This window comes from Xenopus laevis, chromosome 8S (genome assembly GCF_017654675.1).
Source record: "Xenopus laevis strain J_2021 chromosome 8S, Xenopus_laevis_v10.1, whole genome shotgun sequence".
In the NCBI taxonomy this organism is placed as follows: Eukaryota; Metazoa; Chordata; class Amphibia; order Anura; family Pipidae; genus Xenopus; species Xenopus laevis.
In genome coordinates, this window is record NC_054386.1 from 94,682,095 (window position 1) to 94,813,838 (window position 131,744).

Here is a 131,744-nt window from a genome sequence, read left to right on the forward strand (position 1 = left end):
TGACCTGCAAAAGTAAATAGATGGGTATGGGGCACCTATATGTCATCCCGTCTCTATCCAGTGGAGTCTTGGATACATTGTTTCAAGAGTCAGAACCAGAGGGTCAGACAGGTACAGGTATAGGACCTGTTATGCAGAATTCATGGAGCCTGGGGTTTTCTGGATAATTTGGATCTCCATACCTTAAAAGTCTACTCAAAAATTATTCAAGCATGAATTAAACCAAATAGGGGTATGTTGCTTCCAATAAGGATTAATTATATCTTAGCTTGGACCAAGTAGAAAGTACTGTTTTATTATTACACAGAAAAAGGAAATCATTTTTAAAAATTTGGATTATTTGGATAAAATGGAGTCTATGGGAGACGGCCTTTCCATAATGCAGAGCTTTCTGTGTAATATGTTCTGGATAATGGATCCCGTACCTCTACAAAAAGTTATTCAATGACAATTTATACATAACTTTGAAATCACTATAAATGTTTAATTGATGAACGTTGGGAGGTTAAGTTCCCCTTGAATAAAAAACATTGTCCCTACACAGGAAAGTCTGAGGTTAGCGTGATGGAATAAAAAGTTCATGGCTCTCAGCCATGATGATAAAAGCCTGATTTGTTTATCCAGCTCGCCGCTGCCGTAAATAGGCTGATGAAGCGACTTTTTGTCAGGAGAAAATGTGCAGAATAAAGATTTTTGTTGCAAGATGCCGATTGCTTAAATACTATCACTGGCTGCTTTCAGCACTGGGACGGAAACGTGGCAAATATTCAACGTATTCCCATATTTAATGGGAAAGGTGCCATGTTTGTGAATAGCACGTATTGTTATTCTATTTTCCCTGTATAGAGACATGTGTTTCGTTGGGTTTGTTAAATACTCCAACAGCGTCAGGGCTTAATTTACCAAGTAAATGTATTAGTTGTACCAGGGGTGTATTCTATGAATGGAGAGGGGCTCCCCTGGAATGCCCGTAGCTTATTCAGACCGATCTCTACATCATACTAAAAGTTAATTTAAAGCTGAACAACCTGTTTAAGGGGAATTTTTTTCTTTTTTTAAACCTTGGTTTGCTTGGCGTTTAATAGTTTTTAATTTTATAAACTGCCTGTTTCAACCCCCTCTTGCCCGTGATTCATACTGTGGGTAGAAGCACTTCCCACCTTCCCTTTGGCTGCTGCTGGCACAGATACATATTTGGGGGCAATATGATTGATTTTTTGGCTCCTGCTGGCACAAGTACATATTTGGGGGCAATATTGTGGATTTTTTGGCTGCTGATGGCTCAGGTAGAGATTGATGGCAATATGAGGGATTGGCTGCTGCTGGCTCAGGTACATGTGGCAATTTGGTGGCTGCTGGCACAGGTACAGAGATGTTTGGGGCAATATGATGGATTTTTGGCTCCTGCTGGCACAGACACAAATTAGGGTCAATATGATGGATTTTTTTTGGCTGCTGCTGGCATAGATACAGATTGGGGTAACAATATGATGGCTGTTTTGGCTTATGCTGGCACAGGTGCAGACAGGGCACTTGGGCGCAATCTGAGGGATAGACCGCCATTGGCACAGGTACATGGGGCAACACTATGGCTGCTGGCACAGGTACAGGGGCAATATGAATGGTAAGGTGTGAAATGGTAATGCAATACTGGGTGGGTGGGGCACTGATTGAAGCCCTTGCCTAGGGTGTCAAAATACCTTGGACCGACCCTGTAAATGAAGTTATGTGTAATAAAGTGGAATGACACAGGGAATAAGTTTTGAACACACGAAGAAAAGGAGGTGCAAAAAGACATGGAAAGCCAAGAAACCTGCGGAAATCTGTCAGTATTTAGAAAGCAATCCTTCCTGACCCCTATCAGTGTAAATTGATAACAGGTTTAATATTGGTGGCCTATAAAAAGGTTTCTCATTAGCAAGGTATCCCACAAGAAGCATCTCATGATGGGTAAAAGCAAATAGCTATTCATTATAGAGATAGATATCCCTTCTATATCAATTAAAAACGAGTCCCCAATCACCTTCACATTCAGTTAGAGCGACTTAGGGTAGGACTACATGAACGATTCCAGCCCGATCCGACGCAACAAAACGCATGCAACAAAAATAAGGTAAGTAAAAGAATATTCGCATGGCGTCGCAAAGTTGATCCGACGTGACACGACTGTCGGATGCTGATGCAGTGTCTGCATCCAACAGTCGTGTTGCGTCGGATCAACGCTGCGACACCATGCGACAAATCAATTACTCACCTTATTTTTGTGGCATGAGTTTTGTCGCAGCGCGTCGGATTACACCGAAAACGCTTGTGGTGTCCTACCCTTATTGTGAAGACAAAGGGGTGATATGTAACCCATATTTATAATTCTTTATTGTGTTGCACAATTCGACAGATTATCTCCTTCAATACTCCTTATTAACACAAAACAGTTCATTAAATAATGTGCCAGTGCATTCAATTATTTTAAATTCATTAAACACCTCTATTGAGGCTTCAAGTCTACAGAAAAGTGTTAAAGTGACTCAGTGCTGGATTGATAATCAACTAGAGAAATTAATTTATAATTATTCAATTCTTAATAATTCATTTAACACTACTAGTTAATAAATATTGACCAAGTGATTGTATGCCAAAAATTACAGTCTAAATTCTAAATTACAGTCAGGTTTCTTATAAAAACGGTACACAATTTTTTAATTAAAGTATATTGGAGATAGGTTTCTTTTTCGTTAAAGAAAGTAAAAATGAGATTTTATTTTCTAGCCTTTACATCCCCTTTAACTCCACTGACCCCCACAAGTTGCTTGGTTTGGCACTGTGTGCTTAGGGCTTTTGGGGACCCCATATAAATAACTTGTATGAGGCCCCAACGTTTCTGGTGGTGGGCAGTACATGGGAATGTTCCTGGAACTTGCACTCTCAATAGCACAATGGCAGACGCTCTTTCCCTTGAGCCTAGGAGATTACTAAATTAGAGATTACTCAATAGATGTATTACATACAGTATATATATATTTTTTTTGTTTTTGTTTTTTTATAGGCTAAAGGATTTTCATAGCAGCAATCTTTAGTATTTTTAGTATTGCTGTTTCTACATTAAACGAAGAGGAACATCTTTACTTAGGGGCAAATTCATCAAGGGTCGAATTTCGAGGGGTTAAATCCCTCGAAATTCGACTAGGGAATAGAATCGAATAGAATCGAATAGACAATTTGGGCGAATTTACGCGCTGGCGAATAGTCGAATTGGCGAATATTTGCCAGGCGAATAGGCGCTCGATCGAATATTCGCTCGAAGGATTTTCATTCGATCGAATGCCTTTTTATTCGATCAAAAACTTGGAAAACAAGCCTATGGGACTTTCCCATAGGCTTTTAAAGCAATTCGGTAGGTTTTAGGTGGCGAAGTAGGCAGTCGAAGTATTTTTAAAACGATCCAATACTTCGACTATCGAATGGCGAATAGTCGATCTATTCGAATCATTCTACTCAGGGGAATTTACGCCAATTCGATAGTCGAGGAGCACAAAAATTCTAAGTTTTTTTACTTCGAATCCTTCACTCGAAGTTAGTGAATCGGCCCCTTACTGTACATGTAGTAAATGTTGTTCCTGTGCAACTACTTGCATTGTGTTCAACCCTTCATCACCATTCGAGCCTATTCCATCCAAAAACTAAACATTTCTGGAAAAAGGGGTGGTCACTAATGTTATCAGTCAAATCCCGGTTACATTTCCCATACGCAGAGGAGCACAGATCATCATCGGGAGCATCTGGTTTCCATACACTGGACTCTGGGATCCCAACAAGGCTACAGCTCTTCCTCGCTCATCATCCTGCTCATCAAACTCAACGGAGAATATACCAGGTACGTAGATCTTTCCCTTTCATTTAAATCTGTTTATCAGCTGATGATTCTGAGTGCTGCTTGTTACTGAATTCATTAGGAGATTGTCTGTGAATATCTATGATAAGAATTCAATGCTAAAAAGAGAAGAACTGCAGTGATAACGTGGAGGAGTCAAGGGTATGGGATCCAGAAAGTTATAATGCCTGGGGTCTGGGTTTGCTCAGCTAAGAAACCTTATCTAACTTGGAACATGTCAGAATCTAGTTTGCACCATCTTATTACATCGGACAGATTTCCTTTTTACATAGTAACATAGTAACATAGTAAGTAAGGTTGAAAAAAGTCACACGTCCATCAAGTTCAAGCTTTTTTTTTTTTTCTGTAATAGTAAAGCCATACATCATACTTGATTCCAGCTAAGATATAATTAATCTGTATTGGGTTTAATTAATGTTTAAAGGAAAACTATACCCCCAAAATGAATACTTAAGCAACAGATAGTTTATATCAAATTGAATGACATATTAAAGAATCTTACCAAACTGGAATATATATTTACATAAATCTTGCCCTTTTACATCTCTTGCCTTGAACCACCATTTCATGACTCTATCTGTGCTGCCTCAGAGATCACCTGACCAGAAATACTATAACACTAACTGGAACAGGAAGAAGTGAGGAAGCAAAAGGCAGAACTCTGTCTGTTAATTGGCTCATGTGACCTTACATGTGGTTTGTATGTGTGCACAGTGAATCGTACGATCCCAGGGGGCGGCCCTTATTTTTTAAAATGGCAATTTTCTATTTATGATTACCCAATGGCACATACTACTAAAAAAGTATATTATTATGATAATGGTTCATTTACATGAAGCAGGGTTTTACACATGAGCTGTTTTACTCAGTATCTTTTAATAGAGACCTACATTGTTTGGGGGGTATAGTTTTCCTTTAAATCATTTTTTAGTAGACTTAAGGTATGGAGATCCAAATTATAGAAAATATCCCTTATCCAGAAAACTCTGGGTCCCGAGCATTCTGGATAACAGGTCCCATACCTTTATTAAAGAGCAAAAAAATTGGTCAAAAAGTAATAACTGTTCATTTAAACCAAACAAGGCAGGGAAATGTATGACCAGCTTTTGGCTCTTTCTGCTTCTTTGAAACAGTATTTATGATCTTATGTCCCCAGGAACAGCAACTCCCAAAATACTTTTGCCTCTTCTTTTGTAGCTAGAAAGTAGAACTGCAAAGTACATTACTATGTAGATGCCTTGTGCATTGGATATATAACTGATAGATGATAGATAGATAGATAGATAGATAGATAGATAGATAGATAGATAGATAGATAGATAGATAGATAATAGATAGATAGATAGATAGATAGATAGATAGATAGATAGATAGATAGATAGATAGATAGATAGATAGATAGATAGATAATAGATAGATAGATAATAGATGATAGATAGATAGATAGATAGATAGATAGATAGATAGATAGATAGATAGATAGATAGATAGATAGATAGATAGATGATAAATAGATAGATAGATAGATAGATAGATAGATAGATAGATAGATAGATAGATAGATAGATAATAGATGATAAATAGATAGATAGATAGATAGATAGATAGATAGATAGATGATAGATAGATAGATAGATAGATAATAGATGATAAATAGATAGATAGATAGATAGATAGATAGATAGATAGATAGATAGATAGATAGATAGATAGATAGATAGATGATAGATAGATAGATAGATAGATAGATAGATGATAAATAGATAGATAGATAGATAGATAGATAGATAGATAGATAGATAGATAGATGATAGATAGATAGATAGATGATAGATAGATAGATAGATAGATAGATAGATAGATAGATAGATAGATAGATAGATAGATAGATAGATACATAGATACATAGATACATAGATAGATAGATGATAGATAGATAATAGATAGATAGATAGATAGATAGATAGATAGATAGATAGATAGATAGATAATAGATAGATAGATACATAGATACATAGATACATAGATAGATAGATGATAGATAGATAATAAATAGATGATAGATAGATAGATAGAAGATAGATAGATAGATAGATAGATAGATAGATAGATAGATAGATAGATAGATAGACACATGAAGGGAGGTGAAATGTGGCTTTACAAGGGCTGATAGAAAGCTTATGTTAGACATAGTTAAGTATATTCTGGAGTATAATATACCCCCTTCCCACCAACTACCTCCTATGGTTCCCTTTGACTTTAATGCAAAAGAGACATTTCAGTAAGATCAGTATAGAAAATGCATTCAGAGGAAAGCATGAACCCCAGGCATTCCAGTAATATCACTGCAGAAAAAGAATTTAGAGCACTGCAGTAATCCCACATGCCAGGGAGGTCACTTCTGTAGGGGAGAAGGATGGAGAAGTCAGAAGTCACCAAAGAGACTGGACAGAGGCAGCATGGAGGTTAATGCTTGTGGCCATGGAGGCAGCATTAGAGCAAAGAATCAATGAGAAGACCCTCTGCTGTGGATAGATACAACAAACACATACTAGGGGTTCTTCCAAACAGATGTCCATAATCCCGCATTCCTTGGGAGAGTGAGTTTTTTTATTGATATGAATTAAATACATTTTATATCCAATCTTTCTTTTTTTTAGGAACATGGAGGTGCGAGTCCTCTGCTTTTTACTCTTTGTAGGATCCATGGCAAAAGAAGGTAAATTTAATTAAAAAATGGCATAACATTTTGTTGTTTCAAAGCAAATGTGATTGGTTGCTATGGGTTACTAGAACTAGACCCTGTTATTTCATAACTCCCAATAATAATTTTCTTCTCAGGCTCTGCAGGCATATGCAGAAATGTTGGAAGATCCAACAGAACCAGAAGGGTCTTGTAGAAAGTCTGAAGGCCCCAAAGACTTCAAATGTTTTTGTCTTAGGAAATAGGAGGTGATGGAGGAAATGTTTTTATCCTAAAGTTATAGGACCACATGTAATCTGAATCAGAATGAGATTTGGGATACATGTTGCCTATCCTATTGTAAAATAGAGATTGAATAAAAATGAAGCCTCTGGTGTGAACAATGGGATGCTACTGAAAACAAGTTTTATCATGGTAATAGTACTAGAGAACAGCAGTTCATGGAATCTCTGTAGTACCCCAGTTCTTATTTTTGGAGTACTTTGTCCTTGTTCAGCCATGGCTGTTGACTTTAGGTTTGGGGCAAATACCCAAAAGGATGAGTAGTGACATGTGACTTGGGGGTCAGGGCAAAGACACAATAACATAGAGCACTGTTTTTAACAGTTCTGGCATTCACTCTGGCCTTCTAAGCTATCATGATTGCTTTAAAGGGGAACTATCATGAAAATTTAACACAAGCTTCAGAATGCTGAAGTAAGAAACTTTCTAAATACAGTTAATTAAAAATCCTGCATTGTTTCTGAAATAATCAAGTTTATCTTCCCTATCTGTCTCTCTGCATCTGTTTATCTTTATTCTGTCTTCATGCAGCAGTTGGGTGTCAGATATTCATTGACAGTTAGATCCAATATATCTTATAGGGGGGGGTCCTTTTGCCTAGAAGATGTATTAGAGTTCACTCTATTAAACTCACCAGACATCATGTCTCTCTACATGCAGAATTTGTGCAAAAGGCAGTAATTTTGTAGATTTTGTTTGTAATGGAATCAGTTATTTGAGTGAGCTCTAATTCATTTGCTAGGAAAGAAAGCCCCCTAATAAGATATATTGGATCTAACTGTCAATGAATATCTGACACCCAACTGCTGCATGAAGAGAGAATGAAGAGAAACAGATGCTGAGAGATAGATAGTTAATTTAGTATAGTATTTAGAACGTTTCTTATTTCAGCATGATTCAGCTTATATTAAATGTTCATTTTCACAATAGTTCCCCTTTAAAGGAGAAGGAAAGCCCCAGGGCGCAAAACCCCTCCCCCCTCCCGTGTATTGCCCCCCCTCCCTCCTCCCCCTGGCCTACCCCTCCCGCTGGGCAAATGCCCCTAACTTGTTACTCACCCCTCTGCGCAGGTCCTGTCCACGGAGGTCACAGTCGCCATCTTCTCCCACGCGCGTCTTCTTCCTGCTCTGATCGGCGTTTACTGGCGCATGCGCAGTAGGAACAGGTACCGGTACGGCTCTACTGCGCATGCGCCGAATGTCACGAAGTGAAATCGGAAAACTTCGTGACATTCGGCGCATGCGCAGTAGAGCCGTACCGGTACCTGTTCCTACTGCGCATGCGCCAGAAAACGCCGATCAGAGCAGGAAGAAGACGCGCGTGGGAGAAGATGGCGACTGCGAACTCCGTGGACAGGACCTGCGCAGAGGGGTGAGTAAAAAGTTAGGGGCATTTGCCCAGCGGGAGGGGTAGGCCAGGGGGGAGGAGGGAGGGGGGGCAATACACGGGAGGGGGGAGGGGTTTTGCGCCCTGGGGCTTTCCTTCTCCTTTAATCATGGCACTGGTAAGTAACTCAGGGGGAGAGGGGACTGGGGAGAGTCAAGATGTTCATTTTGATAAATTGTTTTCTTGATGCTGTTTTTTTTTTCTAGATATGGAGAGAAAGGTGTTCATCTTTCCCAGACAATCTATTTCAGATTATGTGGAGTTGACTCCACAGTTGACTGAGCCTTTGGACAAACTCACCGTCTGCTTGAGGACCTACACAGATCTAAGCAAAAGCCATGCTCTTTTTAGCTTGGACTTACCAGAGTCATGGGACCGCCACATGTTTGACATCTTCCAGGCCCCAATAGATTATACGAGACCCACACCATTCCATGCCTTCTTTGTCTATATAAATAATTCTCTGGCATACAGTAATGCACAGGCAGAAGTCCTGCACTGGAGGCACAGTTGTGTGACCTGGGACTCTGACACCGGAGTTCTACAGCTTTGGGTTAATGGAAAAGTCTACCCTCAAAGAGTACTTCAGAAAGGCTCTTCTATTGATCTCCAAAAAGGCATTTCCCTGGGTCAGATGAGGAGAAATTATGGGACTGGGTGGGAGCCAGAGTCTTCATTTCAAGGAGAAATAAGTGATGTCCACATGTGGAATGAGGTTTTGCCTCCTGAGACCATAAGGCAGGTTCTGATAAATAATAGGTACATCAATGGGAATGTCATTAGCTGGAGGTCTCTGAATTACACTCTTAATGGAGATGTGATTGTCCAACCCAAAGTCTAATGTCGAAATGGCAGTGAATCATCTCACTCTTACAGTCATTGCTAATAGAGAATATCAGAGTAACCCATGTGAGTTGAAATATAATGAGATTGTGTTGTTGTTATAGTGAAGCGCACACTAGTGTCTAATGTGAAAAAATAGGGTTTTTATTAAAAATGTATTCTGTTAAGAAGATATCTGTAATTAAAAGTACTTTTACATCTGAACCCACCTCCTTGATTCTTTAGAGCAACTATGGGAAGAGGTAATAAATAGTGATGGGCGAATAAATTGCCTGGCACGAATTTCCGTGTTTCGCCGCCAGCGAATAAATTCGCGAATCTCCCGCAAAAATTCACCGGTGAAAATTCGCCGGCGTCAGTTTCCGGTTTTCACGATTTTTTGGGGAAAACGTTCAAATTGCTCAGTTTTTTCGTGAAAACGTTCGAATTGCTCATTTTTCATGCAAACGTTCGAACTGCTAAATTTTTTTGTGAAATCGTTCTAAATGCTTGATTTTTTTTTTTTGTGAAAACTTTAGAATTGCTCGATTTTAGTGAAAACGTTCCAATTGCTCGTTTTTTTCAGCGAAAACATTCCAATAGCTCGATTTTTTTGTGAAAACTTTCGAATTGCACGATTTTTTCCATAAAAAATTTCAAATTTCACGATTTTTTTCATGAAAATGTTCGAATTTTTCTATTTTTTTCATGAACTTTCCAATTTCAATTGTTTTTGCGAATTTTTCATCATTTGCGAATTTTGCACGAAATTCATGAATTTTTCGGTGAAGCGAAACGGGAGAAATTCGCCCATCACTAGTAATAAAATTAGCTTTCCTAGATACACCATTTTTATAATAAAACCCTCTTTGTCTATAAAGCCATCTGTAATTACAGAGGGAGTTAGTAAAGGTTGAAACAAATGAATGAACTGTTTTTTATCATAAAAACAAAGAACGAAAAGTAGATCACCACCAAAAATCTGTTTCTTTTATAAAATAAAAAATGTGGAAGAAAACGTAAAATTCTACCTAGCAAGCTATAATAAATGAATGGGAAATGATCAATGGTTTTAAAGTTACTTGTAAATATATTGGGTTTGGTTTCAGGTTAACCCTAACACTATTAGCCCTATTATTAACTGTTGAGCATTACAAATTGTTAATCAAATAGACCTAAACTGCCATATGCTCCATCACCCTAACAATTTTACCCTTGTTACAACCTAATGTCATGGCCCTTGTTCAGTTAAAGGAGAATTAAATGCTAAAAATTAATATGGCTAAAAATGGCATATTTTATATAGTGAACTTATTGCACGAGGCTAAAGTTTGAGCTTGTCAATAGCAGCAATGATCCAGGACTTCAAACTTGTCACAGGGGGTCACCATCTTGGAAAGTGTCTGTGACACTCACATGCTCAGTGGGCTCTGATTGGCTGTTGAGAAGCTAAGCTTAGGGCTCGTCACTAATTATCCAGCAGAAAATGAGCTTCCCTGGCTGTAATATAAGCTGATGCTACAGGTTTGCTGATTATTAAATTCTGATGCTAATTGCACTGGTTTCTGTGCTGCCATGTAGTAATTATCTGTATTAATTACTAATCAGCCTTATAGTGTGACATTTCTATTCTATGTGTACTGTATATTGTGAGTGGCTCCCTAAGCTCAGTAAGTGACAGCAGCACAGAGCATGTGCAGTGAATCAGCAGAAAAGAAGATGGGGAGCTACTGGGGCATCTTTGGATACACAGATCTTTACTGCTAAAGGGCTGTGGTTGCCTTGGGCTGGTACAGAAGCACAAAACATAATGTACAACATTACTTCTTTAGTTAAGCTTTAGTTCTCCTTTAACAATGGACACTATATAGTTACATAAAAAACAGGTTTGTTTAGTTCATCCCAACTCCACTAAGAGGATCACATAGCACAGTGTTCTTTCCATGTTCCGCAGGCTAATCATATTTGGCGTCCTGTATAATAAAACCCTCCTTACCTGTATGCTAGAGACAATCCAAAGAGATCCCAACTGTATCACTTAGCTCAAACACGCCAAAGGTCATCACATACCGATCGCTGACCCTTAGGGCAGAGACACACGGTCAGATTCGGGGGGATTAGTCGACCATCGACAAATCTCCTCTTCTTCGTGGCGACTAATCTCCCTGAACTGCCTCCCGCCGGCTAGAATGTAAATCACCAGTGGGATGGCAATCGGTGCGCTTCATTTTCTGAAGTTCCCTCACGAGGAAACTTCGGGTGACTTCGGAAAACTAAACGCTCTGAGTGCCATTCTAGTCGTTGGGAGGCAGTTCAGGGAGATTAGTCGCCCGAAGAAGAGGCGATTTGTCAATGGGCGACTAATCCCCCCGAAGCTGAGCGTGTGTCTCTGCCCTTATTGCATCGGCTCACTAAAATGATAATCCCAGCAAATTTTTTAGAACATTTTGGATATTGGATTACCACGTTTATATTTCATAACAAAACCAACTCCTTTGCCTGAATAAATGTTTCCTGGATCCTTTTGCCATAAGGGATAAAAAAAACCCATGTGACTTGTAGAACAAACATATTTATCAATGTACTACCATATTAAGAGAATTATATCAAACCTTAGAATAGCCATTACCAATAAAAAAAAAAGTTCATATTCGTTGTGTCTTGTTTTTTCCTTTCCAGGAACCATTATCCTTCCTGAGGAAAACCCTTTGCGACCCCTGATAGAGCAACATCCTATTTTTTTTAGCATTGTAGTTATACTAAGGGGGTTATTTACTAAACTCCGAATGCAAAAATCATGAAAGATTTGTGATATTTTTTATACAAAATCAGACTTTTAAAAAAGCACGAGTTTTTCAGAATTCATTAAATCCTGATGGAAAAGTCTGAATCTGAAAATCCGGCATCTCAGACCTGTCAAGGTTGCATATAAGTCAATGGGAGAAGTCCCAACGATTTTTTGATGTGCGCTGGGTTTCTTGTACACTGAAGTTTTCAGATGAAAATTCCAAAAAAATTGTGAAATTGTGAAATCAGATGGAAATTTTTTTAAAAATCGTGAAAATCTGATTTAAATTTTCAGGAAAATGTAATAATAAATAAGCGTAAAAATAACCCAAGCAGATTTGATTGGAGTTTGTAGCAGAAAATATTGAGATACATTTGGACTTTGATAAATAACCCCCTATGTGTTGCCAGCTCCACCCCATATGCTAAAGTTTTCTAGGAGAGGTATTTGCAAACTCCCGTGTACATTTTTACCGTATTTATCAATAAATTCACACTAGTATGGGAAAAGACTCGATAAAATCGTAAATAAAAAAATCTGTACTGTACGTTTGTTTTCTGATTTGATGCACGAAAACTCTGGGGTTTTTTTAGATTATCACCAAAAAACCAATACATTTTCAGGTTATAGTACAAAACCCAGTGCAGATCATGATAAATTCCAATTAAAAACAGGAGATCTGCCATTGACGTCTACATGACCTCGGCAGGTTTGAGATGGAGCATTTTTTTATTCGGAATTTGAACAGCCTCTGGGTTTAAAGAATCTCAACAGACTGGAGGGTTTTTTTTCTACTAAAAATGGTTTTCCCTTTTAACCAGAAAAAAAATCTGACTTTAATAAATAACGCCCCACGAGACAAAGGAAATGCAACTTTTGTGCAGGCCCTGCTTAGCTTATATGAATAAATATAGTGTTATAGCTTGAGCTATTGTGGCTAATCTATTGGCAATAAACTGCTTCGGTAGCTTCCCTTCTCCTTTAACATGAGCTCAATAAATATGGCAACAAACACAATTTGACTTGTAGAACAAATGAATGATATTAAATTACATTTTTTAAAGACATCGTGATTATATTTCAGCACTAATTATTTAGTATGCAATGTAGAAACAGGGTTAATCTTCTTTCCAATGAAATGTTATATAACAATATTAACAGAAAAACTGTATTTGTCGCTTTAGTGCTACTGATTTCATGTGTTGCTGGTATTTTTTTCCTGCCCAGTAGGGGGAGACATTTCTTTATCACACCCGGTTTTCAGAATGGCTGTAGTGATCAATATTGCCTGCTTGGTTATCCAAATTAGGAAAGATGGGCAGGACTCTGCTAAATTGATGTGGAACTTGGCCAATTACCAACATCAGCCCCACCCTCATGATGTCACCTCTCTGCTCCTGTGACATCACAACCCCACACCATTATATAAGCACCTGCCTCCCTGCCCCGATTTCCCCACAAAGAAAAAGGTGGCAACACTACATCTACAAATAATCAACTCTGCAGAAAGCCTCTGCTATAGCTTTGCCCTTACTCCTGATTCAATTGTGTGCCAACTGCCAAGGGTATGACCTCTATCATGCTGCCTGCTACTATAATAACTGCCAGTTTTATAATTTAATTCTTGTTATAGTCACTCACCAATGTATTCATTTGTATTCCATCACATCAGATGAGGCCATCACAGATTGAATAACACAGGGGTCCCCAACCGCCGGGCCGCGGACAGTCCTGAACTGGGCTGCCAATCAATTAACACGGCACGCGAATTGGATGTTGGCGTGCCCAAATTGGACGCCGACCCCTCCAACCCCCTCTGACCCCTCCCTGACCCCTCTGACCTCCTCCCGAGCCCTTCCCGATCTCCTCCGACCCCTCCCAACCCCCTCTGACCCCTCCCTCTGACATTTTTAAAGAGATGCCAATATTTGTTCCTTAAAAGAAAACTCCACGCCAAACAATGTAGACTATAAAAATATATATTGCATAAAACAGCTCATATGCAAAACCCTGCTTCATCTTGCTTGTCAAAAAAATAGACTTTTTTAGTAGTATGTGTCATTGGATGACCTTAAATAGTAAATAGCCATTTTAGGTAGTAAGGGCTGCTCACAGGGACATATACCAGATTTGCAGCAATGTATAAAATGCCAATTTATCTTTTAACACTAGAGGGGAGTGTAGGATTACATTCACAAATTATTGCGATCAGTACTGATGTTGCATAGACATTAATGACGAATGCTGCTCCAAAACAGAATGGACAAGACAGGACAGGTATCCCTGATCCCTCTACATCAGTGATCCCCAACCAGTAGCTTGTGAGTAACATGTTGCTCTCCAACCCCTTGTATGTTGCTCCCAGTGTCCTCAAAGCAGGTGATTATTTTTGAATAAGTTTTGATTTACAAGTTTTGGTTGTATAAAAAACAGGTGTACTGCCAAATAGACCCTCAATGTAGGTTGACAATCCACATAGGGGCTTCCAAATGGCCAATCACAGCCCTTATTTAGCACCCCAAGAACATTTTTCATGCTTGTGTTGCTCCCCAACTCCTTTTACTTCTGAATGTTGCTCACGGGTTCAAAAGGTTGGGGATCCCTGCTCTACATGCACAGAGGGACTATGGCCTAGAGCAGTGTATAGCAGAACTAAAAGAATCAGCATATGGATGCCAGGCTGCAGTGGGGGTGCTTAGCTGTTGATGCCATGCTCTCCCTGTCCTTTGCCCTCTCTGTGTTGACAACCTTTCTCTATACCACACTCTATACCACTAAGCAGAACATGTATATTAAAATAAACACAGCATTTTGGAAATAAAAAGGTAAATGGTGACTCAACAGAACCTGGTCATACAAAAGTGAAAGTGGCTTACATTTTTTGTTTAGTGCAACAACTAAGCAATAAATATTCCTTGGTTATAATAATAGGCAAACACGTGTTCAGCGTACGTTCATAAAGGGGAGCATGATGTTGTCTAATCCTAGCAAGAACGCAGTGGTTTGTATGACAAGTAGTGATCAGCGAATTGCGAATTTTGCAAATTTCGGCAAAAAAATCAGTGGGAAAATCACGAAAAAATCGTGCAATTCGGACATTTTCACAAAAAAATCTTGAAAATCTGACATTTTCACGAACAGTCGTGGGAATAGGAAATTGACGCCTGCCTCCAAGCTGACACTGACATTAAAGTCAATGGGCGTCCGAATAGTGTTGACGCGTGCCGATTTTCGTCCAAAAATTTTTGATTTTTATTCGCCCATCACTAATGACAATACCAATTTCCTCAAAAATATCAATTTCTAAATCATACAGTACCATGTGTACCATTTAATGTTACTCTTCCCCTCTAAGAGTAATCAGTAGTTTTCTTTTGCTGTTTTTTTTTTCACTTTTGGCACTGAAGTTTCTAACTGTATTTTCTTGTTTTTTCCCCCCACAAAATCCTTCTCTCTAGATTATCTTGTTGATAAAAGATAAAAGATACCTTTTTGGAGGGGTGAACGCAGTCCATTTATTGGGACATACAGGTGAAAACCTGACGCGTTTCGTGCCTGTTGGCCTGAACATTTCGGACCTCTTTGGTCCTTTATCAAGCTGCCGGTGAAAGGGTTAAACAGTTATTAAAAACTGGTTGGATTTGAAGGTTGGCAACTTTAATAATTAAAGAATATGAATTAAATCCTCTAATATAAATATGGCATTTCATTGGGATTTAATAATTGGGTTTTAATTGGGTTTTAATTCCTATTTTTGCTCAGTTTTATTTTCTAGTGGCCACCAAATAATCTACAAGTGGAGCGATACAGTTACAGTAAGTCAGCTCCTTTGTAATAAATAAAATACTGATTAAGGTACATGTTATATGAAATATTTAAGAACTATGGTGGAACCCTGCTGTATGTATTTTTAATATAATCTATTCAATTGTATTCTAACCACTAGAGGGCACTGTGAATTGGATATTTAAAGTTGTTGATGATTTTCATCCAGAATCCGCAGAAAATGCAGCACTCCCAAGTGATAATATTAAAACTGCCTTTATTTCATATCTGGCACAGCAACATTTCAAATCTATAGCAAGAATCAAAAAATTGTGAGTAATGTCTCCAAAATAATAAACAGAAATATAATTAAAAGTTCAATCCATTTATTGGGACATACAGGTGAAAACCTGACGCGTTTCGTGCCTGTTGGCCCGAACGTTTCGGACCTCTTTGGTCCTTTATCAAGCAGCCGGTGATAGGGTTAAACAGTTATTAAAAACTGGTTGGATTTGAAGGTTGGGAACTTTAATAATTAAAGAATATGAATTAAATCCTCTAATATAAATATGGCATTTTAATTGGGTTTTAATAATTAGGTTTTAATCGCTATTTTTGCTAAGTTTTATTTTCTAGTGGCCACCAAATAATCTACAAGTGGAGCGATACAGTTACAGTAAGTCAGCTCCTTTGTAATAAATAAAATATTGATTAAGGTACATATATATATATATATATATATATATATATATATATATATATGTATATATATATATATATATATATATATATATATATATATATATATATATATATATATATATATATATATATATATATGAAATATTAAGAACTATGGTGGAACCCTGCTGTATGTATTTTTAATATAATCTATTCAATTGTATTCTAACCACTAGAGGGCACTGTGAATTGGATATTTAAGGAAGTCGTTGATGATGATGAAGGACCAGAGAGGTCTGAAAGGTTTTTAAACCTTTGGTCACTCATTTTGTTTGACTTGGGGGGGAGGTTCTGGCCACTGATGTTTTTTTTTAACTTGGGGGAGCCACCACCAAGGTTTTTTTTAGTTGTACTGGCCACCAATGGACTTGTAGGCTTATTTATTTAAATTTACCAGGCTGTATACGGTACAGTCCTCCTTTTATCTCATGCATAGGAGCTCCGTTTTGTCTCAGACACAGTTATTTGCTCCCCGTTCCTCTTCCATTGACTGACAGCTATTTACCCTTGAGTACATTTCCCAAGTCTCAGTGACAACAAGATGAACCATAACCAGTGGGACAAGCCATTGAACTCATGTTTTATTCTTTAAAGAAATTGGTCTCTTAGGTTCTCCAGTCCTTTATATCTAATGGGTCCAGGCTTTGCACTCTCATCTGTGGACTTGTAAAGTCGCGGATAACACACCCTATGCTTGTGCTGAAAGATTTGTGAGGGGTTGTGGTGTTTTTAGTTATTTAAATATATTTTAGTAACATGATTATGGAAAAAAATTGTTTACTGTTTTTGGGCAGTTATTGCTTTTGAAAAGATAACAATACAGCCACTATCTACTTATTACAGCATTGAGCCTTGTTCTTATCTCTAACTGCCACCCAGTCCAGCTGGCACGTTTGTCCCAAGTAAGTGATAACACCTTTACATTATGTAACTTGTACTCCAAGTTGTACTCTCTGCTCAGTATATTTTTTCCAGACGACTAGTACTTACATTCTGCTGAATACTCCTATGGACTGGACGATTGCATTCTGCTAGTGATTCCTATGAACTGTGCTCCTGTACATTCTCTAAGTCTGTCATTGCAAATACTCCAAGGGACATATTAATAAAGGTATGTAAAAAGAAATTGGTATAACACCAAACATCGCTAAAATATTCTATGTAAAATCTTATGTAGTTGTTTGAATTTATACCTATAATGTCCCGTGATTGTATCAAGGAACACTGCAGGCTGCGTTATACAGGGAACTCTGAGTATCACTCATGTATTATAAGGGATAATGTACCCCCTACTGTAAATGATAAGGATATTAGAAGTCACTGAGGGGTTGTTCTGTGACCATATAAAGGCACAAGGCTGCAGGCTGAGTTATACAGGGAACTCTGAGTATCACTCATGTATTATAAGGGATAATGTACCCCCTACTGTAAATGATAAGGATATTAGAAGTCACTGAGGAGTTCTGTGACTATATAAAGACACAAGGCTGCAGGCTGAGTTATACAGGGAACTCTGAGTATCACTCATGTATTATAAGGGATAATGTACCCCCTACTGTAAATGATAAGGATATTAGAAGTCACTGAGGGGTTGTTCTGTGACCATATAAAGGCACAAGGCTGCAGGCTGAGTTATACAGGGAACTCTGAGTATCACTCATGTATTATAAGGGATAATGTACCCCCTACTGTAAATGATAAGGATATTAGAAGTCACTGAGGGGTTGTTCTGTGACCATATAAAGGCACAAGGCTGCAGGCTGAGTTATACAGGGAACTCTGAGTATCACTCATGTATTATAAGGGATAATGTACCCCCTACTGTAAATGATAAGGATATTAGAAGTCACTGAGGGGTTGTTCTGTGACCATATAAAGGCACAAGGCTACTTCTGATATCTGATTCTGATATTTTTAAGCTCGGGAATAATAATTTGTAAGAGATAGAAGTGGCATTACTAAACATTTCTTATATAGGGAATAACCTACAGGTACTCCTATGCGTGTACAAATATACAGTAGTTATAGCTCTTGTGCATCATAGTAGTGTGTATTCATATTTGTGTCTTCCCAGAATTTGCAAATTCAGTAGAACCCCAATTTGACACATTTTTGCAAAGGAAAAAAAAAAAGTGGTCTGCGTGTTGTAACAATGAATTGCAGCACCAGACCCCTGAAATATCAACGGTTTCTAGAATGTGCACGTGCTAATTATTACAGCTTATTTGAGGGACATGGCATTAAATTCATTAAGTGAATCGTTCTTTTATTCAGGAACATGGAGATGCGGGTCCTTTGCCTGTTGCTCATTGCTGGATCCATGGCACAAGAAGGTAAATAAAGAACAGTAAATCCAACCAGTTAAAAACACAAAGGTGTATGATCTGGTGTTTGAAGCAAATATCTCACTGGTTGATTTTGGATACAAGATCCAGGAATTGTCAGATGGGGGGTCCACTTCTCCCATTCCCTGCATGTCCAATGTACCACCCATCCTTGTATTTCCCCCTCCTCCTGAAAACCTGTGACGTTTGTTCTGGCAGGGATCAGACCTGATTCAGTGGGACCCCTGAGGGCTGAGGCTCACCAGGTGTCCAGCTGGACCAATCCAACCCTGGGCAAACTTAGGGGGTTATTTATTAAGGTGCGATGTTTTCGCATCGTCCTTTTTTGACACAGTTAAAAAAGACACGCTTTTTCTGCTATTTATTATGCCCTGAATCTGTTCCAAGTCCGAATCCAAAAATACTCCATCTAAAACCTGCCGAATTCATGTAAAAGGCAATGGCAGATGTCCCCTTAACCAATTGAAGATGTTTTAACCCTCATTAAATGTTCAAAATTTTCGAGTCTTGACACGGTTACTCATGGTTTTCTAGCATCAAACGTGAAAAATTTGGGCGTTTTCCGTGACAATCTTAAAAAGTTGCTTTTTGTTCTCGAACGGATTTTTTTCGAATTTATTTATTTATGAAAGAAGGGCAACTCGTGGATTCTAGTTTGGTCGGACTTTTTTTATTTAAAAATTTTGATAAATAACCGCCTTAGAGTCTCTTATCACATTATGCCCTTTGTGCTTTATGCTTTTTGTTGCTAGACGTGTATGGGAAATCATGATGGGTAGTGATGGGCGAATTTATTTGCCAGGCGCGAATTTGCGGCGAATTTGCGCGATTCGCCGCCAGCGCATAAATTCGCAAAACGCCCGGGCGCCGGCGTCAAAAACGGGCGCCGGCGTCAAAAACGAGACGCCGGCGACGTTTCGCGAATTTTTCGCTGTTTCACGAATTTCGCGCGAAATTCGCAAATTTTTCGGCGCAAAATCACCCATCACTAATGATGGGTTCAGAAATGTTGGCAGAACAAGAGAAATACAATAAGGCCCCTGGTACATAAGGACTAGGGCTGCCACCTTTCTTCTGGTTCAACTCTGGACTGGGGGGCGGGATAGTGACGTTGTGGGGGTGGGACCGTGACATCACTGGGGCGGGACTGTGATGTCACGGGGTGGGTTGTCAGGGGGCGGGATATGACGTGGCAATTGATGATTGGCCGATCACCATGTCAATTACAGGGAATCCTGCCCAGTTTTCCTAATTTGGAAAACCAGGCAGGCAATTTTGACCCGGGCAGCCCTTCAAAAAATCAGGCTGTCTGGGTCAAAACCGGACTAATAGGGGGCAATACTCGCCCTGTCCAGCTGTCACCACTCCTAATTCTATTGAATGGGCAGTGCCCTGTTAAACATACAGAGCAGATAACAGGTGGAACTTGGCACTGTGATGCTAAAGTGACGTCCACCAGTCAATAAATAGTACGTGGGTCCACCCCAATGTGAAATTGTCATTGACAATGGCTAGACTGGGAGCAGAACTGGCCAACCACTGCCTTGACCAGTTGGTAAGCACCGGTGCTAAAGGTTAAATAAAGGTGAGTTATCCCTATAACAAATTATAAACTGAAAAATAGGCCAAAATAAAACTCCTTTTGCTATTTGTAAATTGCTTATTTATGCAAACATATAATGTTTTTTTTTCCCACACAAACTTCTTTCCTTCTCTTTAGACATGGACAGAAATGTCTTCTTCTTCTCAAAAAAGTCTGACGCTGATTATGTGGTTCTGACCCCAATGGTGGCTGAGCCTTTAAATAAACTCACCGTTTGCTCGAGGAGCTACACAGGAGGCGGAACATATACCCTTCTTAACGTGGGCACACCAGAGTTACGGATCAGCGATATGTTTGTTATTTACCTAACCACATCTGGTTATAACCAAATATCACCATATTTTACTACTACTATCATTGCAAACAACTCATGGGTATCCATGACAGCAAAGGCAGATGTTCTGGACTGGATGCACATCTGTATGACCTTCGACTCTAACACTAGAGTTCTACAGCTTTGGGTTAATGGAAAAGTCTACCCTCGCACGGTCCTGCAGAAAGGCTCTTCTATTGATCTACATCACAGTATTGTCCTGGGTCAGAAACAGCGAAAAACAAGGGCCTCCAATACACGCAATTATGTGTATCAATGGGATACTGGCTCTCTCTTTCAAGGGGAAATAAGTGATGTCCATATGTGGAATGAGGTTTTATCTCCTGAGACCATAAGGAAGGTTCTGCTAAATGATAGGGATATAAACGGCAATGTCATTAGCTGGAGGTCTCTGAACTACACTATTATAGGAGATGTGATTGTCCAACCCAAACTCCAGTGTAGATATGGCAGTGAGTCTGGCAGCTCATACAGTCAGTGCTCTATGGATTAATGCAGGGGGTCCCCAACATTTTTTACTCAGAAGCCACACTCAATAGTAAAAAGAGTTGGAGAGCAACATAAGCAGTGGCATAACTAGTTATTACTAAGCCCCACAGCAAATTCTTTTTCAGGCCCCCGAGGTTGACCTGTTTCACCAATATTGATTGAAATATGACATAAGTTAGGGCCTCATGGGGCCCCTATACCTGCAGTCACAGGGTCTGCTTCCTCTATAGTTACGCCCCTGAACATAAGCAACATAAAGGTTCATGTGGTGCCAAATAAGGGCTGTGATTGGCTATTTGGTAGCCCCTTTGAGGACTGGCAGCCTACAGGAGTTTCTATTTGGCAGGATATCTGGTTTTTATTCAACCAAAACTTGCCTCCAAGTCTGGAATTCAAAAATAATCACCTGCTTTGAGGCCACTGGGAGCAACAGCCAAGGGTTTGGTGTGTTTTGTGACCCCAGTGGACGGCAGGTGACAAACCCAAAGAAATATCCCCATTAATTCCTATGCAAATTGCCTGTACCCTCAGATGCACTAGCAGGTAAGGTCATTATCAATAGATAATACAATAGAGCACATTTTCCATCAATAATCGCTTAATTGTACAATAATTCTTTAATCGTTCCTTCTTTTATCAATTATCATCTCTTTAAGGGATCGTTGACCTTTAAATTAAGGGGCAGGTTTATCAAGGGTCGAAGTGAAAATTTTCGAATTTCAAATTTCGAATTGGAATTTTAAATTGGAATTTCGAATTCAAATTTTGAATTAAAATTTTCAAATTTTTTTATGGCCAAAACGGTCACATTTTTACAAGGAGTTGTTAAAATTCAATTTTAAATTTTTTAAAAATTCAAATTCAATTTTCTAAATTTATCATACACTGGCCATTTAAGAACTCGAGAAATTCAACTATTCGCCACCTTAAACCTTGCTTTTTTTAGCCTATGGGGGACGTCCTGGGATCAATTTGGAGTTGTTTGCTGCCTTCCTGAAAATCTAGTTGTTTTCGATAAAAAAACTCAAATCGAATTTGATTCGAATTTGATTTAAATTTGATTCGAATTTGATTCAAATTTGATTCATTTGGGTCGATCCTATTCACCCGAGTACAAAAAATTAGATTTATAGATAAATTGCAGTTGGTAGAATTACGTGTTCATGGGAGTTCATCAAGTTCATGGTTCATGAACTCCAAATTGGACCCTTGATAAATTTGCCCCTTACTGTCAGTATGACGCAGAGAGTGATATTCTGAGACAATCTGCATTTTTTTTATTTTTTGTGGGTTTTTATTTTTTAGTTATTTAGCTTTTTATTCAGCAGCTCTCCAGTTTGCAATTTCGGCAATCTGGTTGCTAGGGTCTGAATTACCCTAGCAACCATGCATTGATTTGAAAAAGAGACTGGAATAAGAATAGGAGATGCCTGAAGTGAAAGATGAGTAATAAAAAGAAGCAATAACAATAAATGTGTAGCCTTATAGAGCATTTGTTTGTTTAGATTCAACTATAAAAAATAAGCAATGAAGGCCAAATAAAAAGTTGCTTAGAATTGACCATTCTGTAACATTTTACGTTACCTTAAAGGTGAACCACCCGTTTAAGTTAGTGTAGAGCTTTCTGGTTATATTTAACACTTTTTTGTTCATCTGGACTGACACCTGACCCCTGTACAAAATGTTATGATAATGTGTGTTTCTTTATTATGCTTTACACCTTTGTTAATCTTTATTGTATCCACACAATGACATGATATATGGCCATATTAAGGGAATAATAACAATATGCTTATTTGCCAATAAAATAGCAATAAATGAAAGCTCTGAGTGCTGAGAGCAGTGATTTATTTAGCTCATTTTTATCTTGCTTTTGTCTCTTTCATGAGTAAAATGTTGGAATATTGTGGGTTCCATTGTATTTGCAGTTCCTGCTCCACAACATCTCGTCTACTGTACTGGCTTCACCAACATTGCTATGGAAAATGTATTTGGTCCCCACTCCTTGTATGCAAGACCACAATCCTTTCCAGCTCCATGTCAGGGGACTATAACACAACAGGAGGGTTATGGGACATCATAGGCATATCGTACACTTTGTTCAGAGAGACCGGGGAAAGAAAGCAAACAATATGTTATCATATATTGGCCCCTAAAAGTTTTCCCATAAATACAAAGAGAAAATAAAAGCTGTAGGTACTGTATATTAACTGAGCAAAAGAACAGCGCTGGATATTAGTAAGTACAACAGGCAGTTTGTGTTCTCTAGAACGATAATATACAGTCATTTCCAGCTACTTTTTGTTCTTGAGTCAGTGTTGCGAGTGCAACACTCGCAACACTTAGGACAGAGAGTATTTGTTTGGGTATTAAACACAGCTACAATTGCAATGGGTATGATATGCCGCAAATATTTATCAGCGTTCAGGCATGAATCCTATCAAACATTATAGATTGAAAGCGCACAGTTTTTAACCTAAGGCTGCTGTAGGGTGCTGGGGAACTGAAGTTTACCAAAAGCTTGAGGCCTGCAGGTTCATCATATGCAGTCTGGGCAAAACAAAATACTGAAATTTTTGAGCAAAGGAAAATGGATTACAATTCTAGAGAACATAATTCCCATGCAAACCATATTTTTAGGAACCATGGTATTTTATTTCGAATAAACTCTATGTCAGTGATCCCCAACCAGTAGCTTGTGAGCAACATGTTTCTCTCCAACCCCTTGGATGTTGCTCCCAGTGGCCTCAAAGCAGGAGCTTATTTTTGAATTCCAGGCTTGGAGGCAAGTTTTAATTGCATAAAAAACAGATGTACTGCCAAACAGACCCTCAATGTAGGTTGACAATCCACATAGGGGCTACTAAATGGCCAATCACAGCCCTTATTTGGCAGCTCAAGAACATTTTTCATGCATGTGTTGCTCCCCAGCTCCTTTTAGTTCTGAATGTTGCGCATGGGTTCAAAAGGTTGGGGACCCCTGCTCTATACTATACTCATAGCTCTTATTACACTCAATTCTGTAATTAATCACAGTACAATGCCAGGTACATTCAAGGTGCAGTATGGAAAGACACCACAGTAGGTATAGCAGCGGAAGTTGGTAGGATCACCTTCCAGGGTTTCAATACCTCATGTGGCCCGGATCCCCTACAGCAGACGTGTAACAGGGATAGAACATAGCCTGAATCCATTGTCAGTACTGTGGCCCCTTTACTACAGGCAAAGCAGAGCCTGGGGGAGAGCTACTCCCTTCTATCCTCCTAGTTGGAGCTTGAGTTGCTCTTTTTAACTAAGCCTCACTGTCTCACTCTCTCTATAGAGTGCTCTTACAAGGGCTAAACTGTGCACTGGTTTCACCTTGTTCACGGGGTCCCTGTACCCCCAACTTCACTACAGGGGTTATCCCTTTAGGGCCTAACACTTCTGGGGCCTTGTTGACTCCAGGCTCAGTGGACAACTCCACTCAGATCAACTGCTGCCGGCCAAAGAGGAAGGACCTCCCTCTGCAAAGCACTTTGTTATAGTGCTGCAGGAAATGGTCATCAACCTAGGACCAATGAAATAGGTATGCAAATAATGTATAATATGTTACATTGGTTTAACCCAGCAACAGGGAAAGGAGGCACTGGCAGGGAAGGAAACCATAAGAGCCAATACACTTATGGGTCCCTACATAAATATATATGAAATTGAATGGGAACATGAGTATTAGGTATTCTACCCTTGTCTCCTCCCATAGCAGTTTTATCAGAGAGTAATCCCTTAATAAGTGTGATAAAAAGCCAGGTGTTGCGCACTCTCTCCAGCAGGGGACATCTGTAATATTAACCCCCCCCCTTAGAGTGTGGTTCTTTTCTGATTTTAATAATATTCTAGTTATCTACTTTATTGACCTGCCAATATATCGTTACAGCATAGCAAATAATATACATATCGTAATATACCCACTATCAGAAAAACAATAGGCCTTAAGGGGGCCCTATATATGGATGAAGGTTGGTGTTTCTTGTTACAAAATATAAAATGTATATTTGTGTTGGGGGGGCACGAGTATGCAGAAACTTCCTGTGCCCCCATACGACTCTTCTGCTGAGAGATAGAACAGGTTTCAGTGCATCTGATACTTTGCAACATTCTATTTTATTAAAATATTGTAGTTGCGCCATATGGCTCCATTAAAGCCGGCTCCACCCATGAACGAAACATTTCTGGGAGATGTAGTTGTTCAGTTACTACATTTCTATTGTGAGTGTTGTATACAGACTACAAATCCCACCATTCATATAAGTAGGGAGCACAGAGCATATAAGGAGAAGCCTCGGTTCCCGTAAGCAGTTCTCTGGGATTCCAACAAGGATACAGCCATTCCTTCCCTGCTCATCCTACAGGATCCACACTCACTGATACACCAGGTAAATAGAGCTTCCCTCTTCATTTCTGTCTGTTTATTGGGCTGATCATTTGGATTTGATTGGAAAGTGTTTGATACAGTATTCATGCAATTCTATTATTCAGAATCAGTGTTCTTTCCTTTATATAGCCTTTAATGCTATTTATGCAGCTATGATTTAGCCTTAAATACATGAATATAGTGTGTGTGGTCCTGTGTTCTTTTGACTTGTTTGTTAATATGAGCTATGCAACTCAGTCATCATGGGCAATGAGCCTTATAAAGGTCTTCAAGACCCATGGTGCCCAAACTTATCTTTGGTAAGTAAATGTCCCCCTTATTCTTATATATATATATATATATATATATATATATCTTGATTATTCTGGGATATGGTAAATGCTTTTTACTAAAAACCTTCCCCCCATAAAGACCAACAAATAGTTTTGTGCGATGTGGCAATAAGTTAGAACTTTATTACTACCTGATGGTACATATGGATAACAGCTTGTCTTCACATGTTTTAAGACTCCAGTTGCTTTTTAATAATAGACAAAGGCCTACAGGATGGATGCCCCATGTCTTTATATTAATATCTAATCATAGCTAGAAAATCATAGATATATCATATCATATATATATATATTTATATATATATATATATATATATATATATATATATATATAGTAGTCCAAAGTGGAACGCACACCATAAGCGAGATCCAAATCTGGGTGCCAGTCCGTAGTTAATACAAAGTATAGATCCAGAAATGACGGCACTCCGAGTTAAGCAACCAAATCAAATCAGCAAAGAATGAACTATAACAGGTTTATTGTATCCAACGTTTTGGTTCTAATCAAGAACCTTCATCAGGGAAGGGAAAAAAAAAAAAAAAAAGAATTTATATATAAATTCTTTTGCCGTTTAATCAACATTCCAAGGGGTTCTCCGCTGCTCCTGGGGTCCCTAATGGGAATTCTTACATTAACCTTGATGGATTTGAAACATTGACATTTAAAATGTATACCTGAATCAGAGATGATCTGGTGCAGGTGATATTATAAACATCCAGGATATGCGCATATTAATTATTGTAGCTAAGGGATATTTTAAGGTATATGACTTTAATAATAAAACTTTCTCTTATTTAGGAAACTCAAGATGCGAGTCCTTTGGCTTTTGCTCTTTGCTGGATCAATGGCACAACAGGGTAAATAAAGAACAGCAAATTAACTGAAATGGAAAGAGCAAATTGTATAAAGAACAGCAAATTAACCGAAACCGAAAGAGCAAATTGTATAAAGAACAGCAAATTAACAAAAATGGAAAGTGCTAATTGTATAAAGAACAGCAAATTAACCAAAATAGAAAGTGCTAATTGTATAAAGAACTGCAAATTAACCAAAATGGAAAGTGCAAATTATATAGGAACAGCAAATTAACCAAAATGGAAAGTTCAAATTGTATAAAGAACAGCAAATTAACCAAAATGGAAAGTTCAAATTGTATAAAGAACAGCAAATTAACGAAAATAGAAAGTGCAATTGTATAAAGAACTGCAAATTAACCAAAATGGAAAGTGCAAATTGTATAAAGAACAGCAAATTAACCAAAATGGAAAGTGTTAATTGTATAAAGAACTGCAAATTAACCAAAATGGAAAGTTCAAATTGTATAAAGAACAGCAAATTAACCAAAATAGAAAGTGCAATTGTATAAAGAACTGCAAATTAACCAAAATGGAAAGTGCAATTGTATAAAGAACTGCAAATTAACCAAAATGGAAAGTTCAAATTGTATAAAGAACAGCAAATTAACCAAAATAGAAAGTGCAATTGTATAAAGAACTGCAAATTAACCGAAATGGAAAGTGTTAATTGTATAAAGAACAGCAAATTAACCGAAATGGAAAGTTCAAATTGTATAAAGAACAGCAAATTAACCAAAATAGAAAGTGCAATTGTATAAAGAACTGCAAATTAACCAAAATGGAAAGTGCAATTGTATAAAGAACTGCAAATTAACCAAAATGGAAAGTTCAAATTGTATAAAGAACAGCAAATTAACCAAAATAGAAAGTGCAATTGTATAAAGAACTGCAAATTAACCGAAATGGAAAGTGTTAATTGTATAAAGAACAGCAAATTAACCAAAATAGAAAGTGTAAATTGTATAAAGAACTGCAAATTAACCATTAACCAAAAATTTTTTTTTAGTCAAAACTCACAAATTCAAATTGGGAAAAATCCAAACTCAATTCAAATTCAAATTTGAATTTTGAGATTTATCAAACATTTACCCTGGGAATAATTTGAATTTGCCACCTAAAACCTTCATGTATAAGTTAATGGGGGAGGTCCAGTGACCCATTTGTAAATGTTAATAGCCTCCCTGACATTCGAGTTTTTTTTTGGAGAACAAACTCGATTCGAGTTTAGTCTAATTCAATTCGAGATTTTGAGTCAGTAATATTCGTTTGAGTTTTAGACATCCAAATTTTCTTTAAATAATCTCCCATTCGAATTTCGAGTATATTCGAATTTATTATAGTAAAAAAAAATTCACATGAATTCAAAATTCGACCTTTGATAAATGGGCCTTTAAATAAACCCAATTAGATTGTGTTGCCTCCAACAAAGATTAATACTAACTTAGAGGCAGATTTATAAAAAAAAAAAATCATGGTGTACTTCGACTAGGGAATAGTCCAAATTCGATTTGAATTTGAAAAAAATTAGATAATTCGAAATTTATCATGCACTGTCTTTTTAAAAATACGACTTTGACCATTCGCCATCAAAAACCTGCCGAATTGCTGTTTTAGCCTATGGGGAGACCTCCTGGTACCTATTTAGAGTCAATTGGTGGACTTTGAAAAATCGAATTTTGAATCAAATTCGATCGAATACGCTATTACTTCAATTCGTACGATTCGAATTTGCCCGCATACGGACCTATTTGATTGAAAACTGACCTATTGAACCAAAAAAAAACTTCAACTTCATTTTGGTTGGTCTTTTTGAATTTGAAGTTTTTTCAATTTGAAATTTGTCCCTTGATAAATATGCGCCTTAGTGTGGATAACGTACAAGGTACTATTTTACTATTATAGAGGAAAAAGAAAATGATTTGTAAAAATCGGAATCATTTTATTAAAATTGAGTTTATGGGCGATGGACTTCCCATTATTCAAAGCTTTCTGGATAATGAGTTTCCGGATAACGGATCCCATACCTGTACTGCCCTTTTTTTTCAATTTCATATATTAAATTGTTATCTGGTTTCTTGAGACCCTCTTACCCATGCAAAAAGGCCGTTGCCTGAGGAACGATAATTACAATGTGGCCTTGGAACGGCCACGTTTACTGGTTGCTGGGTCTTAATGGCCTGAGCAATCAGATAACACTTTGGGGCCGATTCACTATGGGTCGAATATCGAGGGTTAATTAACCCTCGATATTCGACTAGGAATTAAAATCCTTCGACTTCGAATATCGAAGTCGAAGGATTTAGCGCAGATAGTTCGATCGAACGATCGAAGGATAATTCCTTCGATCGAACGATAAAATCCTTCGAAACGAACGATTCGAAGGATTTTAATCCAACGATCGAAGGAATATCCTTTGATCAAAAAAAGTTAGCCAAGTCTATGGGGACCTTCCCCATAGGCTAACATTGACTTCGGTAGCTTTTAGATGGCGAACTAGGGGGTTGAAGTTTTTTTTAAAGAGACAGTACTTCGACTATCGAATGGTCGAATAGTCGAACGATTTTTACTTCGAATAGTTCGATTCGAAGTCGTAGTCGAAGGTCTAAGTAGCCCATTCGATGGTCGAAGTAGCCCATAAAAAACTTCGAAATTCAAAGTTTTTTACCTTCGAATCCTTCACTCGAAGTTAGTGAATCGGCCCCTTTATATTGGAAGTGAAATTAAAGAGGCAGAACACAAAATCCATTCGGACAATCATTTTTACGTTAACGTCGCTTTCAAGACCAAGTGTATTTCTAATTTTTCAATTTTTTTCTCTCCTCCTCTCTAGACATGGATAGAAATGTCTTCCTCTTCTCAAGAAAGTCTCTCACAAATGATGTGGTTCTGACCCCAATGGCGACTGGGCCTTTACGCAAACTCACTGTTTGCCTGAGAAGCTACACAAATGAAGGAAAATATGCCCTTCTCACCATGGGCATCGAAAATTCACAGATCCGCAACATGTTTGTTATTTCACACTCGACTCCGGGTTATTTCGATATCTATATAAATGATTTGTCTTTATTCAATCCAGGAACGAGAGATGTCCTGGAGTGGAATCACATCTGTGTGACCTGGGACTCTGACACTGGAGTTCTACAGCTTTGGGTTAATGGGAAACTCTCCCCTCGCACAGTCCTGCAGAAAGGCTCTTCTATTGATCTCCAGGGTGGTATTTCCCTGGGTCAGATGCACATAAAAGCTAGTTATTGGCATCATGGAAGGTTAAGATTCAATGACATAAAATGGGATCCTGAAACTTCATTTAAAGGGGAAATAAGTGATGTCCATATGTGGAATGAGGTTTTATCTCCTGAGACCATAAGGCGGGTTCTGCTAAATGATAGGGAAATAAATGGGAATGTCATTAGCTGGAGGTCTCTGAACTACACTATTAATGGAGATGTCATTGTCCAACCCAAAATCCAGTGTAGATATGGCAGTGAGTCTGGCAGCTCACACAGTCAGTGCTATATTGAATAATGGGATTAATAAAACAGGTAGAACAATGGCTTTCCAGCTAATGATTGTTACAAGGGGAACCAAGTCTTTAGAAATAAGGTGATCAATTGTATTAGAACAGAAGGGCTCCTTTAGTGAGACAAAGCTAATGTTAGGGTAATGGCACAAGGGTGGTTTTGTGTGTTTTTTCATCCCAGACGTTTGTTGTTGGTTGTTGTTAGGAACTACCCCCCATTTATTTCTATCCAAATTGCCTGTACCGTTGAATGCACCAACAGGTGGGGTGATTATTGTTTGGAAAAGTAATAGGCAGCATTACACAGCCATAATTGTCTCATTATACAATATTTTTGTAGTTACCGTATCTTTTCTCTGATAGGACCATCAAAAAGTCAAAATCTACATTAAGAGGGTTGTTTATCAAAATCCAACATTTTCTCAATATTTTATGAAAACCACTCAGACCAAATCCGCACTGACTCCCCCCCCCCCTATTTATCAATAAATTTTCTCATCCGGGAAAAGACGCGATAAAATCGTGTCAAAATCTGAATTGTTCCACTAGGGTTGCCACCTGTCTGGATTTCACCGGGACAGCCCGGTTTTTGGAAAGGCTGCCCGGGTGAAAAATGCCTGTCCGGATTTCCAAATTAGGAAATCTGGACAGGGCATTGAAGTGACATAGAGAAAAATATCAGTGGCACACTGAAAATTGAAAAAGTGCAATGTTTATTCACCCCAAAAACATACATTTATATTTTTTTCATTTCACTTTGCTTTGTGATGTCACAAAAGGAGGAGTCTTTATCCACGCCCCTTCCTCACACTTTAAATGTGGATAACATGATTGTTGCACTAGGCTTGATAAAGGGTCCGAAACGTTGCCTTTTTTCTGTATGTTTTTGAGCCACTGGTATTTTTCTCTATGTAACTTTGAGACCCCAGTGGCAGGCATGGGTCCCCCAGTGTAACACCTGGTACCACAAAAGGTATATTCTCAGGGGTGTAAGCACTCTTGCTTTTTAGGACATTAAAGTGATTGACATGGATCCGCCCCAGAATGTCAATGCCCCATCCCCAACATCATCCGGCCCGCCCCTGACATCACTGGACCGCCCATGACATTGCAAGCCTGCCCCCTGCCCAGCAACCCTACATGAAACTTTTTCTGATTTGACGCCGAAACCTATGACTTTTTTAGACTTGACGCCCCAAAATCACAAAATCTTTGGATTATTGAACGAAACCCAGCGCAGATCTGGATATCTTCAAAATGTCAACAAGACATCTGCCATTGACTTCTCGAATAGAATTTGCCAGGTCTGAGCTGGAGTACTTTTTTATTTAGACTTTTAACACCATCAGGGTTTAAATAAATCGCGAAAAATTCAATTTGTTTTTTTCTAAGAAAAGATGGTGTTTTTTGCTTTCAAAGGTCCGACCAGAAAAAAACTGACTTTAATAAATAAACCCCCTTAATTGGATCTGGTTACCCAGCAACAATGAATAAACTTATTCTTGGCAACATTTGATAGAAATGTCTCATTCTATAGTCCTGTAAAGCTGTTTAAGGCATTCGACATTTGTTTATCTACCTACATACCTACCTGGGTATATCTGCCAGGTAAGATTAGACCAATCCAAGCTGACAGTTTTTTCTGCTTATTATATATTAAATAACACTTGTATGCAAAATGCTTATCACCCAACTCTTGTATAAAAGTGTGTGTTGTTACAATGTGTGTTTCATTATTAATTATACTTTGCACCATGTAACACTGTATTGTATCTACACAATGACATGATATATGACCATATTAAAGCAATGGCACCATTCCAAGTCAATTTCCAATAAAACAGCATTAAATGAAATTGATGAGTGCTGTGAGCAGTGATGTTAGAATATAGTTCCATTGTAGTTACAGTTCCTGTTCCACAAGAGTAAGTAGGGATGCATCAAATCCAATTTTTTGGATTCGGCCGAACAACCGAATCCTTTGCAAAAGATTTGGGGCGAATACTGAACCGAATCCGAAGGGGAAAACATTTTTTACTTCCTTGTTTTGTGACAAAAAGTCACATGATTTCCCTCCCCGCCCCTAATTTACATATGCAAATTAGGATTCGGATTCGGTTCGGACGGGCAGAAGGATTTGGTTGAATCTGAATCCTGCTGAAAAAGGCCGAATCCCAAACCGAATCCTGGATTCGGTGCATTCCTAAGAGTAAGTAACTTACCTACTGTATTGACTTTACCAACTTTGCACAGTAAGTACACATCTCACTGACTGTTCCGTTACTAAAAACAGCAGCAACAGTCGTACATTTAGGGGCAGATTTATTAAGGTTGAAACTGTAAATTTAAATTAGAATTTTCAAGTTGCGTTTGTCGTCAAAACTCACAAAAATCGAGTTGGGAATAATCCAAACTGGAATTCGAGATTTATCATATCTTGACCCTGGGAAAAACTCGATTTCGAATATTCGCCACCTAAAACCTGCCGAGTTCATGTAGAAGTCAATGGCAGAGGTCCATTGACCCATTTGAAGATGTTAATAGCCTTCCTGTCATCCGAGTTTTTTGCAGAGAAAAAACTCGATTCAAGTTTAGTCTAATTCGATTCAAATTCAATTGGAATTTTTGAGTCTGTAATATTCGTTTGAGTTTTAGAAGTTCACATTTTTTCTTAAATTAGATACTATTTGAGTTTTAAGGTCATTCGAGGTAAAAAAAAAATCAGCCCCTAAAGGTGATGTTTCCCCTTAAGATGAACTTGAGGCATATTTATTAAATATTAAATTTCGAATTCATGTGAGTTTTTTTAAACTCTTATAAAATTCAGTTTTCCTCGAAATTCGATTGGGGTGTTATTTATTAAAAACATCTGATATCTAAAACTCTGACTAATTTTACCAACCCAAAAACTCAAATCGACTTTGAATCGAATTCGACCAAACTCGAATTGAGTTTTTTCTTGAATGTCAAGAAGGTTACTAACATCTTCAAATTGGTCACTGGACCGCTCCCATTGACTTATACATGAATTCGGTAGCTTTAAGGTGACGGGTAGTCAAATTTGAATTCTTAAAGGGCCAGAGTTTGATAAATCTCAAAAATCGAATTCGAATTTTTTTAAAAATCGAATCGAGTTTGGATAATTCACTAGTCGAATTTGACATAAAAAAAATCAAAAATGTTCTTTCCTCTATTCTGAAAATGATTGCAAAACTTATTTTGAATGTAATCTGAAAAACCAATAAACATTTCAAGTATTAAAAAAAAATTTGAATTCAAATTTTTAATTAGACCCTTAAAGGAAAACTATACCCCCAAACAAGGTAGGTCTCTATAAAAAGATATTACATAAAACAGCTCATGTGTAAAACTCTGTTTCATGTAAATAAACCATTTTCATAATTATATACTTTTCTAGTAGTATGTGCCATTGGTTAATCATAAATAGAAAATTGCCATTTTAAAAAATAAGGGCCGCCCCCTGGGATCGTACTATTCACTGTGCCCACAAACATACCAACAAACCATACTTATTAGATCACATGAGCCAATTAACTGGCAGAGTTCTGTCTTTTGCTTCAACACTTCCTGTTACAGTTAGAGCTGCAGTATTTCTAGTCAGGTGATCTCTGAGGCAACACACAGACCATCACAAAATGGTGGCTCAAGGCAAGAGATGTAAAAGGACAATATTTACTTAAATATATATATTCCAGTTTGATAAGATTCTTTAATATGTCACTTAATATGAACTATCTGTTGCTTAAGTGTTCATTTTGGGGGTATAGTTTTCTTTTAATAAATCTGCCCCTTAGTGTGACAGTAGAAGGCAGTAACCATGTCCCCCCACTCTATACAGCTATTAGTAAAATCGAACCCCAGACCAGGTGCCCCCCTGCTTTATGTACCAATAATAAAAACAGACCCAGACCTGCAGCCCCCACTTTCTGTGGAACCAAAATAACAGACCTCAGATCAGGAGTGACCCGAAAGTGAAGCAGAGATCCTGTCCTGCGTGAAGATTCAGCGTTCTTGTCAGCAGCGTGTTCCTGTCAGCAGCGAAGAGCAGCCAAAAGAAGCGTCCGTTCCCTTGGAGATGCAGCTGGAAAATGAAGCCGCAGTACCGACACCATCCTGAAGACATGGTTGCTAAGTGACATCACTTCTGGAAGTGACGTCACAAACCAGGAAGTCGGGTCCCAGAAGAGAGCCACATATAGAAGAAGAAGAAGAAGAAGGAGAACAAGGAAGAAGATGGCGGAGACCCCTTGGACGCCATGGGACAGAGTCGGTTTGAGGTTTCTCCAATCTCTTACCCAAACAGCAGGAAAGATCAGCATATTTTAGGTAAGTCATGTATATGCATTTGTTTTTTTAAATAATTAAAAATTGTGTTACTTGTCATTTAAGGGCAGTCACATTACTCACACATAGATACAATATACAAATGAATTTCAGAAAAACCAATGAGCCTCAAGAGGCCCTGTAAGAGGATGACATACTGTATTTGGCATTTCGGGACATAACTCATGATTTCTGGGAGATAAATTTTAATAGATTTCTTTTCCAGGTGTTGGAAACAGACTACAATTCCATTAAGTAGGGAGCACAGAGCATATAAGGAGGAGCCTGGGTTCCCATAAGCAGTTCTCTGGGATTCCAACAAGGATACAGCCATTCCTTCCCTGCTCATCCTACAGGATCCACACTCACTAATATACCAGGTAAATAGAGCTTATGTTTATTGGGCTGATGATTTTGGTTTCATAGTCCATGATATAGAATTCATGCAACGTAGACCTTCCTTTGCCTTTAACTGTAATATGGAGGATGCTGAGATTTTTAGTAGCTTTATAATAAGATAGATTAAATAACCATGTTAACTGTACTCATATTTAGCCTTTCTTTAATGAAAAAGAAACCTATCCCCAATACAAGCCAATTGAAAAAAAAACTTCACCATTTTCATGAAAAAAAACCTGACTGTGTGCAGTGAAATTCTCTCTTCGTTTGCTTGCTCCGACTGCTGCAGATACAAATCACGGTCTCTGGCTTCTCTTCGGAGAAACAAAGAGATCTGCCCAAGTTTTGCACGGCTGGGAAGGAAGGTGCGGGGGTTATTTCACATACAGTTTAGCAAAGGCGAGCCAGTTATGCAAACAAAACATAAAATATCCCTGCACAATGTTTCCTCGCTGTTCGGAAGTGTGACTGTTTCCCTCGAGGGCGTCTAAAGTTTCCTATCCGCAGCAATCAGAGCAATGGGGAATTTTATTGCAGACACTCAGGTTTTTTATTAAAACAGTATAAAGATTTTTTTAGACTATATCGAATAAATGTTTCTTTTTCATTAAAGAAAGTAAAAATTGGGTTTTATTTTTATTTTTTGCCTTTAGATCCCCTTTAAATACAGTAATACTATTTTAGTCCTGTTTTCTAAAGACAAACCAACTGTCATTAAGAGATTTTCCCAAAGTTTTTTTACTGTTCCTGAAGGTTGGATACCCATATTGTGTATGAACACAGAAAATATCCTCCCAAGGGCCCCATCTAGTGATGGGCGAATTTATTCGCCAGGCGCGAATTTGCAGCGAATTTGCGCGTTTCGCCGCCAGCGAATAAATTCGCGAATCTCCGGCGAAAATTCAAATTCAAAAACGAGACGCCGGCGCCGTTTCGCGAATTTTTTGCCGTTTCGCGAATTTCGCGCGAAATTCGCACATTTTTCGGCGAACCGAAACGGCGCAAATTCGCCCATCACTAACCACATCTAATGATGAGGCCCAAGTCACATGCTCTCTCAATACCCATATACCCATATATCCACCCCCTTCCTAGTTGCATAATGAAATATAATTCCCTAAAATTATCGATCATTAGTGATGGGCGAATTTATTAGCCAGGCGCGAATTTGCGACTAATTTTCGTGTTCCGCCACAGGCAAATAAATTGGCGAAATTGATGTTAAAATTCCCCGGCGTCAATTCACCAGCAACAATTGTGACGCCGGCGTCAATTAATGGACGCGCATTGACTTTAATACATGTCAAATGTCGCCGTCAGTCAGTATTATCGGCGTCAAATTCACATTTCGCTAATTTTATGACCGTTTAGCAAATTTTGTGCGAAATTCGCGAATTTTGTAGCAAAGCGAAACAGGACTAATTCGCCCATCACTATTGATCATTAATATATAGTGGAAAGTTGCTTAAATTTACATTTTTTATTTAACGTCCAAACGTTTTTTTTTATCAGTTCAGTGGGTTTCAGATTGTTCACAAGACTTTTTTTTCAATTGCTTTCCATGTTCTTTTTCTTTTTGAAGATTGAAGCACATTTATCAAAGGTTGAATTTTGAGTTCATGTGAGTCTTTTAAAAAAAAACTCCCATGAATTCGAAATTCGACCAATCAAAATTTATTTAAAAATGGTGAATAGGATTTACCCGAAAACTTGAATTCCATACGAGTTTTAAAAACTTGATTCATGTTTTTTCTCCAAAAAAAACTCGAATATCAGGAAACAACTCCAAATTCATCCCAGGACGTCTTCCATTGACTAAAACAGCAATTCAACAGGTTTTAGGTGGTGCATAGTCAAAGTCAAGCTCTTAAATGTGCCAGTGTATGATAAATCTTGAAAATCGAATTCAAATTTAAAAAAAAAAAAAAAAAATCTATATTAATTTTAACTCTCTAGTCAAATTTGACAGTTTTGACCATAAAAAACTCAAAAATTTTAATTCGAATTTTCACTTCCACCCTTGATAAATCTGCCTCTAATTGTTGCTTATTTGAGGGATGACACGTGCAATTATCAATTTATGGTTTAAAATGTGAATCTTTCTTTTATTTAGGAACATGGAGATGCGATTCCTTTGCCTTTTGCTCTTTGCTGGATCCATGGCACAAGAAGGTAAATAAAGAGCAGCAAATCCTCCCAATTATACACAAATGAGTTAATCCCCATAGTGAATTATAGGGCTCATTACAATCACTAGTCACTATAATTAGTGCAGAATTGCCTTTCCCAGCCAGTATGTAGAGGCCTCACATTGAATGTTGTGTTTATTGGTGCTCCATGTTGTGCCAATGTTTGTACCCTATTCCTTAATTATTGTGAATGTCACCTAAGTAGGTGCAACTTGCGCATTGTTTTCTTGTAAATCGCTATTTAAATGATTCTTCCATTTTTAGACGTTAAACAGTTACATGGTTGCTTGAGATTCTCTTACCCTAGCAACAAGGCAATGGTTTTGTTTGACCATAATAACAGAGACAATGTTCCTCGGAATCAATCCGCTTTCTGGTCGCCGACTTTGGCAACACTTAGGGGCTGATTCACTATGGGTCGAACATCGAGGGTTAATTAACCCTCGATATTCGACTAGGAATTGAAATCCTTCGTCTTCGAATATCGAAGTCGAAGGATTTAGCGCAAATACTGCGATCGTACGATCGAAGGATTGTTCCTTCGATCGAATGATTAAATCCTTCGAATCGAACGATTCGAAGGATTTTAATCCAATGATTGAAGGAATATCCTTCGATCAAAAAAACTTAGGCAAGCCTATGGGGAACATTGACTTCGGTAGCTTTTATCTGCCGAACTAGGGGTCGAAGTTTTTTTTAAAGAGACAGTACTTCGACTATCGAATGGTCGAATAGTCGAATGATTTTTAGTTCGAATCCTTCGATTCGAAGTCGTAGTGGTAGTCGAAGGTCGAAGTAGCCCAAAAAAACCTTCGAAATTCGATGTTTTTTTTACTTCGAATCCTTCACTCGAATTTAGTGAATTGGCCCCTTAAACACTTGCGATTAGGTTGACAGATAAAGTACAAAGAAAAAGTATTTCAAAAACCCTGAACAAATAAAATGAACACATTTGCAAATGTAATCAAATATCTCAGATATAAATGATAGTTGTCTTATGCTGGTGTTTCCCCTTTTGTAAGATTTCGAACTTTAGTTTCTTGATTTTTCTCCCATAAAACCCTTCTCTCCTCCTCTCTAGACATGGATAGAAATGTGTTCCTGTTCCCCAGTAAGACTGTCGGTGATTATGTGGTTCTGACCCCAATGGTGACTGAGCCTTTAGATAAACTCACCGTTTGCTTGAGGAGCTACACAGATGGCGGAAGATATGCCCTTCTTACTGTGGGCACACGAGAGTCAAAGATCCGCAATATGTTTGTTATTTTACAGGACACATCACATTCTTCTCCACCACAGCTTTACTTTTATCCCGCAGTCTATATAAACAATACACAGGTATCCATTCCAGCAAAAGCAGATGTCCTGGAGTGGAATCACTACTGTGTGACCTGGGACTCTAACACTGGAGTTCTACAGCTTTGGGTTAATGGAAAAGTCTCCCCTCGTAAAGTATTGAAGAAAGGTTTTTCTATTGACCTCCGGGATGGTATTTCCCTGGGTCGGATGCGGAGATATTATGGGACTGATTGGGATTCTACCTTTGCCTTTGAAGGGGAAATAAGTGATGTCCATATGTGGAATGAGGTTTTATCTCCTAAGACCATAAGGCGGGTTCTGCTAAATGATAGGGATATAAATGGGAATGTCATTAGCTGGAGGTCTCTGAACTACACTATTAATGGAGATGTCATTGTCCAACCCAAACTCCAGTGTAGATATGGCAGTGAGTCTGGCAGCTCACACAGTCAGTGCTTTATTGAATAATGGGATTAATAGAACTGGGGTAGAACAATGGCTTTCCAGCTAATGATTCTTTCAAAGGGAACTAGGTCTTTCATACATATTTCATATATATATATATATATATATATATATATATATATATATATATATATATATATATATATATATATATATATATATATATATATATATATATATAGTGAATAAAGTACCCCCTCTTGTAAAATATAAGGATATTATAAGTTACCGAGGAGTTTCATGACCATATAAAAGTATGAGGCCGAAGGCCAAGTGTTTTTATACAGGTCATGGAACTCCGAGGTAACTTCTAATATCCTCATATTTTGCAACTGGGGGTACTTTATTTATTATAATACACAAGTTTCAGTGAGTCATGTGACGGAAATGACATCAACTCACCGTTTATAACTGATGACATCAGAACTCACCGTTTATAAGGATATCATTTACAAGATATTCATAGCTTTTGTGTATTATACACATATAAATGTATTCAACATGTTTCAGTGGCTTTGAAGTAGGGATGCACCGAATCCAATATTTTGGATTCGGCCGAACCCCCGAATCCTTCGCGAAAGATTCGGCCGAATACCGAACCGAATCCGAACGCTAATTTGCATATGGGAAAACCTTTTTTACTTCCTTGTTTTGTAACAAAAAGTCACGAGATTTCCCTCCCTGCCCCTAATTTGCATATGCAAATTCGGATTCAGTTCGGCCAGGCAGAAGGATTCGGCCGAATCTGAATCCTGCTGAAAGAGGCCAATCCCGAACCGAATCCTGGATTCGGTGCATCCCTACTTTGAAGTCATTTAAAAATATAAAAATGTATTTGCTGCAAACCAGCTCATTAAAACACCTGGAGATGATCTGTTTTAAAACTCAGACCCAGAGGACAGAAGGGGATAAACGTTGATTGTAATAGAACTTACACATAACTTTATAACCGCTGAAAATGTATGATGGAAAGCTGTACCAATGATATTATCTGTCATTATTGAAGAATCAGTTTTGGGGTGGATATTCCCTTTAATGTACCAATTCTTATACAATACAATGTTGTACTTTTATCCATTATTATCTTTTGCACCATGTAACGCTATATTGTATCTGCACAATGACATGATATATGGTTATATTAAGGGAACAGTACCAATATACTCAATTTACCAATAAAACAGCATTAAATGAAAGCTGTGAGCAGTGAATTATTTACCTTGCTACACACAAGCTGCTGGTTTCTCTCTCACGGGAAGGAGGTCATTCACCTTAAAGGGATACTGTCGTGGGAAAAAATTTTTTTCAAAATGAATCAGTTAATAGTGCTGCTCCAGCAGAATTCTGCACTGAAATCCATTTCTCAAAAGAGCAAACTGATTTTTTTATATTCAATTTTGAAATCTGACATGGGGCTAGACATATTGTCAATTTCACAGCTGCCCCAAGTCATGTGACTTGTGCCTGCACTTTAGGAGAGAAATGCTTTCTGGCAGGCTGCTGTTTTTCCTTCTCAATGTAACTGAATGTGTCTCAGTGGGACATGGGTTTTTACTATTGAGTGTTGTTCTTAGATCTACCAGGCAGCTGTTATCTTGTGTTAGGGAGCTGTTATCTGGTTACCTTCCCATTGTTCTGTTGTTTGGCTGCTGGGGGGGGAAAAGGGAGGGGGTGATATCACTCCAACTTGCAGTACAGCAGTAAAGAGTGATTGAAGTTTATCAGAGCACAAGTCACATGACTTGGGGCAGCTGGGAAATTGACAATATGTCTAGCCCCATGTCAGATTTCAAAATTGAATATAAAAAAATCTGTTTTCTCAGTGGATTTCTCAAATGGATTTCAGTGCAGAATTCTGCTGGAGCAGCACTATTAACTGATTCATTTTGAAAAAAAAATTTTTTCCCATGACAGTATCCCTTTAAGATTAAATTAACATTTACCTATCCCAGGGCAAAAGTGCCCCTTAGTATCCCTTAACAAGAATGTGGGCTCTGGGTAATGCTGCATTATGTACCAAGTGCTGCATTGAAAATCCTGTGCTACTTTAGGTGCAAAGGGAAGTGCCAGGGACATGCAGATGAGCCCTATCCTACCACTTGGCAATTGCAGCCTTTTTTTTGCACTTTGCACACTGTGCTCTCTTATGTATACAACCCCGTTAGTGTGATGTACACAGCAGAAATCTAAAATAGTCTGTATTTAGTCTTTTATTTTTCTGTAGCTCCTGGGCTTGGAACTTCAGGTGCAATCTGGTTTCTAGGGCTTAAAGGGGAAGTAAAGTCTAAAATAGAATAAGTCTAGAAATGTTGTATTCTGTATACTAAACATAAACATGAACTTACTGCACCACAAGCCTAATCAAACAAATGATTTATATTTTCAAAGTTGGCTACAGGGGGTCACCATCTTGTTACTTTGTTATACATCTTTGCAAGAGTAAGACTGTGCACATGCTCAGTGTGGTCTGGGCTGCTTAGGGATCGACATAAATTATCAAAACAGCACAAGTCAAATAATATCTGCCAGAAGCTGATACAGCAAGACTGATTAATAATCAGAATATACAGACTACATTGGGTCCTGTGTTGTCCTGTATATGTATGGATTTTATAGTTTTTGTATTGTTTAATACAAACTTTCTCCAACTCTGCAGAACCAGTGGCTGCAGCAAAATAATCCTCCAAACTGAATCCCAGTTTATCTGTTTAAATCTTGCTCCATGATCTTTGTCCCTGCAGCTGGAGTTGGAAGCAGTAAAGGGGATGTAAAGGCAAAAATAAAATCCAATACAAATCTCTACACAGTCACAGTCGCCGACTGCTCTACAGGGAAACAAACAAAGCTGCTTGAGTTCTGCATGGCTGGGAAGTAAGGCAGGGGCTCCCCCTGCTGTTCATAAGTATAATTGTTTCCCTGCTGAGCAGTTATGGACCGTCTGACAATTCCTATCCACAGTAGTAAATAAAGGGATAATTTCACGAATATCGAAGCTGAAGTTTATTTCATCGAATTTGGGTATCCTCCGGTCGAAGTAAAATCGTTTAGAAGGATTTGAAGGATTTCAGCGATCGATCGAATGATTTTACTTTGACTTCCAAAAACTTCGGCAGGTTTAATTTGGCGAAGTATTGAAATCGAAGTTCTTTTAAAGAGACAGCACTTCGATTATTGAATGCTCGAATATTCAAATGATTTTACTCGAATCGAATTCGAAGTCGTAGTATCCTATTTGATGGTCTAAGTATCCAAAAAATGACTTTGAATTTCGAATTTTTCCCTCAAATTCACTTCGACCCTTGATAAATCTGCCCCTAAATGGCAGTGTGTTGGAAGTCTCCTTAAATGAGAAGGATCTGGGGGTTTTTGTAGATAACAAGTTGTCTAATTCTGGGCAGTGTCATTCTGTGGCCACTAAAGCAAATAAAGTTCTGTCTTGTATAAAAAAGGGCATTAACTCAAGGGATGAAAACATAATTCTGCCTCTTTATAGGTCCCTGGTGAGGCCTCATCTGGAGTATGGGGGCAGTTTTGGACTCCAGTCCTTAAGAGGGATATAAATGAGCTGGAGAGAGTGCAGAGACTAAGTGCAACTAAATTGGTTAGAGGGAGGGAAGAGTTAAATTATGAGGGGAGACTGTCAAGGTTGGGGTTGTTTTCATTTCATTGTCATTGCCTCCTGGGTTGGACCATAAGGAACTATTGAAGCTGAATCCAACCTTACAAACCATGATTTCTGGGAGATGTAGTTGCTCCATCAATAAATTTCTTTTCAAGGTGTTGGAAACAGACTACAATTCCCAAGTAGGGAGCACAGAGCATATAAGGAGGAGTCTGAGTTCCCATAAGCAGTTCTCTGGGATTCCAACAAGGCTACAGCCATTCCTTCCCTGCTCATCCTACAGGATCCACACTCACTGATATACCAGGTAAATAGAGCTTCCCTCTTTATTTCTATCTGTTTTTTTGAGCTCATGATTTAGATTTTGGTTCCAGAGTTTATGATACGGTATTTAATGTTGTTATTCACACTAACAAAGAAGGCCTTGTTTCCTTTAGATGAGTGCTTCTTATATTTGTATCCCCAGATGGGGCTGGACAACTCCCATCCTTTAATTGTAATATGGAGGATGCTGGGATTTGTAGTCCTGCAACTCTGCTTTATAATAAGACAGATTAAATAACCATCTTATATAACTGTACCTGAATTTAGCCTTAAATACAGTAATACTATTTTAGTCCTGTTTTCTAAAGACACAACAAATCCCGTCACGTACAGTATGATACAAGCTGTTATTAAGAGACTTCCCGGGAGTTATTTTACTGTTACATTTAGAGCTGGAGTCCTGATGATTGGATCCTTATTCTGTATACACAAGAAATATCCCCCCAAGTTACATGCTCTTTCAATACCCAGCATTAAATCCTCCCCCCTCTTCCTAAATTAGCTCAACTCAACTATGGTTGCGTAATAAAATATAATGCCTTTAAAATCATCAATATACAACCTTTGGATTTTATTTATCACCTTTAAAATGTTGCATATAACAAGCATTAACTAATAAATTAGAACAGTTAGGGGCAGATTTATCAACGGTCGAATTTCGAAGTGAAATATACTTCGAAATTCGACCACCGAATGGCTATACTTTTTTTTTTTTTACCGAATTCGACCGTTTTGCGGTTGAAGTAAAATCGTTCGATCAAACAATTAAATCGATTAAAATAGGAAAATATAATAAATGTTGCACCATGTCCCAGCACAACCAATCAGATATTTGCTTTCAGACAGTAGTACCTTTCCACCTTAGATGTGCTCAGAAATCTTCCATCACTGGTTCCAGTATTATGTTCAAGAGCAGATTTCCAGCCCAAACACTTAGGGGCCGATTCATCAAGAGTCGAATATGGAGGGTTAATTAACCCTCGATATTCGACTAGGAACTAAAATCCTTCGACTTCGAATATCGAAGTCGAAGGATTTAGCGCAGATAGTACGATCGTACGATCGAAGGATTATTACTTCGATCGAACGATTAAATCCTTCTAATCGAACGATTTGAAGGATTTAAATCCAACGATCGAAGGAATATCCTTCGATCAAAAAAACTTAGGAAAGCCTATGGGACCTTCCCCATAGGCTAACATTGACTTCGGTAGCTTTTAGCTGCCGAACTAGGGGGTCGAATTTTTTTTTAAAGAGACAGTACTTCAACTATCGAATGGTCGAATAGTCGAACGATTTTTACTTCGAATCCTTCGATAGTCGTAGTCGAAGGTCGAAGTAGCCCATTCGATGGTCGAAGTAGCCCAAAAAAACTTCGAAATTCGAAGCTTTTTACCTTCGAATCCTTCACTCGAAGTTAATGAATCGGCCCCTTACTGTAGTATAAAATGAAATCATTGATTTCACTAAAAATGTTTTACTTTTAAACTTTTTAATATACTGCATCCCTACAGTCATCCCTACAACTATATTTGCACAGTCCTTATAGAGATCCAGGCTTTTAAAAAGGATAGGTAAATACAAATTGTTGCTTTTTTAAGGGATATCACATGAAATAATCAATTCATGGTAAAACTGTCTTTTGTTTAGGAAATGAAGATGCGAGTCCTTTGCCTTTTGCTCTTTGCTGGATCCATGGCACAAGAAGGTAAATAAAGACCAGCAAATCCTCCCGGTTATACACAAGTCCATTGTTTAGATTAAAAATAAAGCAACAGGGCTAAAAAAGACAGGTCCAGTTGCTTAAACCTGCTATTATAGAGTTAAATCATATTGATACTGCTGAATTGTGATATTGCATTCATTTGGAAAATAGAACCAGAAAGTGTTTGCTGCGGTATGTGGTTCTTATCAACTATCAAGGATATTGAAAAACAGTTAATGAAAACAGCTCAGTGTCTCAAGGACATTATGTCTGCAATTTCTTGAGTTTTTTTTTTTTAATTTAGTGTAGGCGCTGAGTTAATGTCTGTATATAAAAAAAACAACAATAAGAAATAAGCAATAATTAAATATGTGATGTAATCATCCAGGATTCACCCTTTTTGAGCACGATTCGTATTCGGTCAAATACTTCTGCCAAAACAAATCCGAATCCTAATTTTCAAATAAATGTTAGTTGTCTTTCGCTGGTGTTTCCCCTTTTGTAAGATTTCTAACTTGATTTGTTTTTATTTTTTTATTTTTTTTTTTTTTCAGTTTCAAAAAAGCTTTATTGTAAATTATCAGTGATACAAAGCTGTAAATGCAGTAACAGTACCAAATGCATACGTCTATAACAGTTGAGCAAACATCCACAATGTCTCATGCAAATGTGCTGAAGGTTAAAGTTTGCAAAATGACAAACTTACAGGTAGTAGTCAACAGTGTTTCACAGCGTAACAGCCAGAAATCATAATACTTTAAAACAGAGGGAGACATACATAAACGTAACAACAGTAAAAGTGTAATTAGAAAAGAAGGGGAAGGTGGGGGGGGGGAAAGAAGAAGGGGTGCAGCGGGATGGTATTGGGTCCACAACTCATGAAAGGTATGTTTTGTAAAGATCAGTTTCCTTAAATAGGAACCATCGTATCCAAGTAGTTGAGAATTTTGTGAATTGCTCAGGGGTATGGGATGACATTTCCTCGAATCTGCAAATTTCCGTAATTTTGTTGAACCAATCTTTAATAGTAGGCACATATGTAGTTTTCCAGTGTAGTGGTATCAACAGTTTAGCGGCATTAAGCAGGTGAGGCTCCAGACCCAAGTTAAAGACCGCGGCGGGTACTGTATTATGGAAGAGCAATATTTGCGAAGGATCTGCCGCCACAGTGCCCCCTAGGATTTGCCCAGCCAGTGAGCAGACCTCAGTCCAGAAAGGTCTCAGAAGGTCACAGTTCCAAAACATATGGTATAAAGTGCCTGTTTCTCTCGTTCAACGCCAGCAAATGCCATTAGAGTTCTTATATATATGCTGTAATTTAGAAGGAGTATAATACCATCTCGTGACTATCTTATAGATTTATTTTTATTTTTCTCCCTTCTCTCCTCCTCTCTAGACATGGATAGAAATGTGTTCCTGTTCCCCAGTAAGACTGTCGATGATTATGTGGTTCTGACCCCAATGGTGACTGAGCCTTTAGATAAACTCACCGTTTGCTTGAGGAGCTACACAGATGGCGGAAGATATGCCCTCTTTAGTGTGGGCACACGAAAGTCAAAGATCCGCAAAATCTTTGTTATTGTACAGGACACATCACATTCTTATCCCACAATCTATATAAACAATACACAGGTATCCATTCCAGCAAAAGCAGATGTCCTGGAGTGGAATCACTACTGTGTGACCTGGGACTCTAACACTGGAGTTCTACAGCTTTGGGTTAATGGAAAAGTCTCTCTTCGCAAAATATTGAAGAAAGGTTATTCTATTGATCTTCAAGATGGTATTTCCTTGGGTCAGATGCAGAGAGATTATTGGGAAGAGTTGGATCCTGACCTTTCCTTTGAAGGGGAAATAAGTGATGTCCATATGTGGAATGAGGTTTTATCTCCTAAGACCATAAGGCGGGTTCTGCTAAATAATAGGGAAATAAATGGGAATGTCATTAGCTGGAGGTCTCTGAATTACACTATTAATGGAGATGTCATTGTCCAACCCAAACTCCAGTGTAGATTTAGCACTAAGTCTGGCAGCTCACGCCGTGAGTGCTCTATAAATTAAGGGGATTGATCGAATAGGTAGAACAATGACTTTCCATCTAATGATTCAAAGGGAACTAGGTCTTTCCTACACATTCATATACACATACACATTAATTCAACACGTTTCAGTGGCTTTCAAGTCATTAAAAAAATGTAGTTGCTTAATAGTAGTATCTGTCTCACTGGCCATTCCCTGCACTCCTGGTTGTGACTCCTGAAACAATGTTGTAAACCAGCTCATTAAAAACCCCTTGAAGTTTTAAAACTCAGACCCAGAGGACAGAAGGGGATAAACATCGATTGTAATAGAACTTACACATAACTTTATAACCACTGAAAATGTATGATGAATGTAGATTGGAAAGCTGCTTCCAATGATATTATCTGTCATTAATCAAGAATCAGTTTTGGGGTGGATATTCCCTTTAATGTACCAATTCTTATACAATAAAATTTGTATTTTATTATCAATTATCTTTTGCACCACGTAACACTATATCTGCACAATGACATAACGCACTGCGTATTTTGGCAGCGCTATATAAATAAATGATGATGATGATATATGGTTATAAACAGGCAATGGTACCAATATACTCATTTACCAATAAACAGCGTTACATGAAAGCTGGGAGCAGTGATTTATTTACCTTGCTAAACACAAGCTTCTGTTGTCTCTCTCATGGAAATTAGGTCATTTATAGTGATGGGCGAATTTATTCGCCAGGTGCAAATTTGCTGCGAATTCCCGCGATTCACCGCCAGCGAATAAATTTGCTAAACCGCGCACGGAAAAAATGTGCACCAGCGTCTAAAAAACGGATGCTGGCGCTAAAAATGGACACCGGCGTCAAAAACGAGATGCCGTTTCACTACTTTTTCGCTGTTTCGCGAATTTCACTGGAAATTCGCACATTTTTCGCCGAAACGGCCCAAATTCACCTATCACTAGTCATTTACCTTAAAGTTAAAGAGGTGCAAGAGTGCTCCCCTTGCACTTGAGTCCTGGACTGAAGATCATGTGCTACAGTAGGTCCAAAGAGAAGTGACAGAGTCTTGGAGTTTTAGATGCAATCTAATTTCTAGGGCTTAAATTCCTTAGCAACATAGGATGCATTGCGATGGCCTCAATAGGAGAACCATAATCCATACAAAACAAATCAAGATCAATAGAATTTAAGACTCTGTTCACTCTTAATAAACGTGGGCACCAGAGGTTGTTTTAAAAACAAATGAAATGGTTTATTCAACAGGTAGTACACTTCAGGTGGGTGCTAATTTGGATGGTACAGTGATTGATTCAATCACACTGGCGTCATCGTTGGAGCATATGGCTGCTCTTCTAACTACCCTGATCCTATCTCTCACCCCTAAAGTTAGCTATTATAAAGGACACTTCCACTTCTCAGGCTTCCAGAACACTACTCCCTCCAGCAAGTGGGTAAACTAAATGATAGCGATAACATGGTGCCGTCCTCTTTTAAAACCAAGGTGCTTACTCCCCCTTCCAACAATACAGGCCCACCATAGCTGGCCAAGAAGATATGTCTGAAATTTGCAACTTTGCAGCCTTTCACTTTCAAGAGAGTAGCTCTCTGGTTTGGGAGCCTATACTCTGAAGATTTAGCTTTCTTGGCCACTATGAGGGGGTACATAACAAATTTGCACCCCCTTTTTCTATTTGCTTGTCTTTTAAGTTAGGACAGAGAGGGTATTTGTCGTGGGTGCTTACCCTTATATGCACCCTTAAAGTAAATAATTGTTAGCATATTTGTCGAGGATGCCCTGACCTGCACCCCAAGTACTTGAAATGACAGTTCCCAGGGTCAAACCCAAAGCTGGTTGTATAAGTTCTATAGTTCCAAAACAGCTAGAGGTCTGCAAATTTGGACACTTAATTTATTTGATATCCCAGCTTAAAAGGAGGCCCTGATCTGAAAGCAATCACATTGTCTTCTACATCATACATGGATGCAATCCAAAATGGCAACTGTACAGACATTGACAACTGTCAGATGAGGCCACGGATGAGCAAGCAGGTATGAGCCTATGTTCTGTATTACATTTGTAAAACTGGTATTTGTGGTGTTCATAGCCCAGAAACATGTTACAGAGAAGAATAATTTATTAATAAAACCAGTACAGCAGGTCCTTTACTAGGCCAATGGTCAGGAACAGACGGTAAACAAGAAGAAACAGGTAAACTAGCAGAAGGTCAGAACTGGCAGCAAACAGGGAGAGTCTGGTAAATAGGCCATGGTCAGAGGCAGGCTGAAGACAGAGAGTGGTCAGAGAAACAGGCGGAGACCCAACAGATTACAGTATAGGGTGAACTGTAGAGGAAGAACAAGGGTACAGAAAACCAGGCAAGAACACAGGCAGGAACTAGGCAAGGGACTCACAGGACTGTAGCAAAATGAGCTAGATCTGGCTGTTAGGCTTGATGATCAAGCAACAAGGGTTGCTGGGGTCAAGCTTATGAAGCCCCTTAATTGCAGATTGAAACCAGATTAATCAGTTAAATGGAGAATAACCCCAGTGGCTCAGAAGGTTAGTGCAGGTGAATCCAGCGTTGATTCCCAGTGCTTCTTGACAGCCACCATCAGGAAAGCAATAGGCCTCAGGGGGATTTACACAAGGACAGAAATTCTATTTAAATTCTATTTAAAGTGTTGGATACCGACTATTAATTCCATATAAATAGGGAGTCCTCTAAATGTAGGGGCCGAGTCACATGTTCTCTTTCTTAATTCAACCTTAAAACTGGCCACTAGTTTGTGCCCACCTAAATAAGTTTTTATTTCTGCATAGTGAAAGGTTTCAGTTTGTGCCCCCCATAATAAGTTTTTATTCTGCATAATGAAAGGTTTCATTTTTTGATATTTAAGTAATGAACACTGAAAAGTTGCTAACATTTTTCTTTCATTGTGTTAAACATCACCATTTCATGAAACCCAGTGATATTTATATAGTAATTGTGTAAGACGTATAACATATACAGCTTCTGCCGCATCCAAGAGAGGAAAGAACATATTAGGTATAATGTGCCCTCTGTTAGGATGATGGAGTCACAGATGGGGTTCCATGACAACAAAAAGACACAAGTCTTGCATTAAAAGAAATAATATGTCCCCTACTGTGATTAATAGAAAATCCATATGCACATGAGCCTTTGGTTGGGGCAGTGATCTCCAACCAATGGCTTATGAGGAACATGTTGATCACCAACCTTTTGGATGTTGCTCACAGTGGCCTCAAAGCAGGAGCTTATTTTTTCAATTCCTGGCTTAGGGCAAGCTTTGGTTGTACAAAACCCGATGCACTGCAAAGTAGAGTCTCCATTTATTAAAAAAGTATATATAAAAACAAGTTTGTAATCACATTTGGTTGAAGATTAGTCACACATAAATATAAGTGTGTAGAGTCCCCTCGTGGCTCTTCTTGTGATCCCTATGCAAACTTGTTTTTATATATACTTTTTTAATAAATGGTGTTACACTATTTTGGGTTTTGTATTTTTCTATGGGGACATGGGAGAGTCCTGCATGTCACCAATAGGAGTGGAAAGTTGAAAGGGGGAGTACACCTCAAGAAAACAACTCGGTCAAGGGGTGTTGTTGTGATATGAAACCTATTGCTCTATTTTTTGGTTTTTGTTTTTTCTCTGTTGCCATAAGTGCTGCTCTACATACAAACTTTGGAGACTTTTTTTATACAGCTGAGAGACTGTGGAAAGATCGGCAAGAGAAAGTTCTTTCCTAAAAGTTTAAAATTTTTGGACATTCAAGTTCAAACCAAAAGGGCAAAGCAGCGTCTGTACCCAGTGTCGGACTGTCCCGGCGGGACACCGGGAAAAAACTAGGGATGCATCGAATCCACTATTTTGGATTCAGCCGAACCCCCAAATCCTTAGCGAAAGATTCGGCCGAACCGAATCCTAATTTGCATATGCAAATTAGGGTTTGGAAGGGGAAAACATTTTTTACTTTCCTGTTTTGTGACAAAAAGTCACGCGATTTCCCTCCCCACCCCTAATTTGCATATTCAAATTTGGAATAGGTTTGTCTGGGCAGAAGGATTTGGCCTAATCCGAATCCTGCTGAAAAAGGCCGAATTTTGACCGAATCCTGGATTTGGTGCATCCCTAGAAAAAACCCGGTGGGACCCGACCCTCGTGGGCCCCCGCCAGGCCAGACCGCCCTCTCCGGACACTCAGTTTTTCCGGAAAAAAAAATTTGGCTGGGAAGTAAGGCAGGGGCTCCCCCTGCTGTTCATAAGTATGATTGTTTCCCTGCTCAGCAGTTAGGGACCGTCTGACAATTCCTATCCACAGCAGTAAATGAAGGGAGAATTTCTCTGCATACAGTCAGGTTTTTTATAAAAACGGTACACATTTTTTAATTAAAGTATATTGGAGATTGGTTTCTTTTTCATTAAAGAAAGTAAAATTGGGATTTTACTTTTTTGCCTTTACATGCCCTTTAACTAATCGGCCTCCCAGTCCATACATACAAAATGCAGTTTAACATCCATATATAATCAGAAGCACCATCAGAAGGCTGATAGGTCTCAAGGGGCTCCATAAAAAATTTACATCTGAGACTTCTTGGGATATCATTTGTCAGTGGGCCACAAACACGAAGGAACCGACTGTGCCCCCATATGGCTGCTCTGCTTAGAGACTCAGCAAGTTGCATTTGACTCAACACGTTAAGCCAACTCCACCCATAAATTTAAGTTTTCTGGGAGATGTAGTCGTTCTATCACTAATTTTCAATTACAAGTGTTGAATACAGACTACAAAACCCACAAATCCCATAATTAGGGAGTATATAAGAAGGAGCTTGGGTTCCCGTAAGCAGTAATCTGGGATCCCGACAAGGCTACAGCCATTCCTTCCCTGCTCATCCTACAGGATCCACACTCACTGATATACCAGGTAAATATAGTTTTCCTGTTCTCTTCTATGTGTTTATTGGGATGATGATTTGGATTGTTGTTGTTGAGAAGTCCATGATACAGTTTTCAGGCAATGCTATTTATTCAACGTTCTTTTTGTTTAGATTAGTGTTTCTTACATCTGTATCACATCTGTAGATGTAGCTGAACAACTCCCGGCCTGTTTTAGTCTTAAACTGTAATTTGGTCATTTAGAGGATGCCGCTATTTATAGTCCTGCAACATTTCTTTATAGCTAACCCTCCCCAAAGTTGAAGAACAATGTTATTTATGCAACTGTGTTCTTTAACCTTAAAATACATGAATTTTACATTCAATATATGGATATGTTTAATGGTTGTAACTAGAGGAACGGCCTGTTTGCGAAATGCCCCCTCAAAAAAGACCAGCAAACTGTTCTCGATTTGTGCGATGTGGCAAAAAATCACATGACCTACAGTTTGACGTACGAAGAAAACAAAGGATCCTTTAACTGTGAATGATCCTGTTTCTCTTGAATAACAGATGGAGGCCAAAAGGTTGGATACGCCTATTCTATACATTAACAAAATCTTATAATTGCTGCACAATATAATATCTGCTCTGTAATTTTATCAACCTTCCCTCTAAGGGGCCCCACTCGTTCAAATAATGATTCTTTTTCCTGCGGATTAATAAATTCAAATGTAATTCTAAGCAACTTTCCATTTCAAATTCTTCTATGATTTCAAATACTTGGAATTTCAAATACATGGAATGGCACAAAAGCAGTCGCTCTATGTCTTTCACCATTCCCCTCTCAGTCTACAGAAATCGTTTTGGGGTTTTTTAATTATTTTTTTTTTTTTTTTTTGAAGACTAAACTTCATTTCCCGCAATGCCTTGCACGCTTCTATGTGTTAAAATACAAGAATATCAGAAGTCACTATTTTGTCTATAAAAACCACTACATTTCTGCCCAGATATGGTCTTTGAATTCATTGTATTCTAATCATGTGTATATATCGATATATATATATATATATATATATATATATATATATATATATATATATATATATATATATATATATATATATAGGTATGGGATCAGTTATTGATAATAAAACAGTACATTACAGGTATAGGATCCCTTATCCGGAAACCCGATATCCAGAATCCAGAGCTCCGAATTACGGAATGGCTGTCTCCCATAGACTCCATTATATCCAAATAATCCAAATTTTTAAAAATGATTTCCTTTTTCTCTGTAATAATAAAACAGTAGCTTGTACTTGATCCCAACTAAGATATAATTAATCCTTATTGGAAGCAAAACCAGCCTATTGGGTTTATTTAATGTTTATATGATTTTCTAGTAGACTTAAGGTATGAAGATCCAAATTATGGAAAGATCCGTTATCCGGAAAACCCCAGAATGCTCGGGACCTGGGGTTTTCCGTTATCCGGAAAACCCCAGGTCCCGAGCATTCTGGATAACAGGTCCCATACCTGTACTTGAAACAAAACCAGCCTCTTGGGTTTGTTTACATTTTAAATGTTTTTAGTAGACTTAAGGCATGGAGATCCAAAAGTATGGAAAGACCCCTTATCCAGAGAACCCCAGGTCCCGAGCATTCCGGATAACAGGTCCCATACCTGTATTTGTCTACAAACATTAAACATTAATCAGGAATGTTGCTCATTCTATAGTTTAAGTTTAGGCAATTTTGGGTGGACAAGACAAATTATATAAAGTTGAATATTTTTAGTACTCCATAAGTATATATTGGTAGAAATGCATTTTAAGAAAAGAAAGTGAGTTAACCAGTGAGGGCAAATAGAAAACAAGACACATTGTTTGCACAAACATGCATCAAGTCAATAGTCCCCATCAAGACAATGCCCTTTAAGTCAGTCATAGCTAATTTACACGCTATAGGTATAGCTAAAGGCAGATTAAAGCTGCCTGCTTTTCTGCTCCTGTAGATGGGTCTCCCCAATCGATAGCAGGCCAAAAATCACCAGATTTCGATCGGGCAAGTTTGATTTTTTGGAGAATGAGGAGCTAGTTGATCCGATCCTCGTCCCATTGGTGCCCATTTCCTTCATTTCCTCAATCTGATTGTTTGGCCCTAGGGCTGAATGGTCGGATTAACCCAATATCACCCTGTTTTTGGCGGGGACTACCTTGCCAAACGAGCAGATATTATCATGTATGGACACTTAAATTTACAAGATACGTATCCACATGGACTTCTTAGACTATGGCCAGATGATAGATTCTCCGCAGGGTTAGAATGTGCTGCCCCGCTGCTCCTCTTCTCTTCTGCAGGTAGGGTGGATTTAGGTGCAAAATTCAAATTAAATCTTCCGCGTCTACCTGCACACAAGTGGAGACAATGCTTTGGGGTACAGTCTGAGCAGGAGCCGAGGAGCAACAGGGGAGCAGATTTTCAGAGCTCCGCATGCTGAAATCCGTAATCGTGGGGCCCTAGCCTTAAGTTGGCCATAGACGCAAAGATCCAATTTGTATGATTTCCGGACTGTGTGTGGAGAGTCCCAATATTTTTCATCCCACTGAGATCGGTCGTTTGGTTGATTGGCCAGGTTAAAAGATTTCTGCCGGCTGCCCATAATTTTTCTGCATGTATTGCCGATCGTACGATTTTCAGTGGGAGACTGTCACCAGCTTTCGTACGATTGCTGTCATGGGCAGAACATCGGCTCATCTGTTCTTTTACTATTTGATCTGAATGGTTATTGGCAGATCGGGAGGATTCGAACGATCGGATCTTTGCATCTATGGCCAGCTTTAACCCTCTTCAAAACCAAGCTATTGGCAGTCCTCAAAGGAACAGGAATAGTGGGAGAGACAATATTTATATATTTTACATATATATATATAGATAGATATACAGTATATATAAATTAAACAAGATTGCTGCTCATCCTATAGTTAAAAGTCAATGGGAACAATCTTCTTGTTCTAATGAACCAACTAGAAAAATCTCATGACAAATGTGAATGACCCAGACAGTTAGTCCGAGTGTGCCAGCTGGGCATTATAATGTTCTTGCCTTGAGAGAGGAACCTTCATGGCTTTAAAGGAGAAGGAAAGCTCCAAGACAGTTTATTGTCAACAGATTAGCCACAATAGTGCAAGCTAGAACGCTATATTTATTCTGCAGAATGCTTTACCATACCGGAGTTACCAGCTCTAGACACTGTCTCTGTTTGTTTAGGATAGAGGCTGCCATATTAGCTTGGTGTGACATCACTTCCTGCCTGAGTCTCTCCCTGCTCACTTACAGCTCTGAGCTCAGATTACAGCAGGGGTGGGAGGAGGGAGGGGGAGAAACAGGAAGTCTGATACAGAAGCCCATGAGTACACAATAGAAGGAAAGAAATGTGATGTTTCTTTTGAGAGAGGACTCAGAGCAGCATTACTTTGAGGGTTTACTGGTGTATTTATGTAGACCTTTCTGATAAAGCTAACTTAATTTTAGCCTTTCCTTCTCCTTTAAGACATTGAAATAAACACGTATGATTGAATACAATCATGACTTTCTAAATACATCTTTGTTTTATTTAGGAACATGGAGATGCGAGTCCTTTGGCTTTTGCTCTTTGCTGGATCCATGGCACAAGAAGGTGAATAAAGAGCAACAAATCCAACCAGAATTGAGTACAGAATTGTCTTATACTTGCCTTCATCCATTTAGTCCCCCTTTTACATGTTCTCTTATGTAATGATGTAACTATCATACTTTAGGTCAATTTTAATATGAACTTGCCCTTTAAGAGTAATTGTAGTTTCCTTTTGCTGGTTATTTCACTTTTTGTTATTTTCACTTTTCTTCTCCCCCCCACTAGACATGGATAGAAATGTCTTCCTCTTCCCCGGAAAGACTTCCGCTGATTATGTGATTCTAACACCAGTGGTGATCCAGCCTTTAAATAAACTCACCGTTTGCTTGAGGAGCTACACAGAAGGAGGAAAATTTGCCCTATTGAGTGTGGGCACACCAGAGTCATATATCAACAATATATTTTCTATTGCACAGGATGTAATAGGAGGCTTTACTCCACAATACTATAATTCAAATATTGCTATAAATGGTTTATTAGTATCTATTCGAACAAACACCAATGTTCTTGACTGGACACACAGGTGTGTGACCTGGGACTCTAACACTGGAGTTCTACAACTTTGGGTTAATGGAAAAGTCTCCCCTCGCACAGTCCTGCAGAAAGGCTCTTCTATTGATCTAAAGGACGGTATTTCTCTGGGTCATATACTTGCGAATTCTGGGTTTGGGAGGAATCAAATGTCCAGTAATATAAGAAAAGAGGTGAGTTCTGGCTATTCCTTTCAAGGGGAAATAACTGATGTCCATATGTGGAATGAGGTTTTGTCTCCTGAGACCATAAGGAAGGTTCTGCTAAATAATAGGTATGTAAATGGGAATGTCATTAGCTGGAGGTCTCTGAACTACACACTTAATGGAGATGTCATTGTCCAACCCAAACTCCAGTGTAGATATGGCAGTGAGTCTGGCAGCTCATACAGTCAGTGCTCTATGGAGTAATGGGTCTTATAAAACAGATAGAACAATGGCTTTTCAGATAATGGTTGTTTTAAGGCACGGGTCCCCAAACTTTTTTTTACATATTCAATTTTAAAAATAGTTGGACAGCAACACAAGCCTGAAAAAAAGTTCCATGGGTACCAAATAAACACTGTGACTGGCTATTTGGTAGCCCCTATGTAGACTGGCAGTCTGTAGGAGACTCTGTTTGGCAGTACATATGGGTTTTGCAACCAAAACTTGCCTCCAAGTCAGGAATAGAAAAATAAGGACCTTCTTAGAGGCCACTGGGAGCAACATCCAAGGGGTTGGTGAGCAACATGTTGCTGAAGAGTCACTAGTTGGGGATCATCGTTTCAAGGGGAACATAATAATAATAAGATGATTAATTGTTTTTGTGAAGAGTGGCTTATGTATTCTCAGACAAGCCTGATGTTAGAGAAGATGAGGCTCCTGACCCGTCTGGTGTATGTGTGGGTAGGGACGGCATAAGTCACATGTCCAACCAGCAGCCCCTTGCTGTTTTTAAAATATACCTCCCACATCCCATAATAAACAATTCGATAGCTGAAGACTAGTCAGATGTAGATTCTTAATATATCTAACATCTGCTATACAATTACTTATCTTCTGTACTATTATGTTCTCCTCTCCTTTGAATGTGAGGTCCACATGGCATATTGCTTTCCTTCCCTATCCTTAACCCAGCCCCGATGTCAGGACCTCAGTATTTGAATGAAGGTTTCACCTGCTCTCCATACAGATAGTGCCTTGGGTGAATCAAAGCCAAGACCCCGGCACAAAAAGGGGACAATTCTAACCTCAGTTTAGTGTCACTGCTTGTTGTTGTTGTTATACTGTGCATATACAGAGGGGGTGAGGGCATAAAGGATATTGTATATGTGGCATGAGGCATATTGTACAATGTATACATGCAATTTCTACTGCTGTATCGTATTATCTATTTCATTATTCATTGGGGCAGATTTACTAAAAAGCAAAGTGGCTAACGCTAGTGACTTTTCGCCAGCGTTGCCACCCACACCCACACATCTTCCTCAATCTTCTGTCACTTACCGTATATACTCGAGTATAAGCCGAGTTTTTCAGCCCCCAAAATATGCTGAAAAACTCTACTTCGGCTTATACTCGGGTCAAGCGCAAAAACGGTCGTCGGCGTCTAAGAATAGTCTCCAAGAATATTCGCTGGCGTCCAAGAATGGTCGCCGGCATCCGAAAACGAAACGCCGGCACCTCCAATGGGAGCAGAAACCCTCAATTTTTTGATTGAAACTTACCAGAAGCTGCTGCATTTCTCACCCTCGGCTTATACTCGAGTCAATAAGCTTTCCCAGTTTTTGGAGGTAAAATTAGGTACCTCGGCTTATACTCGGGACGGCTTATACTCGAGTATATACGGTACATCATATCCTGTGTGCTGAAAATGTATTACTATTCAAAAAATGCTAGAGACTTTTTTGAAGAGGGATTGCCTGCAAAAGTCCTAACTGAGACTTTTTTTTGGGTAACCGGTTTTCTCCAGACATTTTATAACATATGGAAAATTCTTTTTATAGTGGGCTCATGTGTAGGGCATTATACAGTATTAACTCTCCTGTCTTTATGAAGGTTCCCTGGACATGTGGAATATAAACCGCTAACTTAAACCATTTTCACCAACATTTCTAATAAAGACGTCTATACAATTTTAAATTTCCTGCCGTATGCAAATTAACCTAGCGTAAGATTTCTAGCGAACGTTTCACTAGGGACAAATGAACTCTAGCGCATGTTTCCTAAAAAATAGGCGTACGGGTGAATTAACGCTAGCAAAAAGTCGTCAGCGTTCAGCGCCCGCAACAAAACTTCTTATTTTAATAAATGAGCGTATTCGTAGCACATTTACGCCTGGCGAAGTGTTGCGATGGGTGAGAAGCTGACGCTGGAGAAAAGTCGCCGGTTAGTAAATCTGCCCCATTATCCTTTGCACCATGTAATCGTATATAGTATCTGCAAAATGACATGATATATGGCCATATTAAAGGAATGGTACCAATATTCTCATTTACTAATTAAATAGCATTAAATGAAAGCTCTGTGAGCAGTGATTTATTTTCCTTGCTACACACAATTTGCTGGAGTCTCTCTCATGAGTAAAGCGTTGGACTAATGTGGGTTCCATTGAAGCTGCTGTTCCTGCTCCACAAGCGAGTCACTTACCTACATTACTGGCTTTATCAGCATCACACAGTAAGTACACGTCTCGCTATCAGTTCCTTTACTGAAACAGGAGCAACAGTCGTCCATAACAAGGGCCATTCAATTCCAACTGCTGTTTGGTTTCTAGGGTTTATATTGACTTGCAGAAAGGGAGCAGACTGGAGGGTGGATAGTAGAAGACTTGAATTAAAAGATAAAATACAACTGTAATTAGAATAGGTCCTTCTATAACATAGTAAATGGTGAACTTATCATTAAAATCTATGCAATCAAATGTCTCTATGTTGCGCTGAGTACAAGGGAATATTTATGCTGACAAAGTTTTAGTGTATCTGTACAGTCTAAAATAAATCTGGGACTATAGAGTATTCCATAAACAGCCTCAGTTCACCACTCCAGCTTTCATGTTAGACCACATCTCTTCCTGACTACATGTTATGGGATCAGAACTCAATAGAAGGCCCATGGGAAGATGTAAGAAAACAATGCGGTGAGTGATACTACGGAACTTTTAATCACAATTTTGCTATCTACTATATGTGGTTTCAATGCAAATTTATGGCACAATTTTTCGCGAATTTTTCAGCGTTTCGTGAATTTTGCGTGAAATTCACCAATTTTTCGGCGAAGTGAAATGGGAGAAATCCGCCCATCACTATTCACTAGTGCATGGTCATGAGTTATGCTAACCTGATATTTAGCGGCCTGTCCAGTAGCCCAGACATTTGTTTTAGAAGGGGGGGGTCATTTATCAACAACATGGCCAGTAACCCATGGCAACCAATCAAATTGCTGCATTCATTGTTCTACTTGCAACTGACTTTAAAGGGATACTGTCATGGGAAAAAAAAAAAATTTCAAAATGAATCGGTTAATAGTGCTGCTCCAGCAGACTTCTGCACTGAAATCCATTTCTCAAAAGAGCAAATAGATTTTTTTATATTCAATTTTGAAATCTGACACAGGGCTAGATATTTTGTCAATTTCCCAGCTGCCCCTGGTCATGTGACTTGTGCCTGCACTTTAGGAGAGAAATGCTTTCTGGCAGGCTGCTGTTTTTAATTCTCAATGTAACTGAATGTGTCTCAGTGGGACATGGGTTTTTACTATTGAGTGTTGTTCTTAGATCTACCAGGCAACTGTTATCTGGTTACCTTCCCATTGTTCTTTTGTTTGGCTGCTGGGGGGGGGAAAGGGGAGGGGGTGATATCACTCTAACTTGCAGTACAGCAGTAAAGAGTGACTGAAGTTTATCAGAGCACAAGTCACATGACCAGGGGCAGCTGGGAAATTGACAATATGTCTAGCCCCATGTCAAATTTCAAAATTGAATATAAAAAAAACTGTTTGCTCTTTTGAGAAATGGATTTCAGTGCCGAATTCTGCTGGAGCAGCACTATTAACTGATTCAATTTGAAAAAAAAAAATTTTTCCCATGACAGTATCCCTTTAAAAAGCTAATCACTGATAGGTTGCTATAGGTAACTGCCCATGGGCAAATTTGGCCAGTTGATAAATGAGCCCTAGTGTGTTTGCTCATTGAGGGTTTCCTAAAAAATGAGCACACCCCACATACAGTTATTTTCTTTTTCCTTGTCCTTTAAGATATTTTCATTGGGCCACAAGAATGATGGGAGCCACTGTGTGCCTTATATTACTGAAGCAGGTTTCAGAGAATGCAGCAAGATTCGACAAGTTGCAGCATTCTTTTCTTTTTCTTCTTAATTTATATTGTAGTCACAGCTTGTTTTTCGGCATAAGACATGGATAAAACCAGCCCCACCCATAGACAAAGGATTTATGGGAAACGTAGTTACTCCATCACTAATGTTCTGTCATAGATGTTGCATGTAGACTACTAATCCCATAAATCCCATAATTAGGGAGCCCGGAGCATATAAGGAGGAGCCTCGCTTCCCATATACAGTCCTCAGAGATTCCGATAAGGGTACAGTCATTCCTTCCTACTCCTCATACAGGATCCATACTCATTGATACACAAGGTAAATCGACCTCAGGGTTTCCTATATTTCTACACAGTCATGGGGAATGAGTCTTAAAAATGTCTTTATGACCCATAGAGGCAGGGCCGGATTAACATAACAGGCACCCCTAGGCCCATTGTCGTTCAGTGCCTCATCCCCTCCCTTTTATTCGCTCAAATTTTCAAATCGGGACCAGAGCAATGGGGATTGGTGCACGGGAAATTTTAAAAATTGTTTCTGAACCAATGTGAGTGTGATTTGGGCAGCATGCAGCCCCCCTAAAATCCTGCCACCCTAAGCCCTGACCTTGGTGGCTTCTCCACAAATCGGGCCTGCATAGAGGAAATGTAAAAAATATGCACAATGTGAAAAATGATTCTTCTATGTGAAGAATACACACATTTTCCCGGGATACAGTATATTTAATGGCTGTAGCTAGAGGAACAACCTGTTTGGGAACTTTGCCTTCATAACTACAAGAAAGTATCCCAACTGTGTAATAGTAGACCTACAGTATGTAAGCAGCGCTTCATTGCCACCTGATGGTACTAACATATGGGCATATTATTAGGGATGCACCGAATCCACTATTTTGGATTCGGCCGAACCCCCAATATCCTTCGCGAAAGATTCGGCCGAATCCCGAACCAAATCCGAATCTTTATTTGCATATGCTAATTAGGGGTGGTAAGGGGAAAACATTTTGTACTTCCTTGTTTTGTAACAAAAAGTTACGTGATTTCCCTCCCTGCCCCCAATTTGCATATGCAAATTAGGATTCGGATTCGGTTCGGCTGGGCAGAAGGATTCGGCCGAATTCGAATCCTACTGAAAAAGGCCTAATACTAGCCGAATCCCGAACCAAATCCTGGATTTGGTGCATCCCTACATATTATATAAATTAAGCATATCTAATGATTGCTACAAAATATGAACGTTTTGTCAATATTCTTCTGGCCTTATCTGTTATCTACTGTGTATCCTGTGCTTGAATGGCTGCCCCCATGGCTACACAGCAGCTTGTTTATATAAACTTTAGTAGTACTTATCTGTTATCTACTGTGTATCCTGTGCTTGAATGGCTGCCCCCATGGCTACACAGTAGCTTGTTTATATAAACTATAGTAGTACTTATCTGTTATCTACTGTGTATCCTGTGCTTGAATGGCTGCCCCCATGGCTACACAGTAGCTTGTTTATATAAACTATAGTAGTACTTATCTGTTGTCTACTGTGTATCCTGTGCTTGAATGGCTGCCCCCATGGCTACACAGCAGATTGTTTATATAAACTATAGTAGTACTTATCTGTTATCTACTGTGTATCCTGTGCTTGAATGGCTGCCCCCATGGCTACACAGCAGCTTGTTTATATAAACTATAGTAGTACTTATCTGTTATCTACTGTGTATCCTGTGCTTGAATGGCTGCCCCCATGGCTACACAGCAGCTTGTTTATATAAACTATAGTAGTTTTTCTGAAGCAAACACACCAGTTTTACCAGTGCAGGGCAACAGCACATTATTTTGTCATTCCTTTAAAAGAACGTTCCCTTATCCGGAAAACCAAAAGTCCAAAGCATTCTAGATAACAGGCCCCATACCTGTATCATAAATAAAAAAAAACAGACGACTGTGATGTGAAAGGCTTCTAGGATAGGCTGGGATATTGCTTATTTGAGGGATATGACCACTTGTTAAATCAAACCTTCTTTTATTTAGGAACATGGAGGTGCGAGTCCTTTGGCTTTTGCTGTGCGCTGTATCTATGGCACAAGAAGGTAACTAAATACTTATATCATTATAAACACAAAGGATGATAATAAGTGCAAGCTTTTCTCCGTGTCTAGAAACCTGCAGCATCCAATCAGCAAGTAGCACTTATTGATCTGGTTGGTGAACTCAAACATCTAACTGGTTTATCTGTGATAAAACTTAACTTGTCATTATTTTATCCACTTGGTGTTTTGTTTTCATTTGTCAATAACATATGGCATTGGGTTGATGTTGGCATCAGCTGTAGTTCCAGTCTAACTTATAGAGCTCACTTTACACCACTAAAATAGCCATAGAATTTCTGGACTATTACTGGGTTCCCTATGGAAGTTGCCACAATATGTGCCTATGGATTTTGTGTTTTTAAAGGAGAACTAACCCCTAAAAATAAATGTGGCTAAAAATGGCATATTTTATACACTGAACTTCTTGCACGAGGCTAAAGTTTGAGCTTGTCAATAGCAGCAATGATCCAGGACTTCAAACTTGTCACAGGGGGTCACCATCTTGGAAAGTGTCTGTGACACTCACATGCTCAGTGGGCTCTGATTGGCTGTTGAGAAGCTAAGCTTAGGGCTCGTCACTAATTATCCAGCAGAAAATGAGCTTCCCCTGTAATATAAGCTGATGCTACAGGTTTGCTGATTATTAAATTCTGATGCTAATTGCACTGGTTTCTGTGCTGCCATGTAGTAATTATCTGTATTAATTACTAATCAGCCTTATATTGTGACATGTCTATTCTATGTGTACTGTATATTGTGAGTGGCTCCCTAAGCTCAGTAAGTGACAGCAGCACAGAGCATGTGCAGTGAATCAGCAGAAAAGAAGATGGGGAGCTACTGGGGCATCTTTGGAGACACAGATCTTTACTGCTAAAGGGCTGTGGTTGCCTTGGGCTGGTACAGAAGCACAAAACATCATGTACAACATTTCTAGCTACTCCTTTAGTTAAACTTTAGTTCTCCTTTAAATGAACATGTGTTAATTAATTTAATTCTGTTATCCGGATGCCATGATTTCACTTTCCCAAGCATCTAGTCAGCTGTTTGACTTTAAGTTTGGCTGTAAATATTCTAACTTTTTTTATTGTTTTCCCTGCAAAATCCTTCTCTCTTCCTTTCTAGACATGGACAAAAATGTTTTTCTCTTCTCCAAATCGTCCCATGCTGATTATGTGGTTTTGAATCCAGAGGTAACAGAGCCTTTACACAAACTCACCATTTGCTTGAGGAGCTACACAGATCTCACCGTTGGCCGAGCTCTTTTTATCGTGGGCAAACCAGAGACACAGAGGCGCAACGTGTTTGTTATGTTCCAGAACCCAACAGACTTTACCCAAACATCACCATACTGTTATTCCAATATCTACATAAATGATACACTGGTATCCATTAAAGCAAAGGCAGATATTCTAGACTGGATGCACAGATGTGTGACCTGGGACTCTAACACTGGAGTTCTACAGCTTTGGGTTAATGGAAAACTCTCCCCTCGTACTGTACTGCAGAAAGGCTCTTCTATTGATCTCCAGGACGGTATTTACCTGGGTCCGGTGCACAGTAATCGTGAGATTCTATGGAATCCTCCAATTCCCTTTGAAGGGGAAATAAGTGATGTCCATATGTGGAATGAGGTTTTGCCTCCTGAGACCATAAGGCGGGTTCTGCTAAATAATAGGTATGTAAACGGTGATGTCATTAGCTGGAGGTCTCTGAATTACACTATTAATGGAGATGTCATTGTCCAACCCAAACTCCAGTGAAATTATGGAAGGTCTCATTCTTCTAGCCATTGTTCATGGAGCTTTGCATATTTGTCTATGAAAACTTGAAAAAGTAGATCTTGTGTGTGGTTTGTGCAATATACACCCTTTTTTTTTTTTGACTGACTGTGAAAGTGGGATGGTAGGACACTGGCCTTGGGGGTCAACAGATCTTGTCCCTGCACTGATTATTGCTGCTGGACTTGACTCCATCATGGCGGCCGGAAAACTACAGGGGCAACAGGAGCAATGGTTTCTTGTGGACCAATAAAGCACTTTGATATTAGTACCAGACAGTTCTCTATTAGGCCACTTAGAAACAAACATCTTGTCATTTCTCTTTATACATTACGATTATATATATAGGCACAAATTACAGGAAGGCCAAGAGTCTATTACAGAAAGGCCAAGAGTCTATTACAGAAAGGCCAAGAGTCTATTACAGGAAGTACAAAAAGGGGGTTGTGGGTAGGGTTGCCACCCGGCCGGTATTTTAAAATACCTGCCAAGGCCGGGGCCGGTATTACAAATTTACCGCCAATGTAGCTGCCGGTAAATATGTAATACGATTAAAAAGAGCCCTCGGCCTGCCCCCAATCCCCTTGAACTTAGCTTTTCTTTGTGGTTCTTTTAGTGTCCGTGGCGCGTCCCCGCCCCCTTTGACGTCACGCCCCGCCCATTTTGCCATCACGGCCCGCCCCTTTGTGTCCCCGCCCCCCACCAGCCGGTAAAGAAATTTTAAAAAGGTGGCAACCCTAGTTGTGGGAGCACTCACATTGCTAAGTAGAAATGTATATACAGTAAGTATAAGGGAAGTGCTACTGACATAACCAAATGGGTCAGTGCACATTCCCTGGGCCCCTGTGTTAGTAATTCAGTAGATATGCAAATGCATGTGTTCACAAAGACAGGGGTTTTTTAGTTACAAAGTTATGCTCATAAAATTGATAAGCCACCATACCACGTCAAGGTAAATCCCATATGGTGGTCCCTAACTTGTTAACCTTCAGTCATAGTATTGAGGATCCTGTGTCTCTCTGCATAATAGCATTAGTTGAAGTAGAAATCTGCTGAAGTCTTCTGTAAAGGTAAAAGTTGCAGTGTTGTATTTGCAGCAACTTCATTTGTCCAGTAGGGTGGGATCTTGCTCCATCACACTCTGATTTTTATATATTAACACTCCTATTAAAAGAACATTTAATAAAAGGCACAGCTTTGTAAAGGCCTCTACACGCAGGGTTAGATCAAAGCTGTTCCAATCCTGAGCAGCCTGCAAAATTTATTGATTTAAATTGAGCTGCTTGCCAAGAGTTTAGCCTTATATATAGGAAAAATCAAGAGGTGTTGGGCACTCTGGTAAACCACAGGTGGGCCAGACAAAGTTAAAAAATTGAAAAACCTTTATTGAATAATCATCTCAAAGCCTTACGCGTTTCGTAATAAAACCTTAGAGAAATGTAAACTTTTAAAACACATTAAAATGTATTCTAAATGCCTAGGCATAAGGGAGAAGGAAAGGTCTTTTAACTTGGGGGTGCCAAAAGTTAGGCACCCCAAGTGATCGCATATACTTAACTGAAACCCGGACTGGTGCTCTTATCAGACGAAAACTGCACCGGCCCAGGGTTAGTCCAGAGAGCACCACAGAGTGATCCTCTTCCAGCTTCTTCTTTTTTCTCGCGGCTGCGCATGTGCAGTAGAAAAAAAAAAGCCAAACTTTAACAAAAAGCGTCTGCCCCGGGAAATTTGAAGAAAGAAGAAGCCATAAGACGATAGCTCCGTGGTGCTCACTGGAACTTACTGGGGTTTCAAGTAAGTACATTTCAAGTACAGTCATTTGGGGGTGCCTAACTTTTGGCACCCCCAAGTTAAAAGGCCTTTCCTTCTCCTATAAGAAAATATATTAACTGTTAATATATTACATTTTTATAACAACAGAGCCACCTTCCAGGCCGTTTTTCATCTATGATCCAGGCGGCAGAACGTATCAAAAGAACAACATATTGCTGTCCTGATGTTGCTTTGTTTTGGAAAGACACGAGAAACGTTTCTGATCTCTTTCCTGTATAGAGCAACACCAGAATAGTTCTCTCTCTTTATTCTCACGTGTTCTGCCGACTCTATCACAGTCAAAAACTGGCCAGACATGGTACAAAATTCATTCAAATTTCTGATATATCTTGGAATAAATAAAAAAAAATGAGAAGAGCACTTTGAGCAATTTTACGTTAATTAGTTTGAAAGATTTACATTTCCTTTACTATTTTATGTTATATGTATGGGAAAACATCTTAGGTCGATGCATAATAATATCTGGCATGCTGTGTTTCCTTGGTTGCTATGGTTGGGCTTATTCTAGGGGACAATTTTATAAAGACAGCATAAAAATCAGTTTTGAATAAAAAAAATCCTGCTGCTGCTTTTTTACAACAAAGCTAGCTGTGTGAAAAACGATATATTTATAAAGCTGGACAGCAGCCTGGGAGCCGCAAGTAAATATTTGTGTCAGAAGCTGAAGCCGTGTAGGTATCGTAAATTTTCTGATAGTCATTTATGCAGTTTTACCAACTATGGAGCTTGCTATGCAAGTTCCTTACACTTAGGCATCTTTTTTTTTACGCTTCTTGTAAACCTCATAAGGGGGTAATTGAAATAGACACAATAAAGTACTTATTTCCAGAAAACAGTGGGAGACTATCAGACCCCGGTGGTCATCGGAGGTGACTATAACCTAGTCCTATCCAAAATTAAGGATCGCTCCTCCCCTCCCCACCAGGCATAGTATGGAATGCAATACAGAAAGTTACGCCAACTAATTCGCAAATTAGACCTCCAAGACACCTGGAGAGTCCACCATCCCAATGAGAAAGCTTACACTTGCACTTTTTACTTGACATCAACTTTACGCCAGGCCGTGACAGGTTCACGTATTTATACTATAGAAAATTTTCCAAAATCCTGATTCCACGTTTAGTCAAACTCTTTAACTCCTTCTTAAACAACAGCCCAATACCTAATAGCATGCTATCCTCCTATATTACGCTCATACATAAAGAGGGAAAGGATCCAACCCAATGCGGGAACTATAGACGATAGCCCTTTTGAACACTGATTTTAAAGTATTTACCAAAATATTGGCCAACAGGCTAAACAGACTCCTTCTTAGTCTTATCGACACAGATAAATTGGGCTTTGTATACGGAAGACAGGCAGGATACAATACCCAGCGAGCAATTGACCTAATTGATGGCATCAATAAGACAAACACTCCAGTGCTTTTATTAAGTTTGGATGCCGAAAAGGCTTTTAAACGCCTGAACTGGGACTATTTGCTCCAGCTCCTCCAGCATCTTGGTATTAATGGCCCCTTCCTTACAGCTATTCGACATTTGTATAGCACACCGGCAACCCTCAAACTCCCGGAGGCATCTACCACACAAATCCCTATACAAAATGGCACTATGCAGGATTGCCCATTATCCCCATTACTGTATGCACTAAGAACCCCTAGCCTACGCAACCACAAAGATATAATGGGACCAAAAATTGGGGGTCACAAATTTGTTGTCTCTTTATTCGCTGACGACATACTTTTAACCTTGACAAACCCAGTCATATCTCTCCCCAACCTTCATGTACTACTCAACTACAAACTTGTAGTGCAAACTACAACAAGCTCTCTGGTTTCAAACCTAATGTGGACAAAACAGAGGCCCTTCCCCTCAATCTTACTTCCAAGGTTAAAGATGCCCTAAGTTCAAGATTCCACTATAAATGGAAGCAACAGGCCTTGAAATATCTGGGGATCAACCTCTCAAAATCCTATAGCACCCTATACCAACACAACTTTCCCCATATCATAGAAAACATTAAAAACTTATTGAGCAAATGGAGTGCCCTCACTATATCTTGGTTGGGGAAAATAACTGTAATAAAGATTGCCATCTTACCTAAGCTTCTCTATCTTTTCATAACCCTTCCCATCACAGTACCCAGAACAGTTTTGAAAGATCTCCAAATTGCTTTTTTCGATTCATATGGGGTAAAATACGACACAGAATTTCTAGAACTGTAATGTTGGCCAGGAAGTCACAGGGGGGTTTGGCAGCCCCCCTCAGATTCCTGGCTGGACTACCTTGCACCCTACATCTAAATGGGCTCTTCTGGAGCAACTGTGGACCTCTCCTATGCACCTTAGCACATATCTCTGGGCCCATAACAGAAGTCTAAAGCCACTTATTAACCCCCTAGGTCCGATTCACCTTACATATTTGGCAATTGTGCAAAGAAAGATATCATTTGACTAAACAGCATTCTCTACTACTCCCTGTACTGGAAAACCCGCCATTCCCACCCGGAACTGCTCAAGGATTCATCTCACACAGGATTTATGACTTTTTTGACCCAATCACTAGCAATCAATGGACTTTTGAAGAGCTAAATTCCTTCTCCCCTACACGCTCTTCTTTGAATATTTACAAATGACCCACTTTATTCAAACAACAGTCAAGAGGGACCCCTGTCCTTGTCAGTGACCCCATTTGAAAACAACTGCCACCGGGCCTGCCTCAGAAAGCCTTAATAGCGACAATATACCAAATCTTAACCAGCCTCCCAAGCGATCCTTTCCCTAAACACAGATACATGCTGAAGTGGGAAGAAATAACATCTACTACCCTATCACACGAGGACTGGGAAGAGATTTGGGAAAATGCAAGGAAAAAGTTCTCATGTGTACACCACAAAGAAAGTCTTTATAAAACCATGCTGTTCTGGTATTATACACCCGTAAGACTGGGCAAAATCTATCCCACTACCTTCACACAGTGCTGGCGTGAATGTCATGAAACAGGAATTCCGGAACACGTAATGTGGCAATGCCCCAAATTAATCAACTTCTGGAAGGCAGTGGAGGGCAAACTGACAACAGTTCTGTCCCATCCAATACATTTAGATATACTAAACACGTTAGTGGGCAAACCTGACCCCAAAAACACGGCCGCGGAACAAAAATGAATGAACTACGTGCATTTTTGAGCATTTGTTAAAACTGCCCTTGACAGAAATAATAATGATGTTAGACTACACTATCGATACTATATGTGCCGTATGCTTCCCCTGCAATAACGAACTACTGTGTCTGTATACAATTTGAAACAATATGCCAATGTTCAGGTTTTCTAAAAATTCTGTAAAATCAAATAAAGATTGAGTTACAAAAAAAAAAAACAATGTACTTATGTAACACCTTCAGATCATTTCTTTAAAGTACAAACTGGGACACAAATGGTTGTCCTACATATGATCTTGAATCATGACTGTTCTTAAAGGGATACTGTCATGGGAAAAAACATTTTTTTCAAAATGAATCAGTTAATAGTGCTGCTCCAGCAGAATTCTGCACTGAAATCCATTTCTCAAAAGAGCAAACTGATTTTTTTATATTCAATTTTGAAATCTGACATGGGGCTAGACATTTTGTCAATTTCCCAGCTGCCCCTGGTCATGTGACTTGTGCTCTGATAAACTTCAATCACTCTTTACTGCTGTACTGCAAGTTGGAGTGATATCACCCCCTCCCTTTTTTCCCCCAGCAGCCAAACAAAAGAACAATGGGAAGGTAACCAGATAGCAGCTCCCTAACACAAGATAACAGCTGCCTGGTAGATCTAAGAACAACACTCAATAGTAAAATCCCGGTCCCACTGAGACACATTCAGTTACATTGAGAAGGAAAAACAGCAGCCGGCCAAAAAGCATTTCTCTCCTAAAGTGCAGGCACAGGTCACATGACCAGGGGCAGCTGGGAAATTGACAAAATGTCTAGCCCCATGTCAGATTTCAAAATTGAATATAAAAAAGTCTGTTTGCTCTTTTGAAAAATGGATTTCAGTGCAGAATACTGCTGGAGCAGCACTATTAACTGATTCATTTTGAAAAAAAAAATTTTTCCCATGACAGTATCCCTTTAATTCCTTTAAAAAAGACATGTTAACGCCTGTGTGGATGTGAGGAGGTTTATAGGATTAAACAGAAAAACATTTCAAAGTTAAAGTTAGAGTCTATTTTTAGAACATACACATATAACAACAAGGTTCTAATGCAACACTGAAGTTACAAAAAACGAGGACCGCCATCTCAGACCTGCCGAGGTTGCATATAAGTCAATGGGAGAGGTCCCTATCCTATTGGTAGTTTCTGTGGTCTGCTTTTCAGGCAAACATCCGAAAAATTTGAGATTATCGGGAAAAACCTCTGCAAAAAAATGTACGATTCCTTTTTTTCTCAATTTTATCAAGTTTTCCCCCAATCGAATTAAATGCAAAACTCGAATTTTGTTTTTTGTTTTTTGAAAACTCAAATTTTTCAGGATGTATTAATGTCTGATGCTGCAAAAAGTCTGAATTCAAAAATCCGCCATCTCAAAAAAAAAAGTCTGAATTCGAAAATCAATCGGAGTGGTCCCTATCCTATTGGAAGTTGCCGTGGTCTGCTTTTCAGGCAAACATCCGAGGAAAAACCTCTGAAAAAATCGTACGATTCGGGTTTTTGCTCGATTTTATCAAGTTTTCCCCCAATCTGATTAAATTGTGCTTTTTAATAATGAATGAGATCAAATATGTCTAAAACCTCGTTTGTTTTACAGACTGAAATCTGACATACAAGGCTCAGCATAACACTTCCATTATATTCAGAGTAGTGCTCATTTTGCTTTAAGATGTGGCTGCCATGCGAGGCAACCTTTGTCTGGCTTTGAATATATAAAAAATAAAGCTAGACGTTAGAGCAAGTCAGTCAAGACACAGGAACCCCCAAAGCTGGATGAGATTAGGGGGCAGCTTTACCCCAACACTTCGCCAGGCAAAAATTCGCTCAGACAAGGCCAATTCACTAACATGCGGAGTTTTGTACTGGGCGTCGAACCCTGGCAACTTTTCGCTAGCGGTAATTCAGTAATGCGAGCATTTCAAAGCGAAGTTGCGCTAGCGTTCATTTCTGGCGAGTGAAAATTCACTACAGATCTTGCAATCAGGAAATTTGCATATTTGTGTGGACGTCTTTATGTTATATGTTGCAGCACATACATTACATTTACACTGTTTATTACACAAGTCCAGGGAACCTTAATAAAGACAAGAGAGTTGGTATAATGCCCCACACATGAGCCCACTGTAAAATGAATGTTCCATATGTTAGAAAATGTATAGGGGAACCCGGTTGCCAAAAAAAAATTTTAAGGACTTCTGCAGCCTATCACTCTGAAATGAGGAAAAGTTGCCAGCGTTTTTTGAACATTGATGCATTTTCCAATCACAGAATATGATGGAAGTGACGTATGATGGAAGTGATGTATGATTGAGGAAGATCTAGGCACTCCATTGCACTTCGCCTGGTCTGAGCTGGTGAAGGCAAGTCTGGTGAAAGAGGTAACTCAGTAAAATCTTAATTTTAGTGAATTTGCGGAGTAACGTCAATTCGTCAGTGAATTGTCGCCTGGCGAATAAACAATAGCGCCTGTCTCTTTCGCTAGCGAATTGACGCCTGCACCCCTTAGTAAATTGGTTGATGTGCCTGCGGGTGGTAACATTAGCGAATTGACGCCAGCATTAGCCACTTTAGTAAATTTGCCCCTAGGAGACTCCAGCTACCGACCAAGTCAACTGCTCCTGCTCTGTTAAATTTTCTTTTCCTGATAACTGCTCTTAGTCGATGTGGGAGCCATGTGGGGTAAATTTTCCAATGCGATCACCATGTTTTTTTTACCCACAATGCAGCATTTTCCCCAGTATTGTTGCAGTTGCCAGGGGAGTTGCTCCAATGCATCAAAAGTAACACAACTGCATGAGTCAAGTTTGGTGCCCTATTGACGCAAGACGCTATGGTTTTTGCAAGAAGAATGGGATGGTGCACTGACCCAAGCACAACTATACAGAAATATTCCATCAGAAGCAATGTACTGAAAAAAATGCACTCTAGCGCCATCTAGAGCCACAAAAATGGTGTCTGGACAACGTGCAACAAAATCAGAAATCCCAATGACTTCATCTCTATGATCCTACAGGCTCCTTTTCTTCTCAGGGTGATGGTGGTAACATTGCCCAGCCTGGAGTACGAGGACTGGCTATTGTTTTTGTGTTTTGGGGTGGTATAAAGGCCATATGGACAAAAACAAGACTTTGCAAGTTTGGCCTTGTGAATTGGTGGGTTGGAGGGTTTTTCTTTGGACTATTGCCTATGGACAGAGGGATGGACTCTGCGGGCAGGAGGGTGTATGGGTGGGTGTGTGGCTTTTGGATTTGCTAATATTATGTTATGTTATGTTTTGATGAATTAATGTAAGTGTATTTTTATAATAAAAATCTCTATGATCCTACAGGACCCCATATTCATTATATAACTTGAAGAATATCAAGTTTTTGACATGTCAGTGGTCCACAAGAATGAGGGGACACTCCCCACCCCCATATGTGTGCTCTAATTGGCCATGGAGCAGGTCTGAGTGCATATGACTCAACAGACAGCAACATCCTTTGTTTTTTTCCCTTTTTACATTGGCGTTTTTTCTTCTGTTGCAAATCATCAGGCATCGTAAAAACTGACTATATTCAAAATCAAAGAGAAGTAGTCGCTTCCTTTTAAGGGTTAGATATCAACTTCAAATTTTACAATTCCCATGAATAGGAAGCACAGAGCATATAAGGAGGAGCCTGGGTTCCCGTAAGCAGTTCTCTGGGATTCCAACACGGATACAGCCATTCCTTCCCTGCTCATCATACAGGATCCACACACACTATACTAATATACCAGGTAAATTGAGCTATCCTGTTCATTTGTATCTGTTTATTGGGCTGATGATTTGGATTAATGTTGGCATGACCATAATACATAATTTGACGTCCAGCAAGACTCCATAACAAAAACAGATTTAATAACCATGTGATTTATGAACTGAAGTCTGATTTTACTTTAAATTATTTTTTTTTAGTCTTGAAGGCTAGTTTATAGTTTTTTTATGAGATTAGTTTGATAATATGAGCTATGAAACCCAGTCACTGGGAATGAGCCTTATAAAAGCCTCCAAGAGCCATAATGCCCTTATTTGGTAAGTAATTTGTCCACCTAACGCATTTTGCATTGCTTTCGAGATGTTTCATGCCTGTCACTAGCGGAGGAGCACCCTGTTTGGGAACCTTCAATGATCTCCTTTAGTATTTTATTGCAGCTACAACAAGAGAGTAACTAAAACAACAAACCTTTTATAAACCTTTTATAAGAGCATCAATGCAACATATTATCAGGGTCAAACAAAGAAGGAAAATAGAAAGTCGAGAAAGTCGAGAAGCAAAGCAGGACCTAGAAAAGGAAAACCATTATAGTTTAATAAAGTAATTAAAGAAATAGAGTAAAGTGTGAACATACATATGAAAAGGACATTGCTGTGAAAAAAATCTCAAATTATTTTATATAGTCAGAAAAAGAATGTATTTTTCATTGACCCAGTATGATTGGTTCCAAGGAGATCTTAGGTTAAACAAAAATTGTAAGGTTCCCAGCTCATAAGTAATCTTATCACCAATATACATGTACAGGTATCGGATCCATTATCTGTAAACCTGTTTTCCAGAAAGCTCCTAATTACAGAAAGGCTCTCTCTCCCTCCTATTTAATCCAAATAATCCAAATGTTAAAAATGATTTCCTTTTTCTCTGTAATAATAAAACAGAAGCTTCTACTTGATCAAAAGTAATATATAATTAATCCTTATTGGAAGCGAAACCAGCCTATTAGGTTTATTTAATGTTTACATGATTTTCTAGTAGACTTAAGGTATGAAGATCCAAATTAGATCCACCATACGGAAAAGCCCAGGTCCTGAGTATTCTGGATAACAGGTCCCATACCTCAACATATTGTGTAATTTCTTTAACAAAAGTTGGCTCTATGTTCGCTCTTGTTTCCCGTACTCTGACAACTGTTCATATAAAAAGGTAGACGTTTCGGTGAGAAGTAAGGACACTGCTTTTTCCATATGTAGGGGACTAATAAATCTATTCCCTATTTATGTTGTGCATTCCCCTAGAGATTGGCCACTGAAGAGCCCTTTAGATTATACAGGAGCTAATCTCCTCTTCCTGGGTCTAAGTATGACGGCTAGAGCTCCCAGCTTTAGCCACTGTCATTGTATAATAAAAATAATAATAATAGATTGCTCTATGTGTGATAGTTAGTCAGGGCTATTTAGTCTAGCAGCACAGACTCCACTGAGGAGTGTTGAGTGGGACTAGGGTCCCAGGTACTAATACCTAGAAGTAAAGACTATGAGCCAGGGTTTAGGGAGAGAAAGCTGGGAGTGCCACTGTCTACACTTTGTATACTCTCTCTTACCCTGCGGGGATATATGCTGACCATTGGTAATGGTGGTATAATAATTAGTATCCATGAATGCTCTATGTTCCTGCCTTATCTCTCATTAAACTCCTATTTGAATTATGTTCCTAAAGAAATATGTTCTATACTTAAGTAAAAACCATTGGTGCCCAATTATTCTGTTCTGCATACAGTTACTCTTGTACTGCACCCTGCCTCCAAACCGTTGCGAGGTCTTGAGTCTCATCCGGGCATATTGATGGTCAAACTCATAGCTCACGAGAAAAGGTGCCACTCCATTTTACCATAGCCTTACACGTACTATCTGGGAGTTCATGCACTAATAATTTCTTCCAAGTAGTTCAGTCAACAGTTGTTAGAGATCTATGTAAATGGCTTTTGGAGCACAGAGAACAGAGAAATTTGAATAAATTGGAGAACTGGACGGCAAACTGGCTAATTATGTTTAACATTGACAAATGCTAAATGGAAGTGTGCTGGGGGCCTCCTTAGCTTAGAAGTATTTGGGAGTTTTTGTGGATAACAGACTATACAACTCTAGGGAGCATTAATCACAGGCTACTATAATAAATACAATACACTTTAGTATATAGATATGAGTATAATTTGAGGGAAGACAAAATAACTTTGCATCTACAAATATCCCAGGTAAGACCTCACCTGTAATATGCAGTGCAATGTTGGGCTCAAGTCCTTAAGAAGGATATAAATGAGCTGGAGAGAGTGCAGAGACTAAGTGCAACTAAACTGGTTAGAGGGATGGAAGATTTAAATTGTAATGGTAGACTGTCACGGTTGGGGTTGTTTACTCTAGAGAATAGGGGATGTGATTACTCTTAGAGGGCATTATAGACAGATAGCAGGGGATCTTTTCTCCATAGAAATAACAAAGAACAAGAGGCCACCCCTTAAATGTAAGGAACAGTATTTTTACTTGAAGCAACAAAAAAGTTTGTTGATGGTGAGGGCAATTAAATATGTGTGTATAAACCCATCCTGATATCCCTGATATAAAATAACATCTGCTAAATAAATTTCATGTGGCTGCTGAGGGTAATATCATTGCCATTAGTCACAGGGTTGGGAAATTGGACTACGGGATAGGAAATCTGGATGCCTAGGACAATATCATTACCATTAGGCACATGGTTGGGGAAATGGATTATGGGATAGGAGGTCTGGCTGCTAAATAGAATGTTTCTACTATTACTTACAATTGAATTACAATTAGTCACATTGGGCCAGATTCAATTCAGTGACAAAAAGGTTTATTACGTGAAAAGTCATGGAAGAAATTTTATTTGAGATGCAATTCAGAAAACTTATATCACTGTTTATCACATGAAAACTCATTTGAAGTCGATGGGAAAAAAACTGGAACTGAATTTGGAGAAAAGCTTTTTCTCCTCAAATTGAATCTTGTCCATGTATTTTCATGGGATAAACTCGTGAGATTACTTTTTTTCTCATGGAATTGAATCTGGCCCATAGTTGGAGAAGTGGATTAGGCAGAAGTAGTCTGGCTGTTGGGGACAATATCATTACCATCAATCACATGGTTGGTGAAGTGGATTATGGGATATAAAATCTGACTGCTCAGTGGGAGAGACTAACAAACAACTTTAGATACATTGTTAGAATGACACACCTAGTTGGCTTGAACATGAGGAAGATGGGGGTGGTGGTACCTTCTTAATTCTTTAAAAGTTATAGGAAACAGATGGACTATATTGGAAAGTTGTTTTCTAAAAAGCATCCCTCACCCCCCCCCCCCAAACTTTTTGGTTTTTGTTTAATTCATGGTCATTAAATCATTGTCATTAGTTTTAATCTTTTTGCAAAGATCTGTCTTCATTTTGATCCAAAACTTTCTGATGGGGTGTCAAACATGAAAGCCACTGTCATTCAATGTTCTCTGACAAAAACACGTGTCGATTTTCAAGAGGGTTAATTTAAATCCTTTGTGTATATGTTCTACATCCCACAGTTTGAGAAATATGATGTTACATAACAAATTCATTGTGTTTTTTTTTTTAAGGAACATGGAGATGCAAATTCTGTGGCTTTTACTCATTGCTGGATCCATGGCACAAGAAGGTGAATAAAGAGCAGCAAATCCAACCAGTTATAAACACAAAGGGCCAAATTCAATTCAGTGAGAAAAAGTTATCTCATGGTTCATCGCGTGAAAACTCATGGACAAGATTCAATACGAGGAAAAAACTTTTCTCCTAATTCACTTATGTTTTTTTCCCATAGACTTCAAAGGAGTTCTCATGTGATAAACAATAAACAATTCCGTTTTTCTGAATTGCATCTCAAATTGAATCTCGTCCATGACTTTTCACGTGATAAACCTTTTTCTCACTGAACTGAATCTGGCCCAAAGGGGGATAATAAATTGCAAATTTTATGCAGTTCTAGAAACCCCCTAATATTGGAATCGACACTGCTTGTTTTCCCTTTTCGATGTAAGGTTCCTGTAACTGTAATTTCTTGTTTCTCTCCTCCTGTTTCTCTATAGACATGGATAGAAATGTTAATGTGAGAAAAACTTATCTCATTGTTTATCATGAAAAGCCATGGACGAGATTCAATTTGAGGTTAAAAAACTTTTCTCCTAATTCACTTCCAGATTTTTACCCATAGATTTCAATACTGTTTTCATCTGATAAACAATAAACTATTCAGTTTTTCTGAATTGAATTGCCTCTCAAATTGAATCTCTCAAATTGAACCTTTTCCTTAAATTGTTGGTTTTTTATTTTACATTCAGTTTTTGGAATCTACACTGTTTGTTTTCCCTTTTCGGCTGTAAGGTTCCTGTAACATTATTTTATTGTTTCACTCCTCCTCTCTAGACATGGATAGAAACGTTGATGTGAGAAAAAGTTATCTCATCATTTATCACGTGAAAAGTCATGGACGAGATTCAATTTGAGGATAAAAAACTTTTCTCCTAAATCACTTTACAGTTTTTTCCCATAGACATCAATAGTGTTTTCATGTGATAAACAATAAACAATTCGGTTTTTCTGAATTGCATCTCAAATTGAATCTCATCCATAAATTTTCACCTGATAAACCTTTTTCTCACGGAACTGAATCTGGCCCAAAGGGTGATAAATTGCAAATTTTATGCAGTTCTAGAAACCCCCTAATATTGAAATCGACACTGCTTGTTTTCACTTTTAGCTGTAAGGTTCCTGTAACTGTAATTTCTTGTTTCTCTCCTCCTCTTGTTTCTCTATAGACATGGATAGAAATGTTAATGTGAGAAAAAATTATCTCATGGTTTATCAAGTGAAAACTCATGGACGAGATTCAATTTGAGGATGAAAAACTTTTCTCTTAATTCACTTCCAGATTTCAATACAGTTTTCATCTGATAAACAATAAACTATTCAGATTTTCTGAATTTAATTGCCTCTCAAATTGAAACTTTTCAATTTGTTTTTTTGTTTTACATTTAGTTTTTGGAATCTACACTGTTTATTTTCTCCTTTGGCTGTAAGGCTCTTGTAACGTTATTTTATTGTTTCACTCCTCCTCTCTAGACATGGATAGAAATGTTGATGCAAGAAAAAGTTATCTCTTTGTTTATCACGGGAAAAGTCATGGACAAAATTCAATTTGAGGATTTCTCCTAATTCACTTCACAGTTTTTATCCCATAGACTTCAATATAGTTTTCATGTGATAAACAATAAACAATTTTGTTTTCTGAATTGAATTGCGTCTCAAATTGAATCTCGTCCATGACTTTTTCTCAATGAACGGAATCTGGCCCAAAGGGTGATAAATTGCAAATTGTATCCAGTTCTAGAAACCCCTTAATATTGGAATCTACACTGCTTGTTTTCACTTTTGCTTGCAAGGTTCCTGTATTTTATTGTTTTCACATCTCTAGACATGGATAGAAATGTTAATGTGAGAAAAAGTTATCTCATGGTTTATCAAGTGAAAACTCATGAACGAAATTCAATTCAAGAATAAAAAACTTTTCTCCTAATTCACTTCCAGTTTTTTTCCCATAGCCATAGTCAATAAATGAACAATTCCGTTTTGCTGAATTGAACTGCATCTTAAATTGAATCTCGTCCATGACTTTTCACCTGATAAACCCTTTTATCACTGAACTGAACCCAAGATTAGTGATGGGCAAATTCGCAAAACTGCGAAAAATTAGTGAAACTGTGCTGGCATCTCGTTTTTGACGCTGGCGTCTGTTTTTGACGCCAGCGAATTTACGCGGCCATTTCGTGAATTTATTCACAAATCGCGCAACTTCGCTGCAAATTCGCGCCTGCCGAATAAATTCGCCCATCACTACCCAAGATGTAATAAATTGCCAATTTTATCCAGTTCTAGAAACCCCCTAATATTGGAATCGACATTGCTTGTTTTCCCTTTTGTCTGAAAGGTTCCTGTAACTGTATTTTTTTGTTTCCCTCCTAATCTCTAGACATGGATAGAAATGTGTTCCTGTTCCCCAGTCAGTCTGTCGCTGATTATGTGGTTCTGACCCCAATGGTGACTGAGCCTTTAGATAAACTCACAGTTTGCTGGAGGAGCTACTCAATCAGCAGAAGATACGCTTTTTTTAATGTGGGCACCCCAAAGTCACAGATCGAAATGTCTGTTGTTCTCCAGTCCGTACCATGTTACTCCTCAGAATTGCCGTACTGTTTTTCCAACATCGTAATAAACAATGAGCAGGTATCCATTCCTGAAAAGGCCGATCCTCTGGAGTGGAATCACATCTGTGTGACCTGGGACTCTAACACTGGAGTTCTACAGCTTTGGGTTAATGGAAAAGTCTCCCCTCGCACAGTCCTGCAGGAAGGCTCTTCTATTGATCTCCAGGACGGTATCATCCTGGGTCAGAAGCGATTGTATTATCGTAACGAGTGGGATTCCCAAATTTCATTTCAAGGGGAAATATGTGATGTCCATATGTGGAATAGGGTTTTGTCTCCTGAGAACCTAAAACGGGTTCTGCTACATAAAAGGTATAGAAGTGGGAATGTCATTAGCTGGAGGTCACTGAACTACACTGTTAATGGAAATGTCACTGTTCAACCCAAACTCCAGAGTATTCATGGCTGTGAGTCTGACAGCTTACACAAATCAGGGATGTCGCAACAAAATATAGAGAAAGTGAATCTTGAGGCCCAGACAAAATCCAATTTGCATGGTCCTATGGCAAAAGTTTTAGGCCACGACTCCTTTGGCGCTCCCTTGAGCCATAATTATCCATGCATGCCGGGGAGATCAAAACAGAAAATAAACAATTAACACATTAACCAAGAATATGACAATAACATTACTGTAGAAAATATAGAATGAGCACAATAGCCAGTAATATCATTGAAGCCAATCAATAATGAACACTACCTTAACCCCAGATAAACCACAAAGATGACTACAGAAAATGTATACATTGAAAGTATTACCCTACACTTGTACAAACAGAATAGTCCAAACTTTTCATCTCTCTCAATCCTCCTGTGCTTCTTGTCTCGCTCTGCCTTCTTCTCCTGAGTGGAAAACTCTGGCTAAAGTATTAAAGATGGCTGTTTTCTTAAATGTGAAATCCTCAGCAATCTTTTTTTAAAACTGTTTTGGGTGGCTCTACCCTTGAGCTGACCCTGGCGCTAATGCTCTGATGTTCTTCTGCTTAGGAAAAAAATTAGAAACCTTTCTCAAATCTTTCCTAAGCAGAAGAACATCAGAGCAGCCTCTTTCTCTCTCCTGACAACTTCCTTGACTACTTGGTGGTCAGACTGGTGGGAAACTGACCAGCAGGTGGCGCTGTTGTAACAAAATTCATTCATATTAACAGTAGGGATGTAGCGAACGGCGGAAAAAATGTTCGCGAACATATTCGCGAACTTGCGACAAAACATGCGAATAGTTCGCGAACGTCGCGAACCCCATAGACTTCAATGGGAAGGCGAATTTTAAAAGCTAGAAAAGACATTTCTGGCCAGAAAAATGATTTTAAAGTTGTTTAAAGGGTGCAACGACCTGGACAGTGGCATGCCAGAGGGGGATCAAGGGCAAAAATGTATCTGAAAAATCCATTGTTGACACAGCGCTGCGTTTTGTGCTGTAAAGGGCAGAAATCACACTACGTCACTCAGGTGATGTTTCTGGACACGGAATGTGAAAAAGCTCACACAGCTAGGTGGCACTTGGTTAAAGACTGGGCAAATAATGCCTGCAAGGGCAACGTATACACTACAGCCGTTGGATACGGAATATATTATTGCTGCTTGAAAAACGTCACTCGGGTGGTGTTTCTGGAGACGGTATTATTATTGATATTTAGACAGCTAGGTGGCAGTTGTTTGAAGAACAGATGCAGATGAGAGATCAGCAGCAGGACAGACAGCTGCCCACAGCAGCTACATACAGAGCACTGCAGTAGAAGGTAGATTACTAGCCAGCAAAGCTACCTAACCTAAAATGTCCCTCAAATCCCTGCAGAGTTCTGTCCCTACAATACAGAGCAGTATCAAGTAGATTACTAGCCAGCAAAGTTACTATCAACTGTCCCTCAAATCACTAACAGCTCTCTCCCTACACTAGCTCTTCCAAGCACACACAGGCAGAATGAAAAAACGCTGCAGGGCTTCAGTTTATATATGGAAGGGGAGTGGTCCAGGGGGTGTGGGGGTGGTCCAGGAGGGAGAGCTTCCTGATTGGCTGCCATGTATCTGCTGGTCTGGGGTGAGAGGGCAAAAATAAGCGCCAGCTAAGGCGAACCCAAATTGGCGAACGTCGCGCGACGTTCGCGAACATTCGCCGAACGCGAATAGTCGATGTTCGCGCGAATTAGTTCGCGGGCGAACAGTCCGCGACATCCCTAATTAACAGTGCATGTATCCCTTAATATCTTGGAATTAAAAAAAATTCAATAACGAATGTACATTGCAGAAGCGCTTAGAATAGCCACATCATCAATTTTACAGTCACTTATTTTAAAGGTTTTCTTATCCTTTAAGGACCCGTTTGATTCTGGGGCCCCATGCCCTCCTTGCCCCATCCTTTAGTTATTTGTGAAGTCAGCATCTAACTATTTGTATTTTTTGCTTTAAAACTCTGCCAACGTGAGGCTTCACCATACAGATATTGCCAATGGAATTGAACCCAAGACCTCCCTTGTAGCGCCCTTATATCTGTGAGTCTCTGTAAACCCATTGCCTGCCCCCATGTGGCTGCACTGTGTATTGCTCCATCACACTGGGAAATCTCCACTTTATTACTGGGCAATATTTACCCATAGATTTACAGCAGAGCGCTATACACTTTGTTGTAAATCTACAGGAAGATGTCACGTCTTGTTCTCCCCCATGTGTGGCACATTCCACTCAATTGGAGAACAATGTTGTATAGTTGCATGTTATTATAATGTGTATTTCATTGATTTATTGATTTATTGAACCTTGCTACCCACAAGATGCTGGTGTCTCTGATGTAAACAGAAGCTTTTATCCAGGATCCAGGAATACAGGATTCGGTTCAGGATTCGGCCTTTTGCAACAGGATTCGGATTCAGCTGAATCCTTCTGCCCGGCTGAATCGAATCTGAATCCTAATTTGCGTATGCAAATAAGTGCTGGCGAGGGAAATGGCGTGAGCTTTTGTCACAAGACAAGGAAGTATAAAATGTTTTCCACTTCCCACCCCTAATTTGCATACGCAAATTAGGATTCGGTTCGGTAATCGGCCGAATCTTTTGTGACTGATTCGGGGTTCGGCCAATTACCGAAAATAGTGGATTCGGTGCATCCCTAATATATATATATATATATATATATATATATATATATATATATATATATATATATATATATATATATATATATATATATATATATATATAAAACAAACAAGGGAAAGTTGTGCTCACCACTAATTTTTAAAACCATTAGGCGGGGGTGCAATGAGGGTGTGACCACAAAATACATATAGTCAGCTACAAGAGTCCTCTGCACTCAACCCATTATCAATATATTAAGGACATTGAGACATTTTGTGCCTTAAGCTACTGAAAAATGCCTTACCCTCTAAACAAAACAGGGATTGTTTGTCCATATATTGCAATATATTTAAGCTGAACAACTACGTCAAAGTCATCCCATATCTGGCCAGTCCTACGCTTCATTTTCATCTTTCACCATTCATCAATATATTGATAATGGGTTGAGTGCAGAGGACTCTTGTATTTGTCTATATATATATATATATATATATATATATATATATATAGTATATATACTATATATAGTCAGTAGTAAGCAGCCGCACTCTGAAACCCGGACTTTCCTCAATATTTCCTCAAATATTTCACATATAGATTTGCTTTAAAGACCCGCACTCCAATTTACTGTTCCATCAAGAAAGATTTTATTTAGTACATCAATCCGACGTTTCGGCCCACATTTGGGCCTTTTTCAAGGATAACGTGTACATTAAAGTAGTGCTTTTATACCACTCACCCCCATTTGAATTTGGCGCCAAGTGTGACGTCATTCACCTCAAAAAAAAAAACTCTCCCATCACCCACAGTCCTGTATATTTCACATACAATGTATAAAATATAATAATATATATAATAGGTGGCACTGGTGCACTGTGTAAATAGTCCATCAAGTATCAAACACATCCTGGGATCTGTAAAAGCGCATACAAATTATATACTTCGTATTTAAAAAAAAATGACTTTGTGTAGAAAATACAATGTTACACAATATTTAAAAACAATGTTGCAATAAAATTGATTTAAACCTTGTCTTTGACGTTTCTTGTTTATTGACCCACTTGGGTGGAAGCTTTGATGTTGTCACAGAAAACAATTTATCACCAATTGTCCGTTTAACCCTTGTGGAGCCACATGAGCTCAAATATCCAAAAAAAGCCTCTCTTTTAAGTAGGGCCTTATTATAATCCCCACCTCTTGGTCTCATGGGTATATGGTGTATGGGCATGCACCTAAACGATGATGGACTGTGCTTAGCTTCAGCCCAATGTTTCGCAACCAACTGCCAGGATATATCTTGTTTCTTGTCCTTTTCTTTCTCTTTCGCTTTTTCACTCCTATTAGGGTCTAGTGCAGCTCTGATGCTTGATCTGTGCATCCCTATTCGTTCTTTCAACTGCCTGATGGTTTTTCCGCAATATATCAATCCACAGGGACATTTTATAATATATATTACCATTGTTGTGGTGCAAGTCATCCTGTGTTTTATTTTGTATTTTTTGCCTGTTTGTGGGTGGTGGAAATGATCTCCTAGTATCAGGCTGCTGCACATAACGCATCCACTACACTTAAAGACCCCGGGTCGCTGAGTGAGGAAGTGTTGCCTTTGTGATTTTATATACTTCTCTATTGGATCAGAGGGGCTCAAACTTTCTTTCAGGTTTCTCCCTCTCCTATAACTCAGCTTTGGTCTACTAGGCAGATTCTCGTCACTGACTACAATAGGCCAGGGCTTGTGTATGCATTGCTTCGTGTAGTTGGACTGTACACCATACTGGCTCACATAATAAATATCCCTTGAAACACCATTGTTAATTTGGTCCACATTTCCATTGTTACATAACACCATTTCCCGATCAAGATTCAATGCCCATTCTTTTGTATCTGAGATCAATTTATGAGGATACCCTCTTTCCAAAAACGTTTTGCTCATGATCTCCAGATCTTGGGCCCGCTTGTTAATATCACTATCAATTCTTACCACCCTCAGCATTTGGGATTTGGGTAAGGAATTTAATAGATGTCGCGGGTGGTTACTGTGGTAGTGAACAATGGTGTTTCTGTCCGTGGGCTTTACATACATGCAAGTGTGCAATTTTTCCCCCACTTTGTATATTTCTACATCTAAAAATCCAATATTATTCAAATCATGTTTCAAAGTGAAAAGTTCCTCCTGTCGCGCTGACTTCCCCCTCACTCTCAGATTGTGCGATATCTGTACGGCACCCAGGGGATCTCCGCGATCGCCACTCCTGGCTTTGTCTCCGGGGTTTGTACACTCCCCCCTGCTGTCACCGATATACTGCACCCAGCGCCGATTCGTACCTTAGGGCCGCCTGAGGCGGCTCCTGCAATGCCGCCCCCCCTCGCCGACTTACCTGTCGGGAGGGGAGGCAGGAACACTAATGCGGAGACCGCAATTGCGCTCTCTCGCATTCGTAAAGCCGAATTTCCGGTTTAAAAACCGGAAATTCGGCTCTTAAAGGTGCAGGAGCGGCTTTTTGCCGCCCCTGGAAACTGCTCCGGCGTTGCCGCCTGAGGCGAGCGTCTCAGCTCGCCTCATTGGCGGTCCGCCCCTGACTGCACCTTCTCGGTAATCCTGCAGTACCTTCAAGCGTTTTGTGTTTTTGAACACCAACAGCTCCGCACGATAGTTCTCGGTCTGTTCCTGGATCCATCCCAGCCAATCAGTCTGCTTATCTGTTTGGAGGATTACACGATTCGCCGCTTCAAAGTTAGACAGGTCACACTTTACTGCCTTCAGCTCCTGGCTGACCTCCTCAATAACCAACAGGATAAGCTCCATGGAACAGCGCTCGAGGGTTTGGCACCACTTCTTACAAAATTCCGGGTTTGTTTTTCCCAAGGTAGGCACGTTATTAATCCTAAAACCTCTGGGCACTTTACTTTCACGGTAGTATTCTAATAGGGAAACGCCGTGTGGGTGTAGTTCAATTTCCCTTTTCTTTAGTCAAAGCATTTTAAATATTTGCATTTTGCAATTTAGGTATGGGATCTGTTATCCGGAAACCCGTTATCCAAACATCCATCTCCCACAGACTCCATTTTATCCAAAAAAATCCAAATTTTAAAAAGCGATTTCCTTTATCTCTGTAATAATAAAACAGTACCTTGTTCTTGGTCTCAACTAAGATATAATTAATCAATATTAGAAGCAGAATCAGCCTATTAGGTTTATGAAGATCCAAATTATGGAAAGATCCGTTATCTGGAATACCCTAGGTCCCGAGCATTCTGGACAACAGGTCCCATACCTGTATTTGCAATTCAGGCTTGGAATTTTAGCTGCAAATCTGGTTCCTAGGACTTGAATCTCCTAGCAACCAGGCAGCAGGTTGGAAGTCAGAACGGAGGATGCGTAATAGAGGGCAGAACAAGAAAGATAACCAATACGTTACTGAATTCTAGGGATGTCGCGGACTGTTCGCCCGCGAACTAATTCGCGCGAACATCGACTGTTCGCGTCCGCCGAATGTTCGTGAACGTCGCGCGACGTTCGCCAATTTGGGTTCGCCTTAGCTGGCACTTATTTTTGACCTCTCACCCCATATCAGCAGATACATGGCAGCCAATCAGGAAGCTCTCCCTCCTGGACCACCCCCACACCCCCTGGACCACTCCCCTTCCATATATAAACTGAAGCCCTGCAGCGTTTTTTCATTCTGCCTGTGTGTGCTTGGAAGAGCTAGTGTAGGGAGAGAGCTGTTAGTGATTTGAGGGACAGTTGATAGTAACTTTGCTGGCTAGTAATCTACTTGATACTGCTCTGTATTGTAGGGACAGAACTCTGCAGGGATTTGAGGGACATTTTAGGTTAGGTAGCTTTGCTGGCTAGTAATCTACCTTCTACTGCAGTGCTCTGTATGTAGCTGCTGTGGGCACTGATCTCTTCTGATCTCATCTGCTGACTGCTGTAATAACCCAATAGTCCTTGTAAGGACTGCTTTTATTTTCTTTTTTCTTTTTTTTACTTTGCTACTGTAAGAGCCCAGTGCTATTAGTCTAGCTGTGTTGGGGAGTGGGACTGGTGTGCTGCTCCTCCTAGTAGTTCACCACTACCAGCACCAACCAGAGTCAAAATTGTTACAAAGTATCTTATTTGCACCTGTTAGCTGTTCTGAGCTCTCTGCCAAAAGCTAATTAAGTTAGAAACTGTTTTTTTTTCTGGCTGTTCAGTTCAGAGAAAAGAGGGACTGGTGTGCTGCTCCTCCTAGTAGTTCACCACTACCAGCACCAACCAGAGTCAAAATTGTTACAAAGTATCTTATTTGCACCTGTTAGCTGTTCTGAGCTCTCTGCCAAAAGCCAATTAAGTTAGAAACTGGTTTTTTTCTGGCTGTTCAGTGCAGAGAAAAGAGGGACTTTCCAGTACAAAAGAGGGACAGGGGGTTGAGTGGTCAAAAGAGGGACAGTTGGGAGGTATGCAAGTGCCACCTAGCTGTGTGAGCTTTTTCACATTCTGTCTAAATAACAATAATAATTCCGTGTCCGTAAACATCACCTGAGTGATGTTTTTACAGCAGCAATAATATATTCCGTATCCACTACTGTATACGTTGCCCTTGCAGGCATTGTTTGCCCAGTCTTTAACCAAGTGCCACCTAGCTGTGTGAGCTTTTTCACATTCCGTGTCCAGAAACATCACCTGAGTGACGTAGTGTGATTTCTGCCCTTTACAGCACAAAACGCAGCGCTGTGTCAACAATGTATTTTTCAGATACATTTTTGCCCTTGATCCCCCTCTGGCATGCCACTGTCCAGGTCGTTGCACCCTTTAAACAACTTTAAAATCATTTTTCTGGCCAGAAATGTCTTTTCTAGCTTTTAAAATTCGCCTTCCCATTGAAGTCTATGGGGTTCGCGACGTTCGCAAACCGTTCGCATTTTTGACGCAAGTTCGCGAATATGTTCACGAACATTTTTTCCGCCGTTCGCTACATCCCTACTGAATTCTTCATCTGGATTTTGTTTGCAGCTGAAGGCTATAGAAAAGCTAATAATTAAAAAAAACACATTATTAGAATAGGTCCCTCTAGAAGATACTAAGGGGCATATTTATCAAAGCTCGAGGTGAATTTTCGAATTCACAAAATTCTAATTTCGAGCAATTTTGTGTGTACCTCAACTAGGGAATAGACTAAATTCCATTCAAATTTGAAAAAAATGTATCATATACTGTCTCACCACATCACCATCTAAAACCTGCTGAATTGCTGTTTTGTTTGAGAAAAACTTCGAATCGAATTCGATCGAATGCGCTGTTACTTTGATTCGTACTATTTAAATTCGGCCGAATACGGACCTATTCGATCGAAAACTGACCTATTCGGCCAAAAAAAAAACTTCAACTTAATTTCGGTGGGTCTTTTTGAATTAGAATTAGAAGTTTTTCAGATTCGAAATTCGACCCGTGATAAATATGCCCCCAAATGTCCAATTCAAAGAGAACTTCCCCTTTAAAAGGACACTAGCCAATGAATTTTTCCTTTAGAATTGTGCTTAGTACAGGGGAATGCTTATGCTGGTATAATTTATAGTATGTCTCTACGCAGCCTAAGATAAATGTGTTGTAGGGAGTTTTTCTTGCTGTGGACATTTCTATTTCCAGCCTCATTAGGCCACCTGCTTTGCATGTTAGGCCACACCCCTTTCTAGTGCCAAATTAGGGGATTATAACACAATAGGAGGGCTATGGAAAGTTATAAGGAAGCAATTTAGTGAGAATGACTATATACAAAAATCTCTTAAACAGTTTTACTACAGTAACTTTGCTGGTTTCTATGTAAATTCCACATCTACATGGCCTTCTCCATATACATTTATGCTGCTCTCCATCCATCTTTCTCTCAACCATGCAGTTGGTCAATTTAATATTTTCCAGGTACAATATTGCTCAGTGCGTCACTCTTTCGACATTCCTTTCGAGGGTTATTTTCAGAGGGTTATGCCAGGTCTGAGACCATTTCGAATAACAGGTTAAATAAAACACAGCTTTACAAATCGATTTTTATAATATTTTACATTATGGATGCACCGAATCCACTATTTTTGGATTTAGCCAAATCCTGAATCTTTTGTGAAAAATGAGTCCGAATCCTGAATGCGAATTTCATATGTAAACTAGGGGTGTAAAGGGATAAAGAGAACCGTGAGCAATAACACATTTGGCCTTGACAGAGTTAATAATCTTTATTATTAACACCAGCTCTCACGTGCCCATAAGGGATGGGCACATTTTTCCACCGTTTTTGCTACGGAAATGATGCCCATAGACTTAAATGGCAGCACGCATCAGAAAAAAATGACACACATCAAAAAAAAAAATTCTGCGCTTCAAAAAATTTTGACATCCAAATACTTTAATGCACTTCTTCCGAATTTTCGCCGGTATCGAATTTTCGGCAAAGCAAAACGCCCATTCCTGTCCCCTGCTAGTCGACTTTGGACCAGATTCAATTCAGTGAGAAAAAGTTATCTCCTGGTTTATCACGTGAAATCTCACGGATGAGATTCAATTTGAGGAGAAAAACATTTTCTCCAAATTCAGTTCAAGTTTTTTTCCCCATAGACTTCACGTGAGATATGTTTTTCTGAATTGATTTGCATCTCAAATTGAATCTCATCCATGTGTTTTCATGTGATAAACCTATTTTCTAACTGAACTGAATCTGGCCCAAAGTCAATAGCGGGAGACTGGAGTCAACACGCAGGAGCTGGTTCAGTGCTTGTCGTCCCATCGTCTATTTAAAACCCAGTACAGATATGGGATCCGTTATCCGGAAACCCGTTATCCAGAAAGCTCCGAAATATGGAAAGGCCGTCTCCCAGAGACTCTATTTTATACAAATAATCCAAATTTTTAAAAAATGAAAAAAGTTCAACACTGCTCAGATATATCCATCAATTTAAAATAGAAATATCCCCATTTTTGCACCTTTGGAATATACTTACAATATTTCACTTAAACTATTGTATGTGAGTACCTCTTAAGAGGGCTGGTGGGTATCACTATACTATTGTACTGTTCTATTTTCACATGATATTTGTATGATGGTTTAAGAGACCTATTATAAGTACAGGTAAGGGACCTGTTATCCAGAATGCCTGGGAGCTGGGGTTTTACAGATAAGGGATCTCCATACCTTATGCAAAAAATTAAACCCAATAAGATTGTTTTTTTTCCAATAAGGATTAATTATATCTTAGTACAAGGTACTGTTTTATTATTACAGAGAAAGAGGAAATTATTTTTAAAAATGTTTGATTTATCGGAGATGGCCTTCCCGTAATTGGGAGCTTTCTGGATAAAGGGTTTCAGGATAACAGATCCCACAGTGGCTGAATTGGGGAAGTATCTCTTTTGAATTAGCAGAACTTTACTATTCAAGATATACTGTACCTGTATTGTACATTATGTTTGGTGCTTCTGAGTCGAGATAATCGCAGAGGAAATGCACTTGCTTAGTGTAAATTGCTAAAAAAATTTTGTCTAATACTAAAATTAGGGCTCGCACCTTGCTGCTTCTTGGAAATGCATGCAGAGCTGTATTTTGTGCAAAAGGTGTTTATATTTAAATGAGAACTAAAGCCTAACTAAAGAAGTAGCTAGAAATGTTGTACATGATGTTTTGTGCTTCTGTACCAGCCCAAGGCAACCACAGCCCTTTAGCAGTAAAGATCTGTGTCTCCAAAGATGCCCCAGTAGCTCCCCATCTTCTGCTGATTCACTGCACATGCTCTGTGCTGCTGTCACTTACTGAGCTTAGGGAGCCACTCACAATATACAGTACACATAGAATAGAAATGTCACAATATAAGGCTGATTAGTAATTAATACAGATAATTACTACATGGCAGCACAGAAACCAGTGCAATTAGCATCAGAATTTAATAATCAGCAAACCTGTAGCATCAGCTTATATTACAGCCAGGGAAGCTCATTTTCTGCTGGATAATTAGTGACAAGCCCTAAGCTTAGCTTCTCAACAGCCAATCAGAGCCCACTGAGCATGTGAGTGTCACAGACACTTTCCAAGATGGTGACCCCCTGTGACAAGTTTGAAGTCCTGGATCATTGCTGCTATTGACAAGCTCAAACTTTAGCCTCGTGCAATAAGTTCACTATATAAAATATGGCATTTTTAGCCACATTCATTTTTAGGGTTTATTTCTCCTTTAAATTGGCCACTAATCAATGTCTTAGTTGAGAGTTTGCTGATTCTTTCTTAAATGCTCTGCAACCCTAACAAAGCCATATACACTGCATCAGGAGATACTGCTATTGCCAGGAAGGACACATCCCCGCTGAACATAAACACATTGAAATTTAATGATCATTTTTCATAAGACTGGTTTATAAACTATAACTATAAACTGTCGTTTCTGCTCTAGAGTACACAACACACAGGGCACATGATTCATTTTAACAGGAAAGAAAAGTGAGTTGTTGCCAGCAGTCTAAATAAAACAGGCTCAATCTGTAGAACAGAAGATAAAGTTAATTGTTTGGGCTCAATGTCCAGGACAGCTCCATAAATGGACATTGCTATTGCTGTACAGTATAAGATTTTATATAATAAGTTCTGTAGGCTGAATAAAATTCATTAGAATTTGTGAAAAAGTGTGTGTGCCTTCAGGCCTCGTATTCTAGGACCATCCCCAGCAAGACATTAAATAGTGAAGGTCCATAGACATCCCCTATCTATTTTCTAATGTAGAGTGGACACTTGACACTTTGGGGCAAATTCACTAAGATGCAAAGTTGCGCCATGCGCAACTTCGCCGCACTTCGCCGCACTTCGCCAGGCGTAGTTTCGCCAGGGCTCCGCAAATTCACTAAAATCCGAAGTTGCGCACAGGGGTAGCGTAAGGTTGCGAAGTTGCGCTAGCATTGATTCGCTATATAAAGCGAAGTTACGCTAGCGAAGGCTAATTTGCATACGGCGCGAAATTCAAATTTCAATGGAGGAACACGTATCTGCACTACAAATGCCTAGAAAACCTTCAAATCAGCAAATAAAATTTTTATTTTGCCCTACACATGTGCCCACTGTCTAGGTAAGTTGCCATGAGTCAGGAAATGTAGGGGGGAAGGAGGGGAGCCCCAAAAAAATTTCGATCTTTTTCAGCCTATCAGCCATCATGTAGAAAACACGCCAGCGTTTTTTTGGGACTTAGAAAAAAAATTGACTTTTTTTTAAACAATCCCTATCTACTCTATTGCGCTTCGCCAGGTCTGACGTGGCGAAGGAAGTCTAGCGTAAAAGGTAGCGCTCAGTACACTGCGCAAGTTAGTGAATTTGCGTAGTTTCGTCGCTAGCGAAAATTCGCCTGGCGTAAGGTTGCGAAGTAACACTAGCAAAACTACGCCAGCGTTCGTTAGTGAATTTGCGCAGTAGCGAAAATGCCAAACGCTAGCGAATTAACGCTAGCGTTCGGCGCTTCGCGGCTTAGTGAATTTGCCCCTTTGTGAGCAGAGAGTACTGGGACTATTAGCACATTAAATAGCAAATTATATAGGGGAGAGTTCACAAAAGTGTCGGGAACAAAAAAATGTCTTTTCAATGTCGTCGTAACAGCCGACAAATTCACAGAGCATTTACCCGCCAATTTTCCGACGTGTACGAAACAATGTCATTAAAAGTGGACGTGGTTTTTTTCAGCGCCACTTTTCCCGACATTTTTATGGATTGCTCGTAAACTCGTTTGTTTATTTTTTTTTGGTATGGGACCTGTCATCTAGAATGCTCAGAACTTGGGGTTTTCTAGATCTTTCTGTAATTTGGATCTCCATACATTACTTCTACTAAAAAATAATTTAAACCATTTAATAAATTAAATCCAAATAGGATTGGTAATGATATCTTAGTGAAGATCAAGTACAAGGACCTGTTTTCTTATTAGAGTGAAAAAGGAAATCATTTTTAAAAATTTAAATTATATGATTATAATGGAGTCTATGGGAGACGGCCTTCCAGGAACTCTGAGCTTTTGGGATAACGGGTTTCCAGATAATGGATCCCATACCTGTATTAGAAAGTGTTTCATTATCATCAGTCAATGCATTAACTTTAAGGTCTATAAAATTTATTTTGTCTTAAAAATACAGCACAAACTTACAGACTAAAGTATTTGTGGCTCTTGCAAGAGTTTGTTTCTATCTGTCTATAAACGTATAGCATTTTCATGAGTAAAGGCTACATTTGATAGAAATGTGTACTTTTTGTTTTGTTGTAAATAACAGGAAGGCCATGTCCAGAGAACAAAGCGAGCTATGTCATTGTAGACCAGGGATCCCCAACCTTTTTAACCGGTGAGCAACATTCAGAAGTAAAAGGAGTTGGGGAGCAACACAAGCATGAAAAATGTTCTTGATGTGCCAAATAAGGGCTGTGATTGGCCATTTGGTAGCCCCTATGTGGATTTACAGCCTACAGGAGATTCTGTTTAGCAATACTCCTGGTTTTTATACAACCAAAACTTGCCTCCAAGCCAGGAATTCAAAAATAATCACCTGATTTGGGGCCACTGGGAGCAACATCCAAGGGGTTGGAGAGCAACCTGTTGCTCACGAGCTACTGGTTGGGGACCACTGTTGTAGACTATTACTGTAAGCAGAAATAAAATGAAGGGTACACTTATCGAGCTGAACAAAAAAGATCATTATAAAAACATAAAAACAAATTCCGGCACAAAAGAATTAGCAGAAACCAGACGCCCATTTATAGTCCGACAGGAGTCACACAATGGGATAGGCAGCTTTCAGGGCAATGCCACAATGGTTGTTGCGATTTCGAGCCATTTTAATGTATCCCTGGTCTCCAAAGGTGACTCCCCAGCTGGAAAAAGATCAAATCATTTTCAGGATACAGGATACATGAATAGTCACAATCGTTAGACATGGTTATTGTGCTCTGAAACTTTTACACGTAGTTTATATCCTGAATTCATCTATGTATCTATCTGCCTGTGTAATGACAGCTTACCATGGTGGGCTAGTGGCCGGCGGGGACGCCCTCCATGTGGCTCCTATGCCTTTCGTTGCAGGTTCTCCTATGGAGCGCACTTCGGGGTTTTACGCATCGGCGTGATGCAGTCATCGTGATTTGGCACGAAATTCAAAGGTATTTAAAGGGACTTCGGATTTGAATTAGTTGCCCATTGTTAGGTCTAACTTGTTTGGTTCCTGGGTGCTTATTCTACGTGACTTAATTTGTGTATCCTGGTTTTGACCCTTGCTTGCCTACCTGACTATTCTGAACTCTGCAATCCTGATCCTTGCCTGTCTGACTATTCCAAACTCTCCAATCCTAATCCCTGCCTGACTGACTATTCTGAACTCTCCAGTCCTGATCCTAGCCTGTCTGACCTTGCTTAAACTCTCCAATCCTAATCCCTGCCTGCCTGACTATTCTGAACTCTCCAGTCCTGATCCTAGCCTGTCTGACCTTGCTTGAACTCTGCCTGTACCAACTCAGCCTATCTGACCACGCTATTCCATTTGCTCCTTCTGAGTTGAGTTCCTTCCGTCCTAAAATCCTTGGTAAATAATCTTTTGCTTGTCCAGAACTCTTGCTTTGCTCCTCTCTTATTAAGACCTGGCGGCATCCAATTAGCAGAGGGCTCCTCCCAAAGTGAAAGGCGACTGCTACAGGTGGAAGCAGAGCCGAGACCAGGGAGCTTAGCACTTGTTCTGGATTTAGGGTGCCGATCGTGACAGTCTGTGTATCTATCTATAGCCATCCATTTTACAATTGAACCAAAAAAATTAGGGAAACTAGGGATTTAGACCATTCCAGCACTTCTACACATTTTTATCTGTCTGAACTCTAAATATGAAATTGCTGGCTCTTATTTTGGGTGCAGTAAATATTTTGTGGAGGATTCAGTTAAATCCCTAAATTATGGATTCGGTACATACTTATAGATTAGTCAATAAAGACAGAAAATGCTGTTTTATCATTACAGAGACATAGGAAATTATTTTGAAAAAATCTAATTATTAGATTAGAATGGAGTCTATGGAAGATGGCCTTCCCATAATTCAGAACATTCTGGATAAGCTGTACAATAAAGTCTTTATATTTGACCACTTTCTGATGTCAGAACTGGCATCTATGTATACCTTCACAATTCTCTCTGATCTATTTCTAGTTAGATGAGATTTAATGTTGATAAATGTAAAGTCATGCACCTGGGATGTAAAAATATCCACTTATACCCTTAATGGGGCTGCACTAGGCAAATCCATTATGGAGACGGACCTTGGAGTCCTTGTAGATGATAAACTTGGCTGTCGCAAACAATGGCTGTCGCAAACGGCAGCATCAAGGGCAAATAAGGTCTTGAGCTGTATTAAATGGGGCAGATATTCACCAGAGGAGGGGTGCTCAAACAGGACATTATTGTATTAGAGAGGGTGCAGAGAAGGGCAACTAAGCTGGTAAAGGGAAAATCTTAGCTATGAGGAAAGACTGGCCAAATTGGGGATGTTCACACTGGAGAAGATGCGCGTATGGGGTTATATGATAACTATGTATTAATATATAAGGGGATCATATAATAATCTCTCTAATGATTTATTTACCAGTAGGTCTTTCCGGCTGACACAAGGTTACCCATTCCGATTAAAAGAAAAGAGGTTCCATCTAAATATTGGAGAGGAGTTTTTTACAACAAGAGCTGTGAAGATGTGGAATTGTCTCCCTGAATCAGTGGTACAGGCTGATACATTAGATAGGTATAAGAAGGGGTTGGATGGTGTTTAGCAAGTGAGGGAATACAGGGATATGGGAGATAGCTCATAGTACAAGTTGATCCAGGACTGGTGGTCCCATTGCCATTTTGGAGTTGGGAAGAAATGTTTCCCCCTCTGAGGCAAATTGGAGAGGCTTCAAATGGCTTCAAATGGGCTTTCCTCTGGATCAACTGGCAGTTAGGCAGGTTATTTATAGACTTACGGTTGAACTTGATGAACATGTGTCTTTATTATGTTAAAAGATGTCTGTAGGCTGGGTACATCCTCTTTATTATTCACAGGCTGACAGTGATCAGAGTCCTCCCACTCTAGTGATCAGTTTGATTGACTGGCACATTAGAAGACGATCATGCAAAAATTGATACTATGCAGAAGAAGGACTCTGATTCCCAAATCTAAACCTCCAATTCCAGTTATAAGCCATTGGTTGCCACTAGGCGCACTCACAGGTACAATGATTAGTGGGGTGGGAGGAAGTTTCAACAAGCCTCGTTTTGCCTGTATTCACCTGGAAAGTCCATGAACTCACTGTAAACACAGTTAAAAGTATTCAACTAATTTTAAAAGTATTGTTCATCTCAGGCTGTACGACATTTATTTGTACCCGAGTACCTGCAAAAGGCCCCCCCAGCCAAAAATGTTGTACAGCTTGGGAATAAACAATGTGTACACCAAACCTCCCCATTTGAGTCTTCCTGATAGGATTAAAGAATATACTAAGAAGTATACAGGGACCTCTCTTCTGAATTCAGTCAAACCCCCACTTCTCTTTATCTTCCCATATATCTTACCTGTTCTTAACCAGCCAATAGTCCATGCCATTTTCTCTACCATATCCAATCGCAAGCACATTATGGTTTGTAGTGGAGGTGCAAGATGGATCATAAAAAACACCTGGTAAGAACAAAGCAGAAATTCAAGAGAATGTAAAAGTCATATTCTCCATCCTAGATTTGTATGGTTTTGATGGGCAATTTCCCCATTGTCTACTAACAATATCCAAATGTAACTGTGAACAGATTTTGCCGAAGTGTATATGTAAACTGCTGTGTCTTGTATATGTATACCATAACTCCGTGCCTAATCCTGTGTCCTGTATCCTGTAAGTCCTGTTCTTCCATATTCTGATTCTCCGGTTTTGACCCATGGCCTGATATTTGGCTCTGCAGGTTTTCTGTCTACCCTGACCTTCTGCCTGTTCTCAAGGTGTTTTGATTGCTGCTTGCCCAAACCTCTGCCTGAACTTGATCTTGGTCTACATACAATTACACACTCAAACCAGCATAGATATTTCTCATGAGCTTCAAAGTTGTTTGTTCCTTAGCACATTCCTATATCTTCATTGTGTCTCCTTACATAAAACACTCTATCCTGCTACTCCTTACCTACTGTAGAGAATGTATCTCTTCAAAACTAAGTGCACTGTCATACTCAGTGTTAGTATTTAGAAGGATACAGCATTAAGCTGCACGCAGGTGTTGCTCTTTGCACTCCCAGAATGAAGTGTTGCACCATAGACTGCTGGTAATGTTATCATCTCAGTTAAGTTCTTGGTGAACCCAAAGCTTGAGTGCTGGAATGTTAATAGGTGGAAACGCTGCCTTTCAGAGACAGTACAGTATTACCCAGGCTCTGGTACCCACCTGACTTGTACATACGGAACCCTTTACTACTGCAGTTTATGGCAACTGATACAGGTCCTACTGTTCCTACAACTTTCATAAGTAATATTTCATCGCGAGCAGGCACACTATGGAAATCCTTTATGACTCCAGTCTTGCTTGGCTTCTTCTTTTTGCACTTTTCTTCCTAGTGGGGAATATGGAAAAGAAAAGAATCCTATCAATGCTCAACTGCACCATCTATTATTATTATTAGTATCCATTATTTATATATGAGCCAGAGATCAATATGCGGGATGTCTTGCCTATAACTCAGTTTCACTAAATGTTTAAAGGGATACTGTCATGGGGAAAAAAATTTGATTCAAAATGAATCAGTTAATAGTGCTGCTCCAGCAGAATTCTGCACTGAAATCCATTTCTCAAAAGAGCAAACAGATTTTTTTATATTCAATTTTGAAATCTGACATGGGGATAGACATATTGTCAATTTCCCAGCTGCCCCTGGTCATGTGACTTGTGCTCTGATAAACTTCAGTCGCTCTTTACTGCTGTACTGCAAGTTGGAGTGATATACAGTGCTACGCAATATGTTGGCGCTATATAAATACATGTTAATAATAATAATAATATCACCCCCCTCCCTTTTCCCCCCCAGCAGCCTAACAACAGAACAATGGGAAGGTAACCAGATAGCAGCTCCCTAACACAAGATAACAGCTGCCTGGTAGATCTAAGAACAACACTCAATAGTAAAATCCAGGTCCCACTGAGACACATTCAGTTAAATTGACAAGGAAAAACAGCAGCCTGCCAGAAAGCATTTCTCTCCTAAAGTGCAGGCACAAGTCACATGACCAGGGGCAGCTGGGAAATTGAAAAAATGTCTAGCCCCATGTCAGATTTCAAAATTGAATAAAAAAAAAATCTGTTTGCTCTTTTGAGAAATGGATTTCAGTGCAGAATTCTGTTGGAGTAGCACTATTAACTGATGTGTTTTGAAAAAAAACATGTTTTCCGATGACAGGATCCCTTTAAGTCATTAATTACCTCTTTATGGAGATCCATTATCAAAATTCCATGAAATCCAGTTTGTGTAAAGCCTGTTGCAGATCAGACTATTTTCTATGGGAATGATATTAATCTTTCCACTGAATCATTACCTTTCCTGTATATGGATAATTGAAATCCTCCATAACACCAGATTTTTTCATATATGTAAAGGAAGAACGTATAGATCCCCCTTTGCAGCCTTTGTTTCCTTCACTGTAAGAACAATCCACCAGTTCCTGTGGGCTGAATGTGACCAGGGTGCCCTTTTTCTTTTTCCATTGGCATTCCAGAGCCCCCACAGCACTGAAAGCGTAGCAAGACCCGCACTTTCTCTGTGTTAGTAAAGATTTGAAAAGAATTGAATATGGAAATTATTAATTGCGATAAAAGTATGGTAGATGATATCTTTAGTTATTTTGCCACCATTTCTACTTGAATAGTCCCCAATGCACTATAATATTGAGAAATATATAACTATATTATATACAGGTATGGGATCCGTTATCAGAAACCCATCATCCAGAAAGCTCAGCGTTACGGATTTCCGTATCCCATAGACTCCATTTTAACCAAATAAACCAAATTTTAAAAAAATGATTTAATTTTTCTCTATAATAATAAAACATTACCTTGTACTTGATCCAAATTAATAAATGAACCCTTATTGGAAGCAAAACCGGCAATTCTAATTTTCAAATTCTAATTTTGAAATCGAATTTTCTCGTTTTTTTTGTGGAATTCGACTAAAGAATAGTTAGAATTCAATTTGAGTTTTTAAAAAAAAATTCAAATTAGATTTTCGAAATTTCTCATGTACTGGCCCGTTAAGAATTCGGAATCGACTATTCGCCACCTTAAACCTGCCGAATTGCTGTTTTAGCCTATGAGTGAAAAATCGTAATCGAACTCACATGAATTTGAAACTCGACCCTTGATAAATCTGCCCCTTACATTATTTTCTAGTAGTCTTAAGGTATGAAGATCCAAATTATGGAAATATCCTGAGCATTCTGGATAACAGGCCCCATACCTGTATACAGGGTCATATACTTACAGCACACATTACAGGCATTATATTATAATGTATAGGCATTATATCAGCCAATCTCTGGCCCATAAGTAATGCTGCAGCACATCTGTGAAGGGTTGTTGTTCCTGTCTTCCAAATGAGATCAAGATTGGCCACATATATTAGATATATATTAGAGAAAGTACAAATAACACAATATTATTAGGGTCTTGGGCACCTGAAAATAATTACTTTGGGGTATTCTTGACAGCTAATCATCAGAACTAGGTCTATAACCAGTAAAGGTGATTTGCATTGCACTGTTGTTACAAGAACTGCATGGACTATGGCAGACTTAAAGGAGAAGTAAACCCTTGCTAATAAAAACCCCTACTCCCCTACATCACATAGACCCCCCCCAAGCCTAGCTGTTACCCGTAGTAAATGCCCCTAAGTGTTTACTTACCCCTCGGTGCAGATTCATGGCATCAGAGTTCATGGGCGCCATCTTCGTCTCTTCGGTAATCTTCTGGAATAGCGCTGCAAATCGGCGCATGTTCAGTTCTGAAGATTAACGAAGAGAAGTCCATGAACTCTGATGCCCTGAATCTGTACAGAGGAGTAAGTAAAGCGTTAGGGGCATTTACCAAGGGCAACAGCTAGGCTGGGGGAGAGCAGGGAGGGGAGTCTCTGTAGGGTAGGGGTTTTTATTAGCAAGAGTTTACTTCTCCTTTAAAAAAAAAAAACGTCATAACTTCAAGTGGAATGATCCCTTTTTATTTACTCAACATAATATTAAAAGCAGCTTTTTGGGTGGAACCTCACTCATGATATCTTATGGCAGGGGCTAACATTACATTTTGATATTGGTGCCAGAATGGAGACCTGCTTCTGCTGGAGGTGACACTAGGTCCTAACTCATCAAGAACCAGTTAAGCTGTTTTTGTGTGTTTTGGGAGGTTAAGTTTACAAGGTTATTTAAAAGAAACCAGGCACAGCTCTATAGAAAGCAAGCCTGTACTTAATACATTTTAGTTAAAGGAGAACTAAAGTCTAACTAAAGATGTAGCTAGAAATGTTGTTCATTATGTTTTGTGCTTCTGTACCAGCCCAAAGCAACCACAGCCCTTTAGCAGTAAAGATCTGTGTCTCCAAAGATGCCCCAGTAGCTCCCCATCTTCTTTTCTGCTGATTCACTCCACATGCTCTGTGCTGCTGTCACTTACTGAGCTTAGGGACCCACTCACAATATACAGTACACATAGAATAGAAATGTCACAATATGAGGCTAATTAGTAATTAATACAGATAATTACTACATGGCAGCACAGAAACCAGTGCAATTAGCGTCAGAATTTAATAATCAGCAAACCTGTAGCATCAGCTTATATTACAGCCAGGGAAGCTCATTTTCTGCTGGATAATTAGTGACGAGCCCTAAGCTTAGCTTCTCAACAGCCAATCAGAGCCCACTGAGTATGTGAGTGTCACAGACACTTTCCAAGATGGTGACCCCCTGTGACAAGTTTGAAGTCCTGGATCATTGCTGCTATTGACAAGCTCAAACTTTAGGCTGGTGCAATAAGTTCAGTATATAAAATATGGCATTTCTAGCCACATTCATTTTTAGGATTTAGATCTCCTTTAAATACAACTAGTGCAGCCTTTGTAGTTGAAGTATCCTGTGTATCCCTGTGTTTATATCAAGGCTGAACCTGCTTTGTAGTGTTATAAGGGAAGTTACTTTTCTGTCTCCCATTAAATGCTAATATAAAGTGAATAAAGTACCCCGTATTGTAAAAAATAAGGATATTATAAGTCACTGAGGAGTTCCATGACCATATAAAAGTACAAGGCCGAGCGCTTTTATACAGGTCATGGAACTCCGAGGTGACTTCTAATATCCTTGTATTTTCCAACAAGGGGTACTCTATTTATTATAATACACAAGTTTTAGGAGTCATGTGACAAAAATTACATCACTACTCACCGTTTATAACTGATGACATCACTAGTCACCGTTTATAAGGATATAGTTTACAGGATATTCATGGTTCTTGTGCATTATATAAATATACACAAAAATACCTGACGTCTCACACTGGTGACACAGCCTTTGGTTCTCCAGTCTATTGATGCTGGAGGCTGAGCTTCCAATAACTTTTTTGGTACACGGGTCATGTTGGCCAATGAATCGTCTGAGCTGGTGTAACCTGTCATTGTTGCTTCTACCTCCTCACCTGTCTGTACATGATACAATAATTGGTGGTATGATAAATGATAATCAATGCATCAGTACAATTAGTTTAATAAAGATTGTTGATGATAAGAGTTTTACATTTTTTTGCTGTTCAGCGTGTATCTCTGGGAGAACTGAGGAAGAAACAACCCTACAGTACTCTACTGTATCTATAACTATAACTAACTATAAAAAAACATTTTAACAGCCATCAAGAGGAGGAAACCCTTCAGGAAGCTAAGAAGAAAGGTGGACCTGAAGTGCTCAGTCATGACATCGGTGTGGGTGTCCCAGCACAGACCAGAGAGATTGTTCTGCTGCCAAAAAGTTGTCTGAAGCCAAAGTAGTGACCAACATCACTGTTGAGAGTGCCTGTTTAGAGAAGCTTCCTGTGACTTCCAAAATGAATAAACTCATGACTGAGTGCCTACTAGGCACTAGAGCCTTTGGAAATATTATATTTTAATTAATTTTTTTTAAAAACTATATTTACTTTTATATCTGTGGCCCTGTGGATTTCCTATAGTGCCAGGAGGTCAACTTTTGTTTGTATGCATACTCTTGTGAGTGTCTCAATATTTAACTTGCCATTGGAAGTGTTCTTGCAGGTATATAGAACCATCAGATCACCATAAGAGAAAATATTAATGGTGAGATACTTGAATTGTAACTTCTTCTTGGAATCAGCTGCTATTTCCTAAGCTAAAACGTTCTTTGGAAAATTAGTACTACCTAGGGTTAAGCCTGAATGAATTGACTAAACATTGCCCTTATTATTCTGCTTGGAGGTGCTTAAAGGGTGTGTTATATTACAGAATACTATCTTTGTTATATAACAATTTATGATTATAAACTATCTCTTAGTGGGACCCTGAAGGAAAATACTGGGGTTCCCATAGATGGAGGCCACATATAGATTATTTGAAATATGGTTTGTATTAAATTTACCATGAATTATTATTTTTAAAGGGGAAGTCTAAAATAGAATAAGGCTGAATGATTTTATTTAAGGCATGCCCTTTAAGTACATGATTTCAATACCCTTGAAGTGATTGAATACCATATGCCTTTTTGCTATTCCCAATTATTCATATTTTTTTCAATTTCAGTACTACAAAAGTTTACATAGAAGGTTGGAGTTCTTACCATATCTCCCAGATGGTTCATCCCAACCTCATAAGTGTGGAGTCCCAAGGAATATTCCAAGTTATGGACTGTGATAAATGTCATTGTCTCCTCCCAGATGGTCCGTCTGGCACGTTCCTCCTCCTGTCATTTGTAAGGTGTTGTTTAAATCATTAAACATTTTAGGTAATAGTACGAGAGCAGCATTTGCACCTCTTATTCCACAACCCCCCAAACAGAATCATGAATCTTATAGATATACATGTATCTTGTGTTAAACCTGGAAAAAAATATATTTGAGATATTTGATCCAGGATGCCTTGATCTCATCTAACACGTATGGAAAACATAAACTTCATTAAAGAATGATTCAGGACTGGTCAACTGCCAGTCCTTGACATTCCAACTGTCAATTTAGCAGAGCTAAAGACAGATATGGATGGTTCCCCTGGATCATCAAGAACAGTGAGCAACATATAGCTCACCAACATGTTGCTCACCAACTTTTTGGATGTTAGTCCCAGTGGTCACAAAGCAGGTGCTTATTTTTGAATTCCAGGCTTGGAGGCAAGTTTTAGTTGCATAAAAACCAGGTGAACTGCCAAACAGAGTCTCCTGTAGGCTGCCAGTTCATATAGGGGCTACCTAATGGCCAAATACAGCCCTTATTTGGTACCCCAGGAACATTTTTCATGCTTGTGTTGCTCCCCAACTCTTATCACATTGGAATGTGGCTCACATGTATAAAAGGTTAGGGACCCCCGGTCTAGAAGTTACGCAGGTTTCAGTAGTATATAAGTTTGAACTTGTTTAATGTGTCATTTTTAATCTGACTTACTATTTAAAGGGATTCTGTCATGATTTTTTTTGGTGTCATTTTTATTTCCAAATTACTCTGTTTACACTGCAAATAATTCACTCTACAATATAAAATGTAATTCCTGAACCCGTCCAGCAAGTGTATTTAGTTGTAATATTGGTGTGTAGGTGCATCTCAGCTCATTTTGCCTGGTCATGTGCTTTCAGAAAGAGCCAGCACTTTAGGATGGAACTGCTTTCTGGCAGGCTGTTGTTTCTCCTACTCTATGTAACTGAATGTGTCTCAGTGGGACCTGGATTTTACTTTTGAGTGCTGTTCTTAGATCTAACTGGCAGCTGTTATCTTGTGTTAGGGAGTTGCTATCTGGTTACCTTCCCATTGTTCTGTTGTTAGGCTGCTGAGGGGCAGGAGGGAGGGGGTGAAATCATTACAACTTGCAGTACAGCAGTAAGAAGGATTGAAGTTTATCAGCGTACAAGTCACATGACTGGGGGCAGCTGGGAAACTGACAATATGTCTAGCCTTATGTCAGATTTCAGAATTAAATATAAAAAAGTGTGTTTGCTCTTTTGAGAAACGGATTTTAGTGCAGAAATCTGCTGGAGCAGCACTATTAACTGATGCGTTTTGAAAAAAAACATTTTTTCCCATGACAGTATCCCTTTAACAATATCCCATCATTGCCAGGTAGAAACCTTAAGGTAAACACGCGGGTTCCGCTCTACATGTTCTTGTGGAAAATGTACTTTATGGACAGCGTCAGAGTTTAATTAACTTGTACTTAAAGACTATTATGGAATGACATGCCATAATGTTCCAGTCTGTTATTCAGACCATTGTTTTCTTGCAAGGATCATTGTTCCTAAAAAAGTTTTTGATCAATGTAGTTATATCTAGATTTCTACTTATTACATTGCAAGTCTTTTGGCATAATGAGTAAAGCAATCTTAAATTACCGCATCCTTATAGTTTTTCTGGTGAGTTTTAACCCACAGCTGCCAGTGAGTGTCCAGGGTGGGATCAGGGGCCGAGTGAGTCGGGATCAGTAGGGAAAACAGAGTCACAAGGAAGATGATGGAGGGTCCTGTGGTCTTCATAATGCACTGAAACAGAAAGCAGCAATAACAACATAATTTGATACATAGTTCTCTAAAAATACTAAATAATGTCATTACAAAAAAATAAGATTTAATCCCATGTTCCATCCCCTGGAGGCAGTGGTGTAACTAGACGTTTCTGGGCCCCACAGCAAAAACATTTTAGGGCCCCAACATATCCAGAGGTTGTCCTGATTTTCCAATTAGTGTTGAAATTTCTCATTAATTAGGGCCTCATGGGGCCCCTTATACCTCCTGGGCCCCCCTGCAGCTGCAGGGTCTGCTTCCTCTGTAGTTACGCCCCTGCCTGGAGGTTTATTTTCAATAGGGACAGTGAAGCTGTGGGATTGTCTCCCGGAAGCGGTTGTACTGGCAGATACAGTGGTTCAATTTCAAGAAAGGGCTACCTACCTGAAATCGCAAGTTTAATCTATTAGAAAGTAATGTATCTTCTGTGCACAGTACAGTGCGTGCATAGCTGGGGTTCTAGATCATAAAGTTGTTTTTCCAGAAAACATTAAATCATGGATCTGTTTTATTTGCAATAATTAAGTGACTGATCTAACAAAGCTGAGCCAGCAAATAGTAATGCAGTTAGGTAAAGGCTGTCCACAACTACATCTAGACATGCAGCCAGGCTTAATACATCATAGTAGATTCAAAAGAAAAAACAAAATGAAAGTATATGTATAAGTATATGAGTATGCATAAGAATTGTATAGAATAGACCGGGTGCATAAGAGAGAAAAGAGATGCTCTACCTGCACAGTGAGAGGAAGATCCTGAGGAGCAGAAGAACTTTCCAACAACCCATTGTGCAGCCAACCTGCAGCTTTATTTACTGCTTTGTCTGGGCGGGTCTTGCATTCCCCTCAACACAGGAACCTGTGGTTGTAGCAGGAAATATCTGCACAAAAGGTGAGATATAAGAACTGCAGGTCCTAATCTTGCTTTGAGAGTGTCAGACACTCCTATTGTCGCTTCTTAATAGAGCCAATTTTGCATTGTGACCTTGTTTACATTAAATATATAAATATATATATATCATGTCTAAGCTGCCTTTTTTCTAGGAAGTCTCTTATGTTAGATCACCCATGTTTGTAATGAATTTGGTTGTCTTGTGTTTCACGGTGGCCTCCCTTTCCTGTAAATCATTTCTGTAGATGATTGTCCAGAATTGCACTCCATAGAGAACGAGGCCTGCTTTATTCGTAAGCAGTGATTAGCTTTGCAGCTCTGGGTTTCTAGATTTGGTTCTAGCCAGTGTAATCTTCGGTATACTCGTGTGTGTTACTTCCCACACCTGAAAAATATACAGCGAGGTTAAAATGGACCACAGTATGGTATAGGGACCTTGGGTTGTAAGCTCCTGTAAACAATGCAACATATATAATATACTGTATGTACAGCTGAAAGTGCACTAGGATATGTCATGTAAGTTTATTTTTGTAGATTATTTTGCTCTAAGTCTTAGAACTTGTAGCTCAGTGGTTAGCATTGTTGCCTGAACCAGCTGGAATGCTCAATTACAGACTAATCCATAATAGTAACATGCCCTAATAGTAACATAGTAAGTTAGGTTGAAAAAAACTAAAAAAACTTTTAACTCTATTTTAACCTGCCTAACTGCTAGTTGATCCAGAGGAAGGCAAAAAAAAACCCATTTGAAGCCTCTCCAATTAGCCTCAGAGCGGAGAATTCCTTCCCGACTCCAAAATGGCAATGGGACCAGTCCCTGGATGAACTTGTACTATGAGCTATCTCCCATATCCCTGTATTCCCTCACTTGCTAAACACCATCCAACCCCTTCTTATACCTATCTAATGTATCAGCCTGTACCACTGATTCAGGGAGACAATTCCACATCTTCACAGCTCTCACTGTAACAAACCCCTTCCCAATATTTAGCCAGAACCTCCTTTCTTCTAATCGGAATGGGTGACCTCACATCAGCTGGAAAGACCTTCTGATATCTATGTTTGCAACCATGGAATATTTATGACTTGTTTTGATCTTCATAAGTTGTTTTGCATTAACTACATGCCTTTAATTTCCATGGTCACTGCAGTCTCAATTACCTGTCTGATAGTATGTAGAGGAGAACTTGGATTTAGGTTATCCCCTGTGATTGAGGAACCTGAGAGATTGTGGTCAGCTGCCCAAATCAGGTTTAAGGAGCACAAGATAGTGAGTGTAGTGACTGAAAGACTGTACTTTGGAGTGCAATGAGGATATTTTGGGAGAGACTGAGCAACAAGAGTACATGTATCTTTGTGATTCTACACATAGTTCATTGCAAGTGCAAATACTATAAGTACTCTGGCATTATTTGGAGATACTTTGTAGCAGGGATTCTCAACCTTTTTTTACCTGTGAGCCACATTCGGATTTAAAAACACCGGCATGAAAAATGTTCCTGGGTGCTGTGGCCATTTGGTAGCCCCTATGTTGACTGGCAGCCTACAGGAGACTGTTTGGCAGTTAAGCAACTAAAACTTGCCTCCAAGCCTGGAATTCAAAAATAAGCATCTGCTTTGAGGCCACTGGGAGCAACATCCAATGGATTGGTGAGCAACATGTTGGTCATAAACCACTGGTTGGGGATCACTGTTTTATAGAATCTTTTTACATTGAGAGGACCACTTAAACCTGCTCTACTGGGAAACAGCACCCCATGATTGTTGTAACCTGCGATGTAAAATGCTGTATTTATTGTACTCTTGCAAATACAATTGAGGAACCTCTGCCTACTATGTATTTTGGATATGAACCATGTGTTATGTATTATTATTGGGGGGTTTTCTCCCCCTTTTTTTTCTTTTGTCCCCCTCCCTTGAAAACTTAAAAAAAATCTTTCAAAAAAACAAAACTGCTCTACAAACATTCTCAATAGCGTCAGTTATTGATTGCCTCTATTTTGTTTCAAAATAGATGCACATACCCTTTTCCGGCATCTTGTTGAAAAGGACACATAATCAGAATTTTCAGAACCTTTTAGGAATATTATGATCTTTAGAAGAAATTATATGTGTTTAGAAGAAAATAGACTCATAAATAACACAATGGTTTTGATTCCGCCTTACCTAACACTGAAATGGAAGATGGTGGTCTTGTGCCTTTTTATGGCCAAATGGATACATTAATTAATGTATCCATTTGCTGAAACAGCTGAATAACTGAAAGAAAAAGGGAAGCGACAGAGAAAATGAAAAGGTATATTGAGGCTTTAGGCGCACAACAGAATGAGGTCTAGGGCTGCTGGGAATCATGCGCGCAGCTCTGTGTATTTTAAAAAATTAATTTCATACTCCTGCCCCATGTTCTCAAACTTGGCTGTGCTGAATAGTGGACCCCAAAACTTGCTGATATTAACTGGAAATGGGCAGGGTTAGGTGGATCAGGGATATGTCTGGTCAAAACTGGGTATCTATGGCAGATTCAGTGCCCACATTGAAGAGGGAGATAATGGGCTGATCCGATCGTGGGCCCTAGGGCCCAGCGATTGGATCCTAATGGATCCGATACGGGCAGTCGGATTGCTATTAATAGTGATATTAATAGTGATAAGCACATTTTTTCGCCAGGCATGGATTTGCTGTGAATTTTTCATCATTTTGCCATCTGCCATTGCAAAACTGAGGCCAAAATCATCTGCAAAAAAATTAATTTGCGACAAAATTGTTGCCAAGACAAAAAAAAGTCGCCGTAAGAAAAAACACCCATTGACTTTAATGCATTTAGAGTGAGGAAAAAATTGTTGTGCACATACTGTAAAGATTTGTCGCATGTAAAAAATTTTGACAGACATTGACTTTTTTTCTATATGTATTGGGGTGTTGTTAAAAAATGAACTGGTGTTATTAGCGATGTATTAAAAATGACACATCCACATGGGGCTCAGTGGGGAGCTCTTGTCCCTTGTAGCTCTGGTGTCCTGAGTTTGATTCCCGCTTGGGCAGTGTCTGCTATGACTTTCTATGTTGTATCCTTGTCTGCATCGGTTTCCTTCTACACTCCAAACACATACACACAGGGTAATTGGCTCCTGATAAAACTGACCCTACCGTGTGTGACTGTGATAGGAAATACAATTGCTATAGGGGGATGGTTATTTACTAGAATCCAAATTTAAATTTAAATAAAAAAACCACGACTAAACTCCCATACCCAATTTTACCTTATTTAGTATTAAAAAAGCTCTATTTAATCGGTTCGGGTAAAAACTCTCTAAAATCAAGCAAAGAACCTAATCGTATAATTTTTTCCCAAAACGCTCTATTTTTTTGGACTCTTTCCCTAAAAGCCCAAATTTTTCAGATGTTTGCCTGAAAAGCCCAAAATGGTCAGATTTTCTGGTTAATTCCAGCACAGACCACATAAACTTCAAAATAGGATAGGGACCTTTGTCATTGACTTACACACAACCTTGGCAGGTCTGAGATGGCGGATCTTGGATTCTGGCTTTTTGGTCCATCAGCTTTAATAAATCTCGAAAAATTTTACAAAAGGAAAAATTCGAGTTTTGCCCCCAAAAGCCCAACCGTAGTTTAGTAAATAATCCCCCTAAATGTTCATTACAAGTATTTTTCTTTATGATTTTTGTTGTATTTCTGTAAATCAGTCACAAATATTTCCCTATTGCATTTATTTTTGTGTACTGTACAGTGCAATGTTCGTTCAGCATTTGAGGGGCGAATTTGGAAAAATTTGAGAATTTTCCTTGAAATTCGCAAAACGGCGAAAAATTTTCGAAACGGTGTCGGCATCTCGTTTTTGCCGCTGGCATCCGTTTTTTTGACGCTTGCAAATTTTCGCAGCGGTTTCGCAAATTTATTCGGCGGCGGCGAATCACGGGAATTCGCCGCAAATTGCGCCTGGAGAGTAAATTCATCCATCACTATTGCTGAGTGTGGATTATAGTTTTATTAAGCCATATTTTCTATCCTGTTAGAATAACTAAAGAATCTGAGCTCCATCCTGCTGGTGGATAAACAGTCATTGTGATGTCATCATGGCTCATTGATATTCAGTAGTGGATGAACAGACATTGTGATGTCATCATGGCTCATTGATATGCAGTAGTGGATAAACAGACATTGTGATGTCATCATTGCTCATTGATATTCAGTAGTGGATAAACAGACTTTATGATGTCATAATGGTCCATGAACCAGATAACCATGAGTCACGCTGCCAGTCATGTGACAGCTCAGTTGGTGGTCAGCGAGCATTCAGTGAACACCTGTGCTGAGTGCTGCTGCTACTAACATCTTTCTAAGAACTAATCTATTTAAAAAAACAAGTAAGTCAGTGTATAACTTTATATAAGAAAGATTTAATTATTTAATTATATTTAGTGATGGGCGAATTTCTCTCTTTTCCCGAAAAATTCGTGAAATTGCAAGCAAAATTTACGAAATTCGCAAAATGGCGAAAATCATAAAATCGTAAATTTTCACGAAAAAGTCGTTTTCACGAAAAAAATGTGAAATTTGAAAATGTTCACGGAAAAAACATAAAAATCGAACATTTTCACGGAAAATCGCGAAAATCATAAATTTTCACAAAAATCATGAAAATCGAAAATTGACGCCTGCTGCCAAGCTGACGATAGTGTTAAATTTTTGTGGGAAATTCATAAATTTATTCGCCAGTGGCGAAATGCGGAAATTCTATGCAAATTAGTGCCAGCAGAATTTATTCGCCCATCACTTATTATATTATAATATTTATATTGTGTTTAAAGAAGAAACTGTTAAAATTTGAGAATTTTCCTTGAAATTCGCAAAACGGTGAAAAATTTGCGAAACGGTGTCGGCGTCTCGTTTTTGACGCTGGCATCCGTTTTTTTGACGCTTGCAAATTTTCGCAGCGGTTTTGCAAATTTATTCGGCGGCAGCGAATCACGGGAATTCGCCGCAAATTGCGCCTGGAGAGTAAATTCGTCCATCACTGTTGCTGAGTGTGGATTATAATTTTATTAAGCCATATTTTCTATCCTGTTAGAATAACTAAAGAATCTGAGTTCCATCCTGCTGGTGGATAAACAGTCATTGTGATGTCATCATGGCTCATTGATATTCAGTAGTGGATGAACAGACATTGTGATGTCATCATTGCTCATTGATATTCAGTAGTGGATAAACAGACTTTATGATGTCATAATGGTCCATGAATCAGATAAGCATGAGTCACGCTGCCAGTCATGTGACAGCTCAGTTGGTGGTCAGCGAGCATTCAGTGAACACCTGTGCTGAGTGCTGCTGCTACTAACATCTTTCTAAGAACTAATCTATTTAAAAAAACAAGTAAGTCAGTGTATAACTTTATATAAGAAAGATTTAATTATTTAATTATATTTAGTGATGGGCGAATTTCTCTCTTTTCCCGAAAAATTCGTGAAATTGCAAGCAAAATTTACGAAATTCGCAAAATGGCGAAAATCATAAAATCGTAAATTTTCACAAAAAAATGTGAAATTTGAAAATGTTCACGGAAAAAACGTAAAAATCGAACATTTTCACGGAAAATCGCGAAAATCATAAATTTTCACAAAAATCATGAAAATCGAAAATTGACGCCTGCTGCCAAGCTCACGATAGTGTTAAATTTTTGCGGGAAATTCATAAATTTATTCGCCAGTGGCGAAATGCGGAAATTCTATGCAAATTAGTGCCAGCAGAATTTATTCGCCCATCACTTATTATATTATAATATTTATATTGTGTTTAAAGAAGAAACTGTTATAGGAATTAACTAGAACATGTAGGTGATTGTTTCATGATAATGGCAGTTCCAGCTTGAGCCAAATATGCCATAGTATTTAGAAGAGATTATTTTAATACCTGTGCAATTTTGGTTCTTTTTAGATCTTTTTTAGCTTGATGTGCCTTTGTAAAACTTTGATTAAACTGAGTTAACTAGCTTGTAGGAACCCCTGGGTCAATAATCTATATTTTGCTGGTGGATGAAGTTGTGTGGGTTCAATGTGTTTTAAAAATAATCCCCAAATGGGAAAATGATAAAGCCTATAAATACTTGGTTATCTTTGGCTGATAGGAATTTAAAGAAACTGATATTTTGGGGCTTTATGAATGTTCTGCCTGTGTCTGAACTTGTAAAATCTATTTATTCAAGCCCTTCTAGTCTATCATTGTCGTGTTGTGTTTATAAGAGCTTGCTGTATATTAAAACTTTCTTTTCATTTTTGAGAAAAATGTTTCTGAAAGCATAATAATGGTTGAAATGTATAAATCTGTTATTTTAATGTCTTTTCATCCACTTTTTTTCTATTACAGAAATCATGTTTAGAAGATTCTGTAAAAGAGTAAGAAAATTCTTTCGGAGAAACAACAAGGTAAGGCTTTAGAATTTTTTTTTCACTTTGTTTACTGCATTTCGTCTTCTCAATTCATCCCGTATAAAAATCTAATACCCCACAAAACAGATATGCTTGATTTGGGGCTATGAAAGAGTAGGCATAGTAGCTATAATTAGTGATGGGCGAATAAATTCGCCTGGAGCAAGTTCGCCGCGTACTTCTACATTTCGCCTCCAGCGAATAAATTCGCAAAACTCCAGTGAAAATTGGCAGTGTCAAAACCGCCTCACGTCAACACTGTTTGGACGCCCACTGACTTTAACGCTGGAGTCAAAATTGACGCAGGCATCAATTTTCAAGTTTCGCAAATTTTCCGCTGTTTCGGGAAATTCTCAAAATGTTTCTGCAAAACGGGAGAAATTTGCCCATCAGTAGCTATAATCAATGCCAATCACTGATTATTAAACTCCATGCCTGCTTCAGGTCTTGCATGAGATCAGGCCAAAAAATGTATATTCGAGTAAAAAAAAATACATTTTGCTTCTTTTCTAAGTGTAATTGCTATTGATAAAATAACACCAAGGGGCCAATTCACTAAATTCGAGTGAAGGATTCGAAGTAAAAAAACTTCGAATTTCGAAGGTTTTTTTGGCTACTTCGACCATCGAATGGGCTACTTCGACCTTCGACTACGACCTTCGACTTCGAATCGAAGGATTCGTAGTAAAAATCGTTCGACTATTCGACCATTCGATAGTCGAAGTACTGTCTCTTTAAAAAAAACTTCGACCCCCTAGTTCGGCAGATAAAAGCTACCGAAGTCAATGTTAGCCTATGGGGAAGGTCCCCATAGGCTTGCCTACGTTTTTTCGATCGAAGGATATTCCTTCGATCGTTGGATTTAAATCCTTCGATTCGAAGGATTTAATCGTTCGATCGAAGGAATAATCCTTCGATCGTACGATCGCAGAATTTGCGCTAAATCCTTCGACTTCGATATTCGAAGTCGAAGGATTTCAATTCCTAGTCGAATATCGAGGGTTAATTAACCCTCGATATTCGACCCTTGATGAATCGGCCCCCTAATATTCGTGGAGGTAATGTTACTTCGGACCTTTTGAGAAAAGAAGCAAAATGGATTTTTCACCTAGGAACTAGACAACCATTGGGTCTAAATTATGACTTTGATATCTCTTGCTTTATCTAACCTTATAATATATAAATAACCCCTGTTTGCTTTTTCATATTTATTTCTTCATATTGTTATATTCAATATTCTTTATTTTTTTTGTATTTATACATATTTACTTCTGAAATATATTGCCATACTTTTTTTGTATGAAAAATATATGTACATTTATACTAGAACAACTATTTGTACTAGAAATGTATTTTAAATAATGAGCCAATAGGGGCAGTAACATACGTTTATTTGTAAACTAATTGTGATTCCGCCCATGCGATTTTCTATTGGCTCTTTTTCCTTTAAATACTCTGTATGTAACATTAATTAGTTAGCCTATGATTAAGTGTCCTGTGGGGACGCGAAACGCGTCAGGCTTTTATTTTTTATACAAGATGTAAATAAAGCTTTTTTGTACTACTTTACAAATATTTCGAGACTCCTGGACTTTACTTAATTTGATCATTTTTTTTTGGGGTGTCGGAGTAGTGCCAGCTCTATTTTTCAGATTTAATAGCGCATTCAATCGAATTAGATTCAAAGTTCACCTATTGTTTACCTAAGTCAATTTTTAAAGAGACAGTACATGATAAATTTCGATATTCGAATTTTCAAAAAAAATTTCAAATTTGAATCGAATTTGGACTATTCCCTAGTCGAAGTACACAAAAAAATAGCTCGAAATTAGAATTTTTTTTAATTCTAATTTTCACTTCGACCCTGGATAAATCTGCCCCATAGCTAATGATCTAAGGTCCATTTTTGCTGCTCCTACATTTATCCTATATTCTCCCAATCAATGCATAGCTTTATTTTAACTTTATTTTCTTCTTTTTTTATAGGTTCATCCCTTGAATTGTACCGAAGCAGTAAGTAAACACTTGCACATGTGTAGTTTTACCTCTATTTTGTTTTCATACTTACTCTGTCCTTTGGGTTTTTTGTTGTATTGGAACCCCCCCTATGTTTAATATTTATATGATTTTCTTTATCAATTTCCAGTAAATCACTAGCTATGTGTGTGTGTGTGTGTCTGTATAATTTTATATAATTTTTCATTAAGTAGAATTATTTTCCCTTTTTCTTTTAATTCTAGGAGTCCAGTAGCCATGACAATGTTGCTGCACCCCGGGAGGTCTGTCAACAAGATTTGACACCAGGTAAGGGCTTTTTGTTCCATGCGGAAGAGCTGACCAATGAGGATAGGATTGAAAATCGCATTGAAACTTCAAGTGAAGAAGCTGAAATTCCCATCGAAACTCCAGTTCTGGAACTGACCAACAGGAGTCAGAGTGAAGAATGGAGTAATGAGGAAGAGGCCAAAAATCCTAGCTATGACAATGTTGCTGCACCCCAGGAGGTTTGTCAACAACAAGATTTGACACCAGGTAAGGACTTTTTGTTCCATGCGGAAGAACTGACCAATGAGGATAGGATTGAAAATCCCATTGAAACTTCAAGTGAAAAAACCGAAATTCCCATCGAAGCTCCAGTTCTGGAACTGACCAACAGGAGTGAAGAATGGAGTGATGAGGAAGAGGCCATAAATCCTACTGAAACTGCAATGGACATGTATAAAGGACCACATGCAAACAATATTCTCATGGAAGAAGCTGTTGAATGTCCAGGTACAGTATTTGAGGAATTATCTGTAAAATACATTATGATGGTACATTGGCCTTGTCTCCATGACTCCATCTTTCTCCATTGTTAGCTTGAACACTTTTGAGAGAACGCCATTCACTAGTAATAAAGATACATAATAAAGTGTATCCTCTATATATGGCCCCAAGCATAAACACCATAGCATCTTAAACAGTAGTTTTTAAAGTGGATGAAGTGTTCAATCTTTTCAGTTCATGGCAGTTTGAGCCAGAAATAAGATATGTGCTCTAAGGGGCAGATTTAACAAAGGTCGAATTTATGTGATTTTTTTTACGCTAATTCATTTGAATATACTGAAATGGGAGTTTATTTAAGAAAAACCTTGAACGTCTAAAACTCAAACTAATATTACCAACCCGAATACTCAAATCGAATTCGACTAAACTCTAATGACGTTTTTTCTCCAAAAAAACCTCGAATGTAAGGAAGGCTATTAATATCTTCAAATGGGTCACTGAACCTCTGCCATTGACTTGTACATGAACTCGGCAGGTTTTAGGCGGCAAATAGTCAGATTTCAGTTGTTCCCAGGGTGAAGGTATGATAAATCTCAAATTCCAATTCGTATTCGAGTTTGGATTATTCCCAAATCGAATTTGTGAGTTTTGAACAAAAATCGAAAATTCTAATTAACAATTTATTATTTATTACAATATTAAGGGGCACATTTGTCAAAGGTCGAAGTGAAAAAATGAAATAAAAATAATTAGAATTTCGAGCTAATTTTTGTGTACTTCGACTAGGGAATAGCCCAAATTCGATTCAAATTTGAAAAAAAGGAGAACGGGGATGTTGGTTTTGATAGCATGGTTGGTCTTTTTGAATTCGAACTTCGAAGTTTTTCAAATTCAAAATTCAACCCTTGATAAATCTGCCCCTAATTGTATTATTATTACAATATTAATAAATCTGCCCCTAAATGTTTTGGTTATGGGTGTCAAATCCTATAGTTATTGAAAATATTCTTTGGCTTGTTCTTTACAGCTGCTGAGACCAGAGATACGGATGTACACATTGAAGAGTGTGAAAGATTTAGTCTTTCAAGTCATCTTAGCAGCTCTGATGTAAGTATAATACTTAGAGATATCTGTTATGACTTTTCATTTATTGCAAACACTTTGCTCGGAAATTTGAAATATAAGATTTTAAACCTTATAAACAGAAAATAAATTCTAAGCAACTTTGAAGTCAACACTCATTGCCTTGGCAAGTTCAGTAGTCTTAGGGACACATTTATCAAGGGTTGAATTTCAAATTCTTGTGTTTTTTAAATTTATTTTTAAAAAAATCTAATTTTTTAAACTCAGGTAAATACAATCGACCCAAAAACTCGAATCGAATTCAATTTGATTTTAAAAAACTCGATTTGAGTTTTTTCTCAGAAAAAACTTGAATGTCAGGAAGGCTGCAAACAACTCCAAATTGATACCTGGATGTTTCCCATTGACTTAAACAGAAATATGGCAGGTTTTAGGTGCAGAATAGTCATATTTGAGTTTTTAAAGGGCCAGTTTATGATAAATCTCAAAAATCGAATTCAAATTTTTTGAAAAGCTTGAAGCCCTAGTTGAATTTGACAGTTTGACCATAAAAAAAACTCAAAAATGTAAATTTTCAGTTCAACCCTTGACAAATCTGCCCCTTAAAGTTCTTTAAATAAATGCAAAGTTCTTAGAAGCAAAAAAACTTCACCCAAAGTTCTTTATAAATGAAAGTTTTATTGAGAGCAGTCTTTTGAATCTCTTTGTTCTGGTGGTTCTGACTCGTACAACAAAGTAGCAGAAGCTGGGCAACTTACATATCTGTCTTGGATGGAGGAGAACTGGCTTACCCTACATTGTTTCAAGAATCAGAATAAAGTGCAGAAAGGGACAGATAAATGCAATTTCACAATATTTCCTCCTTCGCTAAACCAAGTTATAAAACTATTTATAAATAATCTGACAGAATAGTGCATGGGTTGCTAAAGAACCCAACTGGAAATATTATTTATGGAAGCTTTATAAACTATAAGGGGGTTATTTGCTAAAACTTTTTTTCCCATAATTTGAATAAAACAAACTCGACCTAACTCCCATCGACAAATTTGGCTAATTTATTTATTAATTAATTTATTTAAGGTTTGAAATATTTGATTTGATTTTCACAGTAAACACCAAAAGTCAATATGACCGCAAATTGGCGAATTTATTAATAATTCAGGTCGATTTAGTTGGATCAAATTGTGCGACTTTTTCAAATTGTTGTGTCGAGTTTGTAAAGTTGAATAATTTCAAAAACAGCATCAAACACCCCAAAACACCTGAAAATCATGAAGGGAGAAAACATCTTCAAATAGTTAAGGGGATCTCTGCCACTGACTTTTACATGAGTTTGACAGGTTTTAGCTGGAGTATTTTTGGATACAGAGTTTGAGTTTTTGAGCGTGAGTTCGGATTCAGATTATTTGCTGCTTTGGGGGATAATAAAAGTAGCTTTTATGTCTTTGGCCTTTTGCAGCCAGACGTACTGATTTGACCATAGTATTCTCAGGTGCTACAGGACAAAGCATAATTTTATGTTTTAAATTATTATTCAATGTATTTACAGGAGTCCAGTGAAGAATACTCTTCCAGTGGTTCAAGTGATGTGGAACCACCTATGGTTGGTATAAAGGTTGACGTGAGATCAAAATTATCACTAGTGGAACCTCCAGAGCCACTAAATAGTACAGAACTAGAATCGAGCAAGAGTCCAGAGAAGGTAATAATCTGACAGAATAGTTCACGGGTTGGTAAAGAAACATAATTGGAAATGTGATTGATTGAAGCCTTATAAAGTAAACTCTAAAAGGGGGTTATGTACTAAAACTTGATTTTTTTCCTATAATTTGAATATAAAAAAAACTCGAACTCCCGTCCACAAATTTGGCCAATTTATTAATAATTCAGTTTGATATCGTCGGAATGGAAAAAAATTGTGCGTCAAATTAGACTTTTTAAAATGTATCAAGTTTGTCCCCAAAAAAACTCTAATTATTTGAGTTTTCAAGTGCAAACCAGCATCACCCCACTGAAAATCGTGAGGGACCTCTGCCATTGACTTTTACATGAATTTGACTGGTTTTAGCTGGAGTATTTTCTGAGTTGTTGCTGCTTTGGGGAATAATACATCTCTAAAAATTTGATTTCTTTTCACTAAAAAAACTCATTCAGAAAAAGTTGACCTTTAAAAAAAAACACTGATTTTGCTACTACATGTAAATGTTGCATATGTTTAGCTACATTTTGACTACAAAGTATGTCTTTGGCCTTTTGTTTCGAGCATGTTATCGGGAGCAAGCTACAGTGTTATTATATGATTGGCCCAGTGGTGGATCAGCAGGCAGTCCTTCATTCTAACATCCAGTTGTTGTGCTACCAACCAGTTATCAGTTTATGTTTAGGTGTCAACTATGATCAAATATATAGCCTGTCCATAACAATATACAAAGTGCCGTTTTCAAGAACGATGGTGCCTCAATTATTTGAGCTGCTACAATAATAGGCACCTACCCTATTGCCCATGTTAATCAAGCGATTTTAAATTCAGAAGGCTCAACAACACTAAGGGGGTTATTTATCAAGGTCCAAATATCCGAAACTTGAATAATTCATGGTTTTCGGAGGGGAAAAAAAACTCAGAATTTTTCAAAATTTATTGAAGTCCGATGATTTAAAAACTCTGAATCCGAAACCCTGACATCTAAAAGCTCTTGAGGTCCTGTATAAGTCAATGGTGAAGGTTCCAGTGTCTGCGCTGATGTCCATACCGATATCCGATGAGTTTGTGGTTTCTGCACCAAAAATTCTGAAGACTACGATTTTTTTCGTAGATTTGGAGTTTTTTGCACAGAAACCACGAACAATTCTGAGTTTTCGGGGAAAGCTCCGAAGTTTGCCCAACCCTATTTTTTCGGCTTTTTTCTTCATAAATAAGGTCCATTCAGGCAATCAGAGTTGCTTGGATTTCTAACTTAGAAATACTCAGATAAATTCGGACCTTGATTAATAACCCCCTTAAACTAAAAAAGTGGTAACTCCTCGCAACCAATCAGCAATTACTGCAGTTTTGATTCATATCCTACAAGTTAGAAAACATGCATTGAATTGCTTGCTATGAGTAACTGCTATTAAGACATTTTATTGCATGCTAGTTTGTGTTAAAATAGAGTCACCAACCTGAAACTGAAACCTGAGACTGAATCTGATCAATCCCAAGTAACACTGTTTTGTTTCCTTCTTTAGATGATCAGAGGTAGACGGCCTTCCATATACGAGTCAAGTGGTGAAGACTTTTGCTTTCTTTCGTTACTGGGAGAAGGAAGTTACGGAAAGGTGAGTCTTGGCTTTGGGAAGACCATAATATGAAGAATTACAAGGCTATGAAATGAAGAAATAAAATCAGGGTTACTTATTGTACCTCTTTCTTTATTCCAGGTCTTTCTGGCTGAACACAAATATACAAAGAAGAGGGTGGCCTTAAAGGCCATAACAAAGGATACATCAGACCCTGAAGTTGTTGAAGAGTAAGTATGGAAGATGATAGGAAAATAGTGTTGGCCCCTGTCTAACAATAAGTTCTTTCAAACCCTTTTGTAGAGTTTTCTTTTGGTGATATACACAATAGAAGACAAAACTGGGGCTTATTTTCAAGCTCTGGGCACATTTTTACTTTGGCACTTACCCATGGCACACCAATATTATTCCTTCTTATAATATCATTTCAACCAGCCATATAAGATCATGTTCTTATTCTTTATTTTTCAGTATCAAGAGAGAAAGAGAGATAATGGAATTGGTAAAGAAGGAAAAAGCTCCATTCCTGCTTGGCTTAATCACGTCCTTTGAGAGCAAATACAATGAGTGCTTGGTTATGGACTGTGCCACAGGAGGTGACCTATACCATCTTTTGAAGAAGTATGACCTACCACTGGAATGCACTAGGTAAGTACCATTGGTGTGATACTGAATATGAAAACACAGGGAATGGTAATGTAGTATGTATACTTGTTTAGTGCTAAATAATATCTCTTATACCATAAGGTTGTTGGGAAAAAATATTTATTTTGCTTTTTCTATTTACAGATTTTATGCGGCCTGCATTGTGCTGGGTCTGAAATTCTTGCACGAAAAGAACATTGTCCATAGGTGAGTGATGATAACATTTGTATATACACTTTTAAGCCAGAAAGAGCAAGTTACTCCTTAAGACTCACTTTTAAGGGGCAGATTTATCAAAGGTCGAAGTGAAAACTCTAATTAAAAAAATTCAAATTTCGAGCTAATTTACGTGTACTTTGACTAGGGAATAGTCCAAATTCGATCAGAATTTGAAAAAAATAGGAGAATTCAAATTTCTGTTTATTTGCACTTATCCCGGGAATTACATTGTGTTTTTTTTTTCTTTTTGCAGAGATTTAAAGCCTGAAAATATCTTATTGGATAAGAGAGGATATCCACTAATTTCCGATTATGGACTTAGCATAACTGGTAAGCTTTCCTGGCCTAACATTTTATATAGAGATTGTTTATTGTGCTATTCCATGTGTGGCAACCACTGTGTGGTCATTCATTAAACAGTATCAGCATGCAATTAGCTACTGCCACACAATGGACACAATACAGTTCCAAATTAAGACTTTTTTTTAAATGAGCTGCATGAATAGAAGTTGCACAGTTTCCACTAACTTTTGCTTTTTTCCATTGAAGGCATTGGCTTCGGACAAAACATGTCAGACATTTGCGGCACTCAATCATATATGGCCCCTGAACTGTTTACGAGCCGTTATTATACCAGATCGGTGGACTGGTGGGCCTTAGGCGTCATCATTTATAAGATGATTTTTGGAAAGGTAAGTGTGAAGGCTCCATTAATAGAATTAACCCGAGGGAATCAATTCTATTCCAGTCTTCTGCGGTTGCTGTATACAGGTATAGGACCCTTTATCCAGAAACCCGTTATCCCGAGAGCTCCGAATTACAGAATAAATCCATTATAATCAAATAACTAAAATTTAAAAAAATGATTTCCGTTTTCTCCGTAGTATTGAAACAGTAGCTTGTACTTGATCCCAACAGATAAAATATAATTAATCCTTACTGGATGCAAAATGATCTTATTTGGTTTAGTTAATGTTTAAATGATTTTCTTGTAAGAAATAACGAAAAGATCCCTTATCCAGAAAACCCCATGTCCGAGCATGCCTGATAACAGATGCTATACCTATAGTACATTGGTACATTATTCCTTCTTAAAAAAACTATATTGTGGTGTTGGGAGTGCAAAGCTCTTTCTTTCCAATACCTTATGGGGATTATTAAAAAAGCTATTTAAATTAAAAAAAAGTCTGACCAAAATAGAACCTACAATTGGAGCTTATTTATTATTTAAAAAGCTTGATTTAATCAGCTTGGGGACAAACTTAATAAAACCGAGCGAAAACCTGAATCATACAAGTTTTTCCCCCGAATCGCTCAATTTTTTCCCCAAAAAAGACAGATTATTTTGGGATTTTTATCTGAACAGTCCGAAATAGTCGGATTTTCAGGCAAATTCCAGCACAGCCCACAGAAACTTCCAAATAGGATAGGGACCTCTGCCATTGCTTCAGGAGGTCAAAGATGCTGAATTTTCAGATTCTGACTTTTTCCATCCTCGGGGGTCTAATAAATCTCGGAAAATTCAAGGTTTTTTTTCGGTAAAAAAGTTTTTAGTATTTGGACTTTTAGGGGATTATTTACTAAACTCCGAATACAAAAATCACGAAAAATGTGTGTTTTTTTTAATAAGATCAGACTTTAAAAAAATCACAAATTTTTCTGAATTTATTAAACCCCGAGGATGGAAAAGTCTGAATCATAAAATCCGGCATCTCAGACCTGTTGAGGTTGCATATAAGTCAGTGGGAGAAGTCCCAATGGTTTTTTGATGTGTGCTGGGTTTTGTGCAAAACCCCAAGATTTCGGGTGAAAATTCTGAAAAAATCAGATACAAAATCCGAAATATTCTTAATATTTCTTACACAAATTAAAGGATAATGTTTCCTTTTAAAGTTGCTGTCTATTGAACAGCAGGAGGTGCAGAAAATGATACAGACATCTTTCCCCAATCTCTGTGTATCATTTACACACATATTAAACCTGCTACAGATGCTCAATACTTGCTCCTAGTCAGATTCCTATTGGTCTCTCAGTATGAAGTGCATCAATGTAGCTTCTAAAACAACCTGCTTTTAAATTATGACCTTTCTACATTTACAGCTGCCATTTGATGATGAAGAAGATAGTAGCGGGGTACAATTTAATATTATGTGTGAAATGCCGAAATATCCACTAACCCTGCCTGCTTATGTCCGAGATATACTACAAGGAGTGAGTTCATTTTCCAACCATACAATATCCTTACTGATAACAACCTGCTGTCTCATTTGTGCTGTTGTTTAAAGGACCAGTAACACACAAAGGGGCAAATTCACTAAGATGCGAAGTTGCGCCAGGCGCAACTTCGCCGCACTTCGCCAGGCGTAGTTTCGCCAGCGCTTCGCAAATTCACTAAAATCCGAAGTTGCGCACAGGGGTAGCGTAAGGTTGCGGAGTTGCACTAGCGTTGTTTCGCTATATAAAGCGAAGTTGCGCTAGCGAAGGCTAATTTGCATACGGCGCGAAATTCAAATTTCAATGGAGGAACACGTATCTGCACTACAAATGCCTAGAAAACCTTCAAATCTACAAATAAAAATTTTATTTTGCCCTACACATGTGCCCACTGTCTAGGTAAGTTGCCATGAGTCAGGAAATGTAGGGGGGAAGGAGGGGAGCCCCAAAAATTTTTCGATCTTTTTCAGCCTATCAGCCATCATGTAGAAAACACGCCAGCGTTTTTTGGGACCTAGAAAAAATTTTGACTTTTTTTTAAACAATCCCTATCTACTCTATTGCGCTTCGCCAGGTCTGAGGTGGCGAAGGAAGTCTAGCGTAAAAGGTAGCGTTCACTGCACTGCGCAAGTTAGTGAATTTGCGTAGTTTCATCGCTAGCGAAGATTCGCCTGGCGTAAGGTTGCGAAGTAACACTAGCGAAACTACGCCAGCGTTCGTGAGTGAATTTGCGCAGTAGCGAAAATGCCAAACGCTAGCAAATTAACGCTAGCGTTCGGTGCTTCGCGCCTTAGTGAATTTGCCCCAAAGCCTTTAATAAGAAATAACTTACTAAAACTCCGCTTGCACTCCTCTTCAGAAAGCGATCGGGTGCTCCATCATGCAGCGCCCGATTACTCCTCCCTCTCCTGTAAGGAAGGCAGGGAGGAGAAATCGAGCGCCGCACAATGGATCGCCTGATCACTTTCTGTAGAGGAGCGCAAGCAGAGTTTTGGTAAATTATTTCTTAATAAAGACTTTGCGATTTTAAAGTTTAATCTTTCTTAGTGTTTTTTTTTTTTTTTCAATGTATACTTACAAATTTTTACATTTTGTTACTGGTCCTTTAAGCTGTCACTTTATATAGTTGCTGCTTATTTAGGTACATATTATGAATATGAATGTATATTATAGAACAAGAACTAACTATATTTGTTTGTGCAGCTCTTGACTAAAACTCCAGCACTTCGCCTGGGATCAACTATAGAAGGAGCGCACGCAGTTATGGAACGGCCGTTTTTCTATGTAAGTGTTGGAAATTTTTGTTGTGTAATATAATTCCATGATTCTATATTCTCTTTCTTGCTGTTTTACCATTAAATATGGCAGATAGTGTCTTTGTCTGCATGCATAGACTTACCATTGTTTAACAGCAGTAGAGAGAATGTTTCATACCTCCCAATTGTCCTGTTTTTAGAGGAACAGTCCCTCTTTTGACATCTCAACCCGCAGTCCCTCGTTTGTACTGGAATGTCCCCTTTTTCTCTGCACTGAACAGCCAGAAAAAGAAACAGAGTTTCTAACTTAATTGGCTTTTGGCAGAGAGCCCAGAACAGCCACAGCTGCAGATAAGATACTTTTGTAACAATTTCTAGATAAGCAAATAAGTAATTGTAACAATAGAAGATAACAGGTCCCTTGGGAAAGTTAGACTAACAGCTTAAAGGGCAATTCACCTTCATTAGCAAAACTGAAAAAAAAAACCACAGAAATATGTTCAAACTTTCATAACCTTACAAATTTCAAATTTTGTAAAATGAACATGGTAATTAGGGGGTGTGGCAACAAAAAGGGTGTGGTCAAAAAATGTCACCGCGCTAAGCGCGTCAACTTTTCTGGCCCATTTTATTTCCAAAATGTTGGGAGGTATGATGTTTCATACTCTGTATATAGGATAATACTAATAAAGGCTCTATCTTATCTTTCAGGGAATGGACTGGGAGGCTCTACGGAGAAAGGAAATTAAGCCCATGTTCATCATTCCTGATACTGGATCAGACTCGGATGAACTTGAACTTGGCAGCTGGAAATTGTAATCGTTTGAGTGTCAGTGGTGTAAAAATCATCGATTTTTATACTAATCCCTAAGCTGCCTTCATAGGGAGGAGGGTGGAGGGCCCCAGTGCAATTCTTTCACGGGACCCCACGAGCATCTTTTACCACCACTGGGTATTCTACAATGTTCCTGCTGCCTGATGAATAAATCCTCTGTTATTCTGGAACAATATAAAAGGTACAGTGATTCAACTTGATTCAATTAGTACCACTACAGGCACCTCAACGTACAGTGAAACACGTAAAAATTTGAATGATCACAAATCATTTCTTACATTTGATTGTTAGTACCATTGACCAAAATTTGTATATTCAGGACTTATAAGTATTCGACATATGCGATTTGTTTCAGCGCCTTTGTAACGGAATAATTATTTCTGTTTGTGCAGCTCCACTGCATCTTATTCTCGCTGGTAGTTTTACCATTGAATATAGTAGTATTATTTAACGACAATTGGTAGGAGTGAGTGTGCTTTGTATTTAGGAGGATACTAATACAGGGCTCTTTTTATTTTGCAGGGACTTGACTCTAAGGAAGGAAGACTTCAAGCCTGAATCTGTTGAGTCTATTGATGTCAATATTCTCAGTGGTGTAACTAACGTTGGACACAAGGCTGCCTGTATAAGGAGGAGGGTGGAGGGGGGGTCCTAGTGTAAATTTTGCACAGGACCCCGCAGGTCTCTAGTAACACCATTCTAGTGTGTTTCTGCTTCCCTCTGTTCTTCATGGGAGCGAGGGATGGAAGAGACTTTATTCCTCAGGCAGCAGAAACAAGTTAGGATGGTGTTAATTATATCAATATTTATATCACTGGGAATACTCCTATTTCTTCTATATCAGGGCTGTCCAACTGACGACCCCCACTTGTGTGGCCCCCCACATACCTGCTGTGTTTGCTTACCATGTGTAAATTGACTACAGATATTAACTGGCCCCTGCATTGTTTAAACCTGCACACATTGTTCACCTGTTCACACTTTATACAAAATGCTAATGGGGCACCAGCACTGTGTCACTGTATGTAGTACATCATAGAGTGGTCCTGATAGGTTTCCCTGTCTCCTGCTCAGTTCTGCCTTCCCTATGCTCCTTGTGTGTGTGCCATACTCTGCCTGTGTGTGCCCTGCTCTGCCTGTGTGTGCCATACTCTGCCTGTGGAACATAAGCCTGGTATTTGTTCTGGGGTTTGTTAGCATTTGAAAATAAATTATTGTTAGGGGCCCCTAAGGTGTTTAACCATGTGTTGGGGGTGCTGTGTTATCCACGGGGAGGTAGGAGGTATATGGATTTAAGGGTATGCCTTAATATGACAACTATTTTCACATATGAGTGAAAAGTGATATCCCTGCAGTGAGCACCAACCATTTGTTTTTATGTGTGCTACCATAATTAATGTGGGTATGATCTTGTGGTAACATGGGTGTGGTTTAAAGCGTGTGTGTTTTAGAAACGGAGTGGTAAACACTGGCTTCCATTATCGGCCCTCTGCTATGTAGGCCTGAAAAATTTCGGCCCTCGGTACAACAGATGTTGGACAGCACTGATCTATATCATCATTATGGTGCCTGTGCCCCAGGGTATTGACTAATACCCTTCTTGTATTATCTTAATTTTATATATTTTTAATACTCCGAATCTGTATTTGTTGTTGTTACATGTATATACATTTAGAATAAATAAAATTTTGAATAAATAAAATATCATTTAGAATGCATTGTGAGTCCTGATTGATGTTTGAATCAGCTACTTAACTACTATCAGAATTGCAATATGTACACTGATATCTACCCAACGCCATGTGCATTGCTGAAGGCCAGGCATTACAAACTGGAGTGCCAAAACTTAAACCCTAACAACAGCTTTTTCTAATTGAAGGGCAGCGAAAGCCTTGAGATCATTCTAATTAGATATTAATCTGAAAGAGTCTGAAAGAGCCTCTGACCTAATCCCCCATAATTCTCTATATAAAGCTCTGGTTCTATGGAAATAATGGCACCCTTTTGAAAGATTATTACAAGCTGGGCCTTGTACTAGAGAAGAAAAAAGAAGATACCCATGACAAACTACAGGTATTGGACTTACTATGCAGAATGCTCGGGACCTGGGGCTTTCCGGATAGCGGGTCTTTCTGTAATTTGGATTGTCACACTTGAAGGGGCAGATTTATTAAGGGTCGAACTTGGAATAAAAAAAAAAATGTCGAAATTCTAATAAAAAAAGACCAACCGAAATGAATTAAAAAAAATCGATGTTTTTCGTTTTTCTTAAAAGTCCACCAATTGACTCCAAATAGGTTCTAGGAGGTCCCCCATAGGCTAAAACAGCAATTCGGCAGGTTTTAGATGGCGAATGGTCGAAGTCACATTTTTAAAGAGACAGTACATGATAAATTTAAATATTTAAATTTTCACATTTTTTTCAAATGCAGATCGGATTTGGACTATTCCTTAGTTGATGTACACAAAAAAATAGCTCGTAATTCGAATTTTCACTTCGACCCTTGATAAATCTGCTCCTAAGACTACTAGAAAATCATGTAAACATTAAGGGGCAGATTCATAAAAATAAATTTGAATATCGAGATACTTTTGTGTGCCTCGAATTTGAAAAAAATTTGAAAAAAATTTGAAAAAATTCCGATTTCTTGAACTTTCACATAGTGTATTTACTTAGTAAATTATTTTAGTTATGATTGGTGCCCTTTAATGTTAATTCCTATTATATGGCCTGTGCAGTGTCCAATTTTATTTGGTGTTTGGAGATCAAAGTGACCTGTTTTTAAAGGAGAAGGAAAGGTACAATGACTGGAACAACCCACAGCAATAAATACTTATTCGAGGGAGCATCTCCTGCTTTGTAAGCACCGATAAGCTTCATTTTTAGATTATCACTACAAGGAGCCCATGACCTTGCAAAGTTTGGGGCATTATCAGTGATGTAACTACTACTGGGCCCCATAGCAAATTCATTTAAAGGCCCTCAACATATCAAGAGGCCGCCCTGTTTTACCATTTGTTTTAGCTTCTGGGTCCTCCTGCAGCCGCAGGGTCTGCTTCGTCTGTAGTTACACCCCTGGGCCTCATAGATTTATATTAAGCTCTGCTATTGGCTCAGTGGTCACAAACCATTGGCTTTTAAGGTTAATTAGTTAATTATAGTCACAGACCTTGCATTAACAGTGTTTATCGAGTGATAGGGTGTTGGGAATTTTTGCACCTGCCGCAAATACTATTGACTTTGTTCCTATATCTTAAAGTTGGTGAAATAAAACATAAACTGTACATTAAAATTCGCAAATAAGTTGTTTTTAATACCCTAATTCCTGCAGTAGTTTTTTTCCTGTTTTTCACTTAAGGTCCCCATACACGGGCCAATAAAAGCTGCTGACAGATCAAGTCGGGAGCTTAATGGCCTGTGTGTGGGGCCATCTGACGGGCTTCCCCGATCGATATCTGTCTTGATCGGGCAAGTTAAAAAATCCAGTTGGATCGCGGCCACATCTATGCGTGTATGAGGTCCCGTGATCAGACCGCCCTAACGGAACCATTCTGATCTGATCGTTGGGCCCTAGGGCCCGATATTGCCCACTTCAATGTGGACATATCAGGGAGAGATCCACTCTTTTGGCGACATTGCTCTACGACTATGGCCACCTTTACAAATGTAAAGTGGGTAGGGCACCTTTAAATGCACTTTAGGTATGATGTATACATTGATATTCTGAAGCAAGTTTCAGTTGGTCTTAATTGTTTTTTATTCTTTTTAATTTATTTTTAATTTTGTGTAGCAGCTCTCCAGTTTGGTATATTGGCAGCTATCTGGTTGCTAGCAAAACCGCAAAACGGTTGTTAGGGTCTTATTTACCATAGCAACCACATAGTGGTTTGAGTAAGAGACTGGTATATAAATAGGGGAGGGTCTACATAGGAACACAAGTAATATAAATAACAATTACAATAAAATGGCCCCCTCAGGGAAGAAATGTGTTTTGGCTCCCGGGGTCAGTGACCCCCATCTGTAAGATGGTAAAAGGCAGCAGAGCAAGGCAAAAAAAGAAAAAGAAAACTGTAAATAAAAATAATGAAGACCAATTACAATATTTCTAGGAATAGGACATTCTATAACATAATGTAAGTTATTATGAATGTCAACCACCTCTTTAAATAGACATATAATATGGCAAGGGGCATCCTCTTAGTAAATGAGTGTGAGGAATTTACCTGGTGGTCTAGTGGGGTGCGCCCGATGTGTCCCTCCTCCTGCGTGCTGATGTGCGCTCCATGGAACTTCGGTCGCTTCCAGGTTTGAGCATTGGCGCGCATGCCGTCATCACGCCTTGTCGTCAAATATTTAAAGGTGCAGGCGCCTTTTGTGCATTGCCCAATGTAAGATCTAATTCATTAGTTCCGGGGTGTGATTCGAAGTTTTCCTGATCTGCTTCTGACCCTGCCTGTCCCTGACCTCATCTAGTCTGCTGCCTGTCCTGACCTTTGCTTGTTTATTGACTACTCTCTTGGATCCTGCTTTGTACCACAAAACTGATGCGTTTGAACTCGGCCTGTGACCTTGATTATTCTCTTGTCTCCTTAATCTGTATTGACATGATTGGTACTGACTCGGCCTGTTCCCCAACCATGCTTCTTGTCCTTCGTTCCAGTTACAACGTTCGGTTCCCTTGCCTGTCCAGAAATCTCTCTTCGGTCCTCTCGCGCTAAGACTTGGCGGCACCCAAGTTACGGAGGGCTCCTCCCGAAACCAATGGTGGCTGTTATAGGTGGAAGAGTGAGCCGCCACCGGGTCCTTGGCGTTAGTTCTGGGTTTGGGACTCCGTTTGTAACAGTGAGTGAGAGAAATGGAGAGATATAGAGTTGCAGAGTTATAAATGAGCAAATTAGGGGATCAGTTAGTTGGTAGGATTCCCTGCTGCAGTGGGACCCATATCTTTAATTGGAGTTTGGGGGATTCAGACATTGTACCTTCAGGGGCCAGACTTCTACCAAGACTGCTCCCTGTTTGTAACGTCACCAACCATAGCAACCACCACCTCCCCTCTCCCCAAATTCAGGACATAGTGCACAGGCCAACCTATATCCTATACCAGGGGTCCCCAACCTTTTTTACCCATGAGCCACACTCAAGTATAAAATAATGTTGGAGAACAACACAAGCATGCAAAAAGTTCCTGGGGCTTCCAAATAAGGGTTGTGATTGGGTATTGGTAGCCTCTATGTGGACTTGCAGCCTCCAGGAGACTCTGTTTGGCAGTACACATGTTTTTTATGCAACCAAAACTTGCCTCCAAGCCAGGAATTCAAAAATAAGCTCTTGTTTGGAGGCCACTGGGAGCAACATCCAAGGGGTCGAAGAGCAACATGTTACTCATGAGCTACTGGTTGGGGATCACTGTCCTATACCATCCATTCTCATGTAATACAGGTGCTCTACATATAACTTATAGAAAGAACCATGAATAGATGCTACGACTTAGTGCCAGATGTATGCGCCTAGTACTGTCTCTAATCTATATGAGGCTCTGTTAGATATCTGCCTAAATATTTCCTAAAGTTAAATGTTCCTGCCACTAGAAATCCTTTCTAGCGCATTCTTACAAATCTCCACCAAAATCTCCCTACTACCCTTTCCATATGGCTTACCTGTTCTTAACCAGCCAATAGTCCTTGCCTTTATCTGTGCCATATCCAACCACAAATTAATTTGATAGTGCCATATGGATCGTAATAAACAGGAAAAGAGCAAAAATTCACCCAAATGTAAATGTAAGTATGGCATAACAGTAATACTATTAATACCGTAATAATACAATAACATAGGAACTCCAGTTGCTTCTAATTATAAAACCGTGAGTATAAAGGGGAAGTTGAGCTTCAGTAAATTGGGACCTAAATGGAAGGTGTAAATGGGTGTGTATTGGGTGGTGTCTCAATGGCTGAATGCCAGACGCTTGTCCGGTCAAAAACAGATGAGGGTACTAGTGAAACCCTATTCATATCATGTGATTTAGGCTGGCATATACTGTATACCAGTGGTCTCCAACCAGTATCTTGGGAGTAACATGTTGCTCACCAACTCCTTGGATGTTGCTCCCAGTGGCCTCAAAGCAAAGGCTGATTTTTGAATTCCAGGCTTGGAGGTAAGTTTTGGTTGCATAAAAAGAAGGTGTACTACCAAACAGAGTTTCGTGTAGGCTGCCGGTCTACATAGGGGCCACCAATAGTCAATGATAGCCCATAATTGGCACCCCAGGAACATTTTTTTTGTGTTGCTCCCCAACTTTTTCTAATATTTGAATGTGGCTCATGGGTAAAAAAGGTTGGGGATCCCTGGCCTAGACAATTAGCAACTAACAAATAATTGGTGCAATGCATACAGACTTGCAGAATTAACACAGGTCTCCATTTCGGAAACATTCTGCTGTGTTCATGCCTTGGAAGAGGAAGGCACATGAGGACGCTTGCACCAGTTTGTGCTCTTTAAAAATGCATGAGGTTAATGATTCGATCCACTTGGGTGTGCCTTATTCGACAGTTAATTGCCTTTCATTGTTCTTTATACACATGAAAAATGTAGCACAAAATATACTTTAAAGGGGAAGTAAAGTCTAAAATAGAATAAAGCTAGAAATGCTTTATTTTGTATACTAAACATAAACATGAACTTACTGCACCACAAGCTTAATCAAACTAATGACTTATGCTTCCAAAGTTGGCCACAGGGGGTCACCATCTTGAAACTTTTTTAATCATCTTTGCAAGACCAAGACCATGGACATGCTCAGTGTGGTCTGGGCTGCTTAGGCATCGTCATAAATTATCAAAACAGCACAAGTCAAATAATATCTGCCAGAAGCCGATACAGCAAGACTGATTAATAATCAGAATATACAGACTGCACTGGGTCCTGTGTTGTCATGTAATCTAATGTGGATTTTATAGTTTTTGTATTGTTTAATACAAACTTTCTCCAACTTTGCAGAACCAGTGGCTGCAGCAAAATAATCCTCCAAATAGAATCCCAGTTTATCTGTTTAAATCTGGCTCCATGATCTTTGTCCCTGCAGCTGGAGTTGGAAACAGTAAAGGGGATGTAAATGCAAAAATAAAATTCAATACAAATGTCTACACAGACGCCGAATGCTCTACAGGGAAACAAACAAAGCTGCTTGAGTTCTGCATGGCTGGGAAGTAAGGCGGGGGCTCCCCCTGCTGTTCATAAGTATGATTGTTTCCCTGCAGAGCAGTTAGGGACCATCTGACAATTCCTATCCACAGCAGTAAATGAAGGGAGAATTTCACTGCATACAGTCAGGTTTTTTTATAAAAACGGTACACATTTTTTTAAGTATATTGGAGATGGGAGGTTTCTTTTTCATTAGAGAATTTAAAAATGGGATTTTATTTTTTTGCCTTTACATGCCCTTTAAATCCTATGAAAATGAATGACACCTATAGCGTAAATGTTGTTTATTTATGTGCTTTAATTGCTGATAAAGTACGGGGAAACAATACACGACACACAAAGGCACTGTGCTCAGTAGATCGTTAGCTTTGATATTGTATACTTAAAGGAGAAGGAAATTGTAAATCACCTCCAAGTGATTGTAATAAGTTACCCGAAACCCTGGGCTGCTGTTTCTGTTATCAGAAAACTGTACCAGTTCAGGGTTCTTAAAGGTGAGCACCCCAGAGTGATTCTATTCAGCTGGGCAGACACATGTACACCTTTAAGTTAACTTTTAGTATGTTATAGAAGGGCCAATTTTAAGCAACTTTTCAATTGGTCTTCATTATTTCTTTTTGTTATAGTTTTTGGATTATTTGCCATTTTCTTCTGACTCTTTCCAGCTTTCACATGGGGACCCCATCTTAAAAACAAAGGCTCTGTGAGGCTACACATTGAGGTCATGTTTATCCTCAATCCTTTATTAAGGATCGAATTTTGAATTTGAATAACTTTGAAATTCGAATTCAAAAAGACCTACCGAAATTAAGTCGAAGGTTTTTTCTTTTTGGCCGAATAGGTCTGTTTTCGATGGAATAAGTCCGTATTCGGCCGAATTCGGATCGTACGAATCTAAGTAATATCGCATTCGATCTAATTCGAATCATAGTTTTTCCAAAAAAGAACTTTGATTTTTCAAAGTCCACCAGCTGACTCCAAATAGGTTTTGGGAGGTCCCCCATAGGCTAAAATAGCAATTCGGCAGGTTTTAGATGGCGAATGGTCAAAGACGAATTTTTAAAGAGATTTTTT

General features: G+C 38.8%; 8 protein-coding genes across 13 annotated transcripts; 7 read left to right on the forward strand and 1 right to left on the reverse strand.

Annotated features, from left to right (window-relative positions):
• Positions 1-3,751: 3,751 nt before the first annotated feature.
• Positions 3,752-9,308, forward strand: LOC108700686 (C-reactive protein-like). Its single transcript, XM_018233858.2, has 3 exons — positions 3,752-3,871; positions 6,550-6,608; positions 8,468-9,308. The coding sequence occupies exons 2-3, from the start codon at positions 6,554-6,556 to the stop codon at positions 9,100-9,102; spliced, it is 690 nt and encodes a 229-aa protein (XP_018089347.1). The 5' UTR covers positions 3,752-3,871; positions 6,550-6,553; the 3' UTR covers positions 9,103-9,308.
• An 8,072-nt stretch (positions 9,309-17,380) lies between these two features.
• Positions 17,381-22,971, forward strand: MGC86526 (protein). The gene is given in 3 exon segments (NM_001094354.1): positions 17,381-17,488; positions 18,652-18,710; positions 20,443-22,971. Coding segments are annotated over 2 exon segments (765 nt in total). The 5' UTR covers positions 17,381-17,488; positions 18,652-18,655; the 3' UTR covers positions 21,153-22,971.
• A 1,102-nt stretch (positions 22,972-24,073) lies between these two features.
• On the forward strand, positions 24,074-47,288 carry LOC108700327 (C-reactive protein-like). Of its 3 annotated transcripts, none has more exons than XM_018233416.2 (3): positions 24,074-25,563; positions 26,694-26,752; positions 29,583-32,128. In XM_018233416.2, exons 2-3 carry the CDS (start codon positions 26,704-26,706, stop codon positions 30,275-30,277), a joined length of 744 nt encoding a protein of 247 aa, XP_018088905.1. In that variant the 5' UTR covers positions 24,074-25,563; positions 26,694-26,703; the 3' UTR covers positions 30,278-32,128. The 3 variants fall into 3 exon arrangements, with proteins under 3 accessions (XP_018088905.1, XP_041430361.1, XP_018088907.1); XM_041574427.1 differs by lacking the exons at positions 26,694-26,752; positions 29,583-32,128 and adding exons at positions 44,565-44,622; positions 46,016-47,288 and having other exon boundaries at positions 24,096-25,563; XM_018233418.2 differs by lacking the exons at positions 24,074-25,563; positions 26,694-26,752; positions 29,583-32,128 and adding exons at positions 42,750-42,897; positions 44,565-44,622; positions 46,016-47,288.
• LOC108700326 (C-reactive protein-like) lies at positions 34,446-39,079 on the forward strand. 2 transcript variants are annotated; one of them, XM_018233417.2, is made up of 4 exons: positions 34,446-34,619; positions 34,843-34,996; positions 37,129-37,187; positions 38,286-39,079. In XM_018233417.2, the coding sequence occupies exons 3-4, from the start codon at positions 37,133-37,135 to the stop codon at positions 38,969-38,971; spliced, it is 741 nt and encodes a 246-aa protein (XP_018088906.1). In that variant the 5' UTR covers positions 34,446-34,619; positions 34,843-34,996; positions 37,129-37,132; the 3' UTR covers positions 38,972-39,079. The 2 variants fall into 2 exon arrangements, with proteins under 2 accessions (XP_018088906.1, XP_041430362.1); XM_041574428.1 differs by lacking the exon at positions 34,446-34,619 and having other exon boundaries at positions 34,641-34,996.
• Positions 47,289-51,507: 4,219 nt separating the features above from the next.
• LOC108700329 (C-reactive protein-like) lies at positions 51,508-57,216 on the forward strand. Its single transcript, XM_018233421.2, has 3 exons — positions 51,508-51,600; positions 55,174-55,232; positions 55,455-57,216. Exons 2-3 carry the CDS (start codon positions 55,178-55,180, stop codon positions 56,168-56,170), a joined length of 771 nt encoding a protein of 256 aa, XP_018088910.1. The 5' UTR covers positions 51,508-51,600; positions 55,174-55,177; the 3' UTR covers positions 56,171-57,216.
• Positions 57,217-59,880: 2,664 nt separating this feature from the next.
• Positions 59,881-64,603, forward strand: LOC108700330 (C-reactive protein-like). The gene is made up of 3 exons (XM_018233422.2): positions 59,881-60,393; positions 62,097-62,155; positions 63,278-64,603. The coding sequence occupies exons 2-3, from the start codon at positions 62,101-62,103 to the stop codon at positions 63,913-63,915; spliced, it is 693 nt and encodes a 230-aa protein (XP_018088911.1). The 5' UTR covers positions 59,881-60,393; positions 62,097-62,100; the 3' UTR covers positions 63,916-64,603.
• Positions 64,604-72,629: 8,026 nt separating this feature from the next.
• Positions 72,630-79,601, forward strand: LOC108700328 (C-reactive protein-like). The gene is made up of 3 exons (XM_018233420.2): positions 72,630-72,723; positions 76,343-76,401; positions 78,769-79,601. The coding sequence occupies exons 2-3, from the start codon at positions 76,347-76,349 to the stop codon at positions 79,599-79,601; spliced, it is 888 nt and encodes a 295-aa protein (XP_018088909.1). The 5' UTR covers positions 72,630-72,723; positions 76,343-76,346.
• A 12,989-nt stretch (positions 79,602-92,590) lies between these two features.
• XB5914295.S (provisional ortholog of cathepsin S S homeolog) lies at positions 92,591-118,353 on the reverse strand. 3 transcript variants are annotated; one of them, XM_018233423.2, is made up of 8 exons: positions 118,184-118,353; positions 103,674-103,820; positions 101,919-102,041; positions 100,622-100,777; positions 97,635-97,856; positions 96,493-96,658; positions 95,641-95,743; positions 92,591-92,930 (listed from the first exon to the last, which is right to left on the reverse strand). In XM_018233423.2, exons 2-8 carry the CDS (start codon positions 103,812-103,814, stop codon positions 92,831-92,833), a joined length of 1,011 nt encoding a protein of 336 aa, XP_018088912.1. In that variant the 5' UTR covers positions 103,815-103,820; positions 118,184-118,353; the 3' UTR covers positions 92,591-92,830. The 3 variants fall into 3 exon arrangements, with proteins under 3 accessions (XP_018088912.1, XP_018088914.1, XP_018088913.1); XM_018233425.2 differs by lacking the exon at positions 118,184-118,353 and adding an exon at positions 104,576-104,704; XM_018233424.2 differs by lacking the exons at positions 100,622-100,777; positions 118,184-118,353 and adding an exon at positions 104,576-104,704.
• Between the last annotated feature and the right edge of the window lie 13,391 nt (positions 118,354-131,744).

Coding starts and splice junctions, on each gene's coding strand:
- LOC108700326 (XM_018233417.2), top strand. CDS start 37,133: ATGGAGATGCGATTCCTTTGCCTTTTGCTCTTTGCTGGATCCATGGCA. Junction 37,188..38,285: donor TGGATCCATGGCACAAGAAG/GTAAATAAAGAG, acceptor CCTCCTCTCTAG/ACATGGATAGAAATGTGTTC.
- LOC108700328 (XM_018233420.2), top strand. CDS start 76,347: ATGGAGATGCAAATTCTGTGGCTTTTACTCATTGCTGGATCCATGGCA. Junction 76,402..78,768: donor TGGATCCATGGCACAAGAAG/GTGAATAAAGAG, acceptor CCTAATCTCTAG/ACATGGATAGAAATGTGTTC.
- XB5914295.S (XM_018233423.2), bottom strand. CDS start 103,814: ATGAAGACCACAGGACCCTCCATCATCTTCCTTGTGACTCTGTTTTCC. Junction 102,042..103,673: donor AGAAAAACTATAAGGATGCG/GTAATTTAAGAT, acceptor TACAAATGACAG/GAGGAGGAACGTGCCAGACG. Junction 92,931..95,640: donor TATTGGCTGGTTAAGAACAG/GTAAGATATATG, acceptor ATCTTTTTCCAG/CTGGGGAGTCACCTTTGGAG.
- LOC108700686 (XM_018233858.2), top strand. CDS start 6,554: ATGGAGGTGCGAGTCCTCTGCTTTTTACTCTTTGTAGGATCCATGGCA. Junction 6,609..8,467: donor AGGATCCATGGCAAAAGAAG/GTAAATTTAATT, acceptor TTTTTTTTCTAG/ATATGGAGAGAAAGGTGTTC.
- LOC108700329 (XM_018233421.2), top strand. CDS start 55,178: ATGGAGATGCGAGTCCTTTGGCTTTTGCTCTTTGCTGGATCCATGGCA. Junction 55,233..55,454: donor TGGATCCATGGCACAAGAAG/GTGAATAAAGAG, acceptor CCCCCCCACTAG/ACATGGATAGAAATGTCTTC.
- LOC108700327 (XM_018233416.2), top strand. CDS start 26,704: ATGCGAGTCCTTTGGCTTTTGCTCTTTGCTGGATCAATGGCACAACAG. Junction 26,753..29,582: donor TGGATCAATGGCACAACAGG/GTAAATAAAGAA, acceptor CCTCCTCTCTAG/ACATGGATAGAAATGTCTTC.
- LOC108700330 (XM_018233422.2), top strand. CDS start 62,101: ATGGAGGTGCGAGTCCTTTGGCTTTTGCTGTGCGCTGTATCTATGGCA. Junction 62,156..63,277: donor TGTATCTATGGCACAAGAAG/GTAACTAAATAC, acceptor CTTCCTTTCTAG/ACATGGACAAAAATGTTTTT.